A 144,179-nucleotide genomic window follows, 5' to 3' on the forward strand; every position below is an offset into this window, starting at 1 on the left:
GGAGCAGAAAGCACTTGGCCATCACCTGGAACACTCTGTAGACGCTGACAATCCATGTTGTGCTGCCTATTTGCATGGCATGATTAATGTCTAGGCCCCGACCATCATTTGACACAGGTACCCTCTTTCTGCCTCATTTGCCTACTCCCCCACCCTTCGCACTTCCACATGTTAGGGCTCTCAGGTGCTGTGGCACTCATCTCTGCATGCTTTCCACCCTCTTCATCCTCTCTCTTTGCGAGTAGCCCCTTTGTGCCCAGATACCAACTCCCCCAAGTGTCACCCTGAACAAGCCTTCCTTCTCTTTCTGTACCTCTTTTAAACCCCTTTCAGTGCCACAACTCCAATTATCCTTTTTGAGTGTCCCCTGCTTGTGGGTCAATTAAAAATGAGGGTACTGCTCAAGAAATGGCCTCCACACACCCGATTCTTCGTAACCCTCATAGTAAACCTATGAGTAGTGTCAACTGCATCGCCCTGTGACGGGGATTATCTTGGGGGAGCAATTGACAAACGACAGGGGTACACTTCTCAAAGTGGCCCCCTCCTTTAGTACCGCATACCACTGCTTTCAATTCAACCACCACATAAACCTTTTTACATGCCCCGCAGGGGTCAATAAAGTCATGGGGAAGCCCCCTAACCACCACGATTGGCACCACATGCTGATTGTTGACCTTTTAATTACCAGAACCGCAGCTGGCCCGTGTGGTGCCCCCTTGTGGTGGGCAATAAAAATAGCAGGAGCCAAGCAATTAAAATCTCTCTCATGACGCTTCCAATTATGGGGTACCCTCTTAGTGCGGTTGTGTGGTACCCCCAAAAAACAGTCCACATGTGGCACCATTCTGTGCCTCCCCATCAACCCATTTAATGTGCACCCCTGACCAAAACCCCCCTTCTATTAGTGCTCCCCCAATCTGGAAGGTGGGGGGAAGGGGAGGGCGCAACAAAACATTGTTTGTGTTCCCCACCAAAAGCGCCATCCCATCAGTGTGCAAGGGGTCACTGCTTCATTGCTGCACATTATCAACTGCAGAAGCGCTAGGCACAATTTCTGCTAGGCTCCTCCCACTTACCCCTAGATTTTGCCTTCTTCTCTTAACCCTTCCCTATTCTGCACTCCTTCCATTGCTTCTCCTACATTGCCTCTAACTTTTAACTCCTTCTACACCACATCCACCTTTTACACCCCCAACCAACACACCCCTCTTCTTGGCTCATTCTCCTACACTGCCCTGGCCCTGCAACTCCACCCTACTTGCTGCCCTGCCACTCTCACCTGCACCGGCGCTACCCCCCCACACTTGCTGCCCTGCCACTCTCACTGGTGCTCTCAACTATTCCCTTGCTCTCTGGACCTGACCTCCCATTATGGCTCCACCCACATTTGCTCTCTCTACCCGACTCAGCCCCCCTTGACTTACCAAGCACACCGCACTTACCACCATTCGTCAGCCTGTACTTCACTTACCAGATGTGTCCACAGGAACCTCTTTGGTTATCGCCATCACCTTTACTTACCAAGCACATTGCACTTACCACCGTTCGTCAGCCAAGTCCATGTCTGATTTCACTTACCAGATGTGTCCACAGGAACCTCTTTGGTTATCGCCATCACCTTGGTGCCGAGATCAGGACTCGAACCCTGGTCGCCAGGACGGAAGACAGGAACTTACCCACTAGACCACACTGGATTCCATATCAGTTGCCTGTCAAGACTTCCCTATATCATGGTCATCCTGTTTCATGGGCAATGGAAACCATGGGCCACAAGCATGAGGCTTGTATGTTCCTGGTAAGTTCTCTTGCAGAGCGTCGCAACAGCCAGAAGCTGTAGCTCAGAGGCAGTGTCAAGTGTCTTTGGTGCGGCTGTCCCCTCCAGTGCAAGGGTTCAAGTCCCCCCACCAGCTCCAAACTGACAGTTTGTTGTCTTTTAGATTCAAAATCTCTGGAAATTTCTTCTTTTTTTAAATTCAGTAGTCTTTATTTGAAAACAATGAGGGGACATTTGGTTCATCCCTATTTTGAACTAGTGGCCCAAACCTACCACTGCTACCCCTCTTGAATTCCCTCTGCTTGATGGTCTGAGATGTAACCAGTGGAGCACACTGGCCTTCATGTTGGTTGCGTGTCATAGCTAGCCTATATCACTGCCATACCCATTCATGGGCAATGGAACCCATGGGCAATGCGACCGAGGTTGGTATGTTGCTCATAAACTCTGTGGCAGCAGAAGAACCTCAGAAGGAGCCGTAGCTCAGAGGCACTGTCGTCAGCCTTTGGTGTTGCAGGTCCCTAAGAGGCAAGGGTTCAATCCCCAGCAGTGGAGGCAAGGTCATCTCTGAACAGCAAAATCTATGGCAATTATTTTTTGATTTAGTGTTATTATTTTCATTTTGAAAATCAAAAAAGAACTTACATCCATTTGATGTTTTCGCTAGACGCCCTAACCTCCACATGCTGCCCCGTCTTAATCACCCTCCGGTTGGAAGTCTGGCACTTAACCACTGGAGCACACTGGCTTTCGAGTCAGTAACCTATCACAGATTACCTACATCATGGGCAAATGCTTGCACGGGTAATCGAACCAATAAGCAATGATGCTGATGCATGTATCTTGCTGATAGTATCTTCTGCAGAGGGGTAGAGCAGCCTGGAGCAATAATTTGGAGGCGAGGCATGGCGGTTTGGAGTCACAGGCCTCCCTACTGCAAGGGTTCCAGTACCATCAGTGGAGGCATGGTGTTACATGGCCGTCCTTACGCTTCGGAATACACACCAACATATTTTTTTTAAATTGGTAACATTGATTTGACCTGAAAAAACTTGTGGGAAAATTCAGCCATTCTATTTTTGCACTTGTGCCCCAATGCTACAAATGCTGCCCCTCTTGATAGCCTCCCCTTTTCGATCATGTTGGTGAAATAGGAGCAGCAAAGCATTATCTCCATGTAATAATTTATCAATTTATTCTTTAAAGTTGATGCTTTGTCGAGTGCAAAAGTGACTTTGGGGTCATAGCTGAGTACTCACAGAGACCGTAAAAAACGTTGAATAACTGCGCTTTTTTTCTTTTTGCTGCAAACTGGTCTCTCAAATTAGGTGTGGAGTGCCTGTGCACTACACTAATAATAAAGGCCGATTCTGCGTTCTTCTTGATGAAATGCTGGGTAAACATAAAGGCAGTAGAAACTCCCATTATTAGGTGCAATAAGAAGCTGGACATCTTGAATTTTCATTGCGATAGACAAGGGCAATGTCAGGCCTGTGTTTCCCAAGTCCTCAATCTTGCCTGCTGTGCCAGGTGAAGGGAGGAGGCGGATAGTCTGGTCTGGTCTGGTCTGGTCGAGGCCTGACAGGACCTTACCGGGCCTGGCCTTGGCCTGGCCCAGCTCTGGAGCTGTGGCTTAGACTGTGGCTACAAACAGCCCAACCTCTGTCAATTTCCTACGAAGCCAGGCCTGGCAGGTCAGACTGAGGTGGTAGCCTTTAAGCGAGCCCTCGAAGCCCCCAAACGCCCAGCTTCTATATAGAGGCAGACTGCAGGCAAATAGGGACCCTGATAAATCAGGGTGGCTTCCATATGTGTGTCTTTCGAGTGCCAAATTCCTTAGCCTAAGACAGATTGGCAACATTAAAATCATGCAGAAGACCATGCGTTGGAGACCGAGTCAGGGAGGGAGTCAGTAGACAGTCTCGGCACGTGCTAAGCATCAAGGGACATATTTGCATAGGACAGCCTTTTCTCCAATCTCATTCTATTGCTGTAGTTGCCTTGTAGCACAACAAGGGGGCAGCAGCATTACAATAATGGCAGAGAGAGGTTTTAAACCTGCTTGCTGACGGCTCTCTAGTTCATGTTAGGTTTGCTGGTCCCAGAGAGTGGTGGACTGCTACGGCTGAGGGGATGAGTAATGAGGAATGATTGTCCTGTATTTGTGGCAAAGGAGGACATTGGGAACGGAAACAGTCGCAATGTAGGGCCAAAGCATAGATGTTTGCTGAGCGATTGAGTGTGCGTGCGTGTCGCCTGATTCATAAAATGTGCATACAAAGGAGAGGAACAGCAGCTCGGCCGCACTCAGGTACAAGGTGAGGAACAGAGGGACATTTCCCCCAGAGGGATAAGGCCCGCACATCTCACAAATTTCAAGCGTGGTGTGATGCTTTTCAGGTTGATGGATTTGCCATGTACAGTGTACAAATGTGCCACGTTAGTGAGGATCAATGTCCACTATCAGTAGCACACTTTTGGGGAATACCCATAGACCAGAAATGTCAAGCACTTCCTCCGGAGGGATAAGGCCAAGAAAAGAGTTTGGAAAGCTTGCTCCAGTCCTCCGCAGGACAGAAAGACGCTAGAGAAAGAAAATACAGATTGGGCCTGACAACACAAAAGATGGTCAGTGTCCTGCAACTAACACCAGCTTTGTGTTTTGAGCTCCACACTCTGGAACCAGTTGCCCCATACCTGTGTTACTCTGACACCTTTTCTTGTCCTCCTGATATCCTATCTCTCTGCCCCTTCATCTATGCTAGTGCTCCACCTTTGGTACTGCGCCAACCCATTTTAAACCCTCTCAGGGACCACAGGAACACTTCTCTCTGCCTTCCATTCCCATCCTCTCAGTAACTCCGGTGCTTCTGCCTCTCTTCCGTCTCCAGTGACACGTTGGATGCCCACTGCTCAATGCTAGTCACTTACCACTCTGTAGAAGCCCTCTCAGCACACGCAGAGTACGCTTGTTCAACGGGCCCATCCATATTCTTCCTCACAGTAACTCATGGCTTTCTCTCTGTGGATGATATAGCTAATCTAGTGGAGCAGAAAGCACTTGGCCATCACCTGGAACACTCTGTAGACGCTGACAATCCATGTTGTGCTGCCTATTTGCATGGCATGATTAATGTCTAGGCCCCGACCATCATTTGACACAGGTACCCTCTTTCTGCCTCATTTGCCTACTCCCCCACCCTTCGCACTTCCACATGTTAGGGCTCTCAGGTGCTGTGGCACTCATCTCTGCATGCTTTCCACCCTCTTCATCCTCTCTCTTTGCGAGTAGCCCCTTTGTGCCCAGATACCAACTCCCCCAAGTGTCACCCTGAACAAGCCTTCCTTCTCTTTCTGTACCTCTTTTAAACCCCTTTCAGTGCCACAACTCCAATTATCCTTTTTGAGTGTCCCCTGCTTGTGGGTCAATTAAAAATGAGGGTACTGCTCAAGAAATGGCCTCCACACACCCGATTCTTCGTAACCCTCATAGTAAACCTATGAGTAGTGTCAACTGCATCGCCCTGTGACGGGGATTATCTTGGGGGAGCAATTGACAAACGACAGGGGTACACTTCTCAAAGTGGCCCCCTCCTTTAGTACCGCATACCACTGCTTTCAATTCAACCACCACATAAACCTTTTTACATGCCCCGCAGGGGTCAATAAAGTCATGGGGAAGCCCCCTAACCACCACGATTGGCACCACATGCTGATTGTTGACCTTTTAATTACCAGAACCGCAGCTGGCCCGTGTGGTGCCCCCTTGTGGTGGGCAATAAAAATAGCAGGAGCCAAGCAATTAAAATCTCTCTCATGACGCTTCCAATTATGGGGTACCCTCTTAGTGCGGTTGTGTGGTACCCCCAAAAAACAGTCCACATGTGGCACCATTCTGTGCCTCCCCATCAACCCATTTAATGTGCACCCCTGACCAAAACCCCCCTTCTATTAGTGCTCCCCCAATCTGGAAGGTGGGGGGAAGGGGAGGGCGCAACAAAACATTGTTTGTGTTCCCCACCAAAAGCGCCATCCCATCAGTGTGCAAGGGGTCACTGCTTCATTGCTGCACATTATCAACTGCAGAAGCGCTAGGCACAATTTCTGCTAGGCTCCTCCCACTTACCCCTAGATTTTGCCTTCTTCTCTTAACCCTTCCCTATTCTGCACTCCTTCCATTGCTTCTCCTACATTGCCTCTAACTTTTAACTCCTTCTACACCACATCCACCTTTTACACCCCCAACCAACACACCCCTCTTCTTGGCTCATTCTCCTACACTGCCCTGGCCCTGCAACTCCACCCTACTTGCTGCCCTGCCACTCTCACCTGCACCGGCGCTACCCCCCCACACTTGCTGCCCTGCCACTCTCACTGGTGCTCTCAACTATTCCCTTGCTCTCTGGACCTGACCTCCCATTATGGCTCCACCCACATTTGCTCTCTCTACCCGACTCAGCCCCCCTTGACTTACCAAGCACACCGCACTTACCACCATTCGTCAGCCTGTACTTCACTTACCAGATGTGTCCACAGGAACCTCTTTGGTTATCGCCATCACCTTTACTTACCAAGCACATTGCACTTACCACCGTTCGTCAGCCAAGTCCATGTCTGATTTCACTTACCAGATGTGTCCACAGGAACCTCTTTGGTTATCGCCATCACGTTGGTGCCGAGATCAGGACTCGAACCCTGGTCGCCAGGACGGAAGACAGGAACTTACCCACTAGACCACACTGGATTCCATATCAGTTGCCTGTCAAGACTTCCCTATATCATGGTCATCCTGTTTCATGGGCAATGGAAACCATGGGCCACAAGCATGAGGCTTGTATGTTCCTGGTAAGTTCTCTTGCAGAGCATCGCAACAGCCAGAAGCTGTAGCTCAGAGGCAGTGTCAAGTGTCTTTGGTGCGGCTGTCCCCTCCAGTGCAAGGGTTCAAGTCCCCCCACCAGCTCCAAACTGACAGTTTGTTGTCTTTTAGATTCAAAATCTCTGGAAATTTCTTCTTTTTTTAAATTCAGTAGTCTTTATTTGAAAACAATGAGGGGACATTTGGTTCATCCCTATTTTGAACTAGTGGCCCAAACCTACCACTGCTACCCCTCTTGAATTCCCTCTGCTTGATGGTCTGAGATGTAACCAGTGGAGCACACTGGCCTTCATGTTGGTTGCGTGTCATAGCTAGCCTATATCACTGCCATACCCATTCATGGGCAATGGAACCCATAGGCAATGCGACCGAGGTTGGTATGTTGCTCATAATCTCTGTGGCAGCAGAAGAACCTCAGAAGGAGCCGTAGCTCAGAGGCACTGTCGTCAGCCTTTGGTGTTGCAGGTCCCTAAGAGGCAAGGGTTCAATCCCCAGCAGTGGAGGCAAGGTCATCTCTGAACAGCAAAATCGGTGGCAATTATTTTTTGATTTAGTGTTATTATTTTCATTTTGAAAATCAAAAAAGAACTTACATCCATTTGATGTTTTCGCTAGACGCCCTAACCTCCACATGCTGCCCCGTCTTAATCACCCTCCGGTTGGAAGTCTGGCACTTAACCACTGGAGCACACTGGCTTTCGAGTCAGTAACCTATCACAGATTACCTACATCATGGGCAAATGCTTGCACGGGTAATCGAACCAATAAGCAATGATGCTGATGCATGTATCTTGCTGATAGTATCTTCTGCAGAGGGGTAGAGCAGCCTGGAGCAATAATTTGGAGGCGAGGCATGGCGGTTTGGAGTCACAGGCCTCCCTACTGCAAGGGTTCCAGTACCATCAGTGGAGGCATGGTGTTACATGGCCGTCCTTTCGCTTCGGAATACACACCAACATATTTTTTTTAAATTGGTAACATTGATTTGACCTGAAAAAACTTGTGGGAAAATTCAGCCATTCTGTTTTTGCACTTGTGCCCCAATGCTACAAATGCTGCCCCTCTTGATAGCCTCCCCTTTTCGATCATGTTGGTGAAATAGGAGCAGCAAAGCATTATCTCCATGTAATAATTTATCAATTTATTCTTTAAAGTTGATGCTTTGTCGAGTGCAAAAGTGACTTTGGGGTCATAGCTGAGTACTCACAGAGACCGTAAAAAACGTTGAATAACTGCGCTTTTTTTCTTTTTGCTGCAAACTGGTCTCTCAAATTAGGTGTGGAGTGCCTGTGCACTACACTAATAATAAAGGCCGATTCTGCGTTCTTCTTGATGAAATGCTGGGTAAACATAAAGGCAGTAGAAACTCCCATTATTAGGTGCAATAAGAAGCTGGACATCTTGAATTTTCATTGCGATAGACAAGGGCAATGTCAGGCCTGTGTTTCCCAAGTCCTCAATCTTGCCTGCTGTGCCAGGTGAAGGGAGGAGGCGGATAGTCTGGTCTGGTCTGGTCTGGTCGAGGCCTGACAGGACCTTACCGGGCCTGGCCTTGGCCTGGCCCAGCTCTGGAGCTGTGGCTTAGACTGTGGCTACAAACAGCCCAACCTCTGTCAATTTCCTACGAAGCCAGGCCTGGCAGGTCAGACTGAGGTGGTAGCCTTTAAGCGAGCCCTCGAAGCCCCCAAACGCCCAGCTTCTATATAGAGGCAGACTGCAGGCAAATAGGGACCCTGATAAATCAGGGTGGCTTCCATATGTGTGTCTTTCGAGTGCCAAATTCCTTAGCCTAAGACAGATTGGCAACATTAAAATCATGCAGAAGACCATGCGTTGGAGACCGAGTCAGGGAGGAAGTCAGTAGACAGTCTCGGCACGTGCTAAGCATCAAGGGACATATTTGCATAGGACAGCCTTTTCTCCAATCTCATTCTATTGCTGTAGTTGCCTTGTAGCACAACAAGGGGGCAGCAGCATTACAATAATGGCAGAGAGAGGTTTTAAACCTGCTTGCTGACGGCTCTCTAGTTCATGTTAGGTTTGCTGGTCCCAGAGAGTGGTGGACTGCTACGGCTGAGGGGATGAGTAATGAGGAATGATTGTCCTGTATTTGTGGCAAAGGAGGACATTGGGAACGGAAACAGTCGCAATGTAGGGCCAAAGCATAGATGTTTGCTGAGCGATTGAGTGTGCGTGCGTGTCGCCTGATTCATAAAATGTGCATACAAAGGAGAGGAACAGCAGCTCGGCCGCACTCAGGTACAAGGTGAGGAACAGAGGGACATTTCCCCCAGAGGGATAAGGCCCGCACATCTCACAAATTTCAAGCGTGGTGTGATGCTTTTCAGGTTGATGGATTTGCCATGTACAGTGTACAAATGTGCCACGTTAGTGAGGATCAATGTCCACTATCAGTAGCACACTTTTGGGGAATACCCATAGACCAGAAATGTCAAGCACTTCCTCCGGAGGGATAAGGCCAAGAAAAGAGTTTGGAAAGCTTGCTCCAGTCCTCCGCAGGACAGAAAGACGCTAGAGAAAGAAAATACAGATTGGGCCTGACAACACAAAAGATGGTCAGTGTCCTGCAACTAACACCAGCTTTGTGTTTTGAGCTCCACACTCTGGAACCAGTTGCCCCATACCTGTGTTACTCTGACACCTTTTCTTGTCCTCCTGATATCCTATCTCTCTGCCCCTTCATCTATGCTAGTGCTCCACCTTTGGTACTGCGCCAACCCATTTTAAACCCTCTCAGGGACCACAGGAACTCTTCTCTCTGCCTTCCATTCCCATCCTCTCAGTAACTCCGGTGCTTCTGCCTCTCTTCCGTCTCCAGTGACACGTTGGATGCCCACTGCTCAATGCTAGTCACTTACCACTCTGTAGAAGCCCTCTCAGCACACGCAGAGTACGCTTGTTCAACGGGCCCATCCATGATCTTCCTCACAGTAACTCATGGCTTTCTCTCTGTGGATGATATAGCTAATCTAGTGGAGCAGAAAGCACTTGGCCATCACCTGGAACACTCTGTAGACGCTGACAATCCATGTTGTGCTGCCTATTTGCATGGCATGATTAATGTCTAGGCCCCGACCATCATTTGACACAGGTACCCTCTTTCTGCCTCATTTGCCTACTCCCCCACCCTTCGCACTTCCACATGTTAGGGCTCTCAGGTGCTGTGGCACTCATCTCTGCATGCTTTCCACCCTCTTCATCCTCTCTCTTTGCGAGTAGCCCCTTTGTGCCCAGATACCAACTCCCCCAAGTGTCACCCTGAACAAGCCTTCCTTCTCTTTCTGTACCTCTTTTAAACCCCTTTCAGTGCCACAACTCCAATTATCCTTTTTGAGTGTCCCCTGCTTGTGGGTCAATTAAAAATGAGGGTACTGCTCAAGAAATGGCCTCCACACACCCGATTCTTCGTAACCCTCATAGTAAACCTATGAGTAGTGTCAACTGCATCGCCCTGTGACGGGGATTATCTTGGGGGAGCAATTGACAAACGACAGGGGTACACTTCTCAAAGTGGCCCCCTCCTTTAGTACCGCATACCACTGCTTTCAATTCAACCACCACATAAACCTTTTTACATGCCCCGCAGGGGTCAATAAAGTCATGGGGAAGCCCCCTAACCACCACGATTGGCACCACATGCTGATTGTTGACCTTTTAATTACCAGAACCGCAGCTGGCCCGTGTGGTGCCCCCTTGTGGTGGGCAATAAAAATAGCAGGAGCCAAGCAATTAAAATCTCTCTCATGACGCTTCCAATTATGGGGTACCCTCTTAGTGCGGTTGTGTGGTACCCCCAAAAAACAGTCCACATGTGGCACCATTCTGTGCCTCCCCATCAACCCATTTAATGTGCACCCCTGACCAAAACCCCCCTTCTATTAGTGCTCCCCCAATCTGGAAGGTGGGGGGAAGGGGAGGGCGCAACAAAACATTGTTTGTGTTCCCCACCAAAAGCGCCATCCCATCAGTGTGCAAGGGGTCACTGCTTCATTGCTGCACATTATCAACTGCAGAAGCGCTAGGCACAATTTCTGCTAGGCTCCTCCCACTTACCCCTAGATTTTGCCTTCTTCTCTTAACCCTTCCCTATTCTGCACTCCTTCCATTGCTTCTCCTACATTGCCTCTAACTTTTAACTCCTTCTACACCACATCCACCTTTTACACCCCCAACCAACACACCCCTCTTCTTGGCTCATTCTCCTACACTGCCCTGGCCCTGCAACTCCACCCTACTTGCTGCCCTGCCACTCTCACCTGCACCGGCGCTACCCCCCCACACTTGCTGCCCTGCCACTCTCACTGGTGCTCTCAACTATTCCCTTGCTCTCTGGACCTGACCTCCCATTATGGCTCCACCCACATTTGCTCTCTCTACCCGACTCAGCCCCCCTTGACTTACCAAGCACACCGCACTTACCACCATTCGTCAGCCTGTACTTCACTTACCAGATGTGTCCACAGGAACCTCTTTGGTTATCGCCATCACCTTTACTTACCAAGCACATTGCACTTACCACCGTTCGTCAGCCAAGTCCATGTCTGATTTCACTTACCAGATGTGTCCACAGGAACCTCTTTGGTTATCGCCATCACGTTGGTGCCGAGATCAGGACTCGAACCCTGGTCGCCAGGACGGAAGACAGGAACTTACCCACTAGACCACACTGGATTCCATATCAGTTGCCTGTCAAGACTTCCCTATATCATGGTCATCCTGTTTCATGGGCAATGGAAACCATGGGCCACAAGCATGAGGCTTGTATGTTCCTGGTAAGTTCTCTTGCAGAGCATCGCAACAGCCAGAAGCTGTAGCTCAGAGGCAGTGTCAAGTGTCTTTGGTGCGGCTGTCCCCTCCAGTGCAAGGGTTCAAGTCCCCCCACCAGCTCCAAACTGACAGTTTGTTGTCTTTTAGATTCAAAATCTCTGGAAATTTCTTCTTTTTTTAAATTCAGTAGTCTTTATTTGAAAACAATGAGGGGACATTTGGTTCATCCCTATTTTGAACTAGTGGCCCAAACCTACCACTGCTACCCCTCTTGAATTCCCTCTGCTTGATGGTCTGAGATGTAACCAGTGGAGCACACTGGCCTTCATGTTGGTTGCGTGTCATAGCTAGCCTATATCACTGCCATACCCATTCATGGGCAATGGAACCCATAGGCAATGCGACCGAGGTTGGTATGTTGCTCATAATCTCTGTGGCAGCAGAAGAACCTCAGAAGGAGCCGTAGCTCAGAGGCACTGTCGTCAGCCTTTGGTGTTGCAGGTCCCTAAGAGGCAAGGGTTCAATCCCCAGCAGTGGAGGCAAGGTCATCTCTGAACAGCAAAATCGGTGGCAATTATTTTTTGATTTAGTGTTATTATTTTCATTTTGAAAATCAAAAAAGAACTTACATCCATTTGATGTTTTCGCTAGACGCCCTAACCTCCACATGCTGCCCCGTCTTAATCACCCTCCGGTTGGAAGTCTGGCACTTAACCACTGGAGCACACTGGCTTTCGAGTCAGTAACCTATCACAGATTACCTACATCATGGGCAAATGCTTGCACGGGTAATCGAACCAATAAGCAATGATGCTGATGCATGTATCTTGCTGATAGTATCTTCTGCAGAGGGGTAGAGCAGCCTGGAGCAATAATTTGGAGGCGAGGCATGGCGGTTTGGAGTCACAGGCCTCCCTACTGCAAGGGTTCCAGTACCATCAGTGGAGGCATGGTGTTACATGGCCGTCCTTTCGCTTCGGAATACACACCAACATATTTTTTTTAAATTGGTAACATTGATTTGACCTGAAAAAACTTGTGGGAAAATTCAGCCATTCTGTTTTTGCACTTGTGCCCCAATGCTACAAATGCTGCCCCTCTTGATAGCCTCCCCTTTTCGATCATGTTGGTGAAATAGGAGCAGCAAAGCATTATCTCCATGTAATAATTTATCAATTTATTCTTTAAAGTTGATGCTTTGTCGAGTGCAAAAGTGACTTTGGGGTCATAGCTGAGTACTCACAGAGACCGTAAAAAACGTTGAATAACTGCGCTTTTTTTCTTTTTGCTGCAAACTGGTCTCTCAAATTAGGTGTGGAGTGCCTGTGCACTACACTAATAATAAAGGCCGATTCTGCGTTCTTCTTGATGAAATGCTGGGTAAACATAAAGGCAGTAGAAACTCCCATTATTAGGTGCAATAAGAAGCTGGACATCTTGAATTTTCATTGCGATAGACAAGGGCAATGTCAGGCCTGTGTTTCCCAAGTCCTCAATCTTGCCTGCTGTGCCAGGTGAAGGGAGGAGGCGGATAGTCTGGTCTGGTCTGGTCTGGTCGAGGCCTGACAGGACCTTACCGGGCCTGGCCTTGGCCTGGCCCAGCTCTGGAGCTGTGGCTTAGACTGTGGCTACAAACAGCCCAACCTCTGTCAATTTCCTACGAAGCCAGGCCTGGCAGGTCAGACTGAGGTGGTAGCCTTTAAGCGAGCCCTCGAAGCCCCCAAACGCCCAGCTTCTATATAGAGGCAGACTGCAGGCAAATAGGGACCCTGATAAATCAGGGTGGCTTCCATATGTGTGTCTTTCGAGTGCCAAATTCCTTAGCCTCAGACAGATTGGCAACATTAAAATCATGCAGAAGACCATGCGTTGGAGACCGAGTCAGGGAGGAAGTCAGTAGACAGTCTCGGCACGTGCTAAGCATCAAGGGACATATTTGCATAGGACAGCCTTTTCTCCAATCTCATTCTATTGCTGTAGTTGCCTTGTAGCACAACAAGGGGGCAGCAGCATTACAATAATGGCAGAGAGAGGTTTTAAACCTGCTTGCTGACGGCTCTCTAGTTCATGTTAGGTTTGCTGGTCCCAGAGAGTGGTGGACTGCTACGGCTGAGGGGATGAGTAATGAGGAATGATTGTCCTGTATTTGTGGCAAAGGAGGACATTGGGAACGGAAACAGTCGCAATGTAGGGCCAAAGCATAGATGTTTGCTGAGCGATTGAGTGTGCGTGCGTGTCGCCTGATTCATAAAATGTGCATACAAAGGAGAGGAACAGCAGCTCGGCCGCACTCAGGTACAAGGTGAGGAACAGAGGGACATTTCCCCCAGAGGGATAAGGCCCGCACATCTCACAAATTTCAAGCGTGGTGTGATGCTTTTCAGGTTGATGGATTTGCCATGTACAGTGTACAAATGTGCCACGTTAGTGAGGATCAATGTCCACTATCAGTAGCACACTTTTGGGGAATACCCATAGACCAGAAATGTCAAGCACTTCCTCCGGAGGGATAAGGCCAAGAAAAGAGTTTGGAAAGCTTGCTCCAGTCCTCCGCAGGACAGAAAGACGCTAGAGAAAGAAAATACAGATTGGGCCTGACAACACAAAAGATGGTCAGTGTCCTGCAACTAACACCAGCTTTGTGTTTTGAGCTCCACACTCTGGAACCAGTTGCCCCATACCTGTGTTACTCTGACACCTTTTCTTGTCCTCCTGATATCCTATCTCTCTGCCCCTTCATCTATGCTAGTGCTCCACCTTTGGTACTGCGCCAACCCATTTTAAACCCTCTCAGGGACCACAGGAACTCTTCTCTCTGCCTTCCATTCCCATCCTCTCAGTAACTCCGGTGCTTCTGCCTCTCTTCCGTCTCCAGTGACACGTTGGATGCCCACTGCTCAATGCTAGTCACTTACCACTCTGTAGAAGCCCTCTCAGCACACGCAGAGTACGCTTGTTCAACGGGCCCATCCATATTCTTCCTCACAGTAACTCATGGCTTTCTCTCTGTGGATGATATAGCTAATCTAGTGGAGCAGAAAGCACTTGGCCATCACCTGGAACACTCTGTAGACGCTGACAATCCATGTTGTGCTGCCTATTTGCATGGCATGATTAATGTCTAGGCCCCGACCATCATTTGACACAGGTACCCTCTTTCTGCCTCATTTGCCTACTCCCCCACCCTTCGCACTTCCACATGTTAGGGCTCTCAGGTGCTGTGGCACTCATCTCTGCATGCTTTCCACCCTCTTCATCCTCTCTCTTTGCGAGTAGCCCCTTTGTGCCCAGATACCAACTCCCCCAAGTGTCACCCTGAACAAGCCTTCCTTCTCTTTCTGTACCTCTTTTAAACCCCTTTCAGTGCCACAACTCCAATTATCCTTTTTGAGTGTCCCCTGCTTGTGGGTCAATTAAAAATGAGGGTACTGCTCAAGAAATGGCCTCCACACACCCGATTCTTCGTAACCCTCATAGTAAACCTATGAGTAGTGTCAACTGCATCGCCCTGTGACGGGGATTATCTTGGGGGAGCAATTGACAAACGACAGGGGTACACTTCTCAAAGTGGCCCCCTCCTTTAGTACCGCATACCACTGCTTTCAATTCAACCACCACATAAACCTTTTTACATGCCCCGCAGGGGTCAATAAAGTCATGGGGAAGCCCCCTAACCACCACGATTGGCACCACATGCTGATTGTTGACCTTTTAATTACCAGAACCGCAGCTGGCCCGTGTGGTGCCCCCTTGTGGTGGGCAATAAAAATAGCAGGAGCCAAGCAATTAAAATCTCTCTCATGACGCTTCCAATTATGGGGTACCCTCTTAGTGCGGTTGTGTGGTACCCCCAAAAAACAGTCCACATGTGGCACCATTCTGTGCCTCCCCATCAACCCATTTAATGTGCACCCCTGACCAAAACCCCCCTTCTATTAGTGCTCCCCCAACCCTGGAAGGTGGGGGGAAGGGGAGGGCGCAACAAAACATTGTTTGTGTTCCCCACCAAAAGCGCCATCCCATCAGTGTGCAAGGGGTCACTGCTTCATTGCTGCACATTATCAACTGCAGTAGCGCTAGGCACAATTTCTGCTAGGCTCCTCCCACTTACCCCTAGATTTTGCCTTCTTCTCCTAACCCTTCCCTATTCTGCACTCCTTCCATTGCTTCTCCTACATTGCCTCTAACTTTTAACTCCTTCTACACCACATCCACCTTTTACACCCCCAACCAACACACCCCTCTTCTTGGCTCTTTCTCCTACACTGCCCTGGCCCTGCAACTCCACCCTACTTGCTGCCCTGCCACTCTCACCTGCACCGGCGCTACCCCCCCACACTTGCTGCCCTGCCACTCTCACTGGTGCTCTCAACTATTCCCTTGCTCTCTGGACCTGACCTCCCATTATGGCTCCACCCACATTTGCTCTCTCTACCCGACTCAGCCCCCCTTGACTTACCAAGCAGACCGCACTTACCACCATTCGTCAGCCTGTACTTCACTTACCAGATGTGTCCACAGGAACCTCTTTGGTTATCGCCATCACCTTTACTTACCAAGCACATTGCACTTACCACCGTTCGTCAGCCAAGTCCATGTCTGATTTCACTTACCAGATGTGTCCACAGGAACCTCTTTGGTTATCGCCATCACCTTGGTGCCGAGATCAGGACTCGAACCCTGGTCGCCAGGACGGAAGACAGGAACTTACCCACTAGACCACACTGGATTCCATATCAGTTGCCTGTCAAGACTTCCCTATATCATGGTCATCCTGTTTCATGGGCAATGGAAACCATGGGCCACAAGCATGAGGCTTGTATGTTCCTGGTAAGTTCTCTTGCAGAGCGTCGCAACAGCCAGAAGCTGTAGCTCAGAGGCAGTGTCAAGTGTCTTTGGTGCGGCTGTCCCCTCCAGTGCAAGGGTTCAAGTCCCCCCACCAGCTCCAAACTGACAGTTTGTTGTCTTTTAGATTCAAAATCTCTGGAAATTTCTTCTTTTTTTAAATTCAGTAGTCTTTATTTGAAAACAATGAGGGGACATTTGGTTCATCCCTATTTTGAACTAGTGGCCCAAACCTACCACTGCTACCCCTCTTGAATTCCCTCTGCTTGATGGTCTGAGATGTAACCAGTGGAGCACACTGGCCTTCATGTTGGTTGCGTGTCATAGCTAGCCTATATCACTGCCATACCCATTCATGGGCAATGGAACCCATGGGCAATGCGACCGAGGTTGGTATGTTGCTCATAATCTCTGTGGCAGCAGAAGAACCTCAGAAGGAGCCGTAGCTCAGAGGCACTGTCGTCAGCCTTTGGTGTTGCAGGTCCCTAAGAGGCAAGGGTTCAATCCCCAGCAGTGGAGGCAAGGTCATCTCTGAACAGCAAAATCTATGGCAATTATTTTTTGATTTAGTGTTATTATTTTCATTTTGAAAATCAAAAAAGAACTTACATCCATTTGATGTTTTCGCTAGACGCCCTAACCTCCACATGCTGCCCCGTCTTAATCACCCTCCGGTTGGAAGTCTGGCACTTAACCACTGGAGCACACTGGCTTTCGAGTCAGTAACCTATCACAGATTACCTACATCATGGGCAAATGCTTGCACGGGTAATCGAACCAATAAGCAATGATGCTGATGCATGTATCTTGCTGATAGTATCTTCTGCAGAGGGGTAGAGCAGCCTGGAGCAATAATTTGGAGGCGAGGCATGGCGGTTTGGAGTCACAGGCCTCCCTACTGCAAGGGTTCCAGTACCATCAGTGGAGGCATGGTGTTACATGGCCGTCCTTTCGCTTCGGAATACACACCAACATATTTTTTTTAAATTGGTAACATTGATTTGACCTGAAAAAACTTGTGGGAAAATTCAGCCATTCTGTTTTTGCACTTGTGCCCCAATGCTACAAATGCTGCCCCTCTTGATAGCCTCCCCTTTTCGATCATGTTGGTGAAATAGGAGCAGCAAAGCATTATCTCCATGTAATAATTTATCAATTTATTCTTTAAAGTTGATGCTTTGTCGAGTGCAAAAGTGACTTTGGGGTCATAGCTGAGTACTCACAGAGACCGTAAAAAACGTTGAATAACTGCGCTTTTTTTCTTTTTGCTGCAAACTGGTCTCTCAAATTAGGTGTGGAGTGCCTGTGCACTACACTAATAATAAAGGCCGATTCTGCGTTCTTCTTGATGAAATGCTGGGTAAACATAAAGGCAGTAGAAACTCCCATTATTAGGTGCAATAAGAAGCTGGACATCTTGAATTTTCATTGCGATAGACAAGGGCAATGTCAGGCCTGTGTTTCCCAAGTCCTCAATCTTGCCTGCTGTGCCAGGTGAAGGGAGGAGGCGGATAGTCTGGTCTGGTCTGGTCTGGTCGAGGCCTGACAGGACCTTACCGGGCCTGGCCTTGGCCTGGCCCAGCTCTGGAGCTGTGGCTTAGACTGTGGCTACAAACAGCCCAACCTCTGTCAATTTCCTACGAAGCCAGGCCTGGCAGGTCAGACTGAGGTGGTAGCCTTTAAGCGAGCCCTCGAAGCCCCCAAACGCCCAGCTTCTATATAGAGGCAGACTGCAGGCAAATAGGGACCCTGATAAATCAGGGTGGCTTCCATATGTGTGTCTTTCGAGTGCCAAATTCCTTAGCCTCAGACAGATTGGCAACATTAAAATCATGCAGAAGACCATGCGTTGGAGACCGAGTCAGGGAGGAAGTCAGTAGACAGTCTCGGCACGTGCTAAGCATCAAGGGACATATTTGCATAGGACAGCCTTTTCTCCAATCTCATTCTATTGCTGTAGTTGCCTTGTAGCACAACAAGGGGGCAGCAGCATTACAATAATGGCAGAGAGAGGTTTTAAACCTGCTTGCTGACGGCTCTCTAGTTCATGTTAGGTTTGCTGGTCCCAGAGAGTGGTGGACTGCTACGGCTGAGGGGATGAGTAATGAGGAATGATTGTCCTGTATTTGTGGCAAAGGAGGACATTGGGAACGGAAACAGTCGCAATGTAGGGCCAAAGCATAGATGTTTGCTGAGCGATTGAGTGTGCGTGCGTGTCGCCTGATTCATAAAATGTGCATACAAAGGAGAGGAACAGCAGCTCGGCCGCACTCAGGTACAAGGTGAGGAACAGAGGGACATTTCCCCCAGAGGGATAAGGCCCGCACATCTCACAAATTTCAAGCGTGGTGTGATGCTTTTCAGGTTGATGGATTTGCCATGTACAGTGTACAAATGTGCCACGTTAGTGAGGATCAATGTCCACTATCAGTAGCACACTTTTGGGGAATACCCATAGACCAGAAATGTCAAGCACTTCCTCCGGAGGGATAAGGCCAAGAAAAGAGTTTGGAAAGCTTGCTCCAGTCCTCCGCAGGACAGAAAGACGCTAGAGAAAGAAAATACAGATTGGGCCTGACAACACAAAAGATGGTCAGTGTCCTGCAACTAACACCAGCTTTGTGTTTTGAGCTCCACACTCTGGAACCAGTTGCCCCATACCTGTGTTACTCTGACACCTTTTCTTGTCCTCCTGATATCCTATCTCTCTGCCCCTTCATCTATGCTAGTGCTCCACCTTTGGTACTGCGCCAACCCATTTTAAACCCTCTCAGGGACCACAGGAACTCTTCTCTCTGCCTTCCATTCCCATCCTCTCAGTAACTCCGGTGCTTCTGCCTCTCTTCCGTCTCCAGTGACACGTTGGATGCCCACTGCTCAATGCTAGTCACTTACCACTCTGTAGAAGCCCTCTCAGCACACGCAGAGTACGCTTGTTCAACGGGCCCATCCATATTCTTCCTCACAGTAACTCATGGCTTTCTCTCTGTGGATGATATAGCTAATCTAGTGGAGCAGAAAGCACTTGGCCATCACCTGGAACACTCTGTAGACGCTGACAATCCATGTTGTGCTGCCTATTTGCATGGCATGATTAATGTCTAGGCCCCGACCATCATTTGACACAGGTACCCTCTTTCTGCCTCATTTGCCTACTCCCCCACCCTTCGCACTTCCACATGTTAGGGCTCTCAGGTGCTGTGGCACTCATCTCTGCATGCTTTCCACCCTCTTCATCCTCTCTCTTTGCGAGTAGCCCCTTTGTGCCCAGATACCAACTCCCCCAAGTGTCACCCTGAACAAGCCTTCCTTCTCTTTCTGTACCTCTTTTAAACCCCTTTCAGTGCCACAACTCCAATTATCCTTTTTGAGTGTCCCCTGCTTGTGGGTCAATTAAAAATGAGGGTACTGCTCAAGAAATGGCCTCCACACACCCGATTCTTCGTAACCCTCATAGTAAACCTATGAGTAGTGTCAACTGCATCGCCCTGTGACGGGGATTATCTTGGGGGAGCAATTGACAAACGACAGGGGTACACTTCTCAAAGTGGCCCCCTCCTTTAGTACCGCATACCACTGCTTTCAATTCAACCACCACATAAACCTTTTTACATGCCCCGCAGGGGTCAATAAAGTCATGGGGAAGCCCCCTAACCACCACGATTGGCACCACATGCTGATTGTTGACCTTTTAATTACCAGAACCGCAGCTGGCCCGTGTGGTGCCCCCTTGTGGTGGGCAATAAAAATAGCAGGAGCCAAGCAATTAAAATCTCTCTCATGACGCTTCCAATTATGGGGTACCCTCTTAGTGCGGTTGTGTGGTACCCCCAAAAAACAGTCCACATGTGGCACCATTCTGTGCCTCCCCATCAACCCATTTAATGTGCACCCCTGACCAAAACCCCCCTTCTATTAGTGCTCCCCCAACCCTGGAAGGTGGGGGGAAGGGGAGGGCGCAACAAAACATTGTTTGTGTTCCCCACCAAAAGCGCCATCCCATCAGTGTGCAAGGGGTCACTGCTTCATTGCTGCACATTATCAACTGCAGTAGCGCTAGGCACAATTTCTGCTAGGCTCCTCCCACTTACCCCTAGATTTTGCCTTCTTCTCCTAACCCTTCCCTATTCTGCACTCCTTCCATTGCTTCTCCTACATTGCCTCTAACTTTTAACTCCTTCTACACCACATCCACCTTTTACACCCCCAACCAACACACCCCTCTTCTTGGCTCATTCTCCTACACTGCCCTGGCCCTGCAACTCCACCCTACTTGCTGCCCTGCCACTCTCACCTGCACCGGCGCTACCCCCCCACACTTGCTGCCCTGCCACTCTCACTGGTGCTCTCAACTATTCCCTTGCTCTCTGGACCTGACCTCCCATTATGGCTCCACCCACATTTGCTCTCTCTACCCGACTCAGCCCCCCTTGACTTACCAAGCACACCGCACTTACCACCATTCGTCAGCCTGTACTTCACTTACCAGATGTGTCCACAGGAACCTCTTTGGTTATCGCCATCACCTTGGTGCCGAGATCAGGACTCGAACCCTGGTCGCCAGGACGGAAGACAGGAACTTACCCACTAGACCACACTGGATTCCATATCAGTTGCCTGTCAAGACTTCCCTATATCATGGTCATCCTGTTTCATGGGCAATGGAAACCATGGGCCACAAGCATGAGGCTTGTATGTTCCTGGTAAGTTCTCTTGCAGAGTGTCGTAACAGCCAGAAGCTGTAGCTCAGAGGCAGTGTCAAGTGTCTTTGGTGCGGCTGTCCCCTCCAGTGCAAGGGTTCAAGTCCCCCCACCAGCTCCAAACTGACAGTTTGTTGTCTTTTAGATTCAAAATCTCTGGAAATTTCTTCTTTTTTTAAATTCAGTAGTCTTTATTTGAAAACAATGAGGGGACATTTGGTTCATCCCTATTTTGAACTAGTGGCCCAAACCTACCACTGCTACCCCTCTTGAATTCCCTCTGCTTGATGGTCTGAGATGTAACCAGTGGAGCACACTGGCCTTCATGTTGGTTGCGTGTCATAGCTAGCCTATATCACTGCCATACCCATTCATGGGCAATGGAACCCATAGGCAATGCGACCGAGGTTGGTATGTTGCTCATAATCTCTGTGGCAGCAGAAGAACCTCAGAAGGAGCCGTAGCTCAGAGGCACTGTCGTCAGCCTTTGGTGTTGCAGGTCCCTAAGAGGCAAGGGTTCAATCCCCAGCAGTGGAGGCAAGGTCATCTCTGAACAGCAAAATCGGTGGCAATTATTTTTTGATTTAGTGTTATTATTTTCATTTTGAAAATCAAAAAAGAACTTACATCCATTTGATGTTTTCGCTAGACGCCCTAACCTCCACATGCTGCCCCGTCTTAATCACCCTCCGGTTGGAAGTCTGGCACTTAACCACTGGAGCACACTGGCTTTCGAGTCAGTAACCTATCACAGATTACCTACATCATGGGCAAATGCTTGCACGGGTAATCGAACCAATAAGCAATGATGCTGATGCATGTATCTTGCTGATAGTATCTTCTGCAGAGGGGTAGAGCAGCCTGGAGCAATAATTTGGAGGCGAGGCATGGCGGTTTGGAGTCACAGGCCTCCCTACTGCAAGGGTTCCAGTACCATCAGTGGAGGCATGGTGTTACATGGCCGTCCTTTCGCTTCGGAATACACACCAACATATTTTTTTTAAATTGGTAACATTGATTTGACCTGAAAAAACTTGTGGGAAAATTCAGCCATTCTATTTTTGCACTTGTGCCCCAATGCTACAAATGCTGCCCCTCTTGATAGCCTCCCCTTTTCGATCATGTTGGTGAAATAGGAGCAGCAAAGCATTATCTCCATGTAATAATTTATCAATTTATTCTTTAAAGTTGATGCTTTGTCGAGTGCAAAAGTGACTTTGGGGTCATAGCTGAGTACTCACAGAGACCGTAAAAAACGTTGAATAACTGCGCTTTTTTTCTTTTTGCTGCAAACTGGTCTCTCAAATTAGGTGTGGAGTGCCTGTGCACTACACTAATAATAAAGGCCGATTCTGCGTTCTTCTTGATGAAATGCTGGGTAAACATAAAGGCAGTAGAAACTCCCATTATTAGGTGCAATAAGAAGCTGGACATCTTGAATTTTCATTGCGATAGACAAGGGCAATGTCAGGCCTGTGTTTCCCAAGTCCTCAATCTTGCCTGCTGTGCCAGGTGAAGGGAGGAGGCGGATAGTCTGGTCTGGTCTGGTCTGGTCGAGGCCTGACAGGACCTTACCGGGCCTGGCCTTGGCCTGGCCCAGCTCTGGAGCTGTGGCTTAGACTGTGGCTACAAACAGCCCAACCTCTGTCAATTTCCTACGAAGCCAGGCCTGGCAGGTCAGACTGAGGTGGTAGCCTTTAAGCGAGCCCTCGAAGCCCCCAAACGCCCAGCTTCTATATAGAGGCAGACTGCAGGCAAATAGGGACCCTGATAAATCAGGGTGGCTTCCATATGTGTGTCTTTCGAGTGCCAAATTCCTTAGCCTCAGACAGATTGGCAACATTAAAATCATGCAGAAGACCATGCGTTGGAGACCGAGTCAGGGAGGAAGTCAGTAGACAGTCTCGGCACGTGCTAAGCATCAAGGGACATATTTGCATAGGACAGCCTTTTCTCCAATCTCATTCTATTGCTGTAGTTGCCTTGTAGCACAACAAGGGGGCAGCAGCATTACAATAATGGCAGAGAGAGGTTTTAAACCTGCTTGCTGACGGCTCTCTAGTTCATGTTAGGTTTGCTGGTCCCAGAGAGTGGTGGACTGCTACGGCTGAGGGGATGAGTAATGAGGAATGATTGTCCTGTATTTGTGGCAAAGGAGGACATTGGGAACGGAAACAGTCGCAATGTAGGGCCAAAGCATAGATGTTTGCTGAGCGATTGAGTGTGCGTGCGTGTCGCCTGATTCATAAAATGTGCATACAAAGGAGAGGAACAGCAGCTCAGCCGCACTCAGGTACAAGGTGAGGAACAGAGGGACATTTCCCCCAGAGGGATAAGGCCCGCACATCTCACAAATTTCAAGCGTGGTGTGATGCTTTTCAGGTTGATGGATTTGCCATGTACAGTGTACAAATGTGCCACGTTAGTGAGGATCAATGTCCACTATCAGTAGCACACTTTTGGGGAATACCCATAGACCAGAAATGTCAAGCACTTCCTCCGGAGGGATAAGGCCAAGAAAAGAGTTTGGAAAGCTTGCTCCAGTCCTCCGCAGGACAGAAAGACGCTAGAGAAAGAAAATACAGATTGGGCCTGACAACACAAAAGATGGTCAGTGTCCTGCAACTAACACCAGCTTTGTGTTTTGAGTTCCACACTCTGGAACCAGTTGCCCCATACCTGTGTTACTCTGACACCTTTTCTTGTCCTCCTGATATCCTATCTCTCTGCCCCTTCATCTATGCTAGTGCTCCACCTTTGGTACTGCGCCAACCCATTTTAAACCCTCTCAGGGACCACAGGAACTCTTCTCTCTGCCTTCCATTCCCATCCTCTCAGTAACTCCGGTGCTTCTGCCTCTCTTCCGTCTCCAGTGACACGTTGGATGCCCACTGCTCAATGCTAGTCACTTACCACTCTGTAGAAGCCCTCTCAGCACACGCAGAGTACGCTTGTTCAACGGGCCCATCCATATTCTTCCTCACAGTAACTCATGGCTTTCTCTCTGTGGATGATATAGCTAATCTAGTGGAGCAGAAAGCACTTGGCCATCACCTGGAACACTCTGTAGACGCTGACAATCCATGTTGTGCTGCCTATTTGCATGGCATGATTAATGTCTAGGCCCCGACCATCATTTGACACAGGTACCCTCTTTCTGCCTCATTTGCCTACTCCCCCACCCTTCGCACTTCCACATGTTAGGGCTCTCAGGTGCTGTGGCACTCATCTCTGCATGCTTTCCACCCTCTTCATCCTCTCTCTTTGCGAGTAGCCCCTTTGTGCCCAGATACCAACTCCCCCAAGTGTCACCCTGAACAAGCCTTCCTTCTCTTTCTGTACATCTTTTAAACCCCTTTCAGTGCCACAACTCCAATTATCCTTTTTGAGTGTCCCCTGCTTGTGGGTCAATTAAAAATGAGGGTACTGCTCAAGAAATGGCCTCCACACACCCGATTCTTCGTAACCCTCATAGTAAACCTATGAGTAGTGTCAACTGCATCGCCCTGTGACGGGGATTATCTTGGGGGAGCAATTGACAAACGACAGGGGTACACTTCTCAAAGTGGCCCCCTCCTTTAGTACCGCATACCACTGCTTTCAATTCAACCACCACATAAACCTTTTTACATGCCCCGCAGGGGTCAATAAAGTCATGGGGAAGCCCCCTAACCACCACGATTGGCACCACATGCTGATTGTTGACCTTTTAATTACCAGAACCGCAGCTGGCCCGTGTGGTGCCCCCTTGTGGTGGGCAATAAAAATAGCAGGAGCCAAGCAATTAAAATCTCTCTCATGACGCTTCCAATTATGGGGTACCCTCTTAGTGCGGTTGTGTGGTACCCCCAAAAAACAGTCCACATGTGGCACCATTCTGTGCCTCCCCATCAACCCATTTAATGTGCACCCCTGACCAAAACCCCCCTTCTATTAGTGCTCCCCCAATCTGGAAGGTGGGGGGAAGGGGAGGGCGCAACAAAACATTGTTTGTGTTCCCCACCAAAAGCGCCATCCCATCAGTGTGCAAGGGGTCACTGCTTCATTGCTGCACATTATCAACTGCAGTAGCGCTAGGCACAATTTCTGCTAGGCTCCTCCCACTTACCCCTAGATTTTGCCTTCTTCTCTTAACCCTTCCCTATTCTGCACTCCTTCCATTGCTTCTCCTACATTGCCTCTAACTTTTAACTCCTTCTACACCACATCCACCTTTTACACCCCCAACCAACACACCCCTCTTCTTGGCTCATTCTCCTACACTGCCCTGGCCCTGCAACTCCACCCTACTTGCTGCCCTGCCACTCTCACCTGCACCGGCGCTACCCCCCCACACTTGCTGCCCTGCCACTCTCACTGGTGCTCTCAACTATTCCCTTGCTCTCTGGACCTGACCTCCCATTATGGCTCCACCCACATTTGCTCTCTCTACCCGACTCAGCCCCCCTTGACTTACCAAGCACACCGCACTTACCACCATTCGTCAGCCTGTACTTCACTTACCAGATGTGTCCACAGGAACCTCTTTGGTTATCGCCATCACCTTTACTTACCAAGCACATTGCACTTACCACCGTTCGTCAGCCAAGTCCATGTCTGATTTCACTTACCAGATGTGTCCACAGGAACCTCTTTGGTTATCGCCATCACGTTGGTGCCGAGATCAGGACTCGAACCCTGGTCGCCAGGACGGAAGACAGGAACTTACCCACTAGACCACACTGGATTCCATATCAGTTGCCTGTCAAGACTTCCCTATATCATGGTCATCCTGTTTCATGGGCAATGGAAACCATGGGCCACAAGCATGAGGCTTGTATGTTCCTGGTAAGTTCTCTTGCAGAGCGTCGCAACAGCCAGAAGCTGTAGCTCAGAGGCAGTGTCAAGTGTCTTTGGTGCGGCTGTCCCCTCCAGTGCAAGGGTTCAAGTCCCCCCACCAGCTCCAAACTGACAGTTTGTTGTCTTTTAGATTCAAAATCTCTGGAAATTTCTTCTTTTTTTAAATTCAGTAGTCTTTATTTGAAAACAATGAGGGGACATTTGGTTCATCCCTATTTTGAACTAGTGGCCCAAACCTACCACTGCTACCCCTCTTGAATTCCCTCTGCTTGATGGTCTGAGATGTAACCAGTGGAGCACACTGGCCTTCATGTTGGTTGCGTGTCATAGCTAGCCTATATCACTGCCATACCCATTCATGGGCAATGGAACCCATAGGCAATGCGACCGAGGTTGGTATGTTGCTCATAATCTCTGTGGCAGCAGAAGAACCTCAGAAGGAGCCGTAGCTCAGAGGCACTGTCGTCAGCCTTTGGTGTTGCAGGTCCCTAAGAGGCAAGGTCATCTCTGAACGGCAAAATCGGTGGCAATTATTTTTTGATTTAGTGTTATTATTTTCATTTTGAAAATCAAAAAAGAACTTACATCCATTTGATGTTTTCGCTAGACGCCCTAACCTCCACATGCTGCCCCGTCTTAATCACCCTCCGGTTGGAAGTCTGGCACTTAACCACTGGAGCACACTGGCTTTCGAGTCAGTAACCTATCACAGATTACCTACATCATGGGCAAATGCTTGCACGGGTAATCGAACCAATAAGCAATGATGCTGATGCATGTATCTTGCTGATAGTATCTTCTGCAGAGGGGTAGAGCAGCCTGGAGCAATAATTTGGAGGCGAGGCATGGCGGTTTGGAGTCACAGGCCTCCCTACTGCAAGGGTTCCAGTACCATCAGTGGAGGCATGGTGTTACATGGCCGTCCTTTCGCTTCGGAATACACACCAACATATTTTTTTTAAATTGGTAACATTGATTTGACCTGAAAAAACTTGTGGGAAAATTCAGCCATTCTATTTTTGCACTTGTGCCCCAATGCTACAAATGCTGCCCCTCTTGATAGCCTCCCCTTTTCGATCATGTTGGTGAAATAGGAGCAGCAAAGCATTATCTCCATGTAATAATTTATCAATTTATTCTTTAAAGTTGATGCTTTGTCGAGTGCAAAAGTGACTTTGGGGTCATAGCTGAGTACTCACAGAGACCGTAAAAAACGTTGAATAACTGCGCTTTTTTTCTTTTTGCTGCAAACTGGTCTCTCAAATTAGGTGTGGAGTGCCTGTGCACTACACTAATAATAAAGGCCGATTCTGCGTTCTTCTTGATGAAATGCTGGGTAAACATAAAGGCAGTAGAAACTCCCATTATTAGGTGCAATAAGAAGCTGGACATCTTGAATTTTCATTGCGATAGACAAGGGCAATGTCAGGCCTGTGTTTCCCAAGTCCTCAATCTTGCCTGCTGTGGCAGGTGAAGGGAGGAGGCGGATAGTCTGGTCTGGTCTGGTCTGGTCGAGGCCTGACAGGACCTTACCGGGCCTGGCCTTGGCCTGGCCCAGCTCTGGAGCTGTGGCTTAGACTGTGGCTACAAACAGCCCAACCTCTGTCAATTTCCTACGAAGCCAGGCCTGGCAGGTCAGACTGAGGTGGTAGCCTTTAAGCGAGCCCTCGAAGCCCCCAAACGCCCAGCTTCTATATAGAGGCAGACTGCAGGCAAATAGGGACCCTGATAAATCAGGGTGGCTTCCATATGTGTGTCTTTCGAGTGCCAAATTCCTTAGCCTAAGACAGATTGGCAACATTAAAATCATGCAGAAGACCATGCGTTGGAGACCGAGTCAGGGAGGAAGTCAGTAGACAGTCTCGGCACGTGCTAAGCATCAAGGGACATATTTGCATAGGACAGCCTTTTCTCCAATCTCATTCTATTGCTGTAGTTGCCTTGTAGCACAACAAGGGGGCAGCAGCATTACAATAATGGCAGAGAGAGGTTTTAAACCTGCTTGCTGACGGCTCTCTAGTTCATGTTAGGTTTGCTGGTCCCAGAGAGTGGTGGACTGCTACGGCTGAGGGGATGAGTAATGAGGAATGATTGTCCTGTATTTGTGGCAAAGGAGGACATTGGGAACGGAAACAGTCGCAATGTAGGGCCAAAGCATAGATGTTTGCTGAGCGATTGAGTGTGCGTGTGTGTCGCCTGATTCATAAAATGTGCATACAAAGGAGAGGAACAGCAGCTCGGCCGCACTCAGGTACAAGGTGAGGAACAGAGGGACATTTCCCCCAGAGGGATAAGGCCCGCACATCTCACAAATTTCAAGCGTGGTGTGATGCTTTTCAGGTTGATGGATTTGCCATGTACAGTGTACAAATGTGCCACGTTAGTGAGGATCAATGTCCACTATCAGTAGCACACTTTTGGGGAATACCCATAGACCAGAAATGTCAAGCACTTTCTCCGGAGGGATAAGGCCAAGAAAAGAGTTTGGAAAGCTTGCTCCAGTCCTCCGCAGGACAGAAAGACGCTAGAGAAAGAAAATACAGATTGGGCCTGACAACACAAAAGATGGTCAGTGTCCTGCAACTAACACCAGCTTTGTGTTTTGAGCTCCACACTCTGGAACCAGTTGCCCCATACCTGTGTTACTCTGACACCTTTTCTTGTCCTCCTGATATCCTATCTCTCTGCCCCTTCAGCTATGCTAGTGCTCCACCTTTGGTACTGCGCCAACCCATTTTAAACCCTCTCAGGGACCACAGGAACTCTTCTCTCTGCCTTCCATTCCCATCCTCTCAGTAACTCCGGTGCTTCTGCCTCTCTTCCGTCTCCAGTGACACGTTGGATGCCCACTGCTCAATGCTAGTCACTTACCACTCTGTAGAAGCCCTCTCAGCACACGCAGAGTACGCTTGTTCAACGGGCCCATCCATATTCTTCCTCACAGTAACTCATGGCTTTCTCTCTGTGGATGATATAGCTAATCTAGTGGAGCAGAAAGCACTTGGCCATCACCTGGAACACTCTGTAGACGCTGACAATCCATGTTGTGCTGCCTATTTGCATGGCATGATTAATGTCTAGGCCCCGACCATCATTTGACACAGGTACCCTCTTTCTGCCTCATTTGCCTACTCCCCCACCCTTCGCACTTCCACATGTTAGGGCTCTCAGGTGCTGTGGCACTCATCTCTGCATGCTTTCCACCCTCTTCATCCTCTCTCTTTGCGAGTAGCCCCTTTGTGCCCAGATACCAACTCCCCCAAGTGTCACCCTGAACAAGCCTTCCTTCTCTTTCTGTACCTCTTTTAAACCCCTTTCAGTGCCACAACTCCAATTATCCTTTTTGAGTGTCCCCTGCTTGTGGGTCAATTAAAAACAAGCATTTGCAATGCAATAGGTCTCGCATTTGCCAGAGTTTGAGCTATTGGCATTGTAAATGACAATGCCTTTTATTTATGTGCTTTGAAAACCTGCAAGCGGTGCGTAACCACACACTTTGTACTCATAGTCCTTGCTTACGAGAAGCAAGGCTGGTAGTAAAAGAGATTCAGTTACTGCCAGCCTTGCTTCTCATAGGCAGCGACTATAAGTACAAAGTGCGTGTTTACGCACCGCTTGCAGGTTGTTAAAAACACATAAATAAAAGCCATTGTCATTTACAATGCCAATGGTTTGTGTAACGTGCTATGTGACAAGCTCGATGTGTGTGTCCAATACATATATCTGAAAGCATTCTTTGACATGCACTGAGCAGCACTCCCGCTGTGCTCCAAGCAGGGCCCATTTGGTGCATGTGAGAGCTGCAACGCTGTTGTGCAAATTGCAACCTCGCCTCTTAGAAGTGTGGCACTGACTCTAAATCTGGTTGAGAGCACACATATAGGCTTAGAGATGCGGCTGCTTCATTACAACACATGCTCATCGTCAAACAAAAAATGCATACAAAAAGCTGGGAACAGCAGTTATGTTGGGTGTCTCATGTGCGCAAAAGGGTAAGAATGGAAACAAAACAAACATTAGAATCACGTTACGTGATAAGAGGGCTAACTGATACCCCACTACCTCGTGAGCATACGCGCTTGGACTTGAAATTGACCAGAAAAGGGTCAAAATCAATGGAGCACACGCCGTTCACAACAACTCACGAGCCACGAGTTGAAAGTAGAAAATGATTTTCTTGCAAAGTGAGAAGCTATCACAAGTTTTTTCTAAATCTCGCTTTTACTGGCCGTGCCATATTGCTTTTAGAACGCTTGAGAAAGTCTGGTGGGGGCTGAATCTTTTAAGCCATAATAAAGAGTGGAACTGGAGGGGCACTTAGAAAGGGTGAAACAACAGCAAGGCCTCATTAACTTGCAAATGGTCTTTTAAAGACCTGTGAAGTGCTCGGGAGCGGCTGTGTGTGGCCCGGGAAGCTGTCTCATCCGGTGCTGCCACACCCGAGGAGGAGGGCGGGGGGGGGGACGGGCGCTGAAGCCCTTTGAGTCCAATGAGTGTTGCGCGCCTGGCAGTTGCCGTGTGTTTACAGGCAGAAGTTACCCCTTGAAACGATTGGATTTAAGCAAGCAAAGTCGGACGCCGCCCCCGCAATCCCAGAATCCTGCATTAATTTCTTCCAGACCCGTGTGGAGCAGCCATGGGTATCCTGTATTCAGAGGTACGTTCTCATTCTACGTTTGGTGTTTGACTGAAACCTAAAAGCCACCTCGTGAGTGAACCCACACGTTAAGTTAATGAATGCATAAACATGTATAATGAATGCATAAACATGTCCATTTTAAATGCGAGCAGTTACCTCTATGGTTCCTTAAAAAATAATATTTTGAGCCAAGCTGTTTTATTTTATCTCCCACATGTATATTTTGCAAAGGCACGCTGAGGGTGATAACGAGTCTTTCTTGAACCAACGGAAAAACAGTCACTGTCTCTAATGCTCAGAAATGTTGCTGACTTTTTTTCCCCTGAGGTACTGAATTCTAAGCATGAAACTTTTGAGAGTTAGTCGGTCCGTGTTGCATAGTACATTTACCCGGCGTTGTGCAAAGCCGGGGAATAAGCCGATATGCAAACATGCCGGCCCCTGGAGCAGTTTTGAAAAATAAGTTGCCTCTTTCGAGCGATCAAAGCGTGCCTCACTCGCTCAACCTATAACGTAGAGACTAAAGTGAACGCAATACTAGCGGGCCTCAAGTTTGCCTACGATGGGTGGGAGCGTGTGGTTTTCACAGTGAAAGCACTATTTATACTGTCTTGTACTCGTTTTGCAGGTGAAAGCTTGTTAGTGTCTACAAAATGCTGTTTTCACATAGTCCGATAGATACTGTGAGAATGTGTGTGCGGCATTGGTATGTGAAAGGAGTGTGAGCAGTGGCCTGTTTGTTCCTTCTTTTAAGATATGTGAGGGTGTAAGGAACTGGGAAAGGCGAGGTTCATTCCACTCTGCAAAGATGGGGAGTAGGGGCAGATTACAGAATGAAGAAAAGCGGATGTCAGGTGAAGAGGAGTGCGTAAAACTCACTATATGCCTGAATGTGTAATGTAAATGGGGTGCTATGTAAAGCGCTCCAATACCTTCGGGTCGAGTTCGCGCTATATAAATATGCACAAAAAAAAAACAAGACAAGCCCGGTGGAGCGTGGCACGCGCGCTTGGCGGGGGCGGGGGAGCGGTCATTATCACAGCATGCCTCTGCAGACCTATAATTAACTCAGCAGGTCTTCCGGAGAGGAGCACTCAACGCGCAGATGCTGTTCATGTGAAGCGCAGACACATGGCGCTGCGCGCGTGCACGTTCACGTGCACTGTAGCTTTAGGCCACGGCAGCACTTTGAAAAAGCCCAGATATAAAATGTCTCTTCGAGCCTTGCTCGCGAGACCTAATGAGGGTACTGCTCAAGAAATGGCCTCCACACACCCGATTCTTCGTAACCCTCATAGTAAACCTATGAGTAGTGTCAACTGCATCGCCCTGTGACGGGGATTATCTTGGGGGAGCAATTGACAAACGACAGGGGTACACTTCTCAAAGTGGCCCCCTCCTTTAGTACCGCATACCACTGCTTTCAATTCAACCACCACATAAACCTTTTTACATGCCCCGCAGGGGTCAATAAAGTCATGGGGAAGCCCCCTAACCACCACGATTGGCACCACATGCTGATTGTTGACCTTTTAATTACCAGAACCGCAGCTGGCCCGTGTGGTGCCCCCTTGTGGTGGGCAATAAAAATAGCAGGAGCCAAGCAATTAAAATCTCTCTCATGACGCTTCCAATTATGGGGTACCCTCTTAGTGCGGTTGTGTGGTACCCCCAAAAAACAGTCCACATGTGGCACCATTCTGTGCCTCCCCATCAACCCATTTAATGTGCACCCCTGACCAAAACCCCCCTTCTATTAGTGCTCCCCCAATCTGGAAGGTGGGGGGAAGGGGAGGGCGCAACAAAACATTGTTTGTGTTCCCCACCAAAAGCGCCATCCCATCAGTGTGCAAGGGGTCACTGCTTCATTGCTGCACATTATCAACTGCAGTAGCGCTAGGCACAATTTCTGCTAGGCTCCTCCCACTTACCCCTAGATTTTGCCTTCTTCTCTTAACCCTTCCCTATTCTGCACTCCTTCCATTGCTTCTCCTACATTGCCTCTAACTTTTAACTCCTTCTACACCACATCCACCTTTTACACCCCCAACCAACACACCCCTCTTCTTGGCTCATTCTCCTACACTGCCCTCGCCCTGCAACTCCACCCTACTTGCTGCCCTGCCACTCTCACCTGCACCGGCGCTACCCCCCCACACTTGCTGCCCTGCCACTCTCACTGGTGCTCTCAACTATTCCCTTGCTCTCTGGACCTGACCTCCCATTATGGCTCCACCCACATTTGCTCTCTCTACCCGACTCAGCCCCCCTTGACTTACCAAGCACACCGCACTTACCACCATTCGTCAGCCTGTACTTCACTTACCAGATGTGTCCACAGGAACCTCTTTGGTTATCGCCATCACCTTGGTGCCGAGATCAGGACTCGAACCCTGGTCGCCAGGACGGAAGACAGGAACTTACCCACTAGACCACACTGGATTCCATATCAGTTGCCTGTCAAGACTTCCCTATATCATGGTCATCCTGTTTCATGGGCAATGGAAACCATGGGCCACAAGCATGAGGCTTGTATGTTCCTGGTAAGTTCTCTTGCAGAGCGTCGCAACAGCCAGAAGCTGTAGCTCAGAGGCAGTGTCAAGTGTCTTTGGTGCGGCTGTCCCCTCCAGTGCAAGGGTTCAAGTCCCCCCACCAGCTCCAAACTGACAGTTTGTTGTCTTTTAGATTCAAAATCTCTGGAAATTTCTTCTTTTTTTAAATTCAGTAGTCTTTATTTGAAAACAATGAGGGGACATTTGGTTCATCCCTATTTTGAACTAGTGGCCCAAACCTACCACTGCTACCCCTCTTGAATTCCCTCTGCTTGATGGTCTGAGATGTAACCAGTGGAGCACACTGGCCTTCATGTTGGTTGCGTGTCATAGCTAGCCTATATCACTGCCATACCCATTCATGGGCAATGGAACCCATAGGCAATGCGACCGAGGTTGGTATGTTGCTCATAATCTCTGTGGCAGCAGAAGAACCTCAGAAGGAGCCGTAGCTCAGAGGCACTGTCGTCAGCCTTTGGTGTTGCAGGTCCCTAAGAGGCAAGGGTTCAATCCCCTGCAGTGGAGGCAAGGTCATCTCTGAACAGCAAAATCGGTGGCAATTATTTTTTGATTTAGTGTTATTATTTTCATTTTGAAAATCAAAAAAGAACTTACATCCATTTGATGTTTTCGCTAGACGCCCTAACCTCCACATGCTGCCCCGTCTTAATCACCCTCCGGTTGGAAGTCTGGCACTTAACCACTGGAGCACACTGGCTTTCGAGTCAGTAACCTATCACAGATTACCTACATCATGGGCAAATGCTTGCACGGGTAATCGAACCAATAAGCAATGATGCTGATGCATGTATCTTGCTGATAGTATCTTCTGCAGAGGGGTAGAGCAGCCTGGAGCAATAATTTGGAGGCGAGGCATGGCGGTTTGGAGTCACAGGCCTCCCTACTGCAAGGGTTCCAGTACCATCAGTGGAGGCATGGTGTTACATGGCCGTCCTTTCGCTTCGGAATACACACCAACATATTTTTTTTAAATTGGTAACATTGATTTGACCTGAAAAAACTTGTGGGAAAATTCAGCCATTCTATTTTTGCACTTGTGCCCCAATGCTACAAATGCTGCCCCTCTTGATAGCCTCCCCTTTTCGATCATGTTGGTGAAATAGGAGCAGCAAAGCATTATCTCCATGTAATAATTTATCAATTTATTCTTTAAAGTTGATGCTTTGTCGAGTGCAAAAGTGACTTTGGGGTCATAGCTGAGTACTCACAGAGACCGTAAAAAACGTTGAATAACTGCGCTTTTTTTCTTTTTGCTGCAAACTGGTCTCTCAAATTAGGTGTGGAGTGCCTGTGCACTACACTAATAATAAAGGCCGATTCTGCGTTCTTCTTGATGAAATGCTGGGTAAACATAAAGGCAGTAGAAACTCCCATTATTAGGTGCAATAAGAAGCTGGACATCTTGAATTTTCATTGCGATAGACAAGGGCAATGTCAGGCCTGTGTTTCCCAAGTCCTCAATCTTGCCTGCTGTGCCAGGTGAAGGGAGGAGGCGGATAGTCTGGTCTGGTCTGGTCTGGTCGAGGCCTGACAGGACCTTACCGGGCCTGGCCTTGGCCTGGCCCAGCTCTGGAGCTGTGGCTTAGACTGTGGCTACAAACAGCCCAACCTCTGTCAATTTCCTACGAAGCCAGGCCTGGCAGGTCAGACTGAGGTGGTAGCCTTTAAGCGAGCCCTCGAAGCCCCCAAACGCCCAGCTTCTATATAGAGGCAGACTGCAGGCAAATAGGGACCCTGATAAATCAGGGTGGCTTCCATATGTGTGTCTTTCGAGTGCCAAATTCCTTAGCCTCAGACAGATTGGCAACATTAAAATCATGCAGAAGACCATGCGTTGGAGACCGAGTCAGGGAGGAAGTCAGTAGACAGTCTCGGCACGTGCTAAGCATCAAGGGACATATTTGCATAGGACAGCCTTTTCTCCAATCTCATTCTATTGCTGTAGTTGCCTTGTAGCACAACAAGGGGGCAGCAGCATTACAATAATGGCAGAGAGAGGTTTCAAACCTGCTTGCTGACGGCTCTCTAGTTCATGTTAGGTTTGCTGGTCCCAGACAGGCGCGGTGCGTCCATTGGGGCGTGGGGGCGTAGCCCCCCCGCCCGCGCCTCGCGCCCGCAGCTCTCCCTCTCCTCTGTGAAGCCCGCGCCTCGCGCCCGCAGCTCTCCCTCCTCTGTGAATGTCAGTCAGCATGACGTCGGACCGTGGGCGGTCCGCGTCATGTTGACTGACATCATTGTCAGACACATTTGGGAAAGGCAGCACAAGTGCGCATGAGTGGGCATGGAGCTTATTATTTTACTCCGTGCCCAGTCATGCGTACTTGTGTTTTTGCTGCCTTGCGCATGCCCATTAGGAGCCCCTCGGTCTCCTAATGGGCAGGCGGCGGGCGAGGAGTAGGCGGTGCCGTCAGCCAATCCTGGCGCTGCTGCAACGCCAGGATTGGCTGAGGGCCGGGTTGCCAGTCACTTGCGCGTCACGGTGTTCCGGACCGTTTGAAGGAGCAGAGAGGCGCCAACGCGGGCCAGGAGAAGGCGAGGCGGTCACCGGTCAGGTAAGTGTTTTTTAATTTATTTTAGGGTGGTTAAGGTTTCCTGTGACATAAGAAGTGCTTGAGAAATGATGATAAAGATGTCTTGCAACGTGATTCTGGATTTCGAAGAAAAAAAAAAAAGACAAGAGGCGTAGAACATTGAGGCAGGTGCTAGATGAACAGTGCCCGGCCGACCCAAACATAAAATAGAACTTGTGAGAAAAGCAATTTCATTTCTCACAGTTGGATGTGAAAACAGCTTCAATTAGCACGTCTCTTCTGTTACCCAAAGTGTGGATTTTTATCAAGAATTAAAGAGGAAATCAGTGCCGCTGCCGTCCTATTATTCAATTATGCAGGTTCCATTACAAAGGCAGAAAAGCGAAGTGCAGGCAGCTAACAGTAGTGCAGCAGGTGAAGTGGCACCGAGGCCCTTGGGTGTAAAGGACCCGCACAACGACAACGAGTGACTGCTTTTCTTTGCTAAGGATCCACGAGACGGGAGCAGTTTCCTTGCTTGCAGCGGGGTCCATGGCATCCTAGCTGCGCCACTGGGCAGAACCAGATAGGGTAAGGGTAGAATTGGATTGTTGTGGGCATGCTTTCATCATAGCTTAACTCGCTGCGAGACATCTGTCTCTTCTCTGCACCGCCAGTGTCCTTTTATAAGACTGCAAACCACTCACACCCAAGCTAGCTAAGGGGCCTAGCCCACCTCCGCCCACTACTTAAATTGCTGTCCGGGCCGCACATTAGACGGCGAAGCACTCTCTGGTTGTATCCTGTGTCGTGCACACGCCGGAGATATTCATTTTCTTCTGTTTACCGACATTCTAGTCTGTCGAGTAACTCCCAGGAATGCTTGCACGGACGCCAGTTCTTATTCACGGAAAATCCTCTGTTTCCAAGAAAGAACTGAAAGAAACGCAACCCTCGGAGAATTCCTGTTTTCGCTGTTATCCCCACTCTGACGTGGAAAGCTTTGTCCATGTCACTTCCATAGCTATTGGTTAAAAGTCAGGACTTTGTTAAAAGTCGATGAAAGCTCTGGCCATACTTCATGGCCACTCTTCCAATGCACATGTACTGAGCCCTCAGAGCATTCTTTAAATATTGCCACACACGAATCCACCAAGGAATCCCTCGCCATTCACTCGCCCACAGACCAAAACCTGGACTCGACCTTCAAGAGCGTGCACAGTGCCCAGCCTCCGCGTCCTCCATCGGACTGGACTAATATGAAACAGGCAGCCTGGAACAGCTCCTCTCCAACAACCATCTGCTGCCAAGATTCAATCACAGTTTGCACTCTGGCCCCCACCCTAATCTCAGCTCAACCCGTTATCCCATGCCTTCCTCCTCCCATCTCTTGCGCTCCTTCCCCATCTCACATCCCTGTGGCTCTGATATTGCCCCTGTCCTGACTGTGACCCGGGCCGTCGCTGGTGTATGTAAATCTACCACAGCACTCCTCAAGCAGTGACAGTTCGACATTGCTAAATCTAGGCATTGCCTCCCAAGTTATAACACACTCCTCAGACATGACTGCCTGCACACCCCGTTTCTTCCTTTTTTGCTGCTGGCACAACATGGGAGGATAAAACATCAGCAGCCCGAAATTCCACTAAGTTACATAAGTCATCATCGGCTACCTGGATAACAGAGTCTAATGCAGTTTCATTCCCATTTAAAATATCCATCCTGCTTGCCCGTATCCTATGTTCAATAGAGAGTCTCTGCTCTAAGAGGGCAATTTCCTTTGAAATACTTCTCTCTCCAACATGCTATCAACAGTAGTACTTTTAGACAGTGGGTTTGAACTTCCCACCTTCTTTATCTTCCCCATTTCTGAAGAAGCTTATATACTTTAAGACTGAGAGGAGCACAATAAAGGGAGTGACAGAGGGGTGGCCCAGCCCAGCCTCCTCCGGGCCCTGGCAGGCCATATTAGCCCATTTTTGACTCAGTCTGTGTCTGGAAATGCCCTGCGCTGCGAGAATCTGAGGCTTGCTTTGAGTGTGACACCCAGCTGCCCCGCCTTCTCCTCTCCCGGTGGGCAGCACAGAACTGCTGATGGACTGTGGGTAAAGCAGTCCTGCCTCAAACAGTCTACTGAAGCATCCTGATTGTGCTTTGAGCATGATATCCAGCTGCCCAGCCTTCTCCTTTTCTGGCAGGCAGCACAGAACAGAGGATGGATTGTGGGTAAAGCAGTCCTGACCCAAACAGTCTACTGAAGCGCCCACCCATGCCTTTAGCTCTTTCGATTGCCTTTCCATATCTCCTGTTGATGTGGGTGGGTCTCCTAACAGCGCTTAGGAAGACAAGATTAATTTATTTAGATATTGTCATTTATGTTCCATACGGATGAATTGGGCATTTTAACCATCATGCTCCCTTGCCTTTATAGTCCTTGCAAAGTGCATAATTTCAACTGCAGCACCCACTCTGTATACTGACCTTATGAGACGCCAACCATTGTAGGTGTATGGTTAAAAGTCATAGGTAAAGATTTAAGAGGCATCTGCCAGTTTGGGATTACTGGCACTCCCACACTTAAATACTCATCTTTGTTTGATATCCTTCCTGAGCGGCGGGCGACGGCCATACTATATGTATGTCCTGACCCTGATGGACTGTTCCTTCTGTGCACGTTTGAACTATTAGCAGTGGTCATTCTGCCTTTGTGCATGTGGTGTAATTTAACATTTCCAAAACCTGTTTTACGGGTTTACTTTTCAACTGTATTTACCAAAGGCGCATGCTATCTGCTTTCAAAGGTGTTTTGTTACCAATTGTGTTAACCATAGGACTTAGCCACTGCCTGTAATCTAACGTTTTGTGTCTTGTACAACCAAAGCTGGGTGGCTTCAAACTTGTCCTGATATCACCCGATACTCAGTTAGCAGTGGTCATTCTGCCTTTGTGCATGTGGTGTAATTTAACATTTCCAAAACCTGTTTTACGGGTTTACTTTTCAACTGTATTTACCAAAGGCGCATGCTATCTGCTTTCAAAGGTGTTTTGTTACCAATTGTGTTAACCATAGGACTTAGCCACTGCCTGTAATCTAACGTTTTGTGTCTTGTACAACCAAAGCTGGGTGGCTTCAAACTTGTCCTGATATCACCCGATACTCAGTTATACATCATGTTCATCAAATAAGATTGGCTACGTGTTTCACAATTAGCATTTGGTGTTTTAAATAAACCACAACATGCAACACTTATGGACAAAGCCAATAATCATACATTTCACTGGTAGATGTAAGTCATTTGTGTGGATCCCATTTGTGTGGATCCAGGCCTGGAAGTATGAAAGGATAGTGGAGCTGGGGCAGTGACGTTAGACTTACTGGCAGGCCTGGGAGTGCTAAAGGGTGTACAGGAGTCTGTAAGGACAGCTGAGCTGGAGCAGTGCCGGCAGATTTATTGACAGGCTTGTGAGTCTGAAAAGACACTATGACCATTGCTTTATTAACCTTCTTGCTTTTGCAAATATGCTTTAAAATGCACCATTTGCTCACTCTTTTTTCAAAATTTTCTCGGGTAAAACCCCCCGAACCCTCCCTATAACATTGGAGCTCGCTCGCTCGCCACCGCGCACTCACCACAAACTTTGCGCCCCACCACTTTCAAATGTCACCAGCCGCCCCTGGTCCCAGAGAGTGGTGGACTGCTACGGCTGAGGGGATGAGTAATGAGGAATGATTGTCCTGTATTTGTGGCAAAGGAGGACATTGGGAACGGAAACAGTCGCAATGTAGGGCCAAAGCATAGATGTTTGCTGAGCGATTGAGTGTGCGTGCGTGTCGCCTGATTCATAAAATGTGCATACAAAGGAGAGGAACAGCAGCTCAGCCGCACTCAGGTACAAGGTGAGGAACAGAGGGACATTTCCCCCAGAGGGATAAGGCCCGCACATCTCACAAATTTCAAGCGTGGTGTGATGCTTTTCAGGTTGATGGATTTGCCATGTACAGTGTACAAATGTGCCACGTTCGTGAGGATCAATGTCCACTATCAGTAGCACACTTTTGGGGAATACCCATAGACCAGAAATGTCAAGCACTTCCTCCGGAGGGATAAGGCCAAGAAAAGAGTTTGGAAAGCTTGCTCCAGTCCTCCGCAGGACAGAAAGACGCTAGAGAAAGAAAATACAGATTGGGCCTGACAACACAAAAGATGGTCAGTGTCCTGCAACTAACACCAGCTTTGTGTTTTGAGTTCCACACTCTGGAACCAGTTGCCCCATACCTGTGTTACTCTGACACCTTTTCTTGTCCTCCTGATATCCTATCTCTCTGCCCCTTCATCTATGCTAGTGCTCCACCTTTGGTACTGCGCCAACCCATTTTAAACCCTCTCAGGGACCACAGGAACTCTTCTCTCTGCCTTCCATTCCCATCCTCTCAGTAACTCCGGTGCTTCTGCCTCTCTTCCGTCTCCAGTGACACGTTGGATGCCCACTGCTCAATGCTAGTCACTTACCACTCTGTAGAAGCCCTCTCAGCACACGCAGAGTACGCTTGTTCAACGGGCCCATCCATATTCTTCCTCACAGTAACTCATGGCTTTCTCTCTGTGGATGATATAGCTAATCTAGTGGAGCAGAAAGCACTTGGCCATCACCTGGAACACTCTGTAGACGCTGACAATCCATGTTGTGCTGCCTATTTGCATGGCATGATTAATGTCTAGGCCCCGACCATCATTTGACACAGGTACCCTCTTTCTGCCTCATTTGCCTACTCCCCCACCCTTCGCACTTCCACATGTTAGGGCTCTCAGGTGCTGTGGCACTCATCTCTGCATGCTTTCCACCCTCTTCATCCTCTCTCTTTGCGAGTAGCCCCTTTGTGCCCAGATACCAACTCCCCCAAGTGTCACCCTGAACAAGCCTTCCTTCTCTTTCTGTACCTCTTTTAAACCCCTTTCAGTGCCACAACTCCAATTATCCTTTTTGAGTGTCCCCTGCTTGTGGGTCAATTAAAAATGAGGGTACTGCTCAAGAAATGGCCTCCACACACCCGATTCTTCGTAACCCTCATAGTAAACCTATGAGTAGTGTCAACTGCATCGCCCTGTGACGGGGATTATCTTGGGGGAGCAATTGACAAACGACAGGGGTACACTTCTCAAAGTGGCCCCCTCCTTTAGTACCGCATACCACTGCTTTCAATTCAACCACCACATAAACCTTTTTACATGCCCCGCAGGGGTCAATAAAGTCATGGGGAAGCCCCCTAACCACCACGATTGGCACCACATGCTGATTGTTGACCTTTTAATTACCAGAACCGCAGCTGGCCCGTGTGGTGCCCCCTTGTGGTGGGCAATAAAAATAGCAGGAGCCAAGCAATTAAAATCTCTCTCATGACGCTTCCAATTATGGGGTACCCTCTTAGTGCGGTTGTGTGGTACCCCCAAAAAACAGTCCACATGTGGCACCATTCTGTGCCTCCCCATCAACCCATTTAATGTGCACCCCTGACCAAAACCCCCCTTCTATTAGTGCTCCCCCAATCTGGAAGGTGGGGGGAAGGGGAGGGCGCAACAAAACATTGTTTGTGTTCCCCACCAAAAGCGCCATCCCATCAGTGTGCAAGGGGTCACTGCTTCATTGCTGCACATTATCAACTGCAGTAGCGCTAGGCACAATTTCTGCTAGGCTCCTCCCACTTACCCCTAGATTTTGCCTTCTTCTCTTAACCCTTCCCTATTCTGCACTCCTTCCATTGCCTCTAACTTTTAACTCCTTCTACACCACATCCACCTTTTACACCCCCAACCAACACACCCCTCTTCTTGGCTCATTCTCCTACACTGCCCTGGCCCTGCAACTCCACCCTACTTGCTGCCCTGCCACTCTCACCTGCACCGGCGCTACCCCCCCACACTTGCTGCCCTGCCACTCTCACTGGTGCTCTCAACTATTCCCTTGCTCTCTGGACCTGACCTCCCATTATGGCTCCACCCACATTTGCTCTCTCTACCCGACTCAGCCCCCCTTGACTTACCAAGCACACCGCACTTACCACCATTCGTCAGCCTGTACTTCACTTACCAGATGTGTCCACAGGAACCTCTTTGGTTATCGCCATCACCTTTACTTACCAAGCACATTGCACTTACCACCGTTCGTCAGCCAAGTCCATGTCTGATTTCACTTACCAGATGTGTCCACAGGAACCTCTTTGGTTATCGCCATCACGTTGGTGCCGAGATCAGGACTCGAACCCTGGTCGCCAGGACGGAAGACAGGAACTTACCCACTAGACCACACTGGATTCCATATCAGTTGCCTGTCAAGACTTCCCTATATCATGGTCATCCTGTTTCATGGGCAATGGAAACCATGGGCCACAAGCATGAGGCTTGTATGTTCCTGGTAAGTTCTCTTGCAGAGCGTCACAACAGCCAGAAGCTGTAGCTCAGAGGCAGTGTCAAGTGTCTTTGGTGCGGCTGTCCCCTCCAGTGCAAGGGTTCAAGTCCCCCCACCAGCTCCAAACTGACAGTTTGTTGTCTTTTAGATTCAAAATCTCTGGAAATTTCTTCTTTTTTTAAATTCAGTAGTCTTTATTTGAAAACAATGAGGGGACATTTGGTTCATCCCTATTTTGAACTAGTGGCCCAAACCTACCACTGCTACCCCTCTTGAATTCCCTCTGCTTGATGGTCTGAGATGTAACCAGTGGAGCACACTGGCCTTCATGTTGGTTGCGTGTCATAGCTAGCCTATATCACTGCCATACCCATTCATGGGCAATGGAACCCATAGGCAATGCGACCGAGGTTGGTATGTTGCTCATAATCTCTGTGGCAGCAGAAGAACCTCAGAAGGAGCCGTAGCTCAGAGGCACTGTCGTCAGCCTTTGGTGTTGCAGGGCCCTAAGAGGCAAGGTCATCTCTGAACGGCAAAATCGGTGGCAATTATTTTTTGATTTAGTGTTATTATTTTCATTTTGAAAATCAAAAAAGAACTTACATCCATTTGATGTTTTCGCTAGACGCCCTAACCTCCACATGCTGCCCCGTCTTAATCACCCTCCGGTTGGAAGTCTGGCACTTAACCACTGGAGCACACTGGCTTTCGAGTCAGTAACCTATCACAGATTACCTACATCATGGGCAAATGCTTGCACGGGTAATCGAACCAATAAGCAATGATGCTGATGCATGTATCTTGCTGATAGTATCTTCTGCAGAGGGGTAGAGCAGCCTGGAGCAATAATTTGGAGGCGAGGCATGGCGGTTTGGAGTCACAGGCCTCCCTACTGCAAGGGTTCCAGTACCATCAGTGGAGGCATGGTGTTACATGGCCGTCCTTTCGCTTCGGAATACACACCAACATATTTTTTTTAAATTGGTAACATTGATTTGACCTGAAAAAACTTGTGGGAAAATTCAGCCATTCTATTTTTGCACTTGTGCCCCAATGCTACAAATGCTGCCCCTCTTGATAGCCTCCCCTTTTCGATCATGTTGGTGAAATAGGAGCAGCAAAGCATTATCTCCATGTAATAATTTATCAATTTATTCTTTAAAGTTGATGCTTTGTCGAGTGCAAAAGTGACTTTGGGGTCATAGCTGAGTACTCACAGAGACCGTAAAAAACGTTGAATAACTGCGCTTTTTTTCTTTTTGCTGCAAACTGGTCTCTCAAATTAGGTGTGGAGTGCCTGTGCACTACACTAATAATAAAGGCCGATTCTGCGTTCTTCTTGATGAAATGCTGGGTAAACATAAAGGCAGTAGAAACTCCCATTATTAGGTGCAATAAGAAGCTGGACATCTTGAATTTTCATTGCGATAGACAAGGGCAATGTCAGGCCTGTGTTTCCCAAGTCCTCAATCTTGCCTGCTGTGCCAGGTGAAGGGAGGAGGCGGATAGTCTGGTCTGGTCTGGTCTGGTCGAGGCCTGACAGGACCTTACCGGGCCTGGCCTTGGCCTGGCCCAGCTCTGGAGCTGTGGCTTAGACTGTGGCTACAAACAGCCCAACCTCTGTCAATTTCCTACGAAGCCAGGCCTGGCAGGTCAGACTGAGGTGGTAGCCTTTAAGCGAGCCCTCGAAGCCCCCAAACGCCCAGCTTCTATATAGAGGCAGACTGCAGGCAAATAGGGACCCTGATAAATCAGGGTGGCTTCCATATGTGTGTCTTTCGAGTGCCAAATTCCTTAGCCTAAGACAGATTGGCAACATTAAAATCATGCAGAAGACCATGCGTTGGAGACCGAGTCAGGGAGGAAGTCAGTAGACAGTCTCGGCACGTGCTAAGCATCAAGGGACATATTTGCATAGGACAGCCTTTTCTCCAATCTCATTCTATTGCTGTAGTTGCCTTGTAGCACAACAAGGGGGCAGCAGCATTACAATAATGGCAGAGAGAGGTTTTAAACCTGCTTGCTGACGGCTCTCTAGTTCATGTTAGGTTTGCTGGTCCCAGAGAGTGGTGGACTGCTACGGCTGAGGGGATGAGTAATGAGGAATGATTGTCCTGTATTTGTGGCAAAGGAGGACATTGGGAACGGAAACAGTCGCAATGTAGGGCCAAAGCATAGATGTTTGCTGAGCGATTGAGTGTGCGTGCGTGTCGCCTGATTCATAAAATGTGCATACAAAGGAGAGGAACAGCAGCTCGGCCGCACTCAGGTACAAGGTGAGGAACAGAGGGACATTTCCCCCAGAGGGATAAGGCCCGCACATCTCACAAATTTCAAGCGTGGTGTGATGCTTTTCAGGTTGATGGATTTGCCATGTACAGTGTACAAATGTGCCACGTTAGTGAGGATCAATGTCCACTATCAGTAGCACACTTTTGGGGAATACCCATAGACCAGAAATGTCAAGCACTTCCTCCGGAGGGATAAGGCCAAGAAAAGAGTTTGGAAAGCTTGCTCCAGTCCTCCGCAGGACAGAAAGACGCTAGAGAAAGAAAATACAGATTGGGCCTGACAACACAAAAGATGGTCAGTGTCCTGCAACTAACACCAGCTTTGTGTTTTGAGCTCCACACTCTGGAACCAGTTGCCCCATACCTGTGTTACTCTGACACCTTTTCTTGTCCTCCTGATATCCTATCTCTCTGCCCCTTCAGCTATGCTAGTGCTCCACCTTTGGTACTGCGCCAACCCATTTTAAACCCTCTCAGGGACCACAGGAACTCTTCTCTCTGCCTTCCATTCCCATCCTCTCAGTAACTCCGGTGCTTCTGCCTCTCTTCCGTCTCCAGTGACACGTTGGATGCCCACTGCTCAATGCTAGTCACTTACCACTCTGTAGAAGCCCTCTCAGCACACGCAGAGTACGCTTGTTCAACGGGCCCATCCATATTCTTCCTCACAGTAACTCATGGCTTTCTCTCTGTGGATGATATAGCTAATCTAGTGGAGCAGAAAGCACTTGGCCATCACCTGGAACACTCTGTAGACGCTGACAATCCATGTTGTGCTGCCTATTTGCATGGCATGATTAATGTCTAGGCCCCGACCATCATTTGACACAGGTACCCTCTTTCTGCCTCATTTGCCTACTCCCCCACCCTTCGCACTTCCACATGTTAGGGCTCTCAGGTGCTGTGGCACTCATCTCTGCATGCTTTCCACCCTCTTCATCCTCTCTCTTTGCGAGTAGCCCCTTTGTGCCCAGATACCAACTCCCCCAAGTGTCACCCTGAACAAGCCTTCCTTCTCTTTCTGTACCTCTTTTAAACCCCTTTCAGTGCCACAACTCCAATTATCCTTTTTGAGTGTCCCCTGCTTGTGGGTCAATTAAAAATGAGGGTACTGCTCAAGAAATGGCCTCCACACACCCGATTCTTCGTAACCCTCATAGTAAACCTATGAGTAGTGTCAACTGCATCGCCCTGTGACGGGGATTATCTTGGGGGAGCAATTGACAAACGACAGGGGTACACTTCTCAAAGTGGCCCCCTCCTTTAGTACCGCATACCACTGCTTTCAATTCAACCACCACATAAACCTTTTTACATGCCCCGCAGGGGTCAATAAAGTCATGGGGAAGCCCCCTAACCACCACGATTGGCACCACATGCTGATTGTTGACCTTTTAATTACCAGAACCGCAGCTGGCCCGTGTGGTGCCCCCTTGTGGTGGGCAATAAAAATAGCAGGAGCCAAGCAATTAAAATCTCTCTCATGACGCTTCCAATTATGGGGTACCCTCTTAGTGCGGTTGTGTGGTACCCCCAAAAAACAGTCCACATGTGGCACCGTTCTGTGCCTCCCCATCAACCCATTTAATGTGCACCCCTCACCAAAACCCCCCTTCTATTAGTGCTCCCCCAATCTGGAAGGTGGGGGGAAGGGGAGGGCGCAACAAAACATTGTTTGTGTTCCCCACCAAAAGCGCCATCCCATCAGTGTGCAAGGGGTCACTGCTTCATTGCTGCACATTATCAACTGCAGTAGCACTAGGCACAATTTCTGCTAGGCTCCTCCCACTTACCCCTAGATTTTGCCTTCTTCTCTTAACCCTTCCCTATTCTGCACTCCTTCCATTGCTTCTCCTACACTGCCTCTAACTTTTAACTCCTTCTACACCACATCCACCTTTTACACCCCCAACCAACACACCCCTCTTCTTGGCTCATTCTCCTACACTGCCCTGGCCCTGCAACTCCACCCTACTTGCTGCCCTGCCACTCTCACCTGCACCGGCGCTACCCCCCCACACTTGCTGCCCTGCCACTCTCAACTATTCCCTTGCTCTCTGGACCTGACCTCCCATTATGGCTCCACCCACATTTGCTCTCTCTACCCGACTCAGCCCCCCTTGACTTACCAAGCACACCGCACTTACCACCATTTGTCAGCCTGTACTTCACTTACCAGATGTGCCCACAGGAACCTCTTTGGTTATCGCCATCACCTTTACTTACCAAGCACATTGCACTTACCACCGTTCGTCAGCCAAGTCCATGTCTGATTTCACTTACAAGATGTGTCCACAGGAACCTCTTTGGTTATCGCCATCACGTTGGTGCCGAGATCAGGACTCGAACCCTGGTCGCCAGGATGGAAGACAGGAACTTACCCACTAGACCACACTGGATTCCATATCAGTTGCCTGTCAAGACTTCCCTATATCATGGTCATCCTGTTTCATGGGCAATGGAAACCATGGGCCACAAGCATGAGGCTTGTATGTTCCTAGTAAGTTCTCTTGCAGAGCACCGCAACAGCCAGAAGCTGTAGCTCAGAGGCAGTGTCAAGTGTCTTTGGTGCGGCTGTCCCCTCCAGTGCAAGGGTTCGAGTCCCCCCACCAGCTCCAAACTGGCAGTTTGTTGTCTTTTAGATTCAAAATCTCTGGAAATTTCTTCTTTTTTTAAATTCAGTAGTCTTTATTTGAAAACAATGAGGGGACATTTGGTTCATCCCTATTTTGAACTAGTGGCCCAAACCTACCACTGCTACCCCTCTTGAATTCCCTCTGCTTGATGGTCTGAGATGTAACCAGTGGAGCACACTGGCCTTCATGTTGGTTGCGTGTCATAGCTAGCCTATATCACTGCCATACCCATTCATGGGCAATGGAACCCATAGGCAATGCGACCGAGGTCGGTATGTTGCTCATAATCTCTGTGGCAGCAGAAGAACCTCAGAAGGAGCCGTAGCTCAGAGGCACTGTCGTTAGCCTTTGGTGTTGCAGGTTCCTAAGAGGCAAGGGTTCAATCCCCAGCAGTGGAGGCAAGGTCATCTCTGAACGGCAAAAGTTGGTGGCAATTATTTTTTGATTTAGTGTTATTATTTTCATTTTGAAAATCAAAAAAGAACTTACATCCATTTGATGTTTTCGCTAGACGCCCTAACCTCCACATGCTGCCCCGTCTTAATCACCCTCCGGTTGGAAGTCTGGCACTTAACCACTGGAGCACACTGGCTTTCGAGTCAGTAACCTATCACAGATTACCTACATCATGGGCAAATGCTTGCACGGGTAATCGAACCAATAAGCAATGATGCTGATGCATGTATCTTGCTGATAGTATCTTCTGCAGAGGGGTAGAGCAGCCTGGAGCAATAATTTGGAGGCGAGGCATGGCGGTTTGGAGTCACAGGCCTCCCTACTGCAAGGGTTCCAGTACCATCAGTGGAGGCATGGTGTTACATGGCCGTCCTTTCGCTTCAGAATACACACCAACATATTTTTTTTAAATTGGTAACATTGATTTGACCTGAAAAAACTTGTGGGAAAATTCAGCCATTCTATTTTTGCACTTGTGCCCCAATGCTACAAATGCTGCCCCTCTTGATAGCCTCCCCTTTTCGATCATGTTGGTGAAATAGGAGCAGCAAAGCATTATCTCCATGTAATAATTTATCAATTTATTCTTTAAAGTTGATGCTTTGTCGAGTGCAAAAGTGACTTTGGGGTCATAGCTGAGTACTCACAGAGACCGTAAAAAACGTTGAATAACTGCGCTTTTTTTCTTTTTGCTGCAAACTGGTCTCTCAAATTAGGTGTGGAGTGCCTGTGCACTACACTAATAATAAAGGCCGATTCTGCGTTCTTCTTGATGAAATGCTGGGTAAACATAAAGGCAGTAGAAACTCCCATTATTAGGTGCAATAAGAAGCTGGACATCTTGAATTTTCATTGCGATAGACAAGGGCAATGTCAGGCCTGTGTTTCCCAAGTCCTCAATCTTGCCTGCTGTGCCAGGTGAAGGGAGGAGGCGGATAGTCTGGTCTGGTCTGGTCTGGTCGAGGCCTGACAGGACCTTACCGGGCCTGGCCTTGGCCTGGCCCAGCTCTGGAGCTGTGGCTTAGACTGTGGCTACAAACAGCCCAACCTCTGTCAATTTCCTACGAAGCCAGGCCTGGCAGGTCAGACTGAGGTGGTAGCCTTTAAGCGAGCCCTCGAAGCCCCCAAACGCCCAGCTTCTATATAGAGGCAGACTGCAGGCAAATAGGGACCCTGATAAATCAGGGTGGCTTCCATATGTGTGTCTTTCGAGTGCCAAATTCCTTAGCCTAAGACAGATTGGCAACATTAAAATCATGCAGAAGACCATGCGTTGGAGACCGAGTCAGGGAGGAAGTCAGTAGACAGTCTCGGCACGTGCTAAGCATCAAGGGACATATTTGCATAGGACAGCCTTTTCTCCAATCTCATTCTATTGCTGTAGTTGCCTTGTAGCACAACAAGGGGGCAGCAGCATTACAATAATGGCAGAGAGAGGTTTTAAACCTGCTTGCTGACGGCTCTCTAGTTCATGTTAGGTTTGCTGGTCCCAGAGAGTGGTGGACTGCTACGGCTGAGGGGATGAGTAATGAGGAATGATTGTCCTGTATTTGTGGCAAAGGAGGACATTGGGAACGGAAACAGTCGCAATGTAGGGCCAAAGCATAGATGTTTGCTGAGCGATTGAGTGTGCGTGTGTGTCGCCTGATTCATAAAATGTGCATACAAAGGAGAGGAACAGCAGCTCGGCCGCACTCAGGTACAAGGTGAGGAACAGAGGGACATTTCCCCCAGAGGGATAAGGCCCGCACATCTCACAAATTTCAAGCGTGGTGTGATGCTTTTCAGGTTGATGGATTTGCCATGTACAGTGTACAAATGTGCCACGTTAGTGAGGATCAATGTCCACTATCAGTAGCACACTTTTGGGGAATACCCATAGACCAGAAATGTCAAGCACTTTCTCCGGAGGGATAAGGCCAAGAAAAGAGTTTGGAAAGCTTGCTCCAGTCCTCCGCAGGACAGAAAGACGCTAGAGAAAGAAAATACAGATTGGGCCTGACAACACAAAAGATGGTCAGTGTCCTGCAACTAACACCAGCTTTGTGTTTTGAGCTCCACACTCTGGAACCAGTTGCCCCATACCTGTGTTACTCTGACACCTTTTCTTGTCCTCCTGATATCCTATCTCTCTGCCCCTTCAGCTATGCTAGTGCTCCACCTTTGGTACTGCGCCAACCCATTTTAAACCCTCTCAGGGACCACAGGAACTCTTCTCTCTGCCTTCCATTCCCATCCTCTCAGTAACTCCGGTGCTTCTGCCTCTCTTCCGTCTCCAGTGACACGTTGGATGCCCACTGCTCAATGCTAGTCACTTACCACTCTGTAGAAGCCCTCTCAGCACACGCAGAGTACGCTTGTTCAACGGGCCCATCCATATTCTTCCTCACAGTAACTCATGGCTTTCTCTCTGTGGATGATATAGCTAATCTAGTGGAGCAGAAAGCACTTGGCCATCACCTGGAACACTCTGTAGACGCTGACAATCCATGTTGTGCTGCCTATTTGCATGGCATGATTAATGTCTAGGCCCCGACCATCATTTGACACAGGTACCCTCTTTCTGCCTCATTTGCCTACTCCCCCACCCTTCGCACTTCCACATGTTAGGGCTCTCAGGTGCTGTGGCACTCATCTCTGCATGCTTTCCACCCTCTTCATCCTCTCTCTTTGCGAGTAGCCCCTTTGTGCCCAGATACCAACTCCCCCAAGTGTCACCCTGAACAAGCCTTCCTAATCTTTCTGTACCTCTTTTAAACCCCTTTCAGTGCCACAACTCCAATTATCCTTTTTGAGTGTCCCCTGCTTGTGGGTCAATTAAAAATGAGGGTACTGCTCAAGAAATGGCCTCCACACACCCGATTCTTCGTAACCCTCATTGTAAACCTATGAGTAGTGTCAACTGCATCGCCCTGTGACGGGGATTATCTTGGGGGAGCAATTGACAAACGACAGGGGTACACTTCTCAAAGTGGCCCCCTCCTTTAGTACCGCATACCACTGCTTTCAATTCAACCACCACATAAACCTTTTTACATGCCCCGCAGGGGTCAATAAAGTCATGGGGAAGCCCCCTAACCACCACGATTGGCACCACATGCTGATTGTTGACCTTTTAATTACCAGAACCGCAGCTGGCCCGTGTGGTGCCCCCTTGTGGTGGGCAATAAAAATAGCAGGAGCCAAGCAATTAAAATCTCTCTCATGACGCTTCCAATTATGGGGTACCCTCTTAGTGCGGTTGTGTGGTACCCCCAAAAAACAGTCCACATGTGGCACCGTTCTGTGCCTCCCCATCAACCCATTTAATGTGCACCCCTGACCAAAACCCCCCTTCTATTAGTGCTCCCCCAATCTGGAAGGTGGGGGGAAGGGGAGGGCGCAACAAAACATTGTTTGTGTTCCCCACCAAAAGCGCCATCCCATCAGTGTGCAAGGGGTCACTGCTTCATTGCTGCACATTATCAACTGCAGTAGCACTAGGCACAATTTCTGCTAGGCTCCTCCCACTTACCCCTAGATTTTGCCTTCTTCTCTTAACCCTTCCCTATTCTGCACTCCTTCCATTGCTTCTCCTACACTGCCTCTAACTTTAAACTCCTTCTACACCACATCCACCTTTCACACCCCCAACCAACACACCCCTCTTCTTGGCTCATTCTCCTACACTGCCCTGGCCCTGCAACTCCACCCTACTTGCTGCCCTGCCACTCTCACCTGCACCGGCGCTACCCCCCCACACTTGCTGCCCTGCCACTCTCACTGGTGCTCTCAACTATTCCCTTGCTCTCTGGACCTGACCTCCCATTATGGCTCCACCCACATTTGCTCTCTCTCCCCGACTCAGCCCCCCTTGACTTACCAAGCACACCGCACTTACCACCATTCGTCAGCCTGTACTTCACTTACCAGATGTGCCCACAGGAACCTCTTTGGTTATCGCCATCACCTTTACTTACCAAGCACATTGCACTTACCACCGTTCGTCAGCCAAGTCCATGTCTGATTTCACTTACCAGATGTGTCCACAGGAACCTCTTTGGTTATCGCCATCACGTTGGTGCCGAGATCAGGACTCGAACCCTGGTCGCCAGGATGGAAGACAGGAACTTACCCACTAGACCACACTGGATTCCATATCAGTTGCCTGTCAAGACTTCCCTATATCATGGTCATCCTGTTTCATGGGCAATGGAAACCATGGGCCACAAGCATGAGGCTTGTATGTTCCTGGTAAGTTCTCTTGCAGAGCACCGCAACAGCCAGAAGCTGTAGCTCAGAGGCAGTGTCAAGTGTCTTTGGTGCGGCTGTCCCCTCCAGTGCAAGGGTTCGAGTCCCCCCACCAGCTCCAAACTGGCAGTTTGTTGTCGTTTAGATTCAAAATCTCTGGAAATTTCTTCTTTTTTTAAATTCAGTAGTCTTTATTTGAAAACAATGAGGGGACATTTGGTTCATCCCTATTTTGAACTAGTGGCCCAAACCTACCACTGCTACCCCTCTTGAATTCCCTCTGCTTGATGGTCTGAGATGTAAACAGTGGAGCACACTGGCCTTCATGTTGGTTGCGTGTCATAGCTAGCCTATATCACTGCCATACCCATTCATGGGCAATGGAACCCATAGGCAATGCGACCGAGGTCGGTATGTTGCTCATAATCTCTGTGGCAGCAGAAGAACCTCAGAAGGAGCCGTAGCTCAGAGGCACTGTCGTCAGCCTTTGGTGTTGCAGGTCCCTAAGAGGCAAGGGTTCAATCCCCAGCAGTGGAGGCAAGGTGATCTCTGAACGGCAAAATCGGTGGCAATTATTTTTTGATTTAGTGTTATTATTTTCATTTTGAAAATCAAAAAAGAACTTACATCCATTTGATGTTTTCGCTAGACGCCCTAACCTCCACATGCTGCCCCGTCTTAATCACCCTCCGGTTGGAAGTCTGGCACTTAACCACTGGAGCACACTGGCTTTCGAGTCAGTAACCTATCACAGATTACCTACATCATGGGCAAATGCTTGCACGGGTAATCGAACCAATAAGCAATGATGCTGATGCATGTATCTTGCTGATAGTATCTTCTGCAGAGGGGTAGAGCAGCCTGGAGCAATAATTTGGAGGCGAGGCATGGCGGTTTGGAGTCACAGGCCTCCCTACTGCAAGGGTTCCAGTACCATCGGTGGAGGCATGGTGTTACATGGCCGTCCTTTCGCTTCGGAATACACACCAACATATTTTTTTTAAATTGGTAACATTGATTTGACCTGAAAAAACTTGTGGGAAAATTCAGCCATTCTATTTTTGCACTTGTGCCCCAATGCTACAAATGCTGCCCCTCTTGATAGCCTCCCCTTTTCGATCATGTTGGTGAAATAGGAGCAGCAAAGCATTATCTCCATGTAATAATTTATCAATTTATTCTTTAAAGTTGATGCTTTGTCGAGTGCAAAAGTGACTTTGGGGTCATAGCTGAGTACTCACAGAGACCGTAAAAAACGTTGAATAACTGCGCTTTTTTTCTTTTTGCTGCAAACTGGTCTCTCAAATTAGGTGTGGAGTGCCTGTGCACTACACTAATAATAAAGGCCGATTCTGCGTTCTTCTTGATGAAATGCTGGGTAAACATAAAGGCAGTAGAAACTCCCATTATTAGGTGCAATAAGAAGCTGGACATCTTGAATTTTCATTGCGATAGACAAGGGCAATGTCAGGCCTGTGTTTCCCAAGTCCTCAATCTTGCCTGCTGTGCCAGGTGAAGGGAGGAGGCGGATAGTCTGGTCTGGTCTGGTCTGGTCGAGGCCTGACAGGACCTTACCGGGCCTGGCCTTGGCCTGGCCCAGCTCTGGAGCTGTGGCTTAGACTGTGGCTACAAACAGCCCAACCTCTGTCAATTTCCTACGAAGCCAGGCCTGGCAGGTCAGACTGAGGTGGTAGCCTTTAAGCGAGCCCTCGAAGCCCCCAAACGCCCAGCTTCTATATACAGGCAGACTGCAGGCAAATAGGGACCCTGATAAATCAGGGTGGCTTCCATATGTGTGTCTTTCGAGTGCCAAATTCCTTAGCCTAAGACAGATTGGCAACATTAAAATCATGCAGAAGACCATGCGTTGGAGACCGAGTCAGGGAGGAAGTCAGTAGACAGTCTCGGCACGTGCTAAGCATCAAGGGACATATTTGCATAGGACAGCCTTTTCTCCAATCTCATTCTATTGCTGTAGTTGCCTTGTAGCACAACAAGGGGGCAGCAGCATTACAATAATGGCAGAGAGAGGTTTTAAACCTGCTTGCTGACGGCTCTCTAGTTCATGTTAGGTTTGCTGGTCCCAGAGAGTGGTGGACTGCTACGGCTGAGGGGATGAGTAATGAAGAATGATTGTCCTGTATTTGTGGCAAAGGAGGACATTGGGAACGGAAACAGTCGCAATGTAGGGCCAAAGCATAGATGTTTGCTGAGCGATTGAGTGTGCGTGCGTGTCGCCTGATTCATAAAATGTGCATACAAAGGAGAGGAACAGCAGCTCGGCCGCACTCAGGTACAAGGTGAGGAACAGAGGGACATTTCCCCCAGAGGGATAAGGCCCGCACATCTCACAAATTTCAAGCGTGGTGTGATGCTTTTCAGGTTGATGGATTTTCCATGTACAGTGTACAAATGTGCCACGTTAGTGAGGATCAATGTCCACTATCAGTAGCACACTTTTGGGGAATACCCATAGACCAGAAATGTCAAGCACTTCCTCCGGAGGGATAAGGCCAAGAAAAGAGTTTGGAAAGCTTGCTCCAGTCCTCCGCAGGACAGAAAGACGCTAGAGAAAGATAATACAGATTGGGCCTGACAACACAGAAGATGGTCAGTGTCCTGCAACTAACACCAGCTTTGTGTTTTGAGCTCCACACTCTGGAACCAGTTGCCCCATACCTGTGTTACTCTGACACCTTTTCTTGTCCTCCTGATATCCTATCTCTCTGCCCCTTCAGCTATGCTAGTGCTCCACCTTTGGTACTGCGCCAACCCATTTTAAACCCTCTCAGGGACCACAGGAACTCTTCTCTCTGCCTTCCATTCCCATCCTCTCAGTAACTCCGGTGCTTCTGCCTCTCTTCCGTCTCCAGTGACACGTTGGATGCCCACTGCTCAATGCTAGTCACTTACCACTCTGTAGAAGCCCTCTCAGCACACGCAGAATACGCTTGTTCAACGGGCCCATCCATATTCTTCCTCACAGTAACTCATGGCTTTCTCTCTGTGGATGATATAGCTAATCTAGTGGAGCAGAAAGCACTTGGCCATCACCTGGAACACTCTGTAGACGCTGACAATCCATGTTGTGCTGCCTATTTGCATGGCATGATTAATGTCTAGGCCCCGACCATCATTTGACACAGGTACCCTCTTTCTGCCTCATTTGCCTACTCCCCCACCCTTCGCACTTCCACATGTTAGGGCTCTCAGGTGCTGTGGCACTCATCTCTGCATGCTTTCCACCCTCTTCATCCTCTCTCTTTGCGAGTAGCCCCTTTGTGCCCAGATACCAACTCCCCCAAGTGTCACCCTGAACAAGCCTTCCTAATCTTTCTGTACCTCTTTTAAACCCCTTTCAGTGCCACAACTCCAATTATCCTTTTTGAGTGTCCCCTGCTTGTGGGTCAATTAAAAATGAGGGTACTGCTCAAGAAATGGCCTCCACACACCCGATTCTTCGTAACCCTCATTGTAAACCTATGAGTAGTGTCAACTGCATCGCCCTGTGACGGGGATTATCTTGGGGGAGCAATTGACAAACGACAGGGGTACACTTCTCAAAGTGGCCCCCTCCTTTAGTACCGCATACCACTGCTTTCAATTCAACCACCACATAAACCTTTTTACATGCCCCGCAGGGGTCAATAAAGTCATGGGGAAGCCCCCTAACCACCACGATTGGCACCACATGCTGATTGTTGACCTTTTAATTACCAGAACCGCAGCTGGCCCGTGTGGTGCCCCCTTGTGGTGGGCAATAAAAATAGCAGGAGCCAAGCAATTAAAATCTCTCTCATGACGCTTCCAATTATGGGGTACCCTCTTAGTGCGGTTGTGTGGTACCCCCAAAAAACAGTCCACATGTGGCACCGTTCTGTGCCTCCCCATCAACCCATTTAATGTGCACCCCTGACCAAAACCCCCCTTCTATTAGTGCTCCCCCAATCTGGAAGGTGGGGGGAAGGGGAGGGCGCAACAAAACATTGTTTGTGTTCCCCACCAAAAGCGCCATCCCATCAGTGTGCAAGGGGTCACTGCTTCATTGCTGCACATTATCAACTGCAGTAGCACTAGGCACAATTTCTGCTAGGCTCCTCCCACTTACCCCTAGATTTTGCCTTCTTCTCTTAACCCTTCCCTATTCTGCACTCCTTCCATTGCTTCTCCTACACTGCCTCTAACTTTAAACTCCTTCTACACCACATCCACCTTTCACACCCCCAACCAACACACCCCTCTTCTTGGCTCATTCTCCTACACTGCCCTGGCCCTGCAACTCCACCCTACTTGCTGCCCTGCCACTCTCACCTGCACCGGCGCTACCCCCCCACACTTGCTGCCCTGCCACTCTCACTGGTGCTCTCAACTATTCCCTTGCTCTCTGGACCTGACCTCCCATTATGGCTCCACCCACATTTGCTCTCTCTCCCCGACTCAGCCCCCCTTGACTTACCAAGCACACCGCACTTACCACCATTCGTCAGCCTGTACTTCACTTACCAGATGTGCCCACAGGAACCTCTTTGGTTATCGCCATCACCTTTACTTACCAAGCACATTGCACTTACCACCGTTCGTCAGCCAAGTCCATGTCTGATTTCACTTACCAGATGTGTCCACAGGAACCTCTTTGGTTATCGCCATCACGTTGGTGCCGAGATCAGGACTCGAACCTTGGTCGCCAGGATGGAAGACAGGAACTTACCCACTAGACCACACTGGATTCCATATCAGTTGCCTGTCAAGACTTCCCTATATCATGGTCATCCTGTTTCATGGGCAATGGAAACCATGGGCCACAAGCATGAGGCTTGTATGTTCCTGGTAAGTTCTCTTGCAGAGCACCGCAACAGCCAGAAGCTGTAGCTCAGAGGCAGTGTCAAGTGTCTTTGGTGCGGCTGTCCCCTCCAGTGCAAGGGTTCGAGTCCCCCCACCAGCTCCAAACTGGCAGTTTGTTGTCGTTTAGATTCAAAATCTCTGGAAATTTCTTCTTTTTTTAAATTCAGTAGTCTTTATTTGAAAACAATGAGGGGACATTTGGTTCATCCCTATTTTGAACTAGTGGCCCAAACCTACCACTGCTACCCCTCTTGAATTCCCTCTGCTTGATGGTCTGAGATGTAAACAGTGGAGCACACTGGCCTTCATGTTGGTTGCGTGTCATAGCTAGCCTATATCACTGCCATACCCATTCATGGGCAATGGAACCCATAGGCAATGCGACCGAGGTCGGTATGTTGCTCATAATCTCTGTGGCAGCAGAAGAACCTCAGAAGGAGCCGTAGCTCAGAGGCACTGTCGTCAGCCTTTGGTGTTGCAGGTCCCTAAGAGGCAAGGGTTCAATCCCCAGCAGTGGAGGCAAGGTTATCTCTGAACGGCAAAATCGGTGGCAATTATTTTTTGATTTAGTGTTATTATTTTCATTTTGAAAATCAAAAAAGAACTTACATCCATTTGATGTTTTCGCTAGACGCCCTAACCTCCACATGCTGCCCCGTCTTAATCACCCTCCGGTTGGAAGTCTGGCACTTAACCACTGGAGCACACTGGCTTTCGAGTCAGTAACCTATCACAGATTACCTACATCATGGGCAAATGCTTGCACGGGTAATCGAACCAATAAGCAATGATGCTGATGCATGTATCTTGCTGATAGTATCTTCTGCAGAGGGGTAGAGCAGCCTGGAGCAATAATTTGGAGGCGAGGCATGGCGGTTTGGAGTCACAGGCCTCCCTACTGCAAGGGTTCCAGTACCATCGGTGGAGGCATGGTGTTACATGGCCGTCCTTTCGCTTCGGAATACACACCAACATATTTTTTTTAAATTGGTAACATTGATTTGACCTGAAAAAACTTGTGGGAAAATTCAGCCATTCTATTTTTGCACTTGTGCCCCAATGCTACAAATGCTGCCCCTCTTGATAGCCTCCCCTTTTCGATCATGTTGGTGAAATAGGAGCAGCAAAGCATTATCTCCATGTAATAATTTATCAATTTATTCTTTAAAGTTGATGCTTTGTCGAGTGCAAAAGTGACTTTGGGGTCATAGCTGAGTACTCACAGAGACCGTAAAAAACGTTGAATAACTGCGCTTTTTTTCTTTTTGCTGCAAACTGGTCTCTCAAATTAGGTGTGGAGTGCCTGTGCACTACACTAATAATAAAGGCCGATTCTGCGTTCTTCTTGATGAAATGCTGGGTAAACATAAAGGCAGTAGAAACTCCCATTATTAGGTGCAATAAGAAGCTGGACATCTTGAATTTTCATTGCGATAGACAAGGGCAATGTCAGGCCTGTGTTTCCCAAGTCCTCAATCTTGCCTGCTGTGCCAGGTGAAGGGAGGAGGCGGATAGTCTGGTCTGGTCTGGTCTGGTCGAGGCCTGACAGGACCTTACCGGGCCTGGCCTTGGCCTGGCCCAGCTCTGGAGCTGTGGCTTAGACTGTGGCTACAAACAGCCCAACCTCTGTCAATTTCCTACGAAGCCAGGCCTGGCAGGTCAGACTGAGGTGGTAGCCTTTAAGCGAGCCCTCGAAGCCCCCAAACGCCCAGCTTCTATATACAGGCAGACTGCAGGCAAATAGGGACCCTGATAAATCAGGGTGGCTTCCATATGTGTGTCTTTCGAGTGCCAAATTCCTTAGCCTAAGACAGATTGGCAACATTAAAATCATGCAGAAGACCATGCGTTGGAGACCGAGTCAGGGAGGAAGTCAGTAGACAGTCTCGGCACGTGCTAAGCATCAAGGGACATATTTGCATAGGACAGCCTTTTCTCCAATCTCATTCTATTGCTGTAGTTGCCTTGTAGCACAACAAGGGGGCAGCAGCATTACAATAATGGCAGAGAGAGGTTTTAAACCTGCTTGCTGACGGCTCTCTAGTTCATGTTAGGTTTGCTGGTCCCAGAGAGTGGTGGACTGCTACGGCTGAGGGGATGAGTAATGAAGAATGATTGTCCTGTATTTGTGGCAAAGGAGGACATTGGGAACGGAAACAGTCGCAATGTAGGGCCAAAGCATAGATGTTTGCTGAGCGATTGAGTGTGCGTGCGTGTCGCCTGATTCATAAAATGTGCATACAAAGGAGAGGAACAGCAGCTCGGCCGCACTCAGGTACAAGGTGAGGAACAGAGGGACATTTCCCCCAGAGGGATAAGGCCCGCACATCTCACAAATTTCAAGCGTGGTGTGATGCTTTTCAGGTTGATGGATTTTCCATGTACAGTGTACAAATGTGCCACGTTAGTGAGGATCAATGTCCACTATCAGTAGCACACTTTTGGGGAATACCCATAGACCAGAAATGTCAAGCACTTCCTCCGGAGGGATAAGGCCAAGAAAAGAGTTTGGAAAGCTTGCTCCAGTCCTCCGCAGGACAGAAAGACGCTAGAGAAAGATAATACAGATTGGGCCTGACAACACAGAAGATGGTCAGTGTCCTGCAACTAACACCAGCTTTGTGTTTTGAGCTCCACACTCTGGAACCAGTTGCCCCATACCTGTGTTACTCTGACACCTTTTCTTGTCCTCCTGATATCCTATCTCTCTGCCCCTTCAGCTATGCTAGTGCTCCACCTTTGGTACTGCGCCAACCCATTTTAAACCCTCTCAGGGACCACAGGAACTCTTCTCTCTGCCTTCCATTCCCATCCTCTCAGTAACTCCGGTGCTTCTGCCTCTCTTCCGTCTCCAGTGACACGTTGGATGCCCACTGCTCAATGCTAGTCACTTACCACTCTGTAGAAGCCCTCTCAGCACACGCAGAGTACGCTTGTTCAACGGGCCCATCCATATTCTTCCTCACAGTAACTCATGGCTTTCTCTCTGTGGATGATATAGCTAATCTAGTGGAGCAGAAAGCACTTGGCCATCACCTGGAACACTCTGTAGACGCTGACAATCCATGTTGTGCTGCCTATTTGCATGGCATGATTAATGTCTAGGCCCCGACCATCATTTGACACAGGTACCCTCTTTCTGCCTCATTTGCCTACTCCCCCACCCTTCGCACTTCCACATGTTAGGGCTCTCAGGTGCTGTGGCACTCATCTCTGCATGCTTTCCACCCTCTTCATCCTCTCTCTTTGCGAGTAGCCCCTTTGTGCCCAGATACCAACTCCCCCAAGTGTCACCCTGAACAAGCCTTCCTAATCTTTCTGTACCTCTTTTAAACCCCTTTCAGTGCCACAACTCCAATTATCCTTTTTGAGTGTCCCCTGCTTGTGGGTCAATTAAAAATGAGGGTACTGCTCAAGAAATGGCCTCCACACACCCGATTCTTCGTAACCCTCATTGTAAACCTATGAGTAGTGTCAACTGCATCGCCCTGTGACGGGGATTATCTTGGGGGAGCAATTGACAAACGACAGGGGTACACTTCTCAAAGTGGCCCCCTCCTTTAGTACCGCATACCACTGCTTTCAATTCAACCACCACATAAACCTTTTTACATGCCCCGCAGGGGTCAATAAAGTCATGGGGAAGCCCCCTAACCACCACGATTGGCACCACATGCTGATTGTTGACCTTTTAATTACCAGAACCGCAGCTGGCCCGTGTGGTGCCCCCTTGTGGTGGGCAATAAAAATAGCAGGAGCCAAGCAATTAAAATCTCTCTCATGACGCTTCCAATTATGGGGTACCCTCTTAGTGCGGTTGTGTGGTACCCCCAAAAAACAGTCCACATGTGGCACCGTTCTGTGCCTCCCCATCAACCCATTTAATGTGCACCCCTGACCAAAACCCCCCTTCTATTAGTGCTCCCCCAATCTGGAAGGTGGGGGGAAGGGGAGGGCGCAACAAAACATTGTTTGTGTTCCCCACCAAAAGCGCCATCCCATCAGTGTGCAAGGGGTCACTGCTTCATTGCTGCACATTATCAACTGCAGTAGCACTAGGCACAATTTCTGCTAGGCTCCTCCCACTTACCCCTAGATTTTGCCTTCTTCTCTTAACCCTTCCCTATTCTGCACTCCTTCCATTGCTTCTCCTACACTGCCTCTAACTTTAAACTCCTTCTACACCACATCCACCTTTCACACCCCCAACCAACACACCCCTCTTCTTGGCTCATTCTCCTACACTGCCCTGGCCCTGCAACTCCACCCTACTTGCTGCCCTGCCACTCTCACCTGCACCGGCGCTACCCCCCCACACTTGCTGCCCTGCCACTCTCACTGGTGCTCTCAACTATTCCCTTGCTCTCTGGACCTGACCTCCCATTATGGCTCCACCCACATTTGCTCTCTCTCCCCGACTCAGCCCCCCTTGACTTACCAAGCACACCGCACTTACCACCATTCGTCAGCCTGTACTTCACTTACCAGATGTGCCCACAGGAACCTCTTTGGTTATCGCCATCACCTTTACTTACCAAGCACATTGCACTTACCACCGTTCGTCAGCCAAGTCCATGTCTGATTTCACTTACCAGATGTGTCCACAGGAACCTCTTTGGTTATCGCCATCACGTTGGTGCCGAGATCAGGACTCGAACCCTGGTCGCCAGGATGGAAGACAGGAACTTACCCACTAGACCACACTGGATTCCATATCAGTTGCCTGTCAAGACTTCCCTATATCATGGTCATCCTGTTTCATGGGCAATGGAAACCATGGGCCACAAGCATGAGGCTTGTATGTTCCTGGTAAGTTCTCTTGCAGAGCACCGCAACAGCCAGAAGCTGTAGCTCAGAGGCAGTGTCAAGTGTCTTTGGTGCGGCTGTCCCCTCCAGTGCAAGGGTTCGAGTCCCCCCACCAGCTCCAAACTGGCAGTTTGTTGTCGTTTAGATTCAAAATCTCTGGAAATTTCTTCTTTTTTTAAATTCAGTAGTCTTTATTTGAAAACAATGAGGGGACATTTGGTTCATCCCTATTTTGAACTAGTGGCCCAAACCTACCACTGCTACCCCTCTTGAATTCCCTCTGCTTGATGGTCTGAGATGTAAACAGTGGAGCACACTGGCCTTCATGTTGGTTGCGTGTCATAGCTAGCCTATATCACTGCCATACCCATTCATGGGCAATGGAACCCATAGGCAATGCGACCGAGGTCGGTATGTTGCTCATAATCTCTGTGGCAGCAGAAGAACCTCAGAAGGAGCCGTAGCTCAGAGGCACTGTCGTCAGCCTTTGGTGTTGCAGGTCCCTAAGAGGCAAGGGTTCAATCCCCAGCAGTGGAGGCAAGGTTATCTCTGAACGGCAAAATCGGTGGCAATTATTTTTTGATTTAGTGTTATTATTTTCATTTTGAAAATCAAAAAAGAACTTACATCCATTTGATGTTTTCGCTAGACGCCCTAACCTCCACATGCTGCCCCGTCTTAATCACCCTCCGGTTGGAAGTCTGGCACTTAACCACTGGAGCACACTGGCTTTCGAGTCAGTAACCTATCACAGATTACCTACATCATGGGCAAATGCTTGCACGGGTAATCGAACCAATAAGCAATGATGCTGATGCATGTATCTTGCTGATAGTATCTTCTGCAGAGGGGTAGAGCAGCCTGGAGCAATAATTTGGAGGCGAGGCATGGCGGTTTGGAGTCACAGGCCTCCCTACTGCAAGGGTTCCAGTACCATCGGTGGAGGCATGGTGTTACATGGCCGTCCTTTCGCTTCGGAATACACACCAACATATTTTTTTTAAATTGGTAACATTGATTTGACCTGAAAAAACTTGTGGGAAAATTCAGCCATTCTATTTTTGCACTTGTGCCCCAATGCTACAAATGCTGCCCCTCTTGATAGCCTCCCCTTTTCGATCATGTTGGTGAAATAGGAGCAGCAAAGCATTATCTCCATGTAATAATTTATCAATTTATTCTTTAAAGTTGATGCTTTGTCGAGTGCAAAAGTGACTTTGGGGTCATAGCTGAGTACTCACAGAGACCGTAAAAAACGTTGAATAACTGCGCTTTTTTTCTTTTTGCTGCAAACTGGTCTCTCAAATTAGGTGTGGAGTGCCTGTGCACTACACTAATAATAAAGGCCGATTCTGCGTTCTTCTTGATGAAATGCTGGGTAAACATAAAGGCAGTAGAAACTCCCATTATTAGGTGCAATAAGAAGCTGGACATCTTGAATTTTCATTGCGATAGACAAGGGCAATGTCAGGCCTGTGTTTCCCAAGTCCTCAATCTTGCCTGCTGTGCCAGGTGAAGGGAGGAGGCGGATAGTCTGGTCTGGTCTGGTCTGGTCGAGGCCTGACAGGACCTTACCGGGCCTGGCCTTGGCCTGGCCCAGCTCTGGAGCTGTGGCTTAGACTGTGGCTACAAACAGCCCAACCTCTGTCAATTTCCTACGAAGCCAGGCCTGGCAGGTCAGACTGAGGTGGTAGCCTTTAAGCGAGCCCTCGAAGCCCCCAAACGCCCAGCTTCTATATAGAGGCAGACTGCAGGCAAATAGGGACCCTGATAAATCAGGGTGGCTTCCATATGTGTGTCTTTCGAGTGCCAAATTCCTTAGCCTAAGACAGATTGGCAACATTAAAATCATGCAGAAGACCATGCGTTGGAGACCGAGTCAGGGAGGAAGTCAGTAGACAGTCTCGGCACGTGCTAAGCATCAAGGGACATATTTGCATAGGACAGCCTTTTCTCCAATCTCATTCTATTGCTGTAGTTGCCTTGTAGCACAACAAGGGGGCAGCAGCATTACAATAATGGCAGAGAGAGGTTTTAAACCTGCTTGCTGACGGCTCTCTAGTTCATGTTAGGTTTGCTGGTCCCAGAGAGTGGTGGACTGCTACGGCTGAGGGGATGAGTAATGAAGAATGATTGTCCTGTATTTGTGGCAAAGGAGGACATTGGGAACGGAAACAGTCGCAATGTAGGGCCAAAGCATAGATGTTTGCTGAGCGATTGAGTGTGCGTGCGTGTCGCCTGATTCATAAAATGTGCATACAAAGGAGAGGAACAGCAGCTCGGCCGCACTCAGGTACAAGGTGAGGAACAGAGGGACATTTCCCCCAGAGGGATAAGGCCCGCACATCTCACAAATTTCAAGCGTGGTGTGATGCTTTTCAGGTTGATGGATTTTCCATGTACAGTGTACAAATGTGCCACGTTAGTGAGGATCAATGTCCACTATCAGTAGCACACTTTTGGGGAATACCCATAGACCAGAAATGTCAAGCACTTCCTCCGGAGGGATAAGGCCAAGAAAAGAGTTTGGAAAGCTTGCTCCAGTCCTCCGCAGGACAGAAAGACGCTAGAGAAAGATAATACAGATTGGGCCTGACAACACAGAAGATGGTCAGTGTCCTGCAACTAACACCAGCTTTGTGTTTTGAGCTCCACACTCTGGAACCAGTTGCCCCATACCTGTGTTACTCTGACACCTTTTCTTGTCCTCCTGATATCCTATCTCTCTGCCCCTTCAGCTATGCTAGTGCTCCACCTTTGGTACTGCGCCAACCCATTTTAAACCCTCTCAGGGACCACAGGAACTCTTCTCTCTGCCTTCCATTCCCATCCTCTCAGTAACTCCGGTGCTTCTGCCTCTCTTCCGTCTCCAGTGACACGTTGGATGCCCACTGCTCAATGCTAGTCACTTACCACTCTGTAGAAGCCCTCTCAGCACACGCAGAGTACGCTTGTTCAACGGGCCCATCCATATTCTTCCTCACAGTAACTCATGGCTTTCTCTCTGTGGATGATATAGCTAATCTAGTGGAGCAAAAAGCACTTGGCCATCACCTGGAACACTCTGTAGACGCTGACAATCCATGTTGTGCTGCCTATTTGCATGGCATGATTAATGCCTAGGCCCCGACCATCATTTGACACAGGTACCCTCTTTCTGCCTCATTTGCCTACTCCCCCACCCTTCGCACTTCCACATGTTAGGGCTCTCAGGTGCTGTGGCACTCACCTCTGCATGCTTTCCACCCTCTTCATCCTCTCTCTTTGCGAGTAGCCCCTTTGTGCCCAGATACCAACTCCCCCAAGTGTCACCCTGAACAAGCCTTCCTTCTCTTTCTGTACCTCTTTTAAACCCCTTTCAGTGCCACAACTCCAATTATCCTTTTTGAGTGTCCCCTGCTTGTGGGTCAATTAAAAATGAGGGTACTGCTCAAGAAATGGCCTCCACACACCCGATTCTTCGTAACCCTCATAGTAAACCTATGAGTAGTGTCAACTGCATCGCCCTGTGACGGGGATTATCTTGGGGGAGCAATTGACAAACGACAGGGGTACACTTCTCAAAGTGGCCCCCTCCTTTAGTACCGCATACCACTGCTTTCAATTCAACCACCACATAAACCTTTTTACATGCCCCGCAGGGGTCAATAAAGTCATGGGGAAGCCCCCTAACCACCACGATTGGCACCACATGCTGATTGTTGACCTTTTAATTACCAGAACCGCAGCTGGCCCGTGTGGTGCCCCCTTGTGGTGGGCAATAAAAATAGCAGGAGCCAAGCAATTAAAATCTCTCTCATGACGCTTCCAATTATGGGGTACCCTCTTAGTGCGGTTGTGTGGTACCCCCAAAAAACAGTCCACATGTGGCACCATTCTGTGCCTCCCCATCAACCCATTTAATGTGCACCCCTGACCAAAACCCCCCTTCTATTAGTGCTCCCCCAACCCTGGAAGGTGGGGGGAAGGGGAGGGCGCAACAAAACATTGTTTGTGTTCCCCACCAAAAGCGCCATCCCATCAGTGTGCAAGGGGTCACTGCTTCATTGCTGCACATTATCAACTGCAGTAGCGCTAGGCACAATTTCTGCTAGGCTCCTCCCACTTACCCCTAGATTTTGCCTTCTTCTCCTAACCCTTCCCTATTCTGCACTCCTTCCATTGCTTCTCCTACATTGCCTCTAACTTTTAACTCCTTCTACACCACATCCACCTTTTACACCCCCAACCAACACACCCCTCTTCTTGGCTCATTCTCCTACACTGCCCTGGCCCTGCAACTCCACCCTACTTGCTGCCCTGCCACTCTCACCTGCACCGGCGCTACCCCCCCACACTTGCTGCCCTGCCACTCTCACTGGTGCTCTCAACTATTCCCTTGCTCTCTGGACCTGACCTCCCATTATGGCTCCACCCACATTTGCTCTCTCTACCCGACTCAGCCCCCCTTGACTTACCAAGCACACCGCACTTACCACCATTCGTCAGCCTGTACTTCACTTACCAGATGTGTCCACAGGAACCTCTTTGGTTATCGCCATCACCTTTACTTACCAAGCACATTGCACTTACCACCGTTCGTCAGCCAAGTCCATGTCTGATTTCACTTACCAGATGTGTCCACAGGAACCTCTTTGGTTATCGCCATCACCTTGGTGCCGAGATCAGGACTCGAACCCTGGTCGCCAGGACGGAAGACAGGAACTTACCCACTAGACCACACTGGATTCCATATCAGTTGCCTGTCAAGACTTCCCTATATCATGGTCATCCTGTTTCATGGGCAATGGAAACCATGGGCCACAAGCATGAGGCTTGTATGTTCCTGGTAAGTTCTCTTGCAGAGCGTCGCAACAGCCAGAAGCTGTAGCTCAGAGGCAGTGTCAAGTGTCTTTGGTGCGGCTGTCCCCTCCAGTGCAAGGGTTCAAGTCCCCCCACCAGCTCCAAACTGACAGTTTGTTGTCTTTTAGATTCAAAATCTCTGGAAATTTCTTCTTTTTTTAAATTCAGTAGTCTTTATTTGAAAACAATGAGGGGACATTTGGTTCATCCCTATTTTGAACTAGTGGCCCAAACCTACCACTGCTACCCCTCTTGAATTCCCTCTGCTTGATGGTCTGAGATGTAACCAGTGGAGCACACTGGCCTTCATGTTGGTTGCGTGTCATAGCTAGCCTATATCACTGCCATACCCATTCATGGGCAATGGAACCCATGGGCAATGCGACCGAGGTTGATATGTTGCTCATAAACTCTGTGGCAGCAGAAGAACCTCAGAAGGAGCCGTAGCTCAGAGGCACTGTCGTCAGCCTTTGGTGTTGCAGGTCCCTAAGAGGCAAGGGTTCAATCCCCAGCAGTGGAGGCAAGGTCATCTCTGAACAGCAAAATCTATGGCAATTATTTTTTGATTTAGTGTTATTATTTTCATTTTGAAAATCAAAAAAGAACTTACATCCATTTGATGTTTTCGCTAGACGCACTAACCTCCACATGCTGCCCCGTCTTAATCACCCTCCGGTTGGAAGTCTGGCACTTAACCACTGGAGCACACAGGCTTTCGAGTCAGTAACCTATCACAGATTACCTACATCATGGGCAAATGCTTGCACGGGTAATCGAACCAATAAGCAATGATGCTGATGCATGTATCTTGCTGATAGTATCTTCTGCAGAGGGGTAGAGCAGCCTGGAGCAATAATTTGGAGGCGAGGCATGGCGGTTTGGAGTCACAGGCCTCCCTACTGCAAGGGTTCCAGTACCATCAGTGGAGGCATGGTGTTACATGGCCGTCCTTACGCTTCGGAATACACACCAACATATTTTTTTTAAATTGGTAACATTGATTTGACCTGAAAAAACTTGTGGGAAAATTCAGCCATTCTATTTTTGCACTTGTGCCCCAATGCTACAAATGCTGCCCCTCTTGATAGCCTCCCCTTTTCGATCATGTTGGTGAAATAGGAGCAGCAAAGCATTATCTCCATGTAATAATTTATCAATTTATTCTTTAAAGTTGATGCTTTGTCGAGTGCAAAAGTGACTTTGGGGTCATAGCTGAGTACTCACAGAGACCGTAAAAAACGTTGAATAACTGCGCTTTTTTTCTTTTTGCTGCAAACTGGTCTCTCAAATTAGGTGTGGAGTGCCTGTGCACTACACTAATAATAAAGGCCGATTCTGCGTTCTTCTTGATGAAATGCTGGGTAAACATAAAGGCAGTAGAAACTCCCATTATTAGGTGCAATAAGAAGCTGGACATCTTGAATTTTCATTGCGATAGACAAGGGCAATGTCAGGCCTGTGTTTCCCAAGTCCTCAATCTTGCCTGCTGTGCCAGGTGAAGGGAGGAGGCGGATAGTCTGGTCTGGTCTGGTCTGGTCGAGGCCTGACAGGACCTTACCGGGCCTGGCCTTGGCCTGGCCCAGCTCTGGAGCTGTGGCTTAGACTGTGGCTACAAACAGCCCAACCTCTGTCAATTTCCTACGAAGCCAGGCCTGGCAGGTCAGACTGAGGTGGTAGCCTTTAAGCGAGCCCTCGAAGCCCCCAAACGCCCAGCTTCTATATAGAGGCAGACTGCAGGCAAATAGGGACCCTGATAAATCAGGGTGGCTTCCATATGTGTGTCTTTCGAGTGCCAAATTCCTTAGCCTAAGACAGATTGGCAACATTAAAATCATGCAGAAGACCATGCGTTGGAGACCGAGTCAGGGAGGGAGTCAGTAGACAGTCTCGGCACGTGCTAAGCATCAAGGGACATATTTGCATAGGACAGCCTTTTCTCCAATCTCATTCTATTGCTGTAGTTGCCTTGTAGCACAACAAGGGGGCAGCAGCATTACAATAATGGCAGAGAGAGGTTTTAAACCTGCTTGCTGACGGCTCTCTAGTTCATGTTAGGTTTGCTGGTCCCAGAGAGTGGTGGACTGCTACGGCTGAGGGGATGAGTAATGAGGAATGATTGTCCTGTATTTGTGGCAAAGGAGGACATTGGGAACGGAAACAGTCGCAATGTAGGGCCAAAGCATAGATGTTTGCTGAGCGATTGAGTGTGCGTGCGTGTCGCCTGATTCATAAAATGTGCATACAAAGGAGAGGAACAGCAGCTCGGCCGCACTCAGGTACAAGGTGAGGAACAGAGGGACATTTCCCCCAGAGGGATAAGGCCCGCACATCTCACAAATTTCAAGCGTGGTGTGATGCTTTTCAGGTTGATGGATTTGCCATGTACAGTGTACAAATGTGCCACGTTAGTGAGGATCAATGTCCACTATCAGTAGCACACTTTTGGGGAATACCCATAGACCAGAAATGTCAAGCACTTCCTCCGGAGGGATAAGGCCAAGAAAAGAGTTTGGAAAGCTTGCTCCAGTCCTCCGCAGGACAGAAAGACGCTAGAGAAAGAAAATACAGATTGGGCCTGACAACACAAAAGATGGTCAGTGTCCTGCAACTAACACCAGCTTTGTGTTTTGAGCTCCACACTCTGGAACCAGTTGCCCCATACCTGTGTTACTCTGACACCTTTTCTTGTCCTCCTGATATCCTATCTCTCTGCCCCTTCATCTATGCTAGTGCTCCACCTTTGGTACTGCGCCAACCCATTTTAAACCCTCTCAGGGACCACAGGAACACTTCTCTCTGCCTTCCATTCCCATCCTCTCAGTAACTCCGGTGCTTCTGCCTCTCTTCCGTCTCCAGTGACACGTTGGATGCCCACTGCTCAATGCTAGTCACTTACCACTCTGTAGAAGCCCTCTCAGCACACGCAGAGTACGCTTGTTCAACGGGCCCATCCATATTCTTCCTCACAGTAACTCATGGCTTTCTCTCTGTGGATGATATAGCTAATCTAGTGGAGCAGAAAGCACTTGGCCATCACCTGGAACACTCTGTAGACGCTGACAATCCATGTTGTGCTGCCTATTTGCATGGCATGATTAATGTCTAGGCCCCGACCATCATTTGACACAGGTACCCTCTTTCTGCCTCATTTGCCTACTCCCCCACCCTTCGCACTTCCACATGTTAGGGCTCTCAGGTGCTGTGGCACTCATCTCTGCATGCTTTCCACCCTCTTCATCCTCTCTCTTTGCGAGTAGCCCCTTTGTGCCCAGATACCAACTCCCCCAAGTGTCACCCTGAACAAGCCTTCCTTCTCTTTCTGTACCTCTTTTAAACCCCTTTCAGTGCCACAACTCCAATTATCCTTTTTGAGTGTCCCCTGCTTGTGGGTCAATTAAAAATGAGGGTACTGCTCAAGAAATGGCCTCCACACACCCGATTCTTCGTAACCCTCATAGTAAACCTATGAGTAGTGTCAACTGCATCGCCCTGTGACGGGGATTATCTTGGGGGAGCAATTGACAAACGACAGGGGTACACTTCTCAAAGTGGCCCCCTCCTTTAGTACCGCATACCACTGCTTTCAATTCAACCACCACATAAACCTTTTTACATGCCCCGCAGGGGTCAATAAAGTCATGGGGAAGCCCCCTAACCACCACGATTGGCACCACATGCTGATTGTTGACCTTTTAATTACCAGAACCGCAGCTGGCCCGTGTGGTGCCCCCTTGTGGTGGGCAATAAAAATAGCAGGAGCCAAGCAATTAAAATCTCTCTCATGACGCTTCCAATTATGGGGTACCCTCTTAGTGCGGTTGTGTGGTACCCCCAAAAAACAGTCCACATGTGGCACCATTCTGTGCCTCCCCATCAACCCATTTAATGTGCACCCCTGACCAAAACCCCCCTTCTATTAGTGCTCCCCCAACCCTGGAAGGTGGGGGGAAGGGGAGGGCGCAACAAAACATTGTTTGTGTTCCCCACCAAAAGCGCCATCCCATCAGTGTGCAAGGGGTCACTGCTTCATTGCTGCACATTATCAACTGCAGTAGCGCTAGGCACAATTTCTGCTAGGCTCCTCCCACTTACCCCTAGATTTTGCCTTCTTCTCCTAACCCTTCCCTATTCTGCACTCCTTCCATTGCTTCTCCTACATTGCCTCTAACTTTTAACTCCTTCTACACCACATCCACCTTTTACACCCCCAACCAACACACCCCTCTTCTTGGCTCATTCTCCTACACTGCCCTGGCCCTGCAACTCCACCCTACTTGCTGCCCTGCCACTCTCACCTGCACCGGCGCTACCCCCCCACACTTGCTGCCCTGCCACTCTCACTGGTGCTCTCAACTATTCCCTTGCTCTCTGGACCTGACCTCCCATTATGGCTCCACCCACATTTGCTCTCTCTACCCGACTCAGCCCCCCTTGACTTACCAAGCACACCGCACTTACCACCATTCGTCAGCCTGTACTTCACTTACCAGATGTGTCCACAGGAACCTCTTTGGTTATCGCCATCACCTTTACTTACCAAGCACATTGCACTTACCACCGTTCGTCAGCCAAGTCCATGTCTGATTTCACTTACCAGATGTGTCCACAGGAACCTCTTTGGTTATCGCCATCACCTTGGTGCCGAGATCAGGACTCGAACCCTGGTCGCCAGGACGGAAGACAGGAACTTACCCACTAGACCACACTGGATTCCATATCAGTTGCCTGTCAAGACTTCCCTATATCATGGTCATCCTGTTTCATGGGCAATGGAAACCATGGGCCACAAGCATGAGGCTTGTATGTTCCTGGTAAGTTCTCTTGCAGAGCGTCGCAACAGCCAGAAGCTGTAGCTCAGAGGCAGTGTCAAGTGTCTTTGGTGCGGCTGTCCCCTCCAGTGCAAGGGTTCAAGTCCCCCCACCAGCTCCAAACTGACAGTTTGTTGTCTTTTAGATTCAAAATCTCTGGAAATTTCTTCTTTTTTTAAATTCAGTAGTCTTTATTTGAAAACAATGAGGGGACATTTGGTTCATCCCTATTTTGAACTAGTGGCCCAAACCTACCACTGCTACCCCTCTTGAATTCCCTCTGCTTGATGGTCTGAGATGTAACCAGTGGAGCACACTGGCCTTCATGTTGGTTGCGTGTCATAGCTAGCCTATATCACTGCCATACCCATTCATGGGCAATGGAACCCATGGGCAATGCGACCGAGGTTGGTATGTTGCTCATAAACTCTGTGGCAGCAGAAGAACCTCAGAAGGAGCCGTAGCTCAGAGGCACTGTCGTCAGCCTTTGGTGTTGCAGGTCCCTAAGAGGCAAGGGTTCAATCCCCAGCAGTGGAGGCAAGGTCATCTCTGAACAGCAAAATCTATGGCAATTATTTTTTGATTTAGTGTTATTATTTTCATTTTGAAAATCAAAAAAGAACTTACATCCATTTGATGTTTTCGCTAGACGCCCTAACCTCCACATGCTGCCCCGTCTTAATCACCCTCCGGTTGGAAGTCTGGCACTTAACCACTGGAGCACACTGGCTTTCGAGTCAGTAACCTATCACAGATTACCTACATCATGGGCAAATGCTTGCACGGGTAATCGAACCAATAAGCAATGATGCTGATGCATGTATCTTGCTGATAGTATCTTCTGCAGAGGGGTAGAGCAGCCTGGAGCAATAATTTGGAGGCGAGGCATGGCGGTTTGGAGTCACAGGCCTCCCTACTGCAAGGGTTCCAGTACCATCAGTGGAGGCATGGTGTTACATGGCCGTCCTTACGCTTCGGAATACACACCAACATATTTTTTTTAAATTGGTAACATTGATTTGACCTGAAAAAACTTGTGGGAAAATTCAGCCATTCTATTTTTGCACTTGTGCCCCAATGCTACAAATGCTGCCCCTCTTGATAGCCTCCCCTTTTCGATCATGTTGGTGAAATAGGAGCAGCAAAGCATTATCTCCATGTAATAATTTATCAATTTATTCTTTAAAGTTGATGCTTTGTCGAGTGCAAAAGTGACTTTGGGGTCATAGCTGAGTACTCACAGAGACCGTAAAAAACGTTGAATAACTGCGCTTTTTTTCTTTTTGCTGCAAACTGGTCTCTCAAATTAGGTGTGGAGTGCCTGTGCACTACACTAATAATAAAGGCCGATTCTGCGTTCTTCTTGATGAAATGCTGGGTAAACATAAAGGCAGTAGAAACTCCCATTATTAGGTGCAATAAGAAGCTGGACATCTTGAATTTTCATTGCGATAGACAAGGGCAATGTCAGGCCTGTGTTTCCCAAGTCCTCAATCTTGCCTGCTGTGCCAGGTGAAGGGAGGAGGCGGATAGTCTGGTCTGGTCTGGTCTGGTCGAGGCCTGACAGGACCTTACCGGGCCTGGCCTTGGCCTGGCCCAGCTCTGGAGCTGTGGCTTAGACTGTGGCTACAAACAGCCCAACCTCTGTCAATTTCCTACGAAGCCAGGCCTGGCAGGTCAGACTGAGGTGGTAGCCTTTAAGCGAGCCCTCGAAGCCCCCAAACGCCCAGCTTCTATATAGAGGCAGACTGCAGGCAAATAGGGACCCTGATAAATCAGGGTGGCTTCCATATGTGTGTCTTTCGAGTGCCAAATTCCTTAGCCTAAGACAGATTGGCAACATTAAAATCATGCAGAAGACCATGCGTTGGAGACCGAGTCAGGGAGGGAGTCAGTAGACAGTCTCGGCACGTGCTAAGCATCAAGGGACATATTTGCATAGGACAGCCTTTTCTCCAATCTCATTCTATTGCTGTAGTTGCCTTGTAGCACAACAAGGGGGCAGCAGCATTACAATAATGGCAGAGAGAGGTTTTAAACCTGCTTGCTGACGGCTCTCTAGTTCATGTTAGGTTTGCTGGTCCCAGAGAGTGGTGGACTGCTACGGCTGAGGGGATGAGTAATGAGGAATGATTGTCCTGTATTTGTGGCAAAGGAGGACATTGGGAACGGAAACAGTCGCAATGTAGGGCCAAAGCATAGATGTTTGCTGAGCGATTGAGTGTGCGTGCGTGTCGCCTGATTCATAAAATGTGCATACAAAGGAGAGGAACAGCAGCTCGGCCGCACTCAGGTACAAGGTGAGGAACAGAGGGACATTTCCCCCAGAGGGATAAGGCCCGCACATCTCACAAATTTCAAGCGTGGTGTGATGCTTTTCAGGTTGATGGATTTGCCATGTACAGTGTACAAATGTGCCACGTTAGTGAGGATCAATGTCCACTATCAGTAGCACACTTTTGGGGAATACCCATAGACCAGAAATGTCAAGCACTTCCTCCGGAGGGATAAGGCCAAGAAAAGAGTTTGGAAAGCTTGCTCCAGTCCTCCGCAGGACAGAAAGACGCTAGAGAAAGAAAATACAGATTGGGCCTGACAACACAAAAGATGGTCAGTGTCCTGCAACTAACACCAGCTTTGTGTTTTGAGCTCCACACTCTGGAACCAGTTGCCCCATACCTGTGTTACTCTGACACCTTTTCTTGTCCTCCTGATATCCTATCTCTCTGCCCCTTCATCTATGCTAGTGCTCCACCTTTGGTACTGCGCCAACCCATTTTAAACCCTCTCAGGGACCACAGGAACACTTCTCTCTGCCTTCCATTCCCATCCTCTCAGTAACTCCGGTGCTTCTGCCTCTCTTCCGTCTCCAGTGACACGTTGGATGCCCACTGCTCAATGCTAGTCACTTACCACTCTGTAGAAGCCCTCTCAGCACACGCAGAGTACGCTTGTTCAACGGGCCCATCCATATTCTTCCTCACAGTAACTCATGGCTTTCTCTCTGTGGATGATATAGCTAATCTAGTGGAGCAGAAAGCACTTGGCCATCACCTGGAACACTCTGTAGACGCTGACAATCCATGTTGTGCTGCCTATTTGCATGGCATGATTAATGTCTAGGCCCCGACCATCATTTGACACAGGTACCCTCTTTCTGCCTCATTTGCCTACTCCCCCACCCTTCGCACTTCCACATGTTAGGGCTCTCAGGTGCTGTGGCACTCATCTCTGCATGCTTTCCACCCTCTTCATCCTCTCTCTTTGCGAGTAGCCCCTTTGTGCCCAGATACCAACTCCCCCAAGTGTCACCCTGAACAAGCCTTCCTTCTCTTTCTGTACCTCTTTTAAACCCCTTTCAGTGCCACAACTCCAATTATCCTTTTTGAGTGTCCCCTGCTTGTGGGTCAATTAAAAATGAGGGTACTGCTCAAGAAATGGCCTCCACACACCCGATTCTTCGTAACCCTCATAGTAAACCTATGAGTAGTGTCAACTGCATCGCCCTGTGACGGGGATTATCTTGGGGGAGCAATTGACAAACGACAGGGGTACACTTCTCAAAGTGGCCCCCTCCTTTAGTACCGCATACCACTGCTTTCAATTCAACCACCACATAAACCTTTTTACATGCCCCGCAGGGGTCAATAAAGTCATGGGGAAGCCCCCTAACCACCACGATTGGCACCACATGCTGATTGTTGACCTTTTAATTACCAGAACCGCAGCTGGCCCGTGTGGTGCCCCCTTGTGGTGGGCAATAAAAATAGCAGGAGCCAAGCAATTAAAATCTCTCTCATGACGCTTCCAATTATGGGGTACCCTCTTAGTGCGGTTGTGTGGTACCCCCAAAAAACAGTCCACATGTGGCACCATTCTGTGCCTCCCCATCAACCCATTTAATGTGCACCCCTGACCAAAACCCCCCTTCTATTAGTGCTCCCCCAATCTGGAAGGTGGGGGGAAGGGGAGGGCGCAACAAAACATTGTTTGTGTTCCCCACCAAAAGCGCCATCCCATCAGTGTGCAAGGGGTCACTGCTTCATTGCTGCACATTATCAACTGCAGTAGCGCTAGGCACAATTTCTGCTAGGCTCCTCCCACTTACCCCTAGATTTTGCCTTCTTCTCTTAACCCTTCCCTATTCTGCACTCCTTCCATTGCTTCTCCTACATTGCCTCTAACTTTTAACTCCTTCTACACCACATCCACCTTTTACACCCCCAACCAACACACCCCTCTTCTTGGCTCATTCTCCTACACTGCCCTGGCCCTGCAACTCCACCCTACTTGCTGCCCTGCCACTCTCACCTGCACCGGCGCTACCCCCCCACACTTGCTGCCCTGCCACTCTCACTGGTGCTCTCAACTATTCCCTTGCTCTCTGGACCTGACCTCCCATTATGGCTCCACCCACATTTGCTCTCTCTACCCGACTCAGCCCCCCTTGACTTACCAAGCACACCGCACTTACCACCATTCGTCAGCCTGTACTTCACTTACCAGATGTGTCCACAGGAACCTCTTTGGTTATCGCCATCACCTTTACTTACCAAGCACATTGCACTTACCACCGTTCGTCAGCCAAGTCCATGTCTGATTTCACTTACCAGATGTGTCCACAGGAACCTCTTTGGTTATCGCCATCACGTTGGTGCCGAGATCAGGACTCGAACCCTGGTCGCCAGGACGGAAGACAGGAACTTACCCACTAGACCACACTGGATTCCATATCAGTTGCCTGTCAAGACTTCCCTATATCATGGTCATCCTGTTTCATGGGCAATGGAAACCATGGGCCACAAGCATGAGGCTTGTATGTTCCTGGTAAGTTCTCTTGCAGAGCATCGCAACAGCCAGAAGCTGTAGCTCAGAGGCAGTGTCAAGTGTCTTTGGTGCGGCTGTCCCCTCCAGTGCAAGGGTTCAAGTCCCCCCACCAGCTCCAAACTGACAGTTTGTTGTCTTTTAGATTCAAAATCTCTGGAAATTTCTTCTTTTTTTAAATTCAGTAGTCTTTATTTGAAAACAATGAGGGGACATTTGGTTCATCCCTATTTTGAACTAGTGGCCCAAACCTACCACTGCTACCCCTCTTGAATTCCCTCTGCTTGATGGTCTGAGATGTAACCAGTGGAGCACACTGGCCTTCATGTTGGTTGCGTGTCATAGCTAGCCTATATCACTGCCATACCCATTCATGGGCAATGGAACCCATAGGCAATGCGACCGAGGTTGGTATGTTGCTCATAATCTCTGTGGCAGCAGAAGAACCTCAGAAGGAGCCGTAGCTCAGAGGCACTGTCGTCAGCCTTTGGTGTTGCAGGTCCCTAAGAGGCAAGGGTTCAATCCCCAGCAGTGGAGGCAAGGTCATCTCTGAACAGCAAAATCGGTGGCAATTATTTTTTGATTTAGTGTTATTATTTTCATTTTGAAAATCAAAAAAGAACTTACATCCATTTGATGTTTTCGCTAGACGCCCTAACCTCCACATGCTGCCCCGTCTTAATCACCCTCCGGTTGGAAGTCTGGCACTTAACCACTGGAGCACACTGGCTTTCGAGTCAGTAACCTATCACAGATTACCTACATCATGGGCAAATGCTTGCACGGGTAATCGAACCAATAAGCAATGATGCTGATGCATGTATCTTGCTGATAGTATCTTCTGCAGAGGGGTAGAGCAGCCTGGAGCAATAATTTGGAGGCGAGGCATGGCGGTTTGGAGTCACAGGCCTCCCTACTGCAAGGGTTCCAGTACCATCAGTGGAGGCATGGTGTTACATGGCCGTCCTTTCGCTTCGGAATACACACCAACATATTTTTTTTAAATTGGTAACATTGATTTGACCTGAAAAAACTTGTGGGAAAATTCAGCCATTCTGTTTTTGCACTTGTGCCCCAATGCTACAAATGCTGCCCCTCTTGATAGCCTCCCCTTTTCGATCATGTTGGTGAAATAGGAGCAGCAAAGCATTATCTCCATGTAATAATTTATCAATTTATTCTTTAAAGTTGATGCTTTGTCGAGTGCAAAAGTGACTTTGGGGTCATAGCTGAGTACTCACAGAGACCGTAAAAAACGTTGAATAACTGCGCTTTTTTTCTTTTTGCTGCAAACTGGTCTCTCAAATTAGGTGTGGAGTGCCTGTGCACTACACTAATAATAAAGGCCGATTCTGCGTTCTTCTTGATGAAATGCTGGGTAAACATAAAGGCAGTAGAAACTCCCATTATTAGGTGCAATAAGAAGCTGGACATCTTGAATTTTCATTGCGATAGACAAGGGCAATGTCAGGCCTGTGTTTCCCAAGTCCTCAATCTTGCCTGCTGTGCCAGGTGAAGGGAGGAGGCGGATAGTCTGGTCTGGTCTGGTCTGGTCGAGGCCTGACAGGACCTTACCGGGCCTGGCCTTAGCCTGGCCCAGCTCTGGAGCTGTGGCTTAGACTGTGGCTACAAACAGCCCAACCTCTGTCAATTTCCTACGAAGCCAGGCCTGGCAGGTCAGACTGAGGTGGTAGCCTTTAAGCGAGCCCTCGAAGCCCCCAAACGCCCAGCTTCTATATAGAGGCAGACTGCAGGCAAATAGGGACCCTGATAAATCAGGGTGGCTTCCATATGTGTGTCTTTCGAGTGCCAAATTCCTTAGCCTCAGACAGATTGGCAACATTAAAATCATGCAGAAGACCATGCGTTGGAGACCGAGTCAGGGAGGAAGTCAGTAGACAGTCTCGGCACGTGCTAAGCATCAAGGGACATATTTGCATAGGACAGCCTTTTCTCCAATCTCATTCTATTGCTGTAGTTGCCTTGTAGCACAACAAGGGGGCAGCAGCATTACAATAATGGCAGAGAGAGGTTTTAAACCTGCTTGCTGACGGCTCTCTAGTTCATGTTAGGTTTGCTGGTCCCAGAGAGTGGTGGACTGCTACGGCTGAGGGGATGAGTAATGAGGAATGATTGTCCTGTATTTGTGGCAAAGGAGGACATTGGGAACGGAAACAGTCGCAATGTAGGGCCAAAGCATAGATGTTTGCTGAGCGATTGAGTGTGCGTGCGTGTCGCCTGATTCATAAAATGTGCATACAAAGGAGAGGAACAGCAGCTCGGCCGCACTCAGGTACAAGGTGAGGAACAGAGGGACATTTCCCCCAGAGGGATAAGGCCCGCACATCTCACAAATTTCAAGCGTGGTGTGATGCTTTTCAGGTTGATGGATTTGCCATGTACAGTGTACAAATGTGCCACGTTAGTGAGGATCAATGTCCACTATCAGTAGCACACTTTTGGGGAATACCCATAGACCAGAAATGTCAAGCACTTCCTCCGGAGGGATAAGGCCAAGAAAAGAGTTTGGAAAGCTTGCTCCAGTCCTCCGCAGGACAGAAAGACGCTAGAGAAAGAAAATACAGATTGGGCCTGACAACACAAAAGATGGTCAGTGTCCTGCAACTAACACCAGCTTTGTGTTTTGAGCTCCACACTCTGGAACCAGTTGCCCCATACCTGTGTTACTCTGACACCTTTTCTTGTCCTCCTGATATCCTATCTCTCTGCCCCTTCAGCTATGCTAGTGCTCCACCTTTGGTACTGCGCCAACCCATTTTAAACCCTCTCAGGGACCACAGGAACTCTTCTCTCTGCCTTCCATTCCCATCCTCTCAGTAACTCCGGTGCTTCTGCCTCTCTTCCGTCTCCAGTGACACGTTGGATGCCCACTGCTCAATGCTAGTCACTTACCACTCTGTAGAAGCCCTCTCAGCACACGCAGAGTACGCTTGTTCAACGGGCCCATCCATATTCTTCCTCACAGTAACTCATGGCTTTCTCTCTGTGGATGATATAGCTAATCTAGTGGAGCAGAAAGCACTTGGCCATCACCTGGAACACTCTGTAGACGCTGACAATCCATGTTGTGCTGCCTATTTGCATGGCATGATTAATGTCTAGGCCCCGACCATCATTTGACACAGGTACCCTCTTTCTGCCTCATTTGCCTACTCCCCCACCCTTCGCACTTCCACATGTTAGGGCTCTCAGGTGCTGTGGCACTCATCTCTGCATGCTTTCCACCCTCTTCATCCTCTCTCTTTGCGAGTAGCCCCTTTGTGCCCAGATACCAACTCCCCCAAGTGTCACCCTGAACAAGCCTTCCTTCTCTTTCTGTACCTCTTTTAAACCCCTTTCAGTGCCACAACTCCAATTATCCTTTTTGAGTGTCCCCTGCTTGTGGGTCAATTAAAAATGAGGGTACTGCTCAAGAAATGGCCTCCACACACCCGATTCTTCGTAACCCTCATAGTAAACCTATGAGTAGTGTCAACTGCATCGCCCTGTGACGGGGATTATCTTGGGGGAGCAATTGACAAACGACAGGGGTACACTTCTCAAAGTGGCCCCCTCCTTTAGTACCGCATACCACTGCTTTCAATTCAACCACCACATAAACCTTTTTACATGCCCCGCAGGGGTCAATAAAGTCATGGGGAAGCCCCCTAACCACCACGATTGGCACCACATGCTGATTGTTGACCTTTTAATTACCAGAACCGCAGCTGGCCCGTGTGGTGCCCCCTTGTGGTGGGCAATAAAAATAGCAGGAGCCAAGCAATTAAAATCTCTCTCATGACGCTTCCAATTATGGGGTACCCTCTTAGTGCGGTTGTGTGGTACCCCCAAAAAACAGTCCACATGTGGCACCGTTCTGTGCCTCCCCATCAACCCATTTAATGTGCACCCCTGACCAAAACCCCCCTTCTATTAGTGCTCCCCCAATCTGGAAGGTGGGGGGAAGGGGAGGGCGCAACAAAACATTGTTTGTGTTCCCCACCAAAAGCGCCATCCCATCAGTGTGCAAGGGGTCACTGCTTCATTGCTGCACATTATCAACTGCAGTAGCGCTAGGCACAGTTTCTGCTAGGCTCCTCCCACTTACCCCTAGATTTTACCTTCTTCTCTTAACCCTTCCCTATTCTGCACTCCTTCCATTGCTTCTCCTACACTGCCTCTAACTTTTAACTCCTTCTACACCACATCCACCTTTTGCACCCCCAACCAACACACCCCTCTTCTTGGCTCATTCTCCTACACTGCCCTGGCCCTGCAACTCCACCCTACTTGCTGCCCTGCCACTCTCACCTGCACCGGCGCTACCCCCCCACACTTGCTGCCCTGCCACTCTCACTGGTGCTCTCAACTATTCCCTTGCTCTCTGGACCTGACCTCCCATTATGGCTCCACCCACATTTGCTCTCTCTACCCGACTCAGCCCCCCTTGACTTACCAAGCACACCGCACTTACCACCATTCGTCAGCCTGTACTTCACTTACCAGATGTGCCCACAGGAACCTCTTTGGTTATCGCCATCACCTTTACTTACCAAGCACATTGCACTTACCACCGTTCGTCAGCCAAGTCCATGTCTGATTTCACTTACCAGATGTGTCCACAGGAACCTCTTTGGTTATCGCCATCACGTTGGTGCCGAGATCAGGACTCGAACCCTGGTCGCCAGGACGGAAGACAGGAACTTACCCACTAGACCACACTGGATTCCATATCAGTTGCCTGTCAAGACTTCCCTATATCATGGTCATCCTGTTTCATGGGCAATGGAAACCATGGGCCACAAGCATGAGGCTTGTATGTTCCTGGTAAGTTCTCTTGCAGAGCACCGCAACAGCCAGAAGCTGTAGCTCAGAGGCAGTGTCAAGTGTCTTTGGTGCGGCTGTCCCCTCCAGTGCAAGGGTTCGAGTCCCCCCACCAGCTCCAAACTGGCAGTTTGTTGTCTTTTAGATTCAAAATCTCTGGAAATTTCTTCTTTTTTTAAATTCAGTAGTCTTTATTTGAAAACAATGAGGGGACATTTGGTTCATCCCTATTTTGAACTAGTGGCCCAAACCTACCACTGCTACCCCTCTTGAATTCCCTCTGCTTGATGGTCTGAGATGTAACCAGTGGAGCACACTGGCCTTCATGTTGGTTGCGTGTCATAGCTAGCCTATATCACTGCCATACCCATTCATGGGCAATGGAACCCATAGGCAATGCGACCGAGGTCGGTATGTTGCTCATAATCTCTGTGGCAGCAGAAGAACCTCAGAAGGAGCCGTAGCTCAGAGGCACTGTCGTCAGCCTTTGGTGTTGCAGGTCCCTAAGAGGCAAGGGTTCAATCCCCAGCAGTGGAGGCAAGGTCATCTCTGCACGGCAAAATCGGTGGCAATTATTTTTTGATATAGTGTTATTATTTTCATTTTGAAAATCAAAAAAGAACTTACATCCATTTGATGTTTTCGCTAGACGCCCTAACCTCCACATGCTGCCCCGTCTTAATCACCCTCCGGTTGGAAGTCTGGCACTTAACCACTGGAGCACACTGGCTTTCGAGTCAGTAACCTATCACAGATTACCTACATCATGGGCAAATGCTTGCACGGGTAATCGAACCAATAAGCAATGATGCTGATGCATGTATCTTGCTGATAGTATCTTCTGCAGAGGGGTAGAGCAGCCTGGAGCAATAATTTGGAGGCGAGGCATGGCGGTTTGGAGTCACAGGCCTCCCTACTGCAAGGGTTCCAGTACCATCAGTGGAGGCATGGTGTTACATGGCCGTCCTTTCGCTTCGGAATACACACCAACATATTTTTTTTAAATTGGTAACATTGATTTGACCTGAAAAAACTTGTGGGAAAATTCAGCCATTCTATTTTTGCACTTGTGCCCCAATGCTACAAATGCTGCCCCTCTTGATAGCCTCCCCTTTTCGATCATGTTGGTGAAATAGGAGCAGCAAAGCATTATCTCCATGTAATAATTTATCAATTTATTCTTTAAAGTTGATGCTTTGTCGAGTGCAAAAGTGACTTTGGGGTCATAGCTGAGTACTCACAGAGACGTAAAAAACGTTGAATAACTGCGCTTTTTTTCTTTTTGCTGCAAACTGGTCTCTCAAATTAGGTGTGGAGTGCCTGTGCACTACACTAATAATAAAGGCCGATTCTGCGTTCTTCTTGATGAAATGCTGGGTAAACATAAAGGCAGTAGAAACTCCCATTATTAGGTGCAATAAGAAGCTGGACATCTTGAATTTTCGTTGCGATAGACAAGGGCAATGTCAGGCCTGTGTTTCCCAAGTCCTCAATCTTGCCTGCTGTGCCAGGTGAAGGGAGGAGGCGGATAGTCTGGTCTGGTCTGGTCTGGTCGAGGCCTGACAGGACCTTACCGGGCCTGGCCTTGGCCTGGCCCAGCTCTGGAGCTGTGGCTTAGACTGTGGCTACAAACAGCCCAACCTCTGTCAATTTCCTACGAAGCCAGGCCTGGCAGGTCAGACTGAGGTGGTAGCCTTTAAGCGAGCCCTCGAAGCCCCCAAACGCCCAGCTTCTATATAGAGGCAGACTGCAGGCAAATAGGGACCCTGATAAATCAGGGTGGCTTCCATATGTGTGTCTTTCGAGTGCCAAATTCCTTAGCCTAAGACAGATTGGCAACATTAAAATCATGCAGAAGACCATGCGTTGGAGACCGAGTCAGGGAGGAAGTCAGTAGACAGTCTCGGCACGTGCTAAGCATCAAGGGACATATTTGCATAGGACAGCCTTTTCTCCAATCTCATTCTATTGCTGTAGTTGCCTTGTAGCACAACAAGGGGGCAGCAGCATTACAATAATGGCAGAGAGAGGTTTTAAACCTGCTTGCTAACGGCTCTCTAGTTCATGTTAGGTTTGCTGGTCCCAGAGAGTGGTGGACTGCTACGGCTGAGGGGATGAGTAATGAGGAATGATTGTCCTGTATTTGTGGCAAAGGAGGACATTGGGAACGGAAACAGTCGCAATGTAGGGCCAAAGCATAGATGTTTGCTGAGCGATTGAGTGTGCGTGCGTGTCGCCTGATTCATAAAATGTGCATACAAAGGAGAGGAACAGCAGCTCGGCCGCACTCAGGTACAAGGTGAGGAACAGAGGGACATTTCCCCCAGAGGGATAAGGCCCGCACATCTCACAAATTTCAAGCGTGGTGTGATGCTTTTCAGGTTGATGGATTTGCCATGTACAGTGTACAAATGTGCCACGTTAGTGAGGATCAATGTCCACTATCAGTAGCACACTTTTGGGGAATACCCATAGACCAGAAATGTCAAGCACTTCCTCCGGAGGGATAAGGCCAAGAAAAGAGTTTGGAAAGCTTGCTCCAGTCCTCCGCAGGACAGAAAGACGCTAGAGAAAGAAAATACAGATTGGGCCTGACAACACAAAAGATGGTCAGTGTCCTGCAACTAACACCAGCTTTGTGTTTTGAGCTCCACACTCTGGAACCAGTTGCCCCATACCTGTGTTACTCTGACACCTTTTCTTGTCCTCCTGATATCCTATCTCTCTGCCCCTTCATCTATGCTAGTGCTCCACCTTTGGTACTGCGCCAACCCATTTTAAACCCTCTCAGGGACCACAGGAACTCTTCTCTCTGCCTTCCATTCCCATCCTCTCAGTAACTCCGGTGCTTCTGCCTCTCTTCCGTCTCCAGTGACACGTTGGATGCCCACTGCTCAATGCTAGTCACTTACCACTCTGTAGAAGCCCTCTCAGCACACGCAGAGTACGCTTGTTCAACGGGCCCATCCATATTCTTCCTCACAGTAACTCATGGCTTTCTCTCTGTGGATGATATAGCTAATCTAGTGGAGCAGAAAGCACTTGGCCATCACCTGGAACACTCTGTAGACGCTGACAATCCATGTTGTGCTGCCTATTTGCATGGCATGATTAATGTCTAGGCCCCGACCATCATTTGACACAGGTACCCTCTTTCTGCCTCATTTGCCTACTCCCCCACCCTTCGCACTTCCACATGTTAGGGCTCTCAGGTGCTGTGGCACTCATCTCTGCATGCTTTCCACCCTCTTCATCCTCTCTCTTTGCGAGTAGCCCCTTTGTGCCCAGATACCAACTCCCCCAAGTGTCACCCTGAACAAGCCTTCCTTCTCTTTCTGTACCTCTTTTAAACCCCTTTCAGTGCCACAACTCCAATTATCCTTTTTGAGTGTCCCCTGCTTGTGGGTCAATTAAAAATGAGGGTACTGCTCAAGAAATGGCCTCCACACACCCGATTCTTCGTAACCCTCATAGTAAACCTATGAGTAGTGTCAACTGCATCGCCCTGTGACGGGGATTATCTTGGGGGAGCAATTGACAAACGACAGGGGTACACTTCTCAAAGTGGCCCCCTCCTTTAGTACCGCATACCACTGCTTTCAATTCAACCACCACATAAACCTTTTTACATGCCCCGCAGGGGTCAATAAAGTCATGGGGAAGCCCCCTAACCACCACGATTGGCACCACATGCTGATTGTTGACCTTTTAATTACCAGAACCGCAGCTGGCCCGTGTGGTGCCCCCTTGTGGTGGGCAATAAAAATAGCAGGAGCCAAGCAATTAAAATCTCTCTCATGACGCTTCCAATTATGGGGTACCCTCTTAGTGCGGTTGTGTGGTACCCCCAAAAAACAGTCCACATGTGGCACCGTTCTGTGCCTCCCCATCAACCCATTTAATGTGCACCCCTGACCAAAACCCCCCTTCTATTAGTGCTCCCCCAATCTGGAAGGTGGGGGGAAGGGGAGGGCGCAACAAAACATTGTTTGTGTTCCCCACCAAAAGCGCCATCCCATCAGTGTGCAAGGGGTCACTGCTTCATTGCTGCACATTATCAACTGCAGTAGCGCTAGGCACAGTTTCTGCTAGGCTCCTCCCACTTACCCCTAGATTTTACCTTCTTCTCTTAACCCTTCCCTATTCTGCACTCCTTCCATTGCTTCTCCTACACTGCCTCTAACTTTTAACTCCTTCTACACCACATCCACCTTTTGCACCCCCAACCAACACACCCCTCTTCTTGGCTCATTCTCCTACACTGCCCTGGCCCTGCAACTCCACCCTACTTGCTGCCCTGCCACTCTCACCTGCACCGGCGCTACCCCCCCACACTTGCTGCCCTGCCACTCTCACTGGTGCTCTCAACTATTCCCTTGCTCTCTGGACCTGACCTCCCATTATGGCTCCACCCACATTTGCTCTCTCTACCCGACTCAGCCCCCCTTGACTTACCAAGCACACCGCACTTACCACCATTCGTCAGCCTGTACTTCACTTACCAGATGTGCCCACAGGAACCTCTTTGGTTATCGCCATCACCTTTACTTACCAAGCACATTGCACTTACCACCGTTCGTCAGCCAAGTCCATGTCTGATTTCACTTACCAGATGTGTCCACAGGAACCTCTTTGGTTATCGCCATCACGTTGGTGCCGAGATCAGGACTCGAACCCTGGTCGCCAGGACGGAAGACAGGAACTTACCCACTAGACCACACTGGATTCCATATCAGTTGCCTGTCAAGACTTCCCTATATCATGGTCATCCTGTTTCATGGGCAATGGAAACCATGGGCCACAAGCATGAGGCTTGTATGTTCCTGGTAAGTTCTCTTGCAGAGCACCGCAACAGCCAGAAGCTGTAGCTCAGAGGCAGTGTCAAGTGTCTTTGGTGCGGCTGTCCCCTCCAGTGCAAGGGTTCGAGTCCCCCCACCAGCTCCAAACTGGCAGTTTGTTGTCTTTTAGATTCAAAATCTCTGGAAATTTCTTCTTTTTTTAAATTCAGTAGTCTTTATTTGAAAACAATGAGGGGACATTTGGTTCATCCCTATTTTGAACTAGTGGCCCAAACCTACCACTGCTACCCCTCTTGAATTCCCTCTGCTTGATGGTCTGAGATGTAACCAGTGGAGCACACTGGCCTTCATGTTGGTTGCGTGTCATAGCTAGCCTATATCACTGCCATACCCATTCATGGGCAATGGAACCCATAGGCAATGCGACCGAGGTCGGTATGTTGCTCATAATCTCTGTGGCAGCAGAAGAACCTCAGAAGGAGCCGTAGCTCAGAGGCACTGTCGTCAGCCTTTGGTGTTGCAGGTCCCTAAGAGGCAAGGGTTCAATCCCCAGCAGTGGAGGCAAGGTCATCTCTGAACGGCAAAATCGGTGGCAATTATTTTTTGATATAGTGTTATTATTTTCATTTTGAAAATCAAAAAAGAACTTACATCCATTTGATGTTTTCGCTAGACGCCCTAACCTCCACATGCTGCCCCGTCTTAATCACCCTCCGGTTGGAAGTCTGGCACTTAACCACTGGAGCACACTGGCTTTCGAGTCAGTAACCTATCACAGATTACCTACATCATGGGCAAATGCTTGCACGGGTAATCGAACCAATAAGCAATGATGCTGATGCATGTATCTTGCTGATAGTATCTTCTGCAGAGGGGTAGAGCAGCCTGGAGCAATAATTTGGAGGCGAGGCATGGCGGTTTGGAGTCACAGGCCTCCCTACTGCAAGGGTTCCAGTACCATCAGTGGAGGCATGGTGTTACATGGCCGTCCTTTCGCTTCGGAATACACACCAACATATTTTTTTTAAATTGGTAACATTGATTTGACCTGAAAAAACTTGTGGGAAAATTCAGCCATTCTATTTTTGCACTTGTGCCCCAATGCTACAAATGCTGCCCCTCTTGATAGCCTCCCCTTTTCGATCATGTTGGTGAAATAGGAGCAGCAAAGCATTATCTCCATGTAATAATTTATCAATTTATTCTTTAAAGTTGATGCTTTGTCGAGTGCAAAAGTGACTTTGGGGTCATAGCTGAGTACTCACAGAGACGTAAAAAACGTTGAATAACTGCGCTTTTTTTCTTTTTGCTGCAAACTGGTCTCTCAAATTAGGTGTGGAGTGCCTGTGCACTACACTAATAATAAAGGCCGATTCTGCGTTCTTCTTGATGAAATGCTGGGTAAACATAAAGGCAGTAGAAACTCCCATTATTAGGTGCAATAAGAAGCTGGACATCTTGAATTTTCGTTGCGATAGACAAGGGCAATGTCAGGCCTGTGTTTCCCAAGTCCTCAATCTTGCCTGCTGTGCCAGGTGAAGGGAGGAGGCGGATAGTCTGGTCTGGTCTGGTCTGGTCGAGGCCTGACAGGACCTTACCGGGCCTGGCCTTGGCCTGGCCCAGCTCTGGAGCTGTGGCTTAGACTGTGGCTACAAACAGCCCAACCTCTGTCAATTTCCTACGAAGCCAGGCCTGGCAGGTCAGACTGAGGTGGTAGCCTTTAAGCGAGCCCTCGAAGCCCCCAAACGCCCAGCTTCTATATAGAGGCAGACTGCAGGCAAATAGGGACCCTGATAAATCAGGGTGGCTTCCATATGTGTGTCTTTCGAGTGCCAAATTCCTTAGCCTAAGACAGATTGGCAACATTAAAATCATGCAGAAGACCATGCGTTGGAGACCGAGTCAGGGAGGAAGTCAGTAGACAGTCTCGGCACGTGCTAAGCATCAAGGGACATATTTGCATAGGACAGCCTTTTCTCCAATCTCATTCTATTGCTGTAGTTGCCTTGTAGCACAACAAGGGGGCAGCAGCATTACAATAATGGCAGAGAGAGGTTTTAAACCTGCTTGCTAACGGCTCTCTAGTTCATGTTAGGTTTGCTGGTCCCAGAGAGTGGTGGACTGCTACGGCTGAGGGGATGAGTAATGAGGAATGATTGTCCTGTATTTGTGGCAAAGGAGGACATTGGGAACGGAAACAGTCGCAATGTAGGGCCAAAGCATAGATGTTTGCTGAGCGATTGAGTGTGCGTGCGTGTCGCCTGATTCATAAAATGTGCATACAAAGGAGAGGAACAGCAGCTCGGCCGCACTCAGGTACAAGGTGAGGAACAGAGGGACATTTCCCCCAGAGGGATAAGGCCCGCACATCTCACAAATTTCAAGCGTGGTGTGATGCTTTTCAGGTTGATGGATTTGCCATGTACAGTGTACAAATGTGCCACGTTAGTGAGGATCAATGTCCACTATCAGTAGCACACTTTTGGGGAATACCCATAGACCAGAAATGTCAAGCACTTCCTCCGGAGGGATAAGGCCAAGAAAAGAGTTTGGAAAGCTTGCTCCAGTCCTCCGCAGGACAGAAAGACGCTAGAGAAAGAAAATACAGATTGGGCCTGACAACACAAAAGATGGTCAGTGTCCTGCAACTAACACCAGCTTTGTGTTTTGAGCTCCACACTCTGGAACCAGTTGCCCCATACCTGTGTTACTCTGACACCTTTTCTTGTCCTCCTGATATCCTATCTCTCTGCCCCTTCAGCTATGCTAGTGCTCCACCTTTGGTACTGCGCCAACCCATTTTAAACCCTCTCAGGGACCACAGGAACTCTTCTCTCTGCCTTCCATTCCCATCCTCTCAGTAACTCCGGTGCTTCTGCCTCTCTTCCGTCTCCAGTGACACGTTGGATGCCCACTGCTCAATGCTAGTCACTTACCACTCTGTAGAAGCCCTCTCAGCACACGCAGAGTACGCTTGTTCAACGGGCCCATCCATATTCTTCCTCACAGTAACTCATGGCTTTCTCTCTGTGGATGATATAGCTAATCTAGTGGAGCAGAAAGCACTTGGCCATCACCTGGAACACTCTGTAGACGCTGACAATCCATGTTGTGCTGCCTATTTGCATGGCATGATTAATGTCTAGGCCCCGACCATCATTTGACACAGGTACCCTCTTTCTGCCTCATTTGCCTACTCCCCCACCCTTCGCACTTCCACATGTTAGGGCTCTCAGGTGCTGTGGCACTCATCTCTGCATGCTTTCCACCCTCTTCATCCTCTCTCTTTGCGAGTAGCCCCTTTGTGCCCAGATACCAACTCCCCCAAGTGTCACCCTGAACAAGCCTTCCTTCTCTTTCTGTACCTCTTTTAAACCCCTTTCAGTGCCACAACTCCAATTATCCTTTTTGAGTGTCCCCTGCTTGTGGGTCAATTAAAAATGAGGGTACTGCTCAAGAAATGGCCTCCACACACCCGATTCTTCGTAACCCTCATAGTAAACCTATGAGTAGTGTCAACTGCATCGCCCTGTGACGGGGATTATCTTGGGGGAGCAATTGACAAACGACAGGGGTACACTTCTCAAAGTGGCCCCCTCCTTTAGTACCGCATACCACTGCTTTCAATTCAACCACCACATAAACCTTTTTACATGCCCCGCAGGGGTCAATAAAGTCATGGGGAAGCCCCCTAACCACCACGATTGGCACCACATGCTGATTGTTGACCTTTTAATTACCAGAACCGCAGCTGGCCCGTGTGGTGCCCCCTTGTGGTGGGCAATAAAAATAGCAGGAGCCAAGCAATTAAAATCTCTCTCATGACGCTTCCAATTATGGGGTACCCTCTTAGTGCGGTTGTGTGGTACCCCCAAAAAACAGTCCACATGTGGCACCATTCTGTGCCTCCCCATCAACCCATTTAATGTGCACCCCTGACCAAAACCCCCCTTCTATTAGTGCTCCCCCAACCCTGGAAGGTGGGGGGAAGGGGAGGGCGCAACAAAACATTGTTTGTGTTCCCCACCAAAAGCGCCATCCCATCAGTGTGCAAGGGGTCACTGCTTCATTGCTGCACATTATCAACTGCAGTAGCGCTAGGCACAATTTCTGCTAGGCTCCTCCCACTTACCCCTAGATTTTGCCTTCTTCTCCTAACCCTTCCCTATTCTGCACTCCTTCCATTGCTTCTCCTACATTGCCTCTAACTTTTAACTCCTTCTACACCACATCCACCTTTTACACCCCCAACCAACACACCCCTCTTCTTGGCTCATTCTCCTACACTGCCCTGGCCCTGCAACTCCACCCTACTTGCTGCCCTGCCACTCTCACCTGCACCGGCGCTACCCCCCCACACTTGCTGCCCTGCCACTCTCACTGGTGCTCTCAACTATTCCCTTGCTCTCTGGACCTGACCTCCCATTATGGCTCCACCCACATTTGCTCTCTCTACCCGACTCAGCCCCCCTTGACTTACCAAGCACACCGCACTTACCACCATTCGTCAGCCTGTACTTCACTTACCAGATGTGTCCACAGGAACCTCTTTGGTTATCGCCATCACCTTTACTTACCAAGCACATTGCACTTACCACCGTTCGTCAGCCAAGTCCATGTCTGATTTCACTTACCAGATGTGTCCACAGGAACCTCTTTGGTTATCGCCATCACCTTGGTGCCGAGATCAGGACTCGAACCCTGGTCGCCAGGACGGAAGACAGGAACTTACCCACTAGACCACACTGGATTCCATATCAGTTGCCTGTCAAGACTTCCCTATATCATGGTCATCCTGTTTCATGGGCAATGGAAACCATGGGCCACAAGCATGAGGCTTGTATGTTCCTGGTAAGTTCTCTTGCAGAGTGTCGTAACAGCCAGAAGCTGTAGCTCAGAGGCAGTGTCAAGTGTCTTTGGTGCGGCTGTCCCCTCCAGTGCAAGGGTTCAAGTCCCCCCACCAGCTCCAAACTGACAGTTTGTTGTCTTTTAGATTCAAAATCTCTGGAAATTTCTTCTTTTTTTAAATTCAGTAGTCTTTATTTGAAAACAATGAGGGGACATTTGGTTCATCCCTATTTTGAACTAGTGGCCCAAACCTACCACTGCTACCCCTCTTGAATTCCCTCTGCTTGATGGTCTGAGATGTAACCAGTGGAGCACACTGGCCTTCATGTTGGTTGCGTGTCATAGCTAGCCTATATCACTGCCATACCCATTCATGGGCAATGGAACCCATAGGCAATGCGACCGAGGTTGGTATGTTGCTCATAATCTCTGTGGCAGCAGAAGAACCTCAGAAGGAGCCGTAGCTCAGAGGCACTGTCGTCAGCCTTTGGTGTTGCAGGTCCCTAAGAGGCAAGGGTTCAATCCCCAGCAGTGGAGGCAAGGTCATCTCTGAACAGCAAAATCGGTGGCAATTATTTTTTGATTTAGTGTTATTATTTTCATTTTGAAAATCAAAAAAGAACTTACATCCATTTGATGTTTTCGCTAGACGCCCTAACCTCCACATGCTGCCCCGTCTTAATCACCCTCCGGTTGGAAGTCTGGCACTTAACCACTGGAGCACACTGGCTTTCGAGTCAGTAACCTATCACAGATTACCTACATCATGGGCAAATGCTTGCACGGGTAATCGAACCAATAAGCAATGATGCTGATGCATGTATCTTGCTGATAGTATCTTCTGCAGAGGGGTAGAGCAGCCTGGAGCAATAATTTGGAGGCGAGGCATGGCGGTTTGGAGTCACAGGCCTCCCTACTGCAAGGGTTCCAGTACCATCAGTGGAGGCATGGTGTTACATGGCCGTCCTTTCGCTTCGGAATACACACCAACATATTTTTTTTAAATTGGTAACATTGATTTGACCTGAAAAAACTTGTGGGAAAATTCAGCCATTCTATTTTTGCACTTGTGCCCCAATGCTACAAATGCTGCCCCTCTTGATAGCCTCCCCTTTTCGATCATGTTGGTGAAATAGGAGCAGCAAAGCATTATCTCCATGTAATAATTTATCAATTTATTCTTTAAAGTTGATGCTTTGTCGAGTGCAAAAGTGACTTTGGGGTCATAGCTGAGTACTCACAGAGACCGTAAAAAACGTTGAATAACTGCGCTTTTTTTCTTTTTGCTGCAAACTGGTCTCTCAAATTAGGTGTGGAGTGCCTGTGCACTACACTAATAATAAAGGCCGATTCTGCGTTCTTCTTGATGAAATGCTGGGTAAACATAAAGGCAGTAGAAACTCCCATTATTAGGTGCAATAAGAAGCTGGACATCTTGAATTTTCATTGCGATAGACAAGGGCAATGTCAGGCCTGTGTTTCCCAAGTCCTCAATCTTGCCTGCTGTGCCAGGTGAAGGGAGGAGGCGGATAGTCTGGTCTGGTCTGGTCTGGTCGAGGCCTGACAGGACCTTACCGGGCCTGGCCTTGGCCTGGCCCAGCTCTGGAGCTGTGGCTTAGACTGTGGCTACAAACAGCCCAACCTCTGTCAATTTCCTACGAAGCCAGGCCTGGCAGGTCAGACTGAGGTGGTAGCCTTTAAGCGAGCCCTCGAAGCCCCCAAACGCCCAGCTTCTATATAGAGGCAGACTGCAGGCAAATAGGGACCCTGATAAATCAGGGTGGCTTCCATATGTGTGTCTTTCGAGTGCCAAATTCCTTAGCCTCAGACAGATTGGCAACATTAAAATCATGCAGAAGACCATGCGTTGGAGACCGAGTCAGGGAGGAAGTCAGTAGACAGTCTCGGCACGTGCTAAGCATCAAGGGACATATTTGCATAGGACAGCCTTTTCTCCAATCTCATTCTATTGCTGTAGTTGCCTTGTAGCACAACAAGGGGGCAGCAGCATTACAATAATGGCAGAGAGAGGTTTTAAACCTGCTTGCTGACGGCTCTCTAGTTCATGTTAGGTTTGCTGGTCCCAGAGAGTGGTGGACTGCTACGGCTGAGGGGATGAGTAATGAGGAATGATTGTCCTGTATTTGTGGCAAAGGAGGACATTGGGAACGGAAACAGTCGCAATGTAGGGCCAAAGCATAGATGTTTGCTGAGCGATTGAGTGTGCGTGCGTGTCGCCTGATTCATAAAATGTGCATACAAAGGAGAGGAACAGCAGCTCAGCCGCACTCAGGTACAAGGTGAGGAACAGAGGGACATTTCCCCCAGAGGGATAAGGCCCGCACATCTCACAAATTTCAAGCGTGGTGTGATGCTTTTCAGGTTGATGGATTTGCCATGTACAGTGTACAAATGTGCCACGTTAGTGAGGATCAATGTCCACTATCAGTAGCACACTTTTGGGGAATACCCATAGACCAGAAATGTCAAGCACTTCCTCCGGAGGGATAAGGCCAAGAAAAGAGTTTGGAAAGCTTGCTCCAGTCCTCCGCAGGACAGAAAGACGCTAGAGAAAGAAAATACAGATTGGGCCTGACAACACAAAAGATGGTCAGTGTCCTGCAACTAACACCAGCTTTGTGTTTTGAGTTCCACACTCTGGAACCAGTTGCCCCATACCTGTGTTACTCTGACACCTTTTCTTGTCCTCCTGATATCCTATCTCTCTGCCCCTTCATCTATGCTAGTGCTCCACCTTTGGTACTGCGCAGTGCTTAATTTGTAAAATATGAAGTGCAGGTGCTCACATTTTTTTAGGAGGCCACACCCACTTCCCGCAGCCCCGCCCTCTTCTAGCAGTGGCTCCACCCACTTACTCTAGTTGCTCCACCCACATCCTCAACTGGCACTGCTGACTCTCAAGTACCATAAAACTAGCACATGGTGGCAAAGGTTAATTTAGACGACCTTGGACAGTTGCAATATGGGAGCTTCCATGCAAGATGGTTGCTGAAGTGAAGCAGCATGACAGTAGCAAGTATTAGGTGTTCTACAGTCCCTATCCCAAAGGAATGTAAGACAGCCAATGTTGAAAAAGAGATGTCTTTTTACTTTTTTAGGTCTGGATTACAAGCCATCCCCACTTGGAAGGTCTATCTTATTGTTTCACAGAATGTCAGCACTTCATGTGGATCTCCGTTGAGCAGCTCGCTGCTCAATAAACACTATGGTTCCCCATGGGTTTGCACCTCAATTTAAGACCATTCTAGTCAGCTGGTCTTTTGTCCTATATGATGTGGAAAGTTAACTGAATGAAGGCAAGTGGAGTATTGGTGTTCTCAGCTTTGTGGGCAGCATGCGGTCTATAATTGCAAGCACGAGCAGGGTTCAACCAATCAACATGCACATCTGAATTGCTTAGAAAATGAAAGAGATGGAAGAACCAAAAAATTAATTAAATACAGATTTTTAAAGCGTTCGATTAACAAAAAGTGTGCGTCCGTCCACGCGCTAGAGACGGAGGATGAAGGAAGTTGAAAGTGATTGAACAAGAACATTAGAAAAAGGAATGAGAGCAGTGCAAATCCAAATTCAAATAATTAAACAAACATATGCCATTTAGTTTGACTATTAGTGTTATTATCAGTCTATAATATAGCTTTAAAAAAGAGACATTGCACTTAGTAACATCGTGCTTGGAGATTCTGAGCTGCCATACCTACCTTCTTGTGTGAGGCCCTCCCTTTTCACAGCGACTTTCGGTCATCATTTTGAAAGACATCCAGGAAAACTTTGTGGTTAGGCCTCCGGATTCAAAACGGTGCAAACCACCTTCCAAAGCATATGTGTTGAGGGAGGCAGCCTTATAGCACGTGGTTCGGAGCTCTGCATGTGTTCAATGCATGAAGCTGCTGTTCACTGGTCTGCGAGAGATGCACGTACCTGAGAGCATTTTGCATGTGGTTGAGAGATGTTAATCTGTTTTAACGACTGTAGCTCAGAGCTTTGACCAGGAACACGCACAGTGCAGGCCTGTAGTGGTTTCACGCTCCCGCTCATAGTGCAGACATGCTCTGCTTCCTGCAGCTGCCGGCGTGACACACATCTCCTGAAGAGCAACAATATAAACTCATCCGGACCACACGCCTGACGGCACTGATGCTGTCGGTCTGGTCAGCTCCCCAGGGCGGAACACGTCTCACAGACACAGCAACTCCTAGTCACAGCCTCGCCCACCGACGCCCCACTAATGGGCGCGCAAAAGTGATACGTGATGCAGTTTGCCGCAGTAATTAATTTGTAAAACAGTAAGTGCTGGTGCACAAAGTTTCGCTCAAATCCTGTAGGTGGCAGTATAAATATTGGGGATGCCGCATAGCAATGTTACATATTCTTGATTACACATCAAGCCTATTTCATCCAGCACCGGTCACCCCTTTCCCTTAACTCATACACGTTCTTTTTTTGTTACTGCTTTCTTCCTGTGTCACTGTTGTTCCATATTTCTCTTCCTCTTTCTTTCCTCTTTTTATGTTTTTGTCTCTCTGCTTTGGGTGAAAGTCCTGATTAAGAAAAATAGGTAACAGTTCCAAAAAATAGGTGCTGGTGGGCCCCACCTGCACCAGCCAGTTCAAATTAAGCGCTGAGAAAGCATATGTAATATACTTTTCCGTCGCGGTCACGGGCACCAACTTTCCAACTAGGTTTAGGCTCCACACTCCCCAATACTTATATTCATACATACCCAGAATGTGCCAGCGCTCATAGGGTTAGCACATGTAAACTCAGTAACAGTCGGCTTTGGTGCAATGGAGAAGCATGTGAAAAGCCAAACATTGCCATACAGTAGATATGGCAGTAATTGTAGGCACTAGAAAGAGTAGCTGCACTGTCTGAAATTAAAGACGGTAGCAATTTCAGAACTCACTAGTATGGCTGCACTTCCAGGTATATTAGAAGTGGTGCACAAAGGTGCCAGAGCTAAGTGCAGTCTCACTTAGCAAACTGGCTGCACTTGTAGGCGCTAGAGCACTTTTCAATCACAAGTGAACGGAGCACACCCAGACACTGCATATGGCAGTGCGTTAATGATTGTTGGAATCCATCAACTAATGTCAGATCACAAACAACAAAAAGACGCTTCAATTTAAACGCACTACCAGGCTGTGTATTAATCTGCACTTCAGGCAGAGCAGAGAAATGTACTCTCAAGCATTATGAGCTAACCACAAGCTTTGCTAAGGTTTTTGTTCTTTTTACAGACTAACTTTCTCCACATAACATCACAGATGCACAGAATATGCCATTCACTAAGGGCGCTATGCCTTGTATTTATGTTTATACGTCACACACAAACATCGAAATAGTACACAGAAGTAAAGAGAAAACTCGGAGGCCCTGACTCGACTTTTTTTTATCAGATGATGGTTAATAAAGGCTATGTCCTGTAGGAGTTGGGAAGGAGGAAAAACGTCTGGACGATGAGTTTCAAATAATTCATACAATTAGCTTACCTTTAGAAACAGCCAAACTAAATGAGACCAGCTAAAATGAGGGGCGAATGCCTGGGTGAAGCGGCGGCATATGGAGCTCATGGTGATGAAGCCCAACCCCCGCAATGGCTCCGGAGATCACCTGCACCAGTCCAGATCAATACCAGCGCCGAAATTCCAAAAGTCCATAGCGAGGGCGAAGAAGGCAAAGCTGCTGGAGCACATGTGGGAGGGAATCAAAAGTGTACCGTAAACATGCTCTGGTTCAAAACACACTTTTTCAAACGAGTCACAGAAAACTGCAGCAGGTTTATTCTGAACAGGACTGAACTTGGTGGGAGACCCAGGCCACGCACATAGAAAAAAAGGTCGAATTAATTATGTATGGCCGCCGGCTTCACCTGAATTCACTTCAGTGCGTGCAAGCTGTTTAAAAAGTATGGCACGCACTTTTAATTTACTCCGACCTCACATTGACTTTGTGCGGAGATATGGACTTTCCCAGCCTGCCTCACCCCCCAACCCGCCCCTTAACTGCAATTATCCAACCGGAATAACATGCTGCTTAGTAAAAGGCAGGCGTGCACTGCTGACATCACTTGCGTGATGCAGTCATGCCTGGAGATGGGTTGGCCATCCTCTGGAGACATGCCTGGCAGACATCGGAACGGACGGAGATCAAGATCAAGACAGGTGCATTTACTTTTAATAATTACTGGGCCCCCCGCCCAAGGGGATAATTCAATAGACCCGGCCCTGTTGAAAAAGTGCCGGTGCTAAGCACCGGAAAGCACCGGCACAAATTAAGCACTGGTACTGCGCCAACCCATTTTAAACCCTCTCAGGGACCACAGGAACTCTTCTCTCTGCCTTCCATTCCCATCCTCTCAGTAACTCCGGTGCTTCTGCCTCTCTTCCGTCTCCAGTGACACGTTGGATGCCCACTGCTCAATGCTAGTCACTTACCACTCTGTAGAAGCCCTCTCAGCACACGCAGAGTACGCTTGTTCAACGGGCCCATCCATATTCTTCCTCACAGTAACTCATGGCTTTCTCTCTGTGGATGATATAGCTAATCTAGTGGAGCAGAAAGCACTTGGCCATCACCTGGAACACTCTGTAGACGCTGACAATCCATGTTGTGCTGCCTATTTGCATGGCATGATTAATGTCTAGGCCCCGACCATCATTTGACACAGGTACCCTCTTTCTGCCTCATTTGCCTACTCCCCCACCCTTCGCACTTCCACATGTTAGGGCTCTCAGGTGCTGTGGCACTCATCTCTGCATGCTTTCCACCCTCTTCATCCTCTCTCTTTGCGAGTAGCCCCTTTGTGCCCAGATACCAACTCCCCCAAGTGTCACCCTGAACAAGCCTTCCTTCTCTTTCTGTACATCTTTTAAACCCCTTTCAGTGCCACAACTCCAATTATCCTTTTTGAGTGTCCCCTGCTTGTGGGTCAATTAAAAATGAGGGTACTGCTCAAGAAATGGCCTCCACACACCCGATTCTTCGTAACCCTCATAGTAAACCTATGAGTAGTGTCAACTGCATCGCCCTGTGACGGGGATTATCTTGGGGGAGCAATTGACAAACGACAGGGGTACACTTCTCAAAGTGGCCCCCTCCTTTAGTACCGCATACCACTGCTTTCAATTCAACCACCACATAAACCTTTTTACATGCCCCGCAGGGGTCAATAAAGTCATGGGGAAGCCCCCTAACCACCACGATTGGCACCACATGCTGATTGTTGACCTTTTAATTACCAGAACCGCAGCTGGCCCGTGTGGTGCCCCCTTGTGGTGGGCAATAAAAATAGCAGGAGCCAAGCAATTAAAATCTCTCTCATGACGCTTCCAATTATGGGGTACCCTCTTAGTGCGGTTGTGTGGTACCCCCAAAAAACAGTCCACATGTGGCACCATTCTGTGCCTCCCCATCAACCCATTTAATGTGCACCCCTGACCAAAACCCCCCTTCTATTAGTGCTCCCCCAATCTGGAAGGTGGGGGGAAGGGGAGGGCGCAACAAAACATTGTTTGTGTTCCCCACCAAAAGCGCCATCCCATCAGTGTGCAAGGGGTCACTGCTTCATTGCTGCACATTATCAACTGCAGTAGCGCTAGGCACAATTTCTGCTAGGCTCCTCCCACTTACCCCTAGATTTTGCCTTCTTCTCTTAACCCTTCCCTATTCTGCACTCCTTCCATTGCTTCTCCTACATTGCCTCTAACTTTTAACTCCTTCTACACCACATCCACCTTTTACACCCCCAACCAACACACCCCTCTTCTTGGCTCATTCTCCTACACTGCCCTGGCCCTGCAACTCCACCCTACTTGCTGCCCTGCCACTCTCACCTGCACCGGCGCTACCCCCCCACACTTGCTGCCCTGCCACTCTCACTGGTGCTCTCAACTATTCCCTTGCTCTCTGGACCTGACCTCCCATTATGGCTCCACCCACATTTGCTCTCTCTACCCGACTCAGCCCCCCTTGACTTACCAAGCACACCGCACTTACCACCATTCGTCAGCCTGTACTTCACTTACCAGATGTGTCCACAGGAACCTCTTTGGTTATCGCCATCACCTTTACTTACCAAGCACATTGCACTTACCACCGTTCGTCAGCCAAGTCCATGTCTGATTTCACTTACCAGATGTGTCCACAGGAACCTCTTTGGTTATCGCCATCACGTTGGTGCCGAGATCAGGACTCGAACCCTGGTCGCCAGGACGGAAGACAGGAACTTACCCACTAGACCACACTGGATTCCATATCAGTTGCCTGTCAAGACTTCCCTATATCATGGTCATCCTGTTTCATGGGCAATGGAAACCATGGGCCACAAGCATGAGGCTTGTATGTTCCTGGTAAGTTCTCTTGCAGAGCGTCGCAACAGCCAGAAGCTGTAGCTCAGAGGCAGTGTCAAGTGTCTTTGGTGCGGCTGTCCCCTCCAGTGCAAGGGTTCAAGTCCCCCCACCAGCTCCAAACTGACAGTTTGTTGTCTTTTAGATTCAAAATCTCTGGAAATTTCTTCTTTTTTTAAATTCAGTAGTCTTTATTTGAAAACAATGAGGGGACATTTGGTTCATCCCTATTTTGAACTAGTGGCCCAAACCTACCACTGCTACCCCTCTTGAATTCCCTCTGCTTGATGGTCTGAGATGTAACCAGTGGAGCACACTGGCCTTCATGTTGGTTGCGTGTCATAGCTAGCCTATATCACTGCCATACCCATTCATGGGCAATGGAACCCATAGGCAATGCGACCGAGGTTGGTATGTTGCTCATAATCTCTGTGGCAGCAGAAGAACCTCAGAAGGAGCCGTAGCTCAGAGGCACTGTCGTCAGCCTTTGGTGTTGCAGGTCCCTAAGAGGCAAGGTCATCTCTGAACGGCAAAATCGGTGGCAATTATTTTTTGATTTAGTGTTATTATTTTCATTTTGAAAATCAAAAAAGAACTTACATCCATTTGATGTTTTCGCTAGACGCCCTAACCTCCACATGCTGCCCCGTCTTAATCACCCTCCGGTTGGAAGTCTGGCACTTAACCACTGGAGCACACTGGCTTTCGAGTCAGTAACCTATCACAGATTACCTACATCATGGGCAAATGCTTGCACGGGTAATCGAACCAATAAGCAATGATGCTGATGCATGTATCTTGCTGATAGTATCTTCTGCAGAGGGGTAGAGCAGCCTGGAGCAATAATTTGGAGGCGAGGCATGGCGGTTTGGAGTCACAGGCCTCCCTACTGCAAGGGTTCCAGTACCATCAGTGGAGGCATGGTGTTACATGGCCGTCCTTTCGCTTCGGAATACACACCAACATATTTTTTTTAAATTGGTAACATTGATTTGACCTGAAAAAACTTGTGGGAAAATTCAGCCATTCTATTTTTGCACTTGTGCCCCAATGCTACAAATGCTGCCCCTCTTGATAGCCTCCCCTTTTCGATCATGTTGGTGAAATAGGAGCAGCAAAGCATTATCTCCATGTAATAATTTATCAATTTATTCTTTAAAGTTGATGCTTTGTCGAGTGCAAAAGTGACTTTGGGGTCATAGCTGAGTACTCACAGAGACCGTAAAAAACGTTGAATAACTGCGCTTTTTTTCTTTTTGCTGCAAACTGGTCTCTCAAATTAGGTGTGGAGTGCCTGTGCACTACACTAATAATAAAGGCCGATTCTGCGTTCTTCTTGATGAAATGCTGGGTAAACATAAAGGCAGTAGAAACTCCCATTATTAGGTGCAATAAGAAGCTGGACATCTTGAATTTTCATTGCGATAGACAAGGGCAATGTCAGGCCTGTGTTTCCCAAGTCCTCAATCTTGCCTGCTGTGGCAGGTGAAGGGAGGAGGCGGATAGTCTGGTCTGGTCTGGTCGAGGCCTGACAGGACCTTACCGGGCCTGGCCTTGGCCTGGCCCAGCTCTGGAGCTGTGGCTTAGACTGTGGCTACAAACAGCCCAACCTCTGTCAATTTCCTACGAAGCCAGGCCTGGCAGGTCAGACTGAGGTGGTAGCCTTTAAGCGAGCCCTCGAAGCCCCCAAACGCCCAGCTTCTATATAGAGGCAGACTGCAGGCAAATAGGGACCCTGATAAATCAGGGTGGCTTCCATATGTGTGTCTTTCGAGTGCCAAATTCCTTAGCCTAAGACAGATTGGCAACATTAAAATCATGCAGAAGACCATGCGTTGGAGACCGAGTCAGGGAGGAAGTCAGTAGACAGTCTCGGCACGTGCTAAGCATCAAGGGACATATTTGCATAGGACAGCCTTTTCTCCAATCTCATTCTATTGCTGTAGTTGCCTTGTAGCACAACAAGGGGGCAGCAGCATTACAATAATGGCAGAGAGAGGTTTTAAACCTGCTTGCTGACGGCTCTCTAGTTCATGTTAGGTTTGCTGGTCCCAGAGAGTGGTGGACTGCTACGGCTGAGGGGATGAGTAATGAGGAATGATTGTCCTGTATTTGTGGCAAAGGAGGACATTGGGAACGGAAACAGTCGCAATGTAGGGCCAAAGCATAGATGTTTGCTGAGCGATTGAGTGTGCGTGTGTGTCGCCTGATTCATAAAATGTGCATACAAAGGAGAGGAACAGCAGCTCGGCCGCACTCAGGTACAAGGTGAGGAACAGAGGGACATTTCCCCCAGAGGGATAAGGCCCGCACATCTCACAAATTTCAAGCGTGGTGTGATGCTTTTCAGGTTGATGGATTTGCCATGTACAGTGTACAAATGTGCCACGTTAGTGAGGATCAATGTCCACTATCAGTAGCACACTTTTGGGGAATACCCATAGACCAGAAATGTCAAGCACTTTCTCCGGAGGGATAAGGCCAAGAAAAGAGTTTGGAAAGCTTGCTCCAGTCCTCCGCAGGACAGAAAGACGCTAGAGAAAGAAAATACAGATTGGGCCTGACAACACAAAAGATGGTCAGTGTCCTGCAACTAACACCAGCTTTGTGTTTTGAGCTCCACACTCTGGAACCAGTTGCCCCATACCTGTGTTACTCTGACACCTTTTCTTGTCCTCCTGATATCCTATCTCTCTGCCCCTTCAGCTATGCTAGTGCTCCACCTTTGGTACTGCGCCAACCCATTTTAAACCCTCTCAGGGACCACAGGAACTCTTCTCTCTGCCTTCCATTCCCATCCTCTCAGTAACTCCGGTGCTTCTGCCTCTCTTCCGTCTCCAGTGACACGTTGGATGCCCACTGCTCAATGCTAGTCACTTACCACTCTGTAGAAGCCCTCTCAGCACACGCAGAGTACGCTTGTTCAACGGGCCCATCCATATTCTTCCTCACAGTAACTCATGGCTTTCTCTCTGTGGATGATATAGCTAATCTAGTGGAGCAGAAAGCACTTGGCCATCACCTGGAACACTCTGTAGACGCTGACAATCCATGTTGTGCTGCCTATTTGCATGGCATGATTAATGTCTAGGCCCCGACCATCATTTGACACAGGTACCCTCTTTCTGCCTCATTTGCCTACTCCCCCACCCTTCGCACTTCCACATGTTAGGGCTCTCAGGTGCTGTGGCACTCATCTCTGCATGCTTTCCACCCTCTTCATCCTCTCTCTTTGCGAGTAGCCCCTTTGTGCCCAGATACCAACTCCCCCAAGTGTCACCCTGAACAAGCCTTCCTTCTCTTTCTGTACCTCTTTTAAACCCCTTTCAGTGCCACAACTCCAATTATCCTTTTTGAGTGTCCCCTGCTTGTGGGTCAATTAAAAACAAGCATTTGCAATGCAATAGGTCTCGCATTTGCCAGAGTTTGAGCTATTGGCATTGTAAATGACAATGCCTTTTATTTATGTGCTTTGAAAACCTGCAAGCGGTGCGTAACCACACACTTTGTACTCATAGTCCTTGCTTACGAGAAGCAAGGCTGGTAGTAAAAGAGATTCAGTTACTGCCAGCCTTGCTTCTCATAGGCAGCGACTATAAGTACAAAGTGCGTGTTTACGCACCGCTTGCAGGTTGTTAAAAACACATAAATAAAAGCCATTGTCATTTACAATGCCAATGGTTTGTGTAACGTGCTATGTGACAAGCTCGATGTGTGTGTCCAATACATATATCTGAAAGCATTCTTTGACATGCACTGAGCAGCACTCCCGCTGTGCTCCAAGCAGGGCCCATTTGGTGCATGTGAGAGCTGCAACGCTGTTGTGCAAATTGCAACCTCGCCTCTTAGAAGTGTGGCACTGACTCTAAATCTGGTTGAGAGCACACATATAGGCTTAGAGATGCGGCTGCTTCATTACAACACATGCTCATCGTCAAACAAAAAATGCATACAAAAAGCTGGGAACAGCAGTTATGTTGGGTGTCTCATGTGCGCAAAAGGGTAAGAATGGAAACAAAACAAACATTAGAATCACGTTACGTGATAAGAGGGCTAACTGATACCCCACTACCTCGTGAGCATACGCGCTTGGACTTGAAATTGACCAGAAAAGGGTCAAAATCAATGGAGCACACGCCGTTCACAACAACTCACGAGCCACGAGTTGAAAGTAGAAAATGATTTTCTTGCAAAGTGAGAAGCTATCACAAGTTTTTTCTAAATCTCGCTTTTACTGGCCGTGCCATATTGCTTTTAGAACGCTTGAGAAAGTCTGGTGGGGGCTGAATCTTTTAAGCCATAATAAAGAGTGGAACTGGAGGGGCACTTAGAAAGGGTGAAACAACAGCAAGGCCTCATTAACTTGCAAATGGTCTTTTAAAGACCTGTGAAGTGCTCGGGAGCGGCTGTGTGTGGCCCGGGAAGCTGTCTCATCCGGTGCTGCCACACCCGAGGAGGAGGGCGGGGGGGGGGACGGGCGCTGAAGCCCTTTGAGTCCAATGAGTGTTGCGCGCCTGGCAGTTGCCGTGTGTTTACAGGCAGAAGTTACCCCTTGAAACGATTGGATTTAAGCAAGCAAAGTCGGACGCCGCCCCCGCAATCCCAGAATCCTGCATTAATTTCTTCCAGACCCGTGTGGAGCAGCCATGGGTATCCTGTATTCAGAGGTACGTTCTCATTCTACGTTTGGTGTTTGACTGAAACCTAAAAGCCACCTCGTGAGTGAACCCACACGTTAAGTTAATGAATGCATAAACATGTATAATGAATGCATAAACATGTCCATTTTAAATGCGAGCAGTTACCTCTATGGTTCCTTAAAAAATAATATTTTGAGCCAAGCTGTTTTATTTTATCTCCCACATGTATATTTTGCAAAGGCACGCTGAGGGTGATAACGAGTCTTTCTTGAACCAACGGAAAAACAGTCACTGTCTCTAATGCTCAGAAATGTTGCTGACTTTTTTTCCCCTGAGGTACTGAATTCTAAGCATGAAACTTTTGAGAGTTAGTCGGTCCGTGTTGCATAGTACATTTACCCGGCGTTGTGCAAAGCCGGGGAATAAGCCGATATGCAAACATGCCGGCCCCTGGAGCAGTTTTGAAAAATAAGTTGCCTCTTTCGAGCGATCAAAGCGTGCCTCACTCGCTCAACCTATAACGTAGAGACTAAAGTGAACGCAATACTAGCGGGCCTCAAGTTTGCCTACGATGGGTGGGAGCGTGTGGTTTTCACAGTGAAAGCACTATTTATACTGTCTTGTACTCGTTTTGCAGGTGAAAGCTTGTTAGTGTCTACAAAATGCTGTTTTCACATAGTCCGATAGATACTGTGAGAATGTGTGTGCGGCATTGGTATGTGAAAGGAGTGTGAGCAGTGGCCTGTTTGTTCCTTCTTTTAAGATATGTGAGGGTGTAAGGAACTGGGAAAGGCGAGGTTCATTCCACTCTGCAAAGATGGGGAGTAGGGGCAGATTACAGAATGAAGAAAAGCGGATGTCAGGTGAAGAGGAGTGCGTAAAACTCACTATATGCCTGAATGTGTAATGTAAATGGGGTGCTATGTAAAGCGCTCCAATACCTTCGGGTCGAGTTCGCGCTATATAAATATGCACAAAAAAAAAACAAGACAAGCCCGGTGGAGCGTGGCACGTGCGCTTGGCGGGGGCGGGGGAGCGGTCATTATCACAGCATGCCTCTGCAGACCTATAATTAACTCAGCAGGTCTTCCGGAGAGGAGCACTCAACGCGCAGATGCTGTTCATGTGAAGCGCAGACACATGGCGCTGCGCGCGTGCACGTTCACGTGCACTGTAGCTTTAGGCCACGGCAGCACTTTGAAAAAGCCCAGATATAAAATGTCTCTTCGAGCCTTGCTCGCGAGACCTAATGAGGGTACTGCTCAAGAAATGGCCTCCACACACCCGATTCTTCGTAACCCTCATAGTAAACCTATGAGTAGTGTCAACTGCATCGCCCTGTGACGGGGATTATCTTGGGGGAGCAATTGACAAACGACAGGGGTACACTTCTCAAAGTGGCCCCCTCCTTTAGTACCGCATACCACTGCTTTCAATTCAACCACCACATAAACCTTTTTACATGCCCCGCAGGGGTCAATAAAGTCATGGGGAAGCCCCCTAACCACCACGATTGGCACCACATGCTGATTGTTGACCTTTTAATTACCAGAACCGCAGCTGGCCCGTGTGGTGCCCCCTTGTGGTGGGCAATAAAAATAGCAGGAGCCAAGCAATTAAAATCTCTCTCATGACGCTTCCAATTATGGGGTACCCTCTTAGTGCGGTTGTGTGGTACCCCCAAAAAACAGTCCACATGTGGCACCATTCTGTGCCTCCCCATCAACCCATTTAATGTGCACCCCTGACCAAAACCCCCCTTCTATTAGTGCTCCCCCAATCTGGAAGGTGGGGGGAAGGGGAGGGCGCAACAAAACATTGTTTGTGTTCCCCACCAAAAGCGCCATCCCATCAGTGTGCAAGGGGTCACTGCTTCATTGCTGCACATTATCAACTGCAGTAGCGCTAGGCACAATTTCTGCTAGGCTCCTCCCACTTACCCCTAGATTTTGCCTTCTTCTCTTAACCCTTCCCTATTCTGCACTCCTTCCATTGCTTCTCCTACATTGCCTCTAACTTTTAACTCCTTCTACACCACATCCACCTTTTACACCCCCAACCAACACACCCCTCTTCTTGGCTCATTCTCCTACACTGCCCTCGCCCTGCAACTCCACCCTACTTGCTGCCCTGCCACTCTCACCTGCACCGGCGCTACCCCCCCACACTTGCTGCCCTGCCACTCTCACTGGTGCTCTCAACTATTCCCTTGCTCTCTGGACCTGACCTCCCATTATGGCTCCACCCACATTTGCTCTCTCTACCCGACTCAGCCCCCCTTGACTTACCAAGCACACCGCACTTACCACCATTCGTCAGCCTGTACTTCACTTACCAGATGTGTCCACAGGAACCTCTTTGGTTATCGCCATCACCTTGGTGCCGAGATCAGGACTCGAACCCTGGTCGCCAGGACGGAAGACAGGAACTTACCCACTAGACCACACTGGATTCCATATCAGTTGCCTGTCAAGACTTCCCTATATCATGGTCATCCTGTTTCATGGGCAATGGAAACCATGGGCCACAAGCATGAGGCTTGTATGTTCCTGGTAAGTTCTCTTGCAGAGTGTCGCAACAGCCAGAAGCTGTAGCTCAGAGGCAGTGTCAAGTGTCTTTGGTGCGGCTGTCCCCTCCAGTGCAAGGGTTCAAGTCCCCCCACCAGCTCCAAACTGACAGTTTGTTGTCTTTTAGATTCAAAATCTCTGGAAATTTCTTCTTTTTTTAAATTCAGTAGTCTTTATTTGAAAACAATGAGGGGACATTTGGTTCATCCCTATTTTGAACTAGTGGCCCAAACCTACCACTGCTACCCCTCTTGAATTCCCTCTGCTTGATGGTCTGAGATGTAACCAGTGGAGCACACTGGCCTTCATGTTGGTTGCGTGTCATAGCTAGCCTATATCACTGCCATACCCATTCATGGGCAATGGAACCCATAGGCAATGCGACCGAGGTTGGTATGTTGCTCATAATCTCTGTGGCAGCAGAAGAACCTCAGAAGGAGCCGTAGCTCAGAGGCACTGTCGTCAGCCTTTGGTGTTGCAGGTCCCTAAGAGGCAAGGGTTCAATCCCCAGCAGTGGAGGCAAGGTCATCTCTGAACAGCAAAATCGGTGGCAATTATTTTTTGATTTAGTGTTATTATTTTCATTTTGAAAATCAAAAAAGAACTTACATCCATTTGATGTTTTCGCTAGACGCCCTAACCTCCACATGCTGCCCCGTCTTAATCACCCTCCGGTTGGAAGTCTGGCACTTAACCACTGGAGCACACTGGCTTTCGAGTCAGTAACCTATCACAGATTACCTACATCATGGGCAAATGCTTGCACGGGTAATCGAACCAATAAGCAATGATGCTGATGCATGTATCTTGCTGATAGTATCTTCTGCAGAGGGGTAGAGCAGCCTGGAGCAATAATTTGGAGGCGAGGCATGGCGGTTTGGAGTCACAGGCCTCCCTACTGCAAGGGTTCCAGTACCATCAGTGGAGGCATGGTGTTACATGGCCGTCCTTTCGCTTCGGAATACACACCAACATATTTTTTTTAAATTGGTAACATTGATTTGACCTGAAAAAACTTGTGGGAAAATTCAGCCATTCTATTTTTGCACTTGTGCCCCAATGCTACAAATGCTGCCCCTCTTGATAGCCTCCCCTTTTCGATCATGTTGGTGAAATAGGAGCAGCAAAGCATTATCTCCATGTAATAATTTATCAATTTATTCTTTAAAGTTGATGCTTTGTCGAGTGCAAAAGTGACTTTGGGGTCATAGCTGAGTACTCACAGAGACCGTAAAAAACGTTGAATAACTGCGCTTTTTTTCTTTTTGCTGCAAACTGGTCTCTCAAATTAGGTGTGGAGTGCCTGTGCACTACACTAATAATAAAGGCCGATTCTGCGTTCTTCTTGATGAAATGCTGGGTAAACATAAAGGCAGTAGAAACTCCCATTATTAGGTGCAATAAGAAGCTGGACATCTTGAATTTTCATTGCGATAGACAAGGGCAATGTCAGGCCTGTGTTTCCCAAGTCCTCAATCTTGCCTGCTGTGCCAGGTGAAGGGAGGAGGCGGATAGTCTGGTCTGGTCTGGTCTGGTCGAGGCCTGACAGGACCTTACCGGGCCTGGCCTTGGCCTGGCCCAGCTCTGGAGCTGTGGCTTAGACTGTGGCTACAAACAGCCCAACCTCTGTCAATTTCCTACGAAGCCAGGCCTGGCAGGTCAGACTGAGGTGGTAGCCTTTAAGCGAGCCCTCGAAGCCCCCAAACGCCCAGCTTCTATATAGAGGCAGACTGCAGGCAAATAGGGACCCTGATAAATCAGGGTGGCTTCCATATGTGTGTCTTTCGAGTGCCAAATTCCTTAGCCTCAGACAGATTGGCAACATTAAAATCATGCAGAAGACCATGCGTTGGAGACCGAGTCAGGGAGGAAGTCAGTAGACAGTCTCGGCACGTGCTAAGCATCAAGGGACATATTTGCATAGGACAGCCTTTTCTCCAATCTCATTCTATTGCTGTAGTTGCCTTGTAGCACAACAAGGGGGCAGCAGCATTACAATAATGGCAGAGAGAGGTTTCAAACCTGCTTGCTGACGGCTCTCTAGTTCATGTTAGGTTTGCTGGTCCCAGACAGGCGCGGTGCGTCCATTGGGGCGTGGGGGCGTAGCCCCCCCGCCCGCGCCTCGCGCCCGCAGCTCTCCCTCTCCTCTGTGAAGCCCGCGCCTCGCGCCCGCAGCTCTCCCTCCTCTGTGAATGTCAGTCAGCATGACGTCGGACCGTGGGCGGTCCGCGTCATGTTGACTGACATCATTGTCAGACACATTTGGGAAAGGCAGCACAAGTGCGCATGAGTGGGCATGGAGCTTATTATTTTACTCCGTGCCCAGTCATGCGTACTTGTGTTTTTGCTGCCTTGCGCATGCCCATTAGGAGCCCCTCGGTCTCCTAATGGGCAGGCGGCGGGCGAGGAGTAGGCGGTGCCGTCAGCCAATCCTGGCGCTGCTGCAACGCCAGGATTGGCTGAGGGCCGGGTTGCCAGTCACTTGCGCGTCACGGTGTTCCGGACCGTTTGAAGGAGCAGAGAGGCGCCAACGCGGGCCAGGAGAAGGCGAGGCGGTCACCGGTCAGGTAAGTGTTTTTTAATTTATTTTAGGGTGGTTAAGGTTTCCTGTGACATAAGAAGTGCTTGAGAAATGATGATAAAGATGTCTTGCAACGTGATTCTGGATTTCGAAGAAAAAAAAAAAAGACAAGAGGCGTAGAACATTGAGGCAGGTGCTAGATGAACAGTGCCCGGCCGACCCAAACATAAAATAGAACTTGTGAGAAAAGCAATTTCATTTCTCACAGTTGGATGTGAAAACAGCTTCAATTAGCACGTCTCTTCTGTTACCCAAAGTGTGGATTTTTATCAAGAATTAAAGAGGAAATCAGTGCCGCTGCCGTCCTATTATTCAATTATGCAGGTTCCATTACAAAGGCAGAAAAGCGAAGTGCAGGCAGCTAACAGTAGTGCAGCAGGTGCAGTGGCACCGAGGCCCTTGGGTGTAAAGGACCCGCACAACGACAACGAGTGACTGCTTTTCTTTGCTAAGGATCCACGAGACGGGAGCAGTTTCCTTGCTTGCAGCGGGGTCCATGGCATCCTAGCTGCGCCACTGGGCAGAACCAGATAGGGTAAGGGTAGAATTGGATTGTTGTGGGCATGCTTTCATCATAGCTTAACTCGCTGCGAGACATCTGTCTCTTCTCTGCACCGCCAGTGTCCTTTTATAAGACTGCAAACCACTCACACCCAAGCTAGCTAAGGGGCCTAGCCCACCTCCGCCCACTACTTAAATTGCTGTCCGGGCCGCACATTAGACGGCGAAGCACTCTCTGGTTGTATCCTGTGTCGTGCACACGCCGGAGATATTCATTTTCTTCTGTTTACCGACATTCTAGTCTGTCGAGTAACTCCCAGGAATGCTTGCACGGACGCCAGTTCTTATTCACGGAAAATCCTCTGTTTCCAAGAAAGAACTGAAAGAAACGCAACCCTCGGAGAATTCCTGTTTTCGCTGTTATCCCCACTCTGACGTGGAAAGCTTTGTCCATGTCACTTCCATAGCTATTGGTTAAAAGTCAGGACTTTGTTAAAAGTCGATGAAAGCTCTGGCCATACTTCATGGCCACTCTTCCAATGCACATGTACTGAGCCCTCAGAGCATTCTTTAAATATTGCCACACACGAATCCACCAAGGAATCCCTCGCCATTCACTCGCCCACAGACCAAAACCTGGACTCGACCTTCAAGAGCGTGCACAGTGCCCAGCCTCCGCGTCCTCCATCGGACTGGACTAATATGAAACAGGCAGCCTGGAACAGCTCCTCTCCAACAACCATCTGCTGCCAAGATTCAATCACAGTTTGCACTCTGGCCCCCACCCTAATCTCAGCTCAACCCGTTATCCCATGCCTTCCTCCTCCCATCTCTTGCGCTCCTTCCCCATCTCACATCCCTGTGGCTCTGATATTGCCCCTGTCCTGACTGTGACCCGGGCCGTCGCTGGTGTATGTAAATCTACCACAGCACTCCTCAAGCAGTGACAGTTCGACATTGCTAAATCTAGGCATTGCCTCCCAAGTTATAACACACTCCTCAGACATGACTGCCTGCACACCCCGTTTCTTCCTTTTTTGCTGCTGGCACAACATGGGAGGATAAAACATCAGCAGCCCGAAATTCCACTAAGTTACATAAGTCATCATCGGCTACCTGGATAACAGAGTCTAATGCAGTTTCATTCCCATTTAAAATATCCATCCTGCTTGCCCGTATCCTATGTTCAATAGAGAGTCTCTGCTCTAAGAGGGCAATTTCCTTTGAAATACTTCTCTCTCCAACATGCTATCAACAGTAGTACTTTTAGACAGTGGGTTTGAACTTCCCACCTTCTTTATCTTCCCCATTTCTGAAGAAGCTTATATACTTTAAGACTGAGAGGAGCACAATAAAGGGAGTGACAGAGGGGTGGCCCAGCCCAGCCTCCTCCGGGCCCTGGCAGGCCATATTAGCCCATTTTTGACTCAGTCTGTGTCTGGAAATGCCCTGCGCTGCGAGAATCTGAGGCTTGCTTTGAGTGTGACACCCAGCTGCCCCGCCTTCTCCTCTCCCGGTGGGCAGCACAGAACTGCTGATGGACTGTGGGTAAAGCAGTCCTGCCTCAAACAGTCTACTGAAGCATCCTGATTGTGCTTTGAGCATGATATCCAGCTGCCCAGCCTTCTCCTTTTCTGGCAGGCAGCACAGAACAGAGGATGGATTGTGGGTAAAGCAGTCCTGACCCAAACAGTCTACTGAAGCGCCCACCCATGCCTTTAGCTCTTTCGATTGCCTTTCCATATCTCCTGTTGATGTGGGTGGGTCTCCTAACAGCGCTTAGGAAGACAAGATTAATTTATTTAGATATTGTCATTTATGTTCCATACGGATGAATTGGGCATTTTAACCATCATGCTCCCTTGCCTTTATAGTCCTTGCAAAGTGCATAATTTCAACTGCAGCACCCACTCTGTATACTGACCTTATGAGACGCCAACCATTGTAGGTGTATGGTTAAAAGTCATAGGTAAAGATTTAAGAGGCATCTGCCAGTTTGGGATTACTGGCACTCCCACACTTAAATACTCATCTTTGTTTGATATCCTTCCTGAGCGGCGGGCGACGGCCATACTATATGTATGTCCTGACCCTGATGGACTGTTCCTTCTGTGCACGTTTGAACTATTAGCAGTGGTCATTCTGCCTTTGTGCATGTGGTGTAATTTAACATTTCCAAAACCTGTTTTACGGGTTTACTTTTCAACTGTATTTACCAAAGGCGCATGCTATCTGCTTTCAAAGGTGTTTTGTTACCAATTGTGTTAACCATAGGACTTAGCCACTGCCTGTAATCTAACGTTTTGTGTCTTGTACAACCAAAGCTGGGTGGCTTCAAACTTGTCCTGATATCACCCGATACTCAGTTAGCAGTGGTCATTCTGCCTTTGTGCATGTGGTGTAATTTAACATTTCCAAAACCTGTTTTACGGGTTTACTTTTCAACTGTATTTACCAAAGGCGCATGCTATCTGCTTTCAAAGGTGTTTTGTTACCAATTGTGTTAACCATAGGACTTAGCCACTGCCTGTAATCTAACGTTTTGTGTCTTGTACAACCAAAGCTGGGTGGCTTCAAACTTGTCCTGATATCACCCGATACTCAGTTATACATCATGTTCATCAAATAAGATTGGCTACGTGTTTCACAATTAGCATTTGGTGTTTTAAATAAACCACAACATGCAACACTTATGGACAAAGCCAATAATCATACATTTCACTGGTAGATGTAAGTCATTTGTGTGGATCCCATTTGTGTGGATCCAGGCCTGGAAGTATGAAAGGATAGTGGAGCTGGGGCAGTGACGTTAGACTTACTGGCAGGCCTGGGAGTGCTAAAGGGTGTACAGGAGTCTGTAAGGACAGCTGAGCTGGAGCAGTGCCGGCAGATTTATTGACAGGCTTGTGAGTCTGAAAAGACACTATGACCATTGCTTTATTAACCTTCTTGCTTTTGCAAATATGCTTTAAAATGCACCATTTGCTCACTCTTTTTTCAAAATTTTCTCGGGTAAAACCCCCCGAACCCTCCCTATAACATTGGAGCTCGCTCGCTCGCCACCGCGCACTCACCACAAACTTTGCGCCCCACCACTTTCAAATGTCACCAGCCGCCCCTGGTCCCAGAGAGTGGTGGACTGCTACGGCTGAGGGGATGAGTAATGAGGAATGATTGTCCTGTATTTGTGGCAAAGGAGGACATTGGGAACGGAAACAGTCGCAATGTAGGGCCAAAGCATAGATGTTTGCTGAGCGATTGAGTGTGCGTGCGTGTCGCCTGATTCATAAAATGTGCATACAAAGGAGAGGAACAGCAGCTCAGCCGCACTCAGGTACAAGGTGAGGAACAGAGGGACATTTCCCCCAGAGGGATAAGGCCCGCACATCTCACAAATTTCAAGCGTGGTGTGATGCTTTTCAGGTTGATGGATTTGCCATGTACAGTGTACAAATGTGCCACGTTCGTGAGGATCAATGTCCACTATCAGTAGCACACTTTTGGGGAATACCCATAGACCAGAAATGTCAAGCACTTCCTCCGGAGGGATAAGGCCAAGAAAAGAGTTTGGAAAGCTTGCTCCAGTCCTCCGCAGGACAGAAAGACGCTAGAGAAAGAAAATACAGATTGGGCCTGACAACACAAAAGATGGTCAGTGTCCTGCAACTAACACCAGCTTTGTGTTTTGAGTTCCACACTCTGGAACCAGTTGCCCCATACCTGTGTTACTCTGACACCTTTTCTTGTCCTCCTGATATCCTATCTCTCTGCCCCTTCATCTATGCTAGTGCTCCACCTTTGGTACTGCGCCAACCCATTTTAAACCCTCTCAGGGACCACAGGAACTCTTCTCTCTGCCTTCCATTCCCATCCTCTCAGTAACTCCGGTGCTTCTGCCTCTCTTCCGTCTCCAGTGACACGTTGGATGCCCACTGCTCAATGCTAGTCACTTACCACTCTGTAGAAGCCCTCTCAGCACACGCAGAGTACGCTTGTTCAACGGGCCCATCCATATTCTTCCTCACAGTAACTCATGGCTTTCTCTCTGTGGATGATATAGCTAATCTAGTGGAGCAGAAAGCACTTGGCCATCACCTGGAACACTCTGTAGACGCTGACAATCCATGTTGTGCTGCCTATTTGCATGGCATGATTAATGTCTAGGCCCCGACCATCATTTGACACAGGTACCCTCTTTCTGCCTCATTTGCCTACTCCCCCACCCTTCGCACTTCCACATGTTAGGGCTCTCAGGTGCTGTGGCACTCATCTCTGCATGCTTTCCACCCTCTTCATCCTCTCTCTTTGCGAGTAGCCCCTTTGTGCCCAGATACCAACTCCCCCAAGTGTCACCCTGAACAAGCCTTCCTTCTCTTTCTGTACCTCTTTTAAACCCCTTTCAGTGCCACAACTCCAATTATCCTTTTTGAGTGTCCCCTGCTTGTGGGTCAATTAAAAATGAGGGTACTGCTCAAGAAATGGCCTCCACACACCCGATTCTTCGTAACCCTCATAGTAAACCTATGAGTAGTGTCAACTGCATCGCCCTGTGACGGGGATTATCTTGGGGGAGCAATTGACAAACGACAGGGGTACACTTCTCAAAGTGGCCCCCTCCTTTAGTACCGCATACCACTGCTTTCAATTCAACCACCACATAAACCTTTTTACATGCCCCGCAGGGGTCAATAAAGTCATGGGGAAGCCCCCTAACCACCACGATTGGCACCACATGCTGATTGTTGACCTTTTAATTACCAGAACCGCAGCTGGCCCGTGTGGTGCCCCCTTGTGGTGGGCAATAAAAATAGCAGGAGCCAAGCAATTAAAATCTCTCTCATGACGCTTCCAATTATGGGGTACCCTCTTAGTGCGGTTGTGTGGTACCCCCAAAAAACAGTCCACATGTGGCACCATTCTGTGCCTCCCCATCAACCCATTTAATGTGCACCCCTGACCAAAACCCCCCTTCTATTAGTGCTCCCCCAATCTGGAAGGTGGGGGGAAGGGGAGGGCGCAACAAAACATTGTTTGTGTTCCCCACCAAAAGCGCCATCCCATCAGTGTGCAAGGGGTCACTGCTTCATTGCTGCACATTATCAACTGCAGTAGCGCTAGGCACAATTTCTGCTAGGCTCCTCCCACTTACCCCTAGATTTTGCCTTCTTCTCTTAACCCTTCCCTATTCTGCACTCCTTCCATTGCTTCTCCTACATTGCCTCTAACTTTTAACTCCTTCTACACCACATCCACCTTTTACACCCCCAACCAACACACCCCTCTTCTTGGCTCATTCTCCTACACTGCCCTGGCCCTGCAACTCCACCCTACTTGCTGCCCTGCCACTCTCACCTGCACCGGCGCTACCCCCCCACACTTGCTGCCCTGCCACTCTCACTGGTGCTCTCAACTATTCCCTTGCTCTCTGGACCTGACCTCCCATTATGGCTCCACCCACATTTGCTCTCTCTACCCGACTCAGCCCCCCTTGACTTACCAAGCACACCGCACTTACCACCATTCGTCAGCCTGTACTTCACTTACCAGATGTGTCCACAGGAACCTCTTTGGTTATCGCCATCACCTTTACTTACCAAGCACATTGCATTTACCACCGTTCGTCAGCCAAGTCCATGTCTGATTTCACTTACCAGATGTGTCCACAGGAACCTCTTTGGTTATCGCCATCACGTTGGTGCCGAGATCAGGACTCGAACCCTGGTCGCCAGGACGGAAGACAGGAACTTACCCACTAGACCACACTGGATTCCATATCAGTTGCCTGTCAAGACTTCCCTATATCATGGTCATCCTGTTTCATGGGCAATGGAAACCATGGGCCACAAGCATGAGGCTTGTATGTTCCTGGTAAGTTCTCTTGCAGAGCGTCACAACAGCCAGAAGCTGTAGCTCAGAGGCAGTGTCAAGTGTCTTTGGTGCGGCTGTCCCCTCCAGTGCAAGGGTTCAAGTCCCCCCACCAGCTCCAAACTGACAGTTTGTTGTCTTTTAGATTCAAAATCTCTGGAAATTTCTTCTTTTTTTAAATTCAGTAGTCTTTATTTGAAAACAATGAGGGGACATTTGGTTCATCCCTATTTTGAACTAGTGGCCCAAACCTACCACTGCTACCCCTCTTGAATTCCCTCTGCTTGATGGTCTGAGATGTAACCAGTGGAGCACACTGGCCTTCATGTTGGTTGCGTGTCATAGCTAGCCTATATCACTGCCATACCCATTCATGGGCAATGGAACCCATAGGCAATGCGACCGAGGTTGGTATGTTGCTCATAATCTCTGTGGCAGCAGAAGAACCTCAGAAGGAGCCGTAGCTCAGAGGCACTGTCGTCAGCCTTTGGTGTTGCAGGGCCCTAAGAGGCAAGGTCATCTCTGAACGGCAAAATCGGTGGCAATTATTTTTTGATTTAGTGTTATTATTTTCATTTTGAAAATCAAAAAAGAACTTACATCCATTTGATGTTTTCGCTAGACGCCCTAACCTCCACATGCTGCCCCGTCTTAATCACCCTCCGGTTGGAAGTCTGGCACTTAACCACTGGAGCACACTGGCTTTCGAGTCAGTAACCTATCACAGATTACCTACATCATGGGCAAATGCTTGCACGGGTAATCGAACCAATAAGCAATGATGCTGATGCATGTATCTTGCTGATAGTATCTTCTGCAGAGGGGTAGAGCAGCCTGGAGCAATAATTTGGAGCCGAGGCATGGCGGTTTGGAGTCACAGGCCTCCCTACTGCAAGGGTTCCAGTACCATCAGTGGAGGCATGGTGTTACATGGCCGTCCTTTCGCTTCGGAATACACACCAACATATTTTTTTTAAATTGGTAACATTGATTTGACCTGAAAAAACTTGTGGGAAAATTCAGCCATTCTATTTTTGCACTTGTGCCCCAATGCTACAAATGCTGCCCCTCTTGATAGCCTCCCCTTTTCGATCATGTTGGTGAAATAGGAGCAGCAAAGCATTATCTCCATGTAATAATTTATCAATTTATTCTTTAAAGTTGATGCTTTGTCGAGTGCAAAAGTGACTTTGGGGTCATAGCTGAGTACTCACAGAGACCGTAAAAAACGTTGAATAACTGCGCTTTTTTTCTTTTTGCTGCAAACTGGTCTCTCAAATTAGGTGTGGAGTGCCTGTGCACTACACTAATAATAAAGGCCGATTCTGCGTTCTTCTTGATGAAATGCTGGGTAAACATAAAGGCAGTAGAAACTCCCATTATTAGGTGCAATAGGAAGCTGGACATCTTGAATTTTCATTGCGATAGACAAGGGCAATGTCAGGCCTGTGTTTCCCAAGTCCTCAATCTTGCCTGCTGTGCCAGGTGAAGGGAGGAGGCGGATAGTCTGGTCTGGTCTGGTCTGGTCGAGGCCTGACAGGACCTTACCGGGCCTGGCCTTGGCCTGGCCCAGCTCTGGAGCTGTGGCTTAGACTGTGGCTACAAACAGCCCAACCTCTGTCAATTTCCTACGAAGCCAGGCCTGGCAGGTCAGACTGAGGTGGTAGCCTTTAAGCGAGCCCTCGAAGCCCCCAAACGCCCAGCTTCTATATAGAGGCAGACTGCAGGCAAATAGGGACCCTGATAAATCAGGGTGGCTTCCATATGTGTGTCTTTCGAGTGCCAAATTCCTTAGCCTAAGACAGATTGGCAACATTAAAATCATGCAGAAGACCATGCGTTGGAGACCGAGTCAGGGAGGAAGTCAGTAGACAGTCTCGGCACGTGCTAAGCATCAAGGGACATATTTGCATAGGACAGCCTTTTCTCCAATCTCATTCTATTGCTGTAGTTGCCTTGTAGCACAACAAGGGGGCAGCAGCATTACAATAATGGCAGAGAGAGGTTTTAAACCTGCTTGCTGACGGCTCTCTAGTTCATGTTAGGTTTGCTGGTCCCAGAGAGTGGTGGACTGCTACGGCTGAGGGGATGAGTAATGAGGAATGATTGTCCTGTATTTGTGGCAAAGGAGGACATTGGGAACGGAAACAGTCGCAATGTAGGGCCAAAGCATAGATGTTTGCTGAGCGATTGAGTGTGCGTGCGTGTCGCCTGATTCATAAAATGTGCATACAAAGGAGAGGAACAGCAGCTCGGCCGCACTCAGGTACAAGGTGAGGAACAGAGGGACATTTCCCCCAGAGGGATAAGGCCCGCACATCTCACAAATTTCAAGCGTGGTGTGATGCTTTTCAGGTTGATGGATTTGCCATGTACAGTGTACAAATGTGCCACGTTAGTGAGGATCAATGTCCACTATCAGTAGCACACTTTTGGGGAATACCCATAGACCAGAAATGTCAAGCACTTCCTCCGGAGGGATAAGGCCAAGAAAAGAGTTTGGAAAGCTTGCTCCAGTCCTCCGCAGGACAGAAAGACGCTAGAGAAAGAAAATACAGATTGGGCCTGACAACACAAAAGATGGTCAGTGTCCTGCAACTAACACCAGCTTTGTGTTTTGAGCTCCACACTCTGGAACCAGTTGCCCCATACCTGTGTTACTCTGACACCTTTTCTTGTCCTCCTGATATCCTATCTCTCTGCCCCTTCAGCTATGCTAGTGCTCCACCTTTGGTACTGCGCCAACCCATTTTAAACCCTCTCAGGGACCACAGGAACTCTTCTCTCTGCCTTCCATTCCCATCCTCTCAGTAACTCCGGTGCTTCTGCCTCTCTTCCGTCTCCAGTGACACGTTGGATGCCCACTGCTCAATGCTAGTCACTTACCACTCTGTAGAAGCCCTCTCAGCACACGCAGAGTACGCTTGTTCAACGGGCCCATCCATATTCTTCCTCACAGTAACTCATGGCTTTCTCTCTGTGGATGATATAGCTAATCTAGTGGAGCAGAAAGCACTTGGCCATCACCTGGAACACTCTGTAGACGCTGACAATCCATGTTGTGCTGCCTATTTGCATGGCATGATTAATGTCTAGGCCCCGACCATCATTTGACACAGGTACCCTCTTTCTGCCTCATTTGCCTACTCCCCCACCCTTCGCACTTCCACATGTTAGGGCTCTCAGGTGCTGTGGCACTCATCTCTGCATGCTTTCCACCCTCTTCATCCTCTCTCTTTGCGAGTAGCCCCTTTGTGCCCAGATACCAACTCCCCCAAGTGTCACCCTGAACAAGCCTTCCTTCTCTTTCTGTACCTCTTTTAAACCCCTTTCAGTGCCACAACTCCAATTATCCTTTTTGAGTGTCCCCTGCTTGTGGGTCAATTAAAAATGAGGGTACTGCTCAAGAAATGGCCTCCACACACCCGATTCTTCGTAACCCTCATAGTAAACCTATGAGTAGTGTCAACTGCATCGCCCTGTGACGGGGATTATCTTGGGGGAGCAATTGACAAACGACAGGGGTACACTTCTCAAAGTGGCCCCCTCCTTTAGTACCGCATACCACTGCTTTCAATTCAACCACCACATAAACCTTTTTACATGCCCCGCAGGGGTCAATAAAGTCATGGGGAAGCCCCCTAACCACCACGATTGGCACCACATGCTGATTGTTGACCTTTTAATTACCAGAACCGCAGCTGGCCCGTGTGGTGCCCCCTTGTGGTGGGCAATAAAAATAGCAGGAGCCAAGCAATTAAAATCTCTCTCATGACGCTTCCAATTATGGGGTACCCTCTTAGTGCGGTTGTGTGGTACCCCCAAAAAACAGTCCACATGTGGCACCGTTCTGTGCCTCCCCATCAACCCATTTAATGTGCACCCCTCACCAAAACCCCCCTTCTATTAGTGCTCCCCCAATCTGGAAGGTGGGGGGAAGGGGAGGGCGCAACAAAACATTGTTTGTGTTCCCCACCAAAAGCGCCATCCCATCAGTGTGCAAGGGGTCACTGCTTCATTGCTGCACATTATCAACTGCAGTAGCACTAGGCACAATTTCTGCTAGGCTCCTCCCACTTACCCCTAGATTTTGCCTTCTTCTCTTAACCCTTCCCTATTCTGCACTCCTTCCATTGCTTCTCCTACACTGCCTCTAACTTTTAACTCCTTCTACACCACATCCACCTTTTACACCCCCAACCAACACACCCCTCTTCTTGGCTCATTCTCCTACACTGCCCTGGCCCTGCAACTCCACCCTACTTGCTGCCCTGCCACTCTCACCTGCACCGGCGCTACCCCCCCACACTTGCTGCCCTGCCACTCTCAACTATTCCCTTGCTCTCTGGACCTGACCTCCCATTATGGCTCCACCCACATTTGCTCTCTCTACCCGACTCAGCCCCCCTTGACTTACCAAGCACACCGCACTTACCACCATTTGTCAGCCTGTACTTCACTTACCAGATGTGCCCACAGGAACCTCTTTGGTTATCGCCATCACCTTTACTTACCAAGCACATTGCACTTACCACCGTTCGTCAGCCAAGTCCATGTCTGATTTCACTTACAAGATGTGTCCACAGGAACCTCTTTGGTTATCGCCATCACGTTGGTGCCGAGATCAGGACTCGAACCCTGGTCGCCAGGATGGAAGACAGGAACTTACCCACTAGACCACACTGGATTCCATATCAGTTGCCTGTCAAGACTTCCCTATATCATGGTCATCCTGTTTCATGGGCAATGGAAACCATGGGCCACAAGCATGAGGCTTGTATGTTCCTAGTAAGTTCTCTTGCAGAGCACCGCAACAGCCAGAAGCTGTAGCTCAGAGGCAGTGTCAAGTGTCTTTGGTGCGGCTGTCCCCTCCAGTGCAAGGGTTCGAGTCCCCCCACCAGCTCCAAACTGGCAGTTTGTTGTCTTTTAGATTCAAAATCTCTGGAAATTTCTTCTTTTTTTAAATTCAGTAGTCTTTATTTGAAAACAATGAGGGGACATTTGGTTCATCCCTATTTTGAACTAGTGGCCCAAACCTACCACTGCTACCCCTCTTGAATTCCCTCTGCTTGATGGTCTGAGATGTAACCAGTGGAGCACACTGGCCTTCATGTTGGTTGCGTGTCATAGCTAGCCTATATCACTGCCATACCCATTCATGGGCAATGGAACCCATAGGCAATGCGACCGAGGTCGGTATGTTGCTCATAATCTCTGTGGCAGCAGAAGAACCTCAGAAGGAGCCGTAGCTCAGAGGCACTGTCGTCAGCCTTTGGTGTTGCAGGTTCCTAAGAGGCAAGGGTTCAATCCCCAGCAGTGGAGGCAAGGTCATCTCTGAACGGCAAAAGTTGGTGGCAATTATTTTTTGATTTAGTGTTATTATTTTCATTTTGAAAATCAAAAAAGAACTTACATCCATTTGATGTTTTCGCTAGACGCCCTAACCTCCACATGCTGCCCCGTCTTAATCACCCTCCGGTTGGAAGTCTGGCACTTAACCACTGGAGCACACTGGCTTTCGAGTCAGTAACCTATCACAGATTACCTACATCATGGGCAAATGCTTGCACGGGTAATCGAACCAATAAGCAATGATGCTGATGCATGTATCTTGCTGATAGTATCTTCTGCAGAGGGGTAGAGCAGCCTGGAGCAATAATTTGGAGGCGAGGCATGGCGGTTTGGAGTCACAGGCCTCCCTACTGCAAGGGTTCCAGTACCATCAGTGGAGGCATGGTGTTACATGGCCGTCCTTTCGCTTCAGAATACACACCAACATATTTTTTTTAAATTGGTAACATTGATTTGACCTGAAAAAACTTGTGGGAAAATTCAGCCATTCTATTTTTGCACTTGTGCCCCAATGCTACAAATGCTGCCCCTCTTGATAGCCTCCCCTTTTCGATCATGTTGGTGAAATAGGAGCAGCAAAGCATTATCTCCATGTAATAATTTATCAATTTATTCTTTAAAGTTGATGCTTTGTCGAGTGCAAAAGTGACTTTGGGGTCATAGCTGAGTACTCACAGAGACCGTAAAAAACGTTGAATAACTGCGCTTTTTTTCTTTTTGCTGCAAACTGGTCTCTCAAATTAGGTGTGGAGTGCCTGTGCACTACACTAATAATAAAGGCCGATTCTGCGTTCTTCTTGATGAAATGCTGGGTAAACATAAAGGCAGTAGAAACTCCCATTATTAGGTGCAATAAGAAGCTGGACATCTTGAATTTTCATTGCGATAGACAAGGGCAATGTCAGGCCTGTGTTTCCCAAGTCCTCAATCTTGCCTGCTGTGCCAGGTGAAGGGAGGAGGCGGATAGTCTGGTCTGGTCTGGTCTGGTCGAGGCCTGACAGGACCTTACCGGGCCTGGCCTTGGCCTGGCCCAGCTCTGGAGCTGTGGCTTAGACTGTGGCTACAAACAGCCCAACCTCTGTCAATTTCCTACGAAGCCAGGCCTGGCAGGTCAGACTGAGGTGGTAGCCTTTAAGCGAGCCCTCGAAGCCCCCAAACGCCCAGCTTCTATATAGAGGCAGACTGCAGGCAAATAGGGACCCTGATAAATCAGGGTGGCTTCCATATGTGTGTCTTTCGAGTGCCAAATTCCTTAGCCTAAGACAGATTGGCAACATTAAAATCATGCAGAAGACCATGCGTTGGAGACCGAGTCAGGGAGGAAGTCAGTAGACAGTCTCGGCACGTGCTAAGCATCAAGGGACATATTTGCATAGGACAGCCTTTTCTCCAATCTCATTCTATTGCTGTAGTTGCCTTGTAGCACAACAAGGGGGCAGCAGCATTACAATAATGGCAGAGAGAGGTTTTAAACCTGCTTGCTGACGGCTCTCTAGTTCATGTTAGGTTTGCTGGTCCCAGAGAGTGGTGGACTGCTACGGCTGAGGGGATGAGTAATGAGGAATGATTGTCCTGTATTTGTGGCAAAGGAGGACATTGGGAACGGAAACAGTCGCAATGTAGGGCCAAAGCATAGATGTTTGCTGAGCGATTGAGTGTGCGTGTGTGTCGCCTGATTCATAAAATGTGCATACAAAGGAGAGGAACAGCAGCTCGGCCGCACTCAGGTACAAGGTGAGGAACAGAGGGACATTTCCCCCAGAGGGATAAGGCCCGCACATCTCACAAATTTCAAGCGTGGTGTGATGCTTTTCAGGTTGATGGATTTGCCATGTACAGTGTACAAATGTGCCACGTTAGTGAGGATCAATGTCCACTATCAGTAGCACACTTTTGGGGAATACCCATAGACCAGAAATGTCAAGCACTTTCTCCGGAGGGATAAGGCCAAGAAAAGAGTTTGGAAAGCTTGCTCCAGTCCTCCGCAGGACAGAAAGACGCTAGAGAAAGAAAATACAGATTGGGCCTGACAACACAAAAGATGGTCAGTGTCCTGCAACTAACACCAGCTTTGTGTTTTGAGCTCCACACTCTGGAACCAGTTGCCCCATACCTGTGTTACTCTGACACCTTTTCTTGTCCTCCTGATATCCTATCTCTCTGCCCCTTCAGCTATGCTAGTGCTCCACCTTTGGTACTGCGCCAACCCATTTTAAACCCTCTCAGGGACCACAGGAACTCTTCTCTCTGCCTTCCATTCCCATCCTCTCAGTAACTCCGGTGCTTCTGCCTCTCTTCCGTCTCCAGTGACACGTTGGATGCCCACTGCTCAATGCTAGTCACTTACCACTCTGTAGAAGCCCTCTCAGCACACGCAGAGTACGCTTGTTCAACGGGCCCATCCATATTCTTCCTCACAGTAACTCATGGCTTTCTCTCTGTGGATGATATAGCTAATCTAGTGGAGCAAAAAGCACTTGGCCATCACCTGGAACACTCTGTAGACGCTGACAATCCATGTTGTGCTGCCTATTTGCATGGCATGATTAATGTCTAGGCCCCGACCATCATTTGACACAGGTACCCTCTTTCTGCCTCATTTGCCTACTCCCCCACCCTTCGCACTTCCACATGTTAGGGCTCTCAGGTGCTGTGGCACTCATCTCTGCATGCTTTCCACCCTCTTCATCCTCTCTCTTTGCGAGTAGCCCCTTTGTGCCCAGATACCAACTCCCCCAAGTGTCACCCTGAACAAGCCTTCCTAATCTTTCTGTACCTCTTTTAAACCCCTTTCAGTGCCACAACTCCAATTATCCTTTTTGAGTGTCCCCTGCTTGTGGGTCAATTAAAAATGAGGGTACTGCTCAAGAAATGGCCTCCACACAACCGATTCTTCGTAACCCTCATTGTAAACCTATGAGTAGTGTCAACTGCATCGCCCTGTGACGGGGATTATCTTGGGGGAGCAATTGACAAACGACAGGGGTACACTTCTCAAAGTGGCCCCCTCCTTTAGTACCGCATACCACTGCTTTCAATTCAACCACCACATAAACCTTTTTACATGCCCCGCAGGGGTCAATAAAGTCATGGGGAAGCCCCCTAACCACCACGATTGGCACCACATGCTGATTGTTGACCTTTTAATTACCAGAACCGCAGCTGGCCCGTGTGGTGCCCCCTTGTGGTGGGCAATAAAAATAGCAGGAGCCAAGCAATTAAAATCTCTCTCATGACGCTTCCAATTATGGGGTACCCTCTTAGTGCGGTTGTGTGGTACCCCCAAAAAACAGTCCACATGTGGCACCGTTCTGTGCCTCCCCATCAACCCATTTAATGTGCACCCCTGACCAAAACCCCCCTTCTATTAGTGCTCCCCCAATCTGGAAGGTGGGGGGAAGGGGAGGGCGCAACAAAACATTGTTTGTGTTCCCCACCAAAAGCGCCATCCCATCAGTGTGCAAGGGGTCACTGCTTCATTGCTGCACATTATCAACTGCAGTAGCACTAGGCACAATTTCTGCTAGGCTCCTCCCACTTACCCCTAGATTTTGCCTTCTTCTCTTAACCCTTCCCTATTCTGCACTCCTTCCATTGCTTCTCCTACACTGCCTCTAACTTTAAACTCCTTCTACACCACATCCACCTTTCACACCCCCAACCAACACACCCCTCTTCTTGGCTCATTCTCCTACACTGCCCTGGCCCTGCAACTCCACCCTACTTGCTGCCCTGCCACTCTCACCTGCACCGGCGCTACCCCCCCACACTTGCTGCCCTGCCACTCTCACTGGTGCTCTCAACTATTCCCTTGCTCTCTGGACCTGACCTCCCATTATGGCTCCACCCACATTTGCTCTCTCTCCCCCCGACTCAGCCCCCCTTGACTTACCAAGCACACCGCACTTACCACCATTCGTCAGCCTGTACTTCACTTACCAGATGTGCCCACAGGAACCTCTTTGGTTATCGCCATCACCTTTACTTACCAAGCACATTGCACTTACCACCGTTCGTCAGCCAAGGCCATGTCTGATTTCACTTACCAGATGTGTCCACAGGAACCTCTTTGGTTATCGCCATCACGTTGGTGCCGAGATCAGGACTCGAACCCTGGTCGCCAGGATGGAAGACAGGAACTTACCCACTAGACCACACTGGATTCCATATCAGTTGCCTGTCAAGACTTCCCTATATCATGGTCATCCTGTTTCATGGGCAATGGAAACCATGGGCCACAAGCATGAGGCTTGTATGTTCCTGGTAAGTTCTCTTGCAGAGCACCGCAACAGCCAGAAGCTGTAGCTCAGAGGCAGTGTCAAGTGTCTTTGGTGCGGCTGTCCCCTCCAGTGCAAGGGTTCGAGTCCCCCCACCAGCTCCAAACTGGCAGTTTGTTGTCGTTTAGATTCAAAATCTCTGGAAATTTCTTCTTTTTTTAAATTCAGTAGTCTTTATTTGAAAACAATGAGGGGACATTTGGTTCATCCCTATTTTGAACTAGTGGCCCAAACCTACCACTGCTACCCCTCTTGAATTCCCTCTGCTTGATGGTCTGAGATGTAAACAGTGGAGCACACTGGCCTTCATGTTGGTTGCGTGTCATAGCTAGCCTATATCACTGCCATACCCATTCATGGGCAATGGAACCCATAGGCAATGCGACCGAGGTCGGTATGTTGCTCATAATCTCTGTGGCAGCAGAAGAACCTCAGAAGGAGCCGTAGCTCAGAGGCACTGTCGTCAGCCTTTGGTGTTGCAGGTCCCTAAGAGGCAAGGGTTCAATCCCCAGCAGTGGAGGCAAGGTTATCTCTGAACGGCAAAATCGGTGGCAATTATTTTTTGATTTAGTGTTATTATTTTCATTTTGAAAATCAAAAAAGAACTTACATCCATTTGATGTTTTCGCTAGACGCCCTAACCTCCACATGCTGTCCCGTCTTAATCACCCTCCGGTTGGAAGTCTGGCACTTAACCACTGGAGCACACTGGCTTTCGAGTCAGTAACCTATCACAGATTACCTACATCATGGGCAAATGCTTGCACGGGTAATCGAACCAATAAGCAATGATGCTGATGCATGTATCTTGCTGATAGTATCTTCTGCAGAGGGGTAGAGCAGCCTGGAGCAATAATTTGGAGGCGAGGCATGGCGGTTTGGAGTCACAGGCCTCCCTACTGCAAGGGTTCCAGTACCATCGGTGGAGGCATGGTGTTACATGGCCGTCCTTTCGCTTCGGAATACACACCAACATATTTTTTTTAAATTGGTAACATTGATTTGACCTGAAAAAACTTGTGGGAAAATTCAGCCATTCTATTTTTGCACTTGTGCCCCAATGCTACAAATGCTGCCCCTCTTGATAGCCTCCCCTTTTCGATCATGTTGGTGAAATAGGAGCAGCAAAGCATTATCTCCATGTAATAATTTATCAATTTATTCTTTAAAGTTGATGCTTTGTCGAGTGCAAAAGTGACTTTGGGGTCATAGCTGAGTACTCACAGAGACCGTAAAAAACGTTGAATAACTGCGCTTTTTTTCTTTTTGCTGCAAACTGGTCTCTCAAATTAGGTGTGGAGTGCCTGTGCACTACACTAATAATAAAGGCCGATTCTGCGTTCTTCTTGATGAAATGCTGGGTAAACATAAAGGCAGTAGAAACTCCCATTATTAGGTGCAATAAGAAGCTGGACATCTTGAATTTTCATTGCGATAGACAAGGGCAATGTCAGGCCTGTGTTTCCCAAGTCCTCAATCTTGCCTGCTGTGCCAGGTGAAGGGAGGAGGCGGATAGTCTGGTCTGGTCTGGTCTGGTCGAGGCCTGACAGGACCTTACCGGGCCTGGCCTTGGCCTGGCCCAGCTCTGGAGCTGTGGCTTAGACTGTGGCTACAAACAGCCCAACCTCTGTCAATTTCCTACGAAGCCAGGCCTGGCAGGTCAGACTGAGGTGGTAGCCTTTAAGCGAGCCCTCGAAGCCCCCAAACGCCCAGCTTCTATATACAGGCAGACTGCAGGCAAATAGGGACCCTGATAAATCAGGGTGGCTTCCATATGTGTGTCTTTCGAGTGCCAAATTCCTTAGCCTAAGACAGATTGGCAACATTAAAATCATGCAGAAGACCATGCGTTGGAGACCGAGTCAGGGAGGAAGTCAGTAGACAGTCTCGGCACGTGCTAAGCATCAAGGGACATATTTGCATAGGACAGCCTTTTCTCCAATCTCATTCTATTGCTGTAGTTGCCTTGTAGCACAACAAGGGGGCAGCAGCATTACAATAATGGCAGAGAGAGGTTTTAAACCTGCTTGCTGACGGCTCTCTAGTTCATGTTAGGTTTGCTGGTCCCAGAGAGTGGTGGACTGCTACGGCTGAGGGGATGAGTAATGAAGAATGATTGTCCTGTATTTGTGGCAAAGGAGGACATTGGGAACGGAAACAGTCGCAATGTAGGGCCAAAGCATAGATGTTTGCTGAGCGATTGAGTGTGCGTGCGTGTCGCCTGATTCATAAAATGTGCATACAAAGGAGAGGAACAGCAGCTCGGCCGCACTCAGGTACAAGGTGAGGAACAGAGGGACATTTCCCCCAGAGGGATAAGGCCCGCACATCTCACAAATTTCAAGCGTGGTGTGATGCTTTTCAGGTTGATGGATTTTCCATGTACAGTGTACAAATGTGCCACGTTAGTGAGGATCAATGTCCACTATCAGTAGCACACTTTTGGGGAATACCCATAGACCAGAAATGTCAAGCACTTCCTCCGGAGGGATAAGGCCAAGAAAAGAGTTTGGAAAGCTTGCTCCAGTCCTCCGCAGGACAGAAAGACGCTAGAGAAAGATAATACAGATTGGGCCTGACAACACAGAAGATGGTCAGTGTCCTGCAACTAACACCAGCTTTGTGTTTTGAGCTCCACACTCTGGAACCAGTTGCCCCATACCTGTGTTACTCTGACACCTTTTCTTGTCCTCCTGATATCCTATCTCTCTGCCCCTTCAGCTATGCTAGTGCTCCACCTTTGGTACTGCGCCAACCCATTTTAAACCCTCTCAGGGACCACAGGAACTCTTCTCTCTGCCTTCCATTCCCATCCTCTCAGTAACTCCGGTGCTTCTGCCTCTCTTCCGTCTCCAGTGACACGTTGGATGCCCACTGCTCAATGCTAGTCACTTACCACTCTGTAGAAGCCCTCTCAGCACACGCAGAGTACGCTTGTTCAACGGGCCCATCCATATTCTTCCTCACAGTAACTCATGGCTTTCTCTCTGTGGATGATATAGCTAATCTAGTGGAGCAAAAAGCACTTGGCCATCACCTGGAACACTCTGTAGACGCTGACAATCCATGTTGTGCTGCCTATTTGCATGGCATGATTAATGCCTAGGCCCCGACCATCATTTGACACAGGTACCCTCTTTCTGCCTCATTTGCCTACTCCCCCACCCTTCGCACTTCCACATGTTAGGGCTCTCAGGTGCTGTGGCACTCACCTCTGCATGCTTTCCACCCTCTTCATCCTCTCTCTTTGCGAGTAGCCCCTTTGTGCCCAGATACCAACTCCCCCAAGTGTCACCCTGAACAAGCCTTCCTTCTCTTTCTGTACCTCTTTTAAACCCCTTTCAGTGCCACAACTCCAATTATCCTTTTTGAGTGTCCCCTGCTTGTGGGTCAATTAAAAATGAGGGTACTGCTCAAGAAATGGCCTCCACACACCCGATTCTTCGTAACCCTCATAGTAAACCTATGAGTAGTGTCAACTGCATCGCCCTGTGACGGGGATTATCTTGGGGGAGCAATTGACAAACGACAGGGGTACACTTCTCAAAGTGGCCCCCTCCTTTAGTACCGCATACCACTGCTTTCAATTCAACCACCACATAAACCTTTTTACATGCCCCGCAGGGGTCAATAAAGTCATGGGGAAGCCCCCTAACCACCACGATTGGCACCACATGCTAATTGTTGACCTTTTAATTACCAGAACCGCAGCTGGCCCGTGTGGTGCCCCCTTGTGGTGGGCAATAAAAATAGCAGGAGCCAAGCAATTAAAATCTCTCTCATGACGCTTCCAATTATGGGGTACCCTCTTAGTGCGGTTGTGTGGTACCCCCAAAAAACAGTCCACATGTGGCACCGTTCTGTGCCTCCCCATGAACCCATTTAATGTGCACCCCTGACCAAAACCCCCCTTCTATTAGTGCTCCCCCAATCTGGAAGGTGGGGGGAAGGGGAGGGCGCAACAAAACATTGTTTGTGTTCCCCACCAAAAGCGCCATCCCATCAGTGTGCAAGGGGTCACTGCTTCATTGCTGCACATTATCAACTGCAGTAGCACTAGGCACAATTTCTGCTAGGCTCCTCCCACTTACCCCTAGATTTTGCCTTCTTCTCTTAACCCTTCCCTATTCTGCACTCCTTCCATTGCTTCTCCTACACTGCCTCTAACTTTAAACTCCTTCTACACCACATCCACCTTTTACACCCCCAACCAACACAGCCCTCTTCTTGGCTCATTCTCCTACACTGCCCTGGCCCTGCAACTCCACCCTACTTGCTGCCCTGCCACTCTCACCTGCACCGGCGCTACCCCCCAACACTTGCTGCCCTGCCACTCTCACTGGTGCTCTCAACTATTCCCTTGCTCTCTGGACCTGACCTCCCATTATGGCTCCACCCACATTTGCTCTCTCTACCCGACTCAGCCCCCCTTGACTTACCAAGCACACCGCACTTAACACCATTCGTCAGCCTGTACTTCACTTACCAGATGTGCCCACAGGAACCTCTTTGGTTATCGCCATCACCTTTACTTACCAAGCACATTGCACTTACCACCGTTCGTCAGCCAAGTCCATGTCTGATTTCACTTATTTCACCGCACTTAACACCATTCGTCAGCCTGTACTTCACTTACCAGATGTGTCTACAGGAACCTCTTTGGTTATCGCATCACCTTGGTGCCGAGATCAGGACTCGAACCCTGGTCGCCAGGATGGAAGACAGGAACTTACCCACTAGACCACACTGGATTCCATATCAGTTGCCTGTCAAGACTTCCCTATATCATGGTCATCCTGTTTCATGGGCAATGGAAACCATGGGCCACAAGCATGAGGCTTGTATGTTCCTGGTAAGTTCTCTTGCAGAGCACCGCAACAGCCAGAAGCTGTAGCTCAGAGGCAGTGTCAAGTGTCTTTGGTGCGGCTGTCCCCTCCAGTGCAAGGGTTCGAGTCCCCCCACCAGCTCCAAACTGGCAGTTTGTTGTCTTTTAGATTCAAAATCTCTGGAAATTTCTTCTTTTTTTAAATTCAGTAGTCTTTATTTGAAAACAATGAGGGGACATTTGGTTCATCCCTATTTTGAACTAGTGGCCCAAACCTACCACTGCTACCCCTCTTGAATTCCCTCTGCTTGATGGTCTGAGATGTAACCAGTGGAGCACACTGGCCTTCATGTTGGTTGCGTGTCATAGCTAGCCTATATCACTGCCATACCCATTCATGGGCAATGAAACCCATAGGCAATGCGACCGAGGTCGGTATGATGCTCATAATCTCTGTGGCAGCAGAAGAACCTCAGAAGGAGCCGTAGCTCAGAGGCACTGTCGTCAGCCTTTGGTGTTGCAGGTCCCTAAGAGGCAAGGGTTCAATCCCCAGCAGTGGAGGCAAGGTCATCTCTGAACGGCAAAATCGGTGGCAATTATTTTTTGATTTAGTGTTATTATTTTCATTTTGAAAATCAAAAAAGAACTTACATCCATTTGATGTTTTCGCTAGACGCCCTAACCTCCACATGCTGCCCCGTCTTAATCACTCTCCGGTTGGAAGTCTGGCACTTAACCACTGGAGCACACTGGCTTTCGAGTCAGTAACCTATCACAGATTACCTACATCATGGGCAAATGCTTGCACGGGTAATCGAACCAATAAGCAATGATGCTGATGCATGTATCTTGCTGATAGTATCTTCTGCAGAGGGGTAGAGCAGCCTGGAGCAATAATTTGGAGGCGAGGCATGGCGGTTTGGAGTCACAGGCCTCCCTACTGCAAGGGTTCCAGTACCATCAGTGGAGGCATGGTGTTACATGGCCGTCCTTTCGCTTCGGAATACACACCAACATATTTTTTTTAAATTGGTAACATTGATTTGACCTGAAAAAACTTGTGGGAAAATTCAGCCATTCTATTTTTGCACTTGTGCCCCAATGCTACAAATGCTGCCCCTCTTGATAGCCTCCCCTTTTCGATCATGTTGGTGAAATAGGAGCAGCAAAGCATTATCTCCATGTAATAATTTATCAATTTATTCTTTAAAGTTGATGCTTTGTCGAGTGCAAAAGTGACTTTGGGGTCATAGCTGAGTACTCACAGAGACCGTAAAAACGTTGAATAACTGCGCTTTTTTTCTTTTTGCTGCAAACTGGTCTCTCAAATTAGGTGTGGAGTGCCTGTGCACTACACTAATAATAAAGGCCGATTCTGCGTTCTTCTTGATGAAATGCTGGGTAAACATAAAGGCAGTAGAAACTCCCATTATTAGGTGCAATAAGAAGCTGGACATCTTGAATTTTCATTGCGATAGACAAGGGCAATGTCAGGCCTGTGTTTCCCAAGTCCTCAATCTTGCCTGCTGTGCCAGGTGAAGGGAGGAGGCGGATAGTCTGGTCTGGTCTGGTCTGGTCGAGGCCTGACAGGACCTTACCGGGCCTGGCCTTGGCCTGGCCCAGCTCTGGAGCTGTGGCTTAGACTGTGGCTACAAACAGCCCAACCTCTGTCAATTTCCTACGAAGCCAGGCCTGGCAGGTCAGACTGAGGTGGTAGCCTTTAAGCGAGCCCTCGAAGCCCCCAAACGCCCAGCTTCTATATAGAGGCAGACTGCAGGCAAATAGGGACCCTGATAAATCAGGGTGGCTTCCATATGTGTGTCTTTCGAGTGCCAAATTCCTTAGCCTAAGACAGATTGGCAACATTAAAATCATGCAGAAGACCATGCGTTGGAGACCGAGTCAGGGAGGAAGTCAGTAGACAGTCTCGGCACGTGCTAAGCATCAAGGGACATATTTGCATAGGACAGCCTTTTCTCCAATCTCATTCTATTGCTGTAGTTGCCTTGTAGCACAACAAGGGGACAGCAGCATTACAATAATGGCAGAGAGAGGTTTTAAACCTGCTTGCTGACGGCTCTCTAGTTCATGTTAGGTTTGCTGGTCCCAGAGAGTGGTGGACTGCTACGGCTGAGGGGATGAGTAATGAGGAATGATTGTCCTGTATTTGTGGCAAAGGAGGACATTGGGAACGGAAACAGTCGCAATGTAGGGCCAAAGCATAGATGTTTGCTGAGCGATTGAGTGTGCGTGCGTGTCGCCTGATTCATAAAATGTGCATACAAAGGAGAGGAACAGCAGCTCGGCCGCACTCAGGTACAAGGTGAGGAACAGAGGGACATTTCCCCCAGAGGGATAAGGCCCGCACATCTCACAAATTTCAAGCGTGGTGTGATGCTTTTCAGGTTGATGGATTTGCCATGTACAGTGTACAAATGTGCCACGTTAGTGAGGATCAATGTCCACTATCAGTAGCACACTTTTGGGGAATACCCATAGACCAGAAATGTCAAGCACTTCCTCCGGAGGGATAAGGCCAAGAAAAGAGTTTGGAAAGCTTGCTCCAGTCCTCCGCAGGACAGAAAGACGCTAGAGAAAGAAAATACAGATTGGGCCTGACAACACAAAAGATGGTCAGTGTCCTGCAACTAACACCAGCTTTGTGTTTTGAGCTCCACACTCTGGAACCAGTTGCCCCATACCTGTGTTACTCTGACACCTTTTCTTGTCCTCCTGATATCCTATCTCTCTGCCCCTTCAGCTATGCTAGTGCTCCACCTTTGGTACTGCGCCAACCCATTTTAAACCCTCTCAGGGACCACAGGAACTCTTCTCTCTGCCTTCCATTCCCATCCTCTCAGTAACTCCGGTGCTTCTGCCTCTCTTCCGTCTCCAGTGACACGTTGGATGCCCACTGCTCAATGCTAGTCACTTACCACTCTGTAGAAGCCCTCTCAGCACACGCAGAGTACGCTTGTTCAACGGCCCCATCCATATTCTTCCTCACAGTAACTCATGGCTTTCTCTCTGTGGATGATATAGCTAATCTAGTGGAGCAGAAAGCACTTGGCCATCACCTGGAACACTCTGTAGACGCTGACAATCCATGTTGTGCTGCCTATTTGCATGGCATGATTAATGCCTAGGCCCCGACCATCATTTGACACAGGTACCCTCTTTCTGCCTCATTTGCCTACTCCCCCACCCTTCGCACTTCCACATGTTAGGGCTCTCAGGTGCTGTGGCACTCATCTCTGCATGCTTTCCACCCTCTTCATCCTCTCTCTTTGCGAGTAGCCCCTTTGTGCCCAGATACCAACTCCCCCAAGTGTCACCCTGAACAAGCCTTCCTTCTCTTTCTGTACCTCTTTTAAACCCCTTTCAGTGCCACAACTCCAATTATCCTTTTTGAGTGTCCCCTGCTTGTGGGTCAATTAAAAATGAGGGTACTGCTCAAGAAATGGCCTCCACACACCCGATTCTTCGTAACCCTCATAGTAAACCTATGAGTAGTGTCAACTGCATCGCCCTGTGACGGGGATTATCTTGGGGGAGCAATTGACAAACGACAGGGGTACACTTCTCAAAGTGGCCCCCTCCTTTAGTACCGCATACCACTGCTTTCAATTCAACCACCACATAAACCTTTTTACATGCCCCGCAGGGGTCAATAAAGTCATGGGGAAGCCCCCTAACCACCACGATTGGCACCACATGCTGATTGTTGACCTTTTAATTACCAGAACCGCAGCTGGCCCGTGTGGTGCCCCCTTGTGGTGGGCAATAAAAATAGCAGGAGCCAAGCAATTAAAATCTCTCTCATGACGCTTCCAATTATGGGGTACCCTCTTAGTGCGGTTGTGTGGTACCCCCAAAAAACAGTCCACATGTGGCACCGTTCTGTGCCTCCCCATCAACCCATTTAATGTGCACCCCTGACCAAAACCCCCCTTCTATTAGTGCTCCCCCAATCTGGAAGGTGGGGGGAAGGGGAGGACGCAACAAAGCATTGTTTGTGTTCCCCACCAAAAGCGCCATCCCATCAGTGTGCAAGGGGTCACTGCTTCATTGCTGCACATTATCAACTGCAGTAGCACTAGGCACAATTTCTGCTAGGCTCCTCCCACTTACCCTTAGATTTTGCCTTCTTCTCTTAACCCTTCCCTATTCTGCACTCCTTCCATTGCTTCTCCTACTCTGCCTCTAACTTTTAACTCCTTCTACACCACATCCACCTTTTACACCCCCAACCAACACACCCCTCTTCTTGGCTCATTCTCCTACACTGCCCTGGCCCTGCAACTCCACCCTACTTGCTGCCCTGCCACTCTCACCTGCACCGGCGCTACCCCCCCACACTTGCTGCCCTGCCACTCTCACTGGTGCTCTCAACTATTCCCTTGCTCTCTGGACCTGACCTCCCATTATGGCTCCACCCACATTTGCTCTCTCTACCCGACTCAGCCCCCCTTGACTTACCAAGCACACCGCACTTAACACCATTCGTCAGCCTATACTTCACTTACCAGATGTGCCCACAGGAACCTCTTTGGTTATCGCCATCACCTTTACTTACCAAGCACATTGCACTTACCACCGTTCGTCAGCCAAGTCCATGTCTGATTTCACTTACCAGATGTGTCCACAGGAACCTCTTTGGTTATCGCCATCACCTTGGTGCCGAGATCAGGACTCGAACCCTGGTCGCCAGGATGGAAGACAGGAACTTACCCACTAGACCACACTGGATTCCATATCAGTTGCCTGTCAAGACTTCCCTATATCATGGTCATCCTGTTTCATGGGCAATGGAAACCATGGGCCACAAGCATGAGGCTTGTATGTTCCTGGTAAGTTCTCTTGCAGAGCACCGCAACAGCCAGAAGCTGTAGCTCAGAGGCAGTGTCAAGTGTCTTTGGTGCGGCTGTCCCCTCCAGTGCAAGGGTTCGAGTCCCCCCACCAGCTCCAAACTGGCAGTTTGTTGTCTTTTAGATTCAAAATCTCTGGAAATTTCTTCTTTTTTTAAATTCAGTAGTCTTTATTTGAAAACAATGAGGGGACATTTGGTTCATCCCTATTTTGAACTAGTGGCCCAAACCTACCACTGCTACCCCTCTTGAATTCCCTCTGCTTGATGGTCTGAGATGTAACCAGTGGAGCACACTGGCCTTCATGTTGGTTGCGTGTCATAGCTAGCCTATATCACTGCCATACCCATTCATGGGCAATGGAACCCATTGGCAATGCGACCGAGGTCGGTATGATGCTCATAATCTCTGTGGCAGCAGAAGAACCTCAGAAGGAGCCGTAGCTCAGAGGCACTGTCGTCAGCCTTTGGTGTTGCAGGTCCCTAAGAGGCAAGGGTTCAATCCCCAGCAGTGGAGGCAAGGTCATCTCTGAACGGCAAAATCGGTGGCAATTATTTTTTGATTTAGTGTTATTATTTTCATTTTGAAAATCAAAAAAGAACTTACATCCATTTGATGTTTTCGCTAGACGCCCTAACCTCCACATGCTGCCCCGTCTTAATCACCCTCCGGTTGGAAGTCTGGCACTTAACCACTGGAGCACACTGGCTTTCGAGTCAGTAACCTATCACAGATTACCTACATCATGGGCAAATGCTTGCACGGGTAATCGAACCAATAAGCAATGATGCTGATGCATGTATCTTGCTGATAGTATCTTCTGCAGAGGGGTAGAGCAGCCTGGAGCAATAATTTGGAGGCGAGGCATGGCGGTTTGGAGTCACAGGCCTCCCTACTGCAAGGGTTCCAGTACCATCAGTGGAGGCATGGTGTTACATGGCCGTCCTTTCGCTTCGGAATACACACCAACATATTTTTTTTAAATTGGTAACATTGATTTGACCTGAAAAAACTTGTGGGAAAATTCAGCCATTCTATTTTTGCACTTGTGCCCCAATGCTACAAATGCTGCCCCTCTTGATAGCCTCCCCTTTTCGATCATGTTGGTGAAATAGGAGCAGCAAAGCATTATCTCCATGTAATAATTTATCAATTTATTCTTTAAAGTTGATGCTTTGTCGAGTGCAAAAGTGACTTTGGGGTCATAGCTGAGTACTCACAGAGACCGTAAAAACGTTGAATAACTGCGCTTTTTTTCTTTTTGCTGCAAACTGGTCTCTCAAATTAGGTGTGGAGTGCCTGTGCACTACACTAATAATAAAGGCCGATTCTGCGTTCTTCTTGATGAAATGCTGGGTAAACATAAAGGCAGTAGAAACTCCCATTATTAGGTGCAATAAGAAGCTGGACATCTTGAATTTTCATTGCGATAGACAAGGGCAATGTCAGGCCTGTGTTTCCCAAGTCCTCAATCTTGCCTGCTGTGCCAGGTGAAGGGAGGAGGCGGATAGTCTGGTCTGGTCTGGTCTGGTCGAGGCCTGACAGGACCTTACCGGGCCTGGCCTTGGCCTGGCCCAGCTCTGGAGCTGTGGCTTAGACTGTGGCTACAAACAGCCCAACCTCTGTCAATTTCCTACGAAGCCAGGCCTGGCAGGTCAGACTGAGGTGGTAGCCTTTAAGCGAGCCCTCGAAGCCCCCAAACGCCCAGCTTCTATATAGAGGCAGACTGCAGGCAAATAGGGACCCTGATAAATCAGGGTGGCTTCCATATGTGTGTCTTTCGAGTGCCAAATTCCTTAGCCTAAGACAGATTGGCAACATTAAAATCATGCAGAAGACCATGCGTTGGAGACCGAGTCAGGGAGGAAGTCAGTAGACAGTCTCGGCACGTGCTAAGCATCAAGGGACATATTTGCATAGGACAGCCTTTTCTCCAATCTCATTCTATTGCTGTAGTTGCCTTGTAGCACAACAAGGGGACAGCAGCATTACAATAATGGCAGAGAGAGGTTTTAAACCTGCTTGCTGACGGCTCTCTAGTTCATGTTAGGTTTGCTGGTCCCAGAGAGTGGTGGACTGCTACGGCTGAGGGGATGAGTAATGAGGAATGATTGTCCTGTATTTGTGGCAAAGGAGGACATTGGGAACGGAAACAGTCGCAATGTAGGGCCAAAGCATAGATGTTTGCTGAGCGATTGAGTGTGCGTGCGTGTCGCCTGATTCATAAAATGTGCATACAAAGGAGAGGAACAGCAGCTCGGCCGCACTCAGGTACAAGGTGAGGAACAGAGGGACATTTCCCCCAGAGGGATAAGGCCCGCACATCTCACAAATTTCAAGCGTGGTGTGATGCTTTTCAGGTTGATGGATTTGCCATGTACAGTGTACAAATGTGCCACGTTAGTGAGGATCAATGTCCACTATCAGTAGCACACTTTTGGGGAATACCCATAGACCAGAAATGTCAAGCACTTCCTCCGGAGGGATAAGGCCAAGAAAAGAGTTTGGAAAGCTTGCTCCAGTCCTCCGCAGGACAGAAAGACGCTAGAGAAAGAAAATACAGATTGGGCCTGACAACACAAAAGATGGTCAGTGTCCTGCAACTAACACCAGCTTTGTGTTTTGAGCCCCACACTCTGGAACCAGTTGCCCCATACCTGTGTTACTCTGACACCTTTTCTTGTCCTCCTGATATCCTATCTCTCTGCCCCTTCAGCTATGCTAGTGCTCCACCTTTGGTACTGCGCCAACCCATTTTAAACCCTCTCAGGGACCACAGGAACTCTTCTCTCTGCCTTCCATTCCCATCCTCTCAGTAACTCCGGTGCTTCTGCCTCTCTTCCGTCTCCAGTGACACGTTGGATGCCCACTGCTCAATGCTAGTCACTTACCACTCTGTAGAAGCCCTCTCAGCACACGCAGAGTACGCTTGTTCAACGGGCCCATCCATATTCTTCCTCAAAGTAACTCATGGCTTTCTCTCTGTGGATGATATAGCTAATCTAGTGGAGCAGAAAGCACTTGGCCATCACCTGGAACACTCTGTAGACGCTGACAATCCATGTTGTGCTGCCTATTTGCATGGCATGATTAATGTCTAGGCCCCGACCATCATTTGACACAGGTACCCTCTTTCTGCCTCTTTTGCCTACTCCCCCACCCTTCGCACTTCCACATGTTAGGGCTCTCAGGTGCTGTGGCACTCATCTCTGCATGCTTTCCACCCTCTTCATCCTCTCTCTTTGCGAGTAGCCCCTTTGTGCCCAGATACCAACTCCCCCAAGTGTCACCCTGAACAAGCCTTCCTTCTCTTTCTGTACCTCTTTTAAACCCCTTTCAGTGCCACAACTCCAATTATCCTTTTTGAGTGTCCCCTGCTTGTGGGTCAATTAAAAATGAGGGTACTGCTCAAGAAATGGCCTCCACACACCCGATTCTTCGTAACCCTCATAGTAAACCTATGAGTAGTGTCAACTGCATCGCCCTGTGACGGGGATTATCTTGGGGGAGCAATTGACAAACGACAGGGGTACACTTCTCAAAGTGGCCCCCTCCTTTAGTACCGCATACCACTGCTTTCAATTCAACCACCACATAAACCTTTTTACATGCCCCGCAGGGGTCAATAAAGTCATGGGGAAGCCCCCTAACCACCACGATTGGCACCACATGCTGATTGTTGACCTTTTAATTACCAGAACCGCAGCTGGCCCGTGTGGTGCCCCCTTGTGGTGGGCAATAAAAATAGCAGGAGCCAAGCAATTAAAATCTCTCTCATGACGCTTCCAATTATGGGGTACCCTCTTAGTGCGGTTGTGTGGTACCCCCAAAAAACAGTCCACATGTGGCACCGTTCTGTGCCTCCCCATCAACCCATTTAATGTGCACCCCTGACCAAAACCCCCCTTCTATTAGTGCTCCCCCAATCTGGAAGGTGGGGGGAAGGGGAGGGCGCAACAAAACATTGTTTGTGTTCCCCACCAAAAGCGCCATCCCATCAGTGTGCAAGGGGTCACTGCCTTATTGCTGCACATTATCAACTGCAGTAGCGCTAGGCACAATTTCTGCTAGGCTCCTCCCACTTACCCCTAGATTTTGCCTTCTTCTCTTAACCCTTCCCTATTCTGCACTCCTTCCATTGCCTCTAACTTTTAACTCCTTCTACACCACATCCACCTTTTACACCCCCAACCAACACACCCCTCTTCTTGGCTCATTCTCCTACACTGCCCTGGCCCTGCAACTCCACCCTACTTGCTGCCCTGCCACTCTCACCTGCACCGGCGCTACCCCCCCACACTTGCTGCCCTGCCACTCTCACTGGTGCTCTCAACTATTCCCTTGCTCTCTGGACCTGACCTCCCATTATGGCTCCACCCACATTTGCTCTCTCTACCCGACTCAGCCCCCCTTGACTTACCAAGCACACCGCACTTACCACCATTCGTCAGCCTGTACTTCACTTACCAGATGTGCCCACAGGAACCTCTTTGGTTATCGCCATCACCTTTACTTACCAAGCACATTGCACTTACCACCGTTCGTCAGCCAAGTCCATGTCTGATTTCACTTACCAGATGTGTCCACAGGAACCTCTTTGGTTATCGCCATCACCTTGGTGCCGAGATCAGGACTCGAACCCTGGTCGCCAGGATGGAAGACAGGAACTTACCCACTAGACCACACTGGATTCCATATCAGTTGCCTGTCAAGACTTCCCTATATCATGGTCATCCTGTTTCATGGGCAATGGAAACCATGGGCCACAAGCATGAGGCTTGTATGTTCCTGGTAAGTTCTCTTGCAGAGCACCGCAACAGCCAGAAGCTGTAGCTCAGAGGCAGTGTCAAGTGTCTTTGGTGCGGCAGTCCCCTCCAGGGTTCAAGTCCCCCCACCAGCTCCAAACTGGCAGTTTGTTGTCTTTTAGATTCAAAATCTCTGGAAATTTCTTCTTTTTTTAAATTCAGTAGTCTTTATTTGAAAACAATGAGGGGACATTTGGTTCATCCCTATTTTGAACTAGTGGCCCAAACCTACCACTGCTACCCCTCTTGAATTCCCTCTGCTTGATGGTCTGAGATGTAACCAGTGGAGCACACTGGCCTTCATGTTGGTTGCGTGTCATAGCTAGCCTATATCACTGCCATACCCATTCATGGGCAATGGAACCCATAGGCAGTGCGACCGAGGTCGGTATGTTGCTCATAATCTCTGTGGCAGCAGAATAACCTCAGAAGGAGCCGTAGCTCAGAGGCACTGTCGTCAGCCTTTGGTGTTGGAGGTCCCTAAGAGGCAAGGGTTCAATCCCCAGCAGTAGAGGCAAGGTCATCTCTGAACGGCAAAATCTGTGGCAATTATTTTTTGATTTAGTGTTATTATTTTCATTTTGAAAATCAAAAAAGAACTTACATCCATTTGATGTTTTCGCTAGACGCCCTAACCTCCACATGCTGCCCCGTCTTAATCACCCTCCGGTTGGAAGTCTGGCACTTAACCACTGGAGCACACTGGCTTTCGAGTCAGTAACCTATCACAGATTACCTACATCATGGGCAAATGCTTGCACGGGTAATCGAACCAATAAGCAATGATGCTGATGCATGTATCTTGCTGATAGTATCTTCTGCAGAGGGGTAGAGCAGCCTGGAGCAATAATTTGGAGGCGAGGCATGGCGGTTTGGAGTCACAGGCCTCCCTACTGCAAGGGTTCCAGTACCATCAGTGGAGGCATGGTGTTACATGGCCGTCCTTTCGCTTCGGAATACACACCAACATATTTTTTTTAAATTGGTAACATTGATTTGACCTGAAAAAACTTGTGGGAAAATTCAGCCATTCTATTTTTGCACTTGTGCCCCAATGCTACAAATGCTGCCCCTCTTGATAGCCTCCCCTTTTCGATCATGTTGGTGAAATAGGAGCAGCAAAGCATTATCTCCATGTAATAATTTATCAATTTATTCTTTAAAGTTGATGCTTTGTCGAGTGCAAAAGTGACTTTGGGGTCATAGCTGAGTACTCACAGAGACCGTAAAAAACGTTGAATAACTGCGCTTTTTTTCGTTTTGCTGCAAACTGGTCTCTCAAATTAGGTGTGGAGTGCCTGTGCACTACACTAATAATAAAGGCCGATTCTGCGTTCTTCTTGATGAAATGCTGGGTAAACATAAAGGCAGTAGAAACTCCCATTATTAGGTGCAATAAGAAGCTGGACATCTTGAATTTTCATTGCGATAGACAAGGGCAATGTCAGGCCTGTGTTTCCCAAGTCCTCAATCTTGCCTGCTGTGCCAGGTGAAGGGAGGAGGCGGATAGTCTGGTCTGGTCTGGTCTGGTCGAGGCCTGACAGGACCTTACCGGGCCTGGCCTTGGCCTGGCCCAGCTCTGGAGCTGTGGCTTAGACTGTGGCTACAAACAGCCCAACCTCTGTCAATTTCCTACGAAGCCAGGCCTGGCAGGTCAGACTGAGGTGGTAGCCTTTAAGCGAGCCCTCGAAGCCCCCAAACGCCCAGCTTCTATATAGAGGCAGACTGCAGGCAAATAGGGACCCTGATAAATCAGGGTGGCTTCCATATGTGTGTCTTTCGAGTGCCAAATTCCTTAGCCTAAGACAGATTGGCAACATTAAAATCATGCAGAAGACCATGCGTTGGAGACCGAGTCAGGGAGGAAGTCAGTAGACAGTCTCGGCACGTGCTAAGCATCAAGGGACATATTTGCATAGGACAGCCTTTTCTCCAATCTCATTCTATTGCTGTAGTTGCCTTGTAGCACAACAAGGGGGCAGCAGCATTACAATAATGGCAGAGAGAGGTTTTAAACCTGCTTGCTGACGGCTCTCTAGTTCATGTTAGGTTTGCTGGTCCCAGAGAGTGGTGGACTGCTACGGCTGAGGGGATGAGTAATGAGGAATGATTGTCCTGTATTTGTGGCAAAGGAGGACATTGGGAACGGAAACAGTCGCAATGTAGGGCCAAAGCATAGATGTTTGCTGAGCGATTGAGTGTGCGTGCGTGTCGCCTGATTCATAAAATGTGCATACAAAGGAGAGGAACAGCAGCTCGGCCGCACTCAGGTACAAGGTGAGGAACAGAGGGACATTTCCCCCAGAGGGATAAGGCCCGCACATCTCACAAATTTCAAGCGTGGTGTGATGCTTTTCAGGTTGATGGATTTGCCATGTACAGTGTACAAATGTGCCACGTTAGTGAGGATCAATGTCCACTATCAGTAGCACACTTTTGGGGAATACCCATAGACCAGAAATGTCAAGCACTTCCTCCGGAGGGATAAGGCCAAGAAAAGAGTTTGGAAAGCTTGCTCCAGTCCTCCGCAGGACAGAAAGACGCTAGAGAAAGAAAATACAGATTGGGCCTGACAACACAAAAGATGGTCAGTGTCCTGCAACTAACACCAGCTTTGTGTTTTAAGCTCCACACTCTGGAACCAGTTGCCCCATACCTGTGTTACTCTGACACCTTTTCTTGTCCTCCTGATATCCTATCTCTCTGCCCCTTCAGCTATGCTAGTGCTCCACCTTTGGTACTGCGCCAACCCATTTTAAACCCTCTCAGGGACCACAGGAACTCTTCTCTCTGCCTTCCATTCCCATCCTCTCAGTAACTCCGGTGCTTCTGCCTCTCTTCCGTCTCCAGTGACACGTTGGATGCCCACTGCTCAATGCTAGTCACTTACCACTCTGTAGAAGCCCTCTCAGCACACGCAGAGTACGCTTGTTCAACGGGCCCATCCATATTCTTCCTCACAGTAACTCATGGCTTTCTGTCTGTGGATGATATAGCTAATCTAGTGGAGCAGAAAGCACTTGGCCATCACCTGGAACACTCTGTAGACGCTGACAATCCATGTTGTGCTGCCTATTTGCATGGCATGATTAATGTCTAGGCCCCGACCATCATTTGACACAGGTACCCTCTTTCTGCCTCATTTGCCTACTCCCCCACCCTTCGCACTTCCACATGTTAGGGCTCTCAGGTGCTGTGGCACTCATCTCTGCATGCTTTCCCCCCTCTTCATCCTCTCTCTTTGCGAGTAGCCCCTTTGTGCCCAGATACCAACTCCCCCAAGTGTCACCCTGAACAAGCCTTCCTTCTCTTTCTGTACCTCTTTTAAACCCCTTTCAGTGCCACAACTCCAATTATCCTTTTTGAGTGTCCCCTGCTTGTGGGTCAATTAAAAATGAGGGTACTGCTCAAGAAATGGCCTCCACACACCCGATTCTTCGTAACCCTCATAGTAAACCTATGAGTAGTGTCAACTGCATCGCCCTGTGACGGGGATTATCTTGGGGGAGCAATTGACAAACGACAGGGGTACACTTCTCAAAGTGGCCCCATCCTTTAGTACCGCATACCACTGCTTTCAATTCAACCACCACATAAACCTTTTTACATGCCCCGCAGGGGTCAATAAAGTCATAGGGAAGCCCCCTAACCACCACGATTGGCACCACATGCTGATTGTTGACCTTTTAATTACCAGAACCGCAGCTGGCCCGTGTGGTGCCCCCTTGTGGTGGGCAATAAAAATAGCAGGAGCCAAGCAATTAAAATCTCTCTCATGACGCTTCCAATTATGGGGTACCCTCTTAGTGCGGTTGTGTGGTACCCCCAAAAAACAGTCCACATGTGGCACCGTTCTGTGCCTCCCCATCAACCCATTTAATGTGCACCCCTCACCAAAACCCCCCTTCTATTAGCGCTCCCCCAATCTGGAAGGTGGGGGGAAGGGGAGGGCGCAACAAAACATTGTTTGTGTTCCCCACCAAAAGCGCCCTCCCATTAGTGTGCACGGGGTCACTGCTTCATATTATCAACTGCAGTAGTGCTAGGCACAATTTCTGCTAGCCTCCTCCCAATTTCCCCCTAGATTTTGCCTTCTTCTCTTTTAACCCTTCTCTATTCTGCACTCCTTCCATTGCTTCTCCTAACTTTTAACTCCTTCTACACCACATCCACCTTTTACACCCCCAACCAACACACCCCTCTTCTTGGCTCATTCTCCTACACTGCCCCGGCCCTGCAACTCCACCCTACTTGCTGCCCTGCCACTCTCACCTGCACCTGCCCTGCCCGCCACACTTGCTGCCCTGCAACTCTCACTGGTGCTCTCAACTATTCCCTTGCTCCCTGGACCTGACCTCCCCATTATTGCTCCACCCACATTTGCTCTCTCGACGCGACTCAGCCCCCCTTGACTTACCAAGCACACCGCACGTACCACCATTCGTCAGCCTGTACTTCACTTACCAGATGTGTCCACAGGAACCTCTTTGGTTATTGCTCCATGTCTGACTTCACTTACCAGATGTGTCCACAGGAACCTCTTTGGTTATCACCATCACCTTTACTTACCAAGCACACTGCAGTTACCACCGTTCATCAGTCAAGTCCATGTCTGATTTCACTTACCAGATGTGTCCACTGGAACCTCTTTGGTTATAGCCATCATCTTGGTGCCGAGATCAGGACTCGAACCCTGGTCGCCAGGTTGGAAGACAGGAACTTACCCACTAGACCACACTGGATTCCATATCAGTTGCCTGTCAAGACTTCCCTATATCATGGTCATCCTGTTTCATGGGCAATGGAAACCATGGGCCACAGCCATGAGGCTTGTATGTTCCTGGTAAGTTCTCTGGCAGAGCATCACAATAGCCAGAAGCTGTAGCTCAGAGGCAGTGTCAAGTGTCTTTGGTGCGGCAGTCCCCTCCAGTGTAAGGGTTAGAGTCCCCCCACCAGCTCCAAAATGACAGTTTGTTGTCTTTTAGATTCAAAATCTCTGGAAATTTCTTCTTTTTTTAAATTCAGTAGTATTTATTTGAAAAAAATGAGGGGACATTTGGTTCATCCCTATTTTGAACTAGTGGCCCAAACCTACCACTGCCACCCCTCTTGAATTCCCTCTGCTTGATGGTCAGAGATGTAACCAGTGGAGCACACTGGCCTTCATGTTGGTTGCGTGTCATAGCTAGCCTATATCACTGCCATACCCATTCATTTTTTTTTTTTTTGAAAACCTCTATTAATCGCAGTTGCATCATTTTACAATGTACATTCACCATCCAAGGTGTCAGTTCAGTGAGACAAAAAACACATGTTTCCAGATGGTAAGACACAGCCATTCAGCCGGCAACCCGGAGGTCCGGCGGCGACG

Source organism: Triturus cristatus, chromosome 3_1 (assembly GCF_964204655.1).
Source record: "Triturus cristatus chromosome 3_1, aTriCri1.1, whole genome shotgun sequence".
NCBI classification, from domain to species: domain Eukaryota; kingdom Metazoa; phylum Chordata; class Amphibia; order Caudata; family Salamandridae; genus Triturus; species Triturus cristatus.